The 138,462-nt window shown below is 41.5% G+C and overlaps 1 protein-coding gene across 1 annotated transcript; it reads right to left on the reverse strand.

Annotated features, from left to right (window-relative positions):
* Positions 1–25,754: 25,754 nt before the first annotated feature.
* LOC134534565 (uncharacterized) lies at positions 25,755–121,425 on the reverse strand. The gene is made up of 5 exons (XM_063373046.1): positions 121,160–121,425; positions 54,057–54,383; positions 53,408–53,630; positions 49,914–50,053; positions 25,755–27,148 (listed from the first exon to the last, which is right to left on the reverse strand). Exons 2-5 carry the CDS (start codon positions 54,357–54,359, stop codon positions 26,825–26,827), a joined length of 990 nt encoding a protein of 329 aa, XP_063229116.1. The 5' UTR covers positions 54,360–54,383; positions 121,160–121,425; the 3' UTR covers positions 25,755–26,824.
* Positions 121,426–138,462: the final 17,037 nt, after the last annotated feature.

Consider the following 138,462-nt stretch of genomic DNA (forward strand, 5'->3'; position numbering starts at 1 on the left):
GTTCGAACCGTACAGGTAGAGTAGCATGCATTGTGTGCTTTCATCGGGGATTGGCCACACATTTTACTGGGGATTGGCCGGCCATTTTATCGGGGATTGGCCAGCCATTGTATCGGGGATTGGTCAGCCATTTTGTCGGGGATTGGCAAGCCTTTTTTTTCGGGTATTGGCCAGCCATGGAAGTGATTGATGCCTTGACTAAATCCTCTATCTTAACTCTAGATTATATGACTAGTTTAATAGTTTGTGGGTTATAGTTCCTGCATTTGTAACTTAATTGTGAATTAATTAATTGTGAATTAATTTAATTTTTCCTTTTAAATACTTCTTCTTTGTAAATTTGTATTTCATTATTATTTATTTATAAATATTGCCATTACGTATATGTTGCTAAAGTTTTTTTTCTTTAATTGATAAAATAATTTATCAATTATGTTTGTTTGAATTGTATCCGAAAGTGTAAAGGAAACGCTGCTATCACGAGTGTTGTTAATTTTTTATACCATCTACTAAGTAGTTGCTGATTATATGTTTTCTAACCTGCCAAACGAAAAAAATTACTTTGCCTTTTCGAATCATCTTTCTGCCATTTCATAGGTATATATGCTGGGGTGAAAGTTTGTTTTAACATGTAACAGCTAATTTCTTACCTCCTTTCGGGGTGAGTACAAGTTCCTCATGTGTTAAAAGTGTATCCCATGATGATTATTATTTTTGAGAATTTAGGTTTATATATTATTTGTAGTGACTTTTTATTCCTAGTTCATTGTTTGGTTTTATTGCAATTTTCACGAATTTTCAAGATTAATTATCGTTGCTATTTTTTTGTACCAGATATCGTATATTCGAAAGGTTTTCTTATATTTTTAGAAATTCTGGCTAAAATTTGTTCTTTTTTTTGGCTGGTTATTTGCGTCATTGTCATGGGTAAATAATATTAATTTACTCGTAAAGTCTATATTTTATAAAGCTAAAGATCTGGCACTAGCTAAAAACATAGGCTACATCCAAGATGGTGAGTAAATATGAGCTTTTAGCTTCCTCGCTTTAACTTTATTATCATAATGTAAAATGATTAAATAGAAAGGAAACAGCAAATATACCACTATAACGAAATTTGGGGCTACCTTGTCCTAATCTCTTTTACGTGTGGCGTCAAACATTTGTGAGTGATGATTTGAGTTATTTAATTTTTAAATATATCCAAAACGGATATTATACTTTAAAAAGCGTTCAATATTATAGTTTCTCACAAATTTTACCACCAAACGTATAAATGAAAAGTCAAAACATGCACTCATGCATGTTTAAAAACTATTCAATGGTCAACCACTAGACGTTCCTTCTCTGAATTTCTGAAGTTGAGCAATGCTTACTATTTAACGTCTCTTGTTCCAGGTCCTCGATATTTCGTATCTGCAGCTAGCAAGAAACTGTCGATGTAAAACAGCGGGTGTGGTTGGAAAGGGGAGGGGAAGTGAGAAGGCGCGCGGTGGAAACCTCTATTAGAGCGCTCCAATTTGTCTCAGCCAGGCGCCAAGACGGAATACTTCATTCTCCCCCTTGATGGAAGGGAGGATGGTGAAAACATTTCCGTCGATGGATGGACGGGGTTTGACAGCGGCTGGCTTCCACGCGCGGTAGTTGCTAGAAGAAGGGCGGTCAAAAAGGAGGGGGGGGGGGGATTTAGGGGCTTGTAAACATGTCGGTTCGAGCAACCCGTGAGGGGTGTGGAATGCCATGGCCGGGAGGGGGGGGGAGAAGGGGCTGTAAATTTGTAAAAGCGATTTGTGCGCGGCATGTGTTGTCTCCCTTCCCCCACCCCCCCCCCCCCCCCCACCACGAGGAACAACACACCTCCGACACCTCCGACACCTCCAACCGCCGCACCGGGGCGAGAGAGGTGGGTGTGTCGCGGTAGGAATGCGTACCGCCCGAGAGGGATTGCGGGTGTGGGAGTTTGGGGAAACCACCCCCTCCCTACACCCCTGGCGCATTTTCGGACCGTCGCGCTCCCACAATAGCGTGTGCGCGACACCATTCACTCCTCTCTCGGAGGTGTTATAATATTTGTCCGGGCTGGCGCTCCCCTCCCCCCGGGCGAGGGGTGTGAAAGGAAATAATAATAATAATAACAATAAAAGGAGCGCAAATGGCGCCCAGGGATTATTAGCCGCGAGGGGGAGGGTGGGGACCTCCCATTCTCCGGAGCCGCGCTCGGCGGCGGCCGGCGTGAATGGTCCGGGCGGACGCTGCGCCTGGGACTCAGACTACCCGCCGACCATCCAGCCCGCGGCCGCTCGCACACTGTGTTACCATGTACATCAGGCGCTCTACCCCTATCCCACCTCTTGCCTTGATGGCGAAGTGCTCATTACACATTTTAGGTAGTTAGAAAAAAATACTACCTATTATAGCCGTTGCCATGTTGCGACTTTCGGAAAAATTTTATTGATTTATTCGATTCATGTTCAATAGATCCCAAAACCATCGAAAACTCACATATATACACACATATACATACATATACACACAACCAAAAGGGGTAGAAATGGGGAAGGTTTTTTATGAAATACAAAAAATCGCTATAGCTCCCATAAAATGACAAATATCGTATCTGTTGGGACGTATTACATGTAACACGTAGGAGTATTAAAAGAAATTTGTCTAAATACATTTTTACGCAAGGAGTAGATAAAACATGGGTTGGAGGACAATAAGATTAATAATTATTTTAGGACACCACCAAATCCGTTAAAATTTTCTGTAAATCGTATCATTTTTATGTAAAACATTTTTCTGAAACAATTTTTGATAAAACGAACCATTCCAGCAAGTGTATTAAACAAGCTAAGGTAGAATTTAAAAACTATATATTCATAATTTTTGTACCATCTAAATAATTCGTGCGAAATAATTTTTATACTTCAAACAATTATAGCAACGGGTGGAAAAAACTTGTTAAAGGACAAATTCATAAGTGCCTAAGTAGTCACGCTATTAAATCCGTTCAATGTTTTCGTAAATCTGAAAAATAATATCAAAAATTGTTGTCTAAAACAGTTTTTGATACAACCAATCATTACAGAACAGTTGGAATTAACAGAGGTTTAAAGAAACAAAAATTTAATAACTCCTTTATTTTTTTTATCGGTCAGCACACACACACACACATATAATCATACACATAAAAACTGACTATTTCGCCTATAGGGATGTAAAAAAACATGGAGGGGGTCGTAAAATAGGCACCAGAGGGGCCTGGCTGAACTCCGAGATTTTTTTCTCTGGCAGAACGAATATTACAAGTATTATTGATAAAAGAATTCACTGGAAAACTTACAAGTTATGTGATACATACAGTTGTCTGTTAAATTGTGGGTTTGGAAAAGTTGTACACTAAGTAATTGGGGGGGGGGGGGGGCCCCTTCAAAATATTTTGTCCCAGGCACGGGCACAGCTCTGTAGGATTCTCAAGGGGGGAGGGGCGACCCGAGAGTTATCACGTGGGTTTTAACTGTCACAAGTCACGTCAGGATACGGTGCTTGTATGTTTATACTGCCCGTATGTTGGCAGAGAACTTTAAAACACACAGAAAATTTTCCATAAAACATAGTTGTGAAGTTTAACTTTATCAACCCCGTTTCACAGTCTAGAGTTTGCAAGCGCAAGCGGACTTCTTAACTCTGTGGAGGGGGGGGGGGTGTTCAGGACCCCCATTGGCCCCCTCGGGATCTACCCCCATGGCTCCATGGCCTTTAGTTTCTCTGAACACCGTTTCATCTCCAGTTCACCACCCCCGAAAAAAAATTGACCCCGCAGAAGATAAATCATGCGGATTCTTCGATGCTGGCGTAAGAGGTCGTTTCTTGTCTGCGTGGGACTGCGTTGATTAGTGACCCCACGATGTTTTTTTTTTTTTCAAGATCAAAATTCCGACTATAAGTTGAAAGTTCAGTCTTCAACAAAATGTCGTTAGCAGAAACGGTACTTTGTGATCGAGTAAGCTGATAAAAAAAAAAATTCAACAGCCTCGGATTTCATTCGCAATGGAGTCAAGAATGGATTCCGTAATTCTGGGGAACAAAGTGGGCGTTGCCTTCAGCGAGCAGATCTTCTAGGGTTACTCTCTATTTCCTTTGCACCTTAAGCAAGCCCTTACTGCTCTATTAAGTTCGTGTTTGACGGGTGCCTACATCACTTCTAAACATGAAACTGTTAAAACCACTCCCGATCAGTGCAATTTCACAAGAAAACCGCATATCTGTACTAATATTATAAAGCTAAAGAGTTTGTTTATTTATTTGTTTGTTTGAACGCGCTAATCTCAGGAACCACTGGTCCGATTTGAAAAATTCTTTCAGTGTTGGATAGTACATTTATCGAGGAAGGCTATATGCTATATTATATTATCAATAACATTAGAGATCCTTACTAAAAGTCCAATTTAGAATCAAATGCGTTGGAGGGGGTTAGATACAACATGCAGTACACTTACGAAGTGTGTGTTGACAATGCCGCAGGCGCTAGAAGTTTATTAAGCGAAATACCACTCACTAACTCACTCATCACGAGATCCCTAAAGCTATACACCCGATTGACTTGAAATTTAGCATAGTTACTCATTTTGTGATGTAGACGCTCACTAAGAACGGATTATGCGGAAATCCGATCCCAAGGGGAGTTTCGGGGGCGTAATATATCAACATTTCCAGTTTTTGGTAGGAAAACACCATGGCAACGGCTGTTGCTTTGTTGATGCTTCATTAGTCTCTATGGCAACGACTATTTCATTGTTAGTGCAGTGCTCATCACCGTTGAAATTTTGCGGGTACTTTAAATATCAAAAATTGCCCTTTTTTTTCAAGTATATATATTTTACAGACTTGAAACTTCACAGTAATGTTCCTTATGTTACGCAGGATGACATTTTCCGAAAATTAGATCCCATGGGTGGTTAAAACCAGGCAACAGTAGGTAATTTGTCTGCATGAGAACATGATTTTGCATTGTTCATGCCTTCTGCGTCTCCATGGCAACGGGCATCGCGCGGCAGTGGCGTACCCACAAGGAGGGGCATGTATAATGAGCGGCGCAAGAGTGATCTGCCTGTAGACTGCCGTAGCGAAGTACGGGTAGATCAGTTGTACGTTGCGTGCACGAGTCAGGAAACCTTCGGTGATATTCATTTTCTCTCCGATACATTATACAGCATTGTAATAAATTTTCACTGGATTTTTTTTTTATTTGCCATTACTGTAAATGGGAGATGTGGCTTATTTTTTCCCATTAGTATAGCCGTGCGAAGCCTGGTCGGGCAGCTAGTTTAAAATAAAGGAGGTTTAGCATTGTTAATGTTCACTTCCACTGATTCGCTGTAGCTTTAAAAATAATTATATTTCAAAATATTAATTATTTTATTATATATATTTACGATGAGAGATGCTGTACCCTCTCAATATTAAGCTGTGGAAACTGATGCATATTGGTGATATTCGACTGTGAACTTTTAAAAATAGTTACATCGGAAAACGTGCGGTTCTTACATTTTGCCAGTAAAATTTCATTGATTTTCCAGTTGTTCACGATTTCATTTTTCCGGCGTGAAAGGGCTCTAACTGAGATAAATTTCTACTGGAACACTTGTCTCAGGGATTGGCAGCTGATGCTCGTAAATCACCATTAGACGTTGGTCTACGTCGGGGAAGGGGGGGGGGGGGGATTAAAATTCGCTCGTCGTGCCGTGACAGAGGAAGACATTCAGCGACAGAGGAAGATATGGACTAGCTTGGTGGTGCTGAGTGATCACGGAGTTAAGCATTACCAGGAGATGGCTTGTTGTGACTTTGTTGAAGTCACCTTCTACCTCGCCATCATCTTATAGCTAGAGACCGGAAAAATTCGCGGATTTGTTTCGTGATATGCTAACATTTAAATAATTATACCTTAGTGCTCTTTTTCTGTTGGTTCGCTGTTGATTTGGAGGATTCTTGGCCAATTGAAGACCCTCATTCAAAGAACAATCGAATTACATGTAACCAATTTGAGACGTCTCACATGTCAATAGCCAATGAACAGGCCGTGTTTGCTCAAGTATGCAGAGGATCGTGCAGTCTATCCTAGAGGTCATTGAACTCGCGAATTTTTCCGGTCTCTACTTATAGCAACACTTAAACATTGGGTTAAATGGAGCCGGACTACGTCTGATTAAGACACACGATCATTCCAGCTCCCAGTTCAGACTGCTGAGCCCGAACTGACAGTTTGGATCAATTCTTATGAAATAAAACTATTTTAATCGAATCGAACTTCAATGAATTGAATGTTTGAATTGTACCGATATGAATCAACGAAAAGAACTGAAACTTATTGAACATGATATGTTCCCCCACATGATATGTCCAGGTGCTCAGTTATGACTGCTCAGCCCGAACTGACAGTTTGGACTGAACTGAAGCATTCCCCACACACATGATGTCTTGTTGGTTGCTGTTGCTGTTGGATGTATCTTTTCATCGTAGAAAATAGAAGAAACTTTGGATGTTGCAGTTGCAGTTGCACTTTTATTTAGAAAAAAGTATTATATATATTATAAACCAAAGAGTAAAATAAAAATGTCTGCTACGATGCTCAGCTGATGAACTGGTGGAATGATTGTTTGGACTGAGAGATGCTGTTCCCCACACACAGTAGTTTTGACTGAGGGCTCTTGAGCCCACAGTCATATTTGATGGGGAACCATCAGTTCGTCAGTCCAACAGTCCACCGTCCTTGCCCACACTCAGCAGTCCAGGCTGTTCAATTCCGACTGATCAGTCCAAACTGTCCACCTTAATGGTTGATAAGAATGGAATTGGAAGTCCCGTCGCTAGACACGGCCAGCTTCCATAAACAGTTCCCGCAATGCAACACCAACACGTCCGATAGTTTTCGGGTGTTCCGCAAAAAAATTGGCGTAGACGATCAGCTGGACAAAAAAGGGATTCAACGCGGCGCCTATGCGGTATCGTCAAAGAAATACAGTTGATGATTAGAGACCCGTGAATTTCACGGATTCATTTCGTGTTATGCTAATATTCAAATAATTATACCTTAGTGCGGCTTATGCCATGTCCACTGTTAATCTGGAGGACTGGGGCCAATTAGAGACCCTCACTCATTGAAGTGTCGAATCACAGGCCACCCAGTTGAGACGACTCACAAGTCAACAGCCAATGAACAGTTGGCATTTGCCCGAATGTGTAGAGGATATTGGAGTCTATCCTGGAGGCCATTGATGATTCGCCGGTGGAACGTCTCTAAGCCATCAAATGCAGTAACGACAGGGTCGGTGTGTTCCCGGCGCCGTGACGGGGGTCCGTGGGGGATCACGCAGTGTGCGACCGTCCCCGAGGTGAGCGCTGGCGCCAGGATGTCGCGCTGCCCCTCCCCGCTCGCCCCGAACAGCGCCGCGGGAACACAAAAGGGCGGTCGAGAGGTCAGGACCGCGCTCCGCACTAAGGCCCCACCGGCCTGTTTCGGCACGACCCTTCGCCCCCCCCCCCCCCCCAAACCGGGGTCCCTCCGCCCACGACCCACCATTCATTCGTCTCATTTGAATCGACCCGGCCTGCCCACATAAATTCAATAGAGGCGATTATCCGGCCGTGGACCGGGGCCGCGCCGCCCTAGAGGCGGGGATGAATGACACACAGTGCTAGGCGCCGAGCTTTTGTGTCACCCTCGCTCAGGTTTACCGGTGGGGAGGGGTTGGTTGGGGGGAAGTGATTGATAATGGAGTTTGATGCGATCCACGGTACGTTAGCGTCGCGGACGGAAACTAATTCCTCTGGAGTGCCGCGGGCGTCAATGCAGTCCGCTTCAGCCCCGCCACAGAGGAAACCTTTGTGTTCCGCCAACACATATACTTGCTTGATCAGCCGCGGTTACCAAATGTATTATTATTTTTATTTTTACAAAACAAATTTCGAAGAACACCAAATACTTTTTGACGTGACAACGTCGGCTGCACGCACGAACAAGGATGACTCATTGTCCCGTTACGCACATTGTCCCGTTACGCTTGGTCCCATTACACACATTGTTCCGTTGCGCTTTGTCCCGTTACACTCATTGTACGCTTGCGCCGCATCTATCTCTCTTCCACTCCATTGGAACAACCATCGATTTGACTTTTTCGAGGCACATTAAACTTGAAACACTCCCATTTGTTTCCTACTTTTCCTATCATCGTCCTATCCTTAACAGAATAACACCGATTGCAAGAAGTTATATAGCAAAAATGTATAAAAGTTATAGATAAAATAATCTCTTCGTTAAAGTAATAAACATATTTGAATTAATGAGTGCAAATAAAAGTAAATTTATCAATTAAATTGTAGATTTCATTTGACTCCTTCTTTGTATCCATACAAAATAGTGATAATTCAATAAAAATGATTCAATTTTATTCATAAAAGTATGCAACCATTTCATCAATGTTTTATTATGACTTTGTCACGTTAAACTATCGTCCATAAACCGACTTTACAGACAACCAATTTTTTTTATTCAACCGATAGTTGAGAAACTAAATCTTTTTTTAATGACAGAAACGCTGACGTGCATTGTCATTGTAGTGAAACATTTCCCATCTCGTATAATCCACAATTATCTCGTGCACCCTGTTTGGATGTACTTATTTTTGAACACGTACGATAAAATATATATAAAAAATCAATTTTGTACAAATTTCAATCTTTGCAGGTCATTTGCATAATTTTCTCTTGAACATTTCCTACGAGGTGCATAGGAATGTTTGCAGCTCCTAGTGATATTAATGGCTTTAAGGGTGTTTGATTATTTTTTGATATGCTGTTATATGTGTTATTACTAAAATTAATCGTGCGTTGGCGAAACAAATTATACAAATTTATGTGTTATATAAACAAACGTGCAGAATACCACCAGATTCTAGAGACAATAACTCACTTATAACTTTAAAACGTTCACTTGAAGGAATTAGAATAGACGTGTAGTAGGAATGTTAAACAGAAATATTTAATTCCTGATTTTATAAGTCAGCTTACTTTCTACTAACAAACATAGTGAAATAGATGCCTCTAGCCTGAGTTAATGTTAGAATAGACAGATTTTTATGCATTATTGTCAGTGATGCAGTGTTTTATGTAATCCAATAAAAATATTACACGACATAAACTTTAAACATTTATGAATGGTTTGAACCATAAAAGGTATTTAAAAAAATATTTTTATCCTAATATGAAGTAATTATTTTACTAATAAACCATTTAGATTTGAGTGTGTTATTTATAAATTTTTTATATATTTTTTATATAAAAATTGTAAAATAAAAATGGATAAAAACTACAAGAGCATAGCACGACATCATTGTTTTTTTTTTTTTTTTTTTTTTAAAAAGCTAAAGCACATCGAAATGAGTTTTTGTGGTGGCTGTAAATGTAAAACGGCAATTCGATACTATTTTCGGAAATATAATTTACGTATTTAAACACAAATATTAATTTACATTTTTAACAGTTTTTAAGTTACGAGCAAAAAAAATTTTCTTGGTTCGGAATCTGAGTGCATGAATCCGATTCTCACCTGGACAAACCATCATTTATTTCATTTTGGCTATGCCACACATATATATTAGCGTTTTGATTATGTTACCACATAGGTACATCTCCCCTAGATTCAGGTTGTGTTTCAGGTTGTGTTTCGTACGTTTATTTAATACGAGTTACATTGAGAGGCCTAGGTTGAAATAGGCCACATTAAAAAAAATGCCTCTGTTAAAAAGTGAATTTACAGACAGCTTAATTTAATTTGTCGTTCGGACACACACTTGGAAGTTTAATGAACATCGCAGGCTTTCAACGCCACTGTCTGGAATAACTTGGCTTCCGGGTTGTAGCCGCGTCCCAAGGCGAATATATCACCGGACGTTTCGGTCGACATTGCAGTCGCCATCATCAGGGTAGAGGTAAATCTAGGGGTAACTCTACCCTGGTGATGGCGACTGCAATGCCGACCGAAACGTCGGTGATACATACGCCTTGGTCCGCGGCTACAACCCGGAGGCCAAGCTACTGCTTGGTAGTTTATTTTCAAAAAAAAAAAATTTGTTACATCTTTGCAAATTTTATCGCTTACCTCAACCAAAGAGGTTTGGGTGTTTGTTATTGTAGATACTCGGCAGGACTGAGTGTTTGCGTTTTGAATTTTAAATAATATTTATTATTTGTAAGTTCGAAAACCCTGTTTTAGTTTTATTTTATTTCTTATCTGTGTTTAGTTTTTCGCATTTTAAATTTACAGTATTAACAAAAGGAAATTGTTCTACTTTAACTTTTTTTTAAGTTTAAATATGTTTGGTTATTTCGAATGCAGGAACCTTTGTGCTGAATTTTTTTTGGGTTCAATATTTCTGTGTCGTCATTTGTGGTTTTTTTTCGTTCTCTTAGTACATTTTTCTTTGTTTTTCTTTGTTTTGTTGACCATATTCCTGTCACGGAATATTTTGTGGTGTTTATATCCTTGTTGACAACAGCAATTTTTGCTTAATTTGTGTTTTTTTGTGTTTTTTTATATATTTCTTTATTTTTAGTTTTTAGTTTTTCTTCAACAGAAAAAGGTTTTTATCAATGGCGTATGTCCAAAAACTTACAACAAGTCATGCACTCCCATTGCACAAATCTTTCAAAGACAAAACCTTGAAAGAACTTGAACTGTAGTTCCCGGGTCGTTTCGACAAGATACCGGGCGCGGTGGCATCGTGTCCTCCAGGGATCGCTAAGTCGCGTCGCGACGGACGGCGACGCGCACCTGGTGGGTAGGCAGTCCGCCGAGCACGCGTCCACCGCGTGGAGTCTACCCCTCAGGGCGCGACGAGCCAGCCCGCTTCGACTGTGTCGGCGCGAGCAGATCAGTAAACTACCAGTGACGTTTAAGCGAACATTGTTGGTAGAGACAGGAAAAATTCGCGAATTCATTTCGCGATAGGTTAAAATACAAATAGTTATACCTCAGTGCTGCCTCTGCTATTGGCTCACAACTCACCTGGATGACTCTGGGCCAATGGGAAACACCCGACCAAAGCTTTATCGAATCACAGGCTGCTACGTTGGGACGCCTCACAAGACAGCAGCCAATGAGTGGGTGGTATTTGACCGAGTGTACATAGAACTATGGAGTTCATCCTGGAGATAATTGAACCCTCGAATTTTTCCTGTCCCTAATTATTGGCTGTGAATCATACCAGAACTGTCAAAAAAATTTCCACTTTTAATCTACGAAGAGGGACGGTTACAAATTATCAATGCATCTTCGTGAATTTACGGAATACTGAGCTTACTTACTTGATCGTGAACTCGCGAGTGTCTTTTAAAAAATAAAAAAATAAAAAAATAAATATAAACCTTCGAAAAACTTGTTAAGTACGCAGCGAAAACACTATTCTTTACCTCGTTTAAGACAAAAAAAAACACCGAATTCGGAAGTCAGAATTCTAGGAAGACCCAATTATCTGTACTGGGGTGTTCCTCGTTGAAAGGTTCGTAGATTCACCGTAATTTCTAACAGTGCATTTCCCTTGTTATAAAATATAATAATCCCGTTTTTTTAACCAGTGCGCAATGGTTAAAGTTTGTAGGTTTTTATAATAAATTGTTACTGAATGCCGTTTTAAATAATCTTAAATAATATTCATTATTTGTAAGTTCAAAAACCCTGTTTTTTTATGTGTTTAGTTTTTCACATTTTAAATTTACAGTATCTACAGAAGGAAATTGTTCTACTTTAACTTCTTTAAGTTTAAATATGTTTGGTTATGAAATTATAATGTTTTATTATGTTTCTGTGTGTTTTTCCAATAAATATAGAACTCGCAATCACTAGAAATGTTGGTAAAAATCTAATGTTATTTTTGTTGGAAACAGTTATGTATGTATGTATGTATGTTTTTATGTATGTTTGCATGTAGTATGTATGTCAAAAGGGTTGAAGTATGCCTCGTGTGCTTACTACATGTGATTTTCGGGATAATTTTCAAGCGTTTTGGAAACTGTCATAAGACACTATTTTGAATGTTTTCTCGTACCTGGTATCATTTTTAGGTAGCAGCAAAATGAGAAATATTAAAACGATTTGTACCTATAGTAAAAATGCACTCAGTTCACTGTTATCAATAAATAGTTGTATAGATAGTTTTATTTCTAGGTTTGAAGATAGGTATATTTACGTAATTTTTTACCCGTTATTTCCACTAACCCAGCAGTATCCCTTCATAATTTTTTTGTTTGGTTTTTGAATAGGGACTGCACTTTTTGATGGGACAACGTCTAATAAATCAATGAACGCCGGTTGCACGCGCGAAAAAGTGTGTCCCGTTACGCTCATTGTACGCTTGCGCCGCATCTATCTCTCTTCCACTCGACTGTTTATAAAGTGAAGTGAAAAGTTAATGTGGTTTTCATTGCTTATCACAACAACAATTTCGGCAATAAAGGTTAATTATTCTTGCATTTTAAAAATCTGATTACAAGTTTAATTTCAGGTATTTATTCTTTTATTATTAAAATTAAAATTGATTCAATTTTATTCATAAAAGTATGCAATCATTTCATCAATGTTTTGTTATGACGTTGTCACTTTAAACTATCGTCCGTAAACCGACTTTACAGACAGCCAATTTTGTTTTTATTACGAGGCATCGCGACCGTGGGAGTTACGGACGAAAACTTTGCATAGTAGTTTTTATGTAAAGTTTCGGTTACGTGTTCTGGTTCGGTCACCAAGTAACTGCCGGTCTGGTGTCCAGGTGGGGGTTTTCCCGGTCGAGTCTAGGAGAAGCCGTGTGTCGACCAGCCCGGTGTCCGAACACAGGTGCGTCTGTGCGAGTGAGGCTCTATGGGAGTGCTTCTAGCGCGACGTCGCCTCTATGTGCTGGTGCGCGGGACGGCCACGAGGTCGCATGGCGGAGAAGCGAGGCCGTCGAGTGCTTTCAATAGTATCCACCGTGAGATCCTTCACCAACAACAACAATAATTCTAAAAAAAAAAAATAGCACGCATTCAAATCCTTTCAACTCTCTTTATAAAAAAAAAATTAAAAAACGTAGTGCGGAAAGTCTGCTGTCAGTGCAATTCTTCGCGGGACATCCAGAGCAGTTCTCCAAATTGCGCGGTTTTCTCTGCGACAGTGTCCCGCGCAAAGGGGCAGAAGTCACGGTGGTGTTTCTCGCAAGGGTGCAGAGTAGGTACCTCTAAGGTTCCTCGGTAACACGACACGGAATATTGTTTGCGCTGTGGGAGTAGGGGGTGGTGGCAGGTAGCATTTAAATATTTGATCCCCCCCCCCCCAGAGGAAGGGAGAGAAGGTCCCCCCCCCCCCCCCCGATGTACCTCGTCTCGGGGACCGTGTGCAGGCTCACGGCTGAGGATTACAGAGGCGCCAGTCTGGGCGAGCTCCGCATCTCACCGAGAGCGTAGGGGAGAGGGGAATAATAAATAATAAAAAAAAAAGATTCATGATCCCACCACCCCTTCGTGTCATTCTACAACCTCCTCCTCTCCCCCCCCCCCCCCACCAACATGATTCCTTCGTGCCCGGGATTTGTTGCGGAGATTTTAAAGAGAGGGAACGCGGCATTGTGTGAAGGAGCTCAAGCACCATCTATCTGTCCGCTCGTCAAACACTCGCTCGCATTCTTCGGCTCAGTCAAGGCAGAAGGTGGGGCGGTGGAAGAAGGTGGAGTCCCCCCCGCGGGGGAAGAAGTCCCGGGGGAAGGGGGGGGGAAGCAGTGATTCGTGAGAGATGTGCGCGCGCACGCACAAATCCGTGGGGCGCCCACTTCCAGGGTCCAGGGTCCAGGCAGTCCGTCATTGGGGAACCCAGGAGGAATGACTAGCCCCTCGCGTCCTTCTGGCCTTTGGCGCCTGCCCCGTCGTGCGTCTCCTTTCAAGTTCATTTTTTTTTAAAGGCTTCAGTGGTGACACAACCTTTTTTTTTATTATTATTTATGCTTCGCAGGTACATCGTTTCCGCGGTATCGTCACAGTAGAGCTGCATGACACAATACACCCCGCAGGGCAGTAAACATCACAGTTTACCAATTGTTATGGCGATCGGTTGAATGGAATATAAGTTGCTCCGCTGCAGCGTCATCTAGCGGCGTGTTATAGCAAAATGGATATCGCGAAAATATTCTCCGTGTTCAAATATATCTGTACCTGTTGTGAATAAGTAAGTAAGTAAGTCTTATAATTAGAGACCGGAAAAATTCGCGGATTCATTTCGTGATAGGCTGAAAATCAAACATGTGTACAATTCTGCTGATTCTGCTATTGGCTCGCAGTTTAACTGGAGCTGTTTGGGCCAATGAGAGACTATCGACCAAAGAAGCGTCGAATCACAAGCTACCCAGTGGAGACGCCTCACAATTTAGTATCCAATAAACACGCGTGTTTACTTGAGAAGTGCAGAGGATAATAGAGGCTATCCTAGAGGTCATTGAATCCGCGAATTTTTCCGGTCCCTATTTATAATATAAGATATCGACTAAGTTATTCATGCTTGATACAGATATATGCATACCATTTTTCAAGACGATTGGTTGAACGGTTTAGAATTTCATGCGCAGCAGCGTCATCCAGGGAGAGTTACAATAATAAAATGGAAAATAAAAACCTCCATGAAAAAAAAAACTCTTCGATGTGCCAATTTTCATGGCGATCGATCACACGGGTGTCCGAGTTTATTGACGTCATACATACCAACATTCTATTTCATATGTGTAGATGGATATATTTAGACAAGTGACTGTTTAATATATCGTTCGTTTTTTTTTGTGCAATCTAACTTTCTCTGGGCAACGTTACAACTGAGTTGAACAAGACAGTCCAGCTTTACTGAATCATACGTTTTCCATGAGCAGACCACTGGAATAATGTAAGTTGTGTCAATACATAACTATAGAAAAAACGAAATATAATATGAAGCATTTAAAAGATAATTCATATTAATTATGTCCTTACCATATTGTCACCACTAACCTTGCTTAGGGGCGTGGTCATAAAAGTATGATATTTCACTGCAAAAAAAGTTAAAAATATTATTTCCCTACAAATCAGGACTAATATTTCACTTAAACAAATCAAGATACAATATACATTTTGACAGCAATTTACTTTTTGACATCAAGCTACAACGTGCGGACGTCATCACTACAAAAACTTACACGTCACAGCAAACCGACGAAACCTTTCCCGGCCCACCTCGATGTTAGTGGGGATTGTTGTCAGTACGGTAAAAGAAAATACCATTTCCCCCCACCCCATTTTCCTTTTTCCAATTTGGGGGGGGGGGGGGGGCGCGCAGCAGTTAATCAGTCTAAATAAAGCAACCGTAGTGGAGGAACACCATCAAACTACCCTTGGCGCAATTCATTCTATCAACAAAAAAAATAGCCCACCCTGCAAGTCTGGGCATGGAAATTTGTGATCCAATGTAGTAAGCGCAGCGGAAGGTATTTCCTTAAAAGGGTTTGAAAAAAAAAAGGAAGAAAATAATGAATCGTATCGCCCAATTATTTTTTGTCTGGTTAGTTTCAGGATTTCCCAGACGAACGAGCAGGAGAGGAAAAAATAAAACTTTCGTTTTATAAGGAATTCGAGTCTCATTTCCAGGAAAAGTAGTCGGAGTTCCTGTGAAAAGGAAAAAGGGGTTTTTGGTGATGGGTGGTGGTGGAGGAGGAGGATGAGGGGGGGTGGTTTTCACAGATGCTTTCATTCCGCCGGCCCGGGGGGTTGATGCAGGCCGGGCAAAGCGGCTCAGTCACGCCGGATGAAGAAGCCAAGGGAGTGGTCCGTGGCGGCGGCTAACACCCGCCCTCCGCACCCTGAACCAGGCCGCGTGAAAAGATAGCGTCTCGGCGTGAAGGAGGATGTCGGCCGCGTGCGGGTGGTCCGCGCCCTTCCTGCTAGGTGGTCGCCGAAGACCAGGATCGCCTGGTGTCGCACCCACGGCGAGGTGACACCTGGGACGCACCACAACGCCGAAATGCCACAACGCCGAAATGCCAAATTGACCACAACGCCGAATCACCACAACGCCGAAATACACTAACGCCGAAAAAGTCATTGCAGGACTGCCACAGAGGTTAGGTTAGGCTAGGCTAGGCTAGGCTAGGCTAGGTTAGGTTAGGTTAGGTTAGGTTATATTACGCTAGGTTAGGTTAGGTTATATTACGCTAGGTTAGGTTAGGTTATATTACGCTAGGTTAGGTTAGGTTATATTACGCTAGGTTAGGTTAGGTTATATTACGCTAGGTTAGGTTAGGTTACATTACGCTAGGTTAGGTTAGGTTATATTACGCTAGGTTAGGTTTGATTGCGGTATTTCGGCGTTAAGGTACACATTTAAGAAACACACACAAATTCATTCAGTTGTTATTTCGGCGTTGTGGTACACAGCAGTTTTCTACCTGTCAGCGTTGTGATCAATTTTGACATTCGGCGTTATGGTATTTCGGCGTTGTGGTAACGACCCGGTGACACCCCGTCGGCGACCGTATCGTGGCGCGCGTCGTCCGGAGGAATCTTATCACTAGCCGGGGTGGAGGAGGGGAAGGGGTTTGTCCGTCATTTGTAGCTCCAGTAACCCGACACAACATGCAAGGTAAGAACAGCGAGGTACCAAGACCTTGGCAGTCTCGGCCTGTGCAATAGTATGAGGGCTGGATGCTGAAAAAAGAAGACTCCGGTTAATAATCATTCTTAAAAAAATAATAATAATAATATTAGTGCACTGCTAAGAAGCTCCATTTTATTTGAAACTAGCTGTGGTACTAGGCATCGCCAGATTTTATAAACAGTTTTAACCTTGAAATTTTTTTATTTATTTAATATCACGATAAAAGAAACTGATATCTAAATTAATGCCAAGCTCCATATAACCTTATTCGTATCTGTCATTAAAAATAAAAATTATTTAACCAATACTGTATAGTTATAATGGCATATCTATAGGCCTACCAATAATAAAACTGTTCGAGGCAAAAAGTCTGTACATTTGATGAAAAGACTGTTGCAAATGGCTATTTACATTATTGAGAACCCAAAAATATAGATTTTCAAATTTTTTGTCTGTTTATCTGTTTGAGAGAGAGAGAGAGAGAAAAAATGAGAGATAGAGAGGTGGTGCAAAAGTAAATCGTTAGAAACCGGATTTGCCTTTTGGAGGAAGGAAATAACATGTGCAAATTAACGGGTATTCCGTACATTGGCATTTATATTTATTTATTTTTTCTTTCAAGGAAACTCATACGGCTGTTTCAGCATAAGTGCAGTTCTTGTTGCTTTAAAACCATTTCCCGTGTTTGGGTTAAACTATGTGGCATAGCAAAACCTCAAGAATGGACAACGAAGATGAATACGTAAACACAAGGAGAACAAGTCGAAATGGGCTGATGGCAAATATTTTACATACCATGAAAGTTATTTAGTCAGAAAAAAATAATTAATTAATTACAGCACATACGAGCACGCACATACGAGCACACACACACACACACACACACACAGTGGGTTGACAATGACGAGATAGTTGCAACAAGATTAGTAGACATCCAATGTAATCCAGCAGTGGCGTAGGTTCATGAAATTGTTTTAAATCAATCTTCTCCATTGCAAGAATGATTTTTAAAAAAACTAGTTCTTGTTACGTTTTTGCTGTAAATATTGTATCTAGATTAGTGATTCCAGTTATCTGCAATTTATAAAAATCCGGGCAAATATTTCTAATGTTGTTTTGCCTAATATTGTTACGGTTTATCCCCTAGAAGTTCGTTTTCCGCGTTACGCAGCTAGATTATATATGCCATTCCACTGTCTTCTGTTGCCACGTTTTAGAATTTTTTTTCTCTCACAAATGCCTGAAATTTACGAAACACCAAAAAATATTACTTTTATCGTAGTTATTGTACGTAGCTTTCTTGAGAGCCTTCGTGCAGGCACGTAATCAGTAAAACAAATAACACCCATTGGCTACAGTAAATAAAAATAATACTTGAAATGCGGATAATAAGTTGAATTAGCTTTTGTGTACTGAATTACAAAATTTTAAAAAAAAATCTGGCTTGTGCTAGAACTCTACGCTTGCTGAGAAATTCAGAAGCTTAAAGAAGTTTTTTGTAGTTTTGTTTTATTTTTTAAATATAACTTTTTGTAGTTCACTAAACTTTATTTATCAAAACATGCGTTGGTTGGTTTTCTCCGTGTGATTATTCCTAAATATTATTCCTGTGGTTTCTCCAAGTACTCCTGATTATTCATGCCAATATTCGGTTGCTGGTTACTCCTGAGAAAATAATTCCTGCATTTATTTTTTTTTGTAATGAAACAAGCAATTTTATTATAAATGTTGCAATGAGGGTCAGAAAAATTATTTACGGAGAAAACAATGAAGGCACTGTATGATATTTATGAACTTCGTTTCCTAGAACGCATTCCGTTTTATTTTCAGGCGTTTTGATGTACAAAAATTATTACTTTTATTACAACTGGGAAGTTTTAATTGTGCAAAATCAAATCTTTGAGGCATGTTTTAAGAACAAAACTGGTGCGAAAATTTCAGCCATCCCAAGGCTAGAGAATTATGGTAATTACTGTAAACAAATCTTGTAAATTGTTTAACTTTAATTATGTTAATTTACGCCACAAATTGTGGTCTAGCAAATTTCAATAATGCAGTAGATTACTGTAAGTAAATTTTTTATCTGGTCATTGAAAATAATCCGAATCTTCATTAAAACCATAATCTTCACATGCGCCGGTCGATGAGCTAAAAGGGATGCGTCAAAGAAATATTAAAGGACAGCTGATTTTACTCAAGCGGTCACGACAGTCAAAATAGCTAGTATGAAACAAATGAAGTACCAATATAGTACACCCAGTGTTTTCGCCCCTAGTAAACAGTTTGACGGGCACCATTATTTTTTTTTAATTTTATAATTTTCGTTTTTTTTCGTTGATGTGTTCCCCTCGGATCTCACTGTCATTTTTTGTTTGCTGTTTTTTTTTTGTCTGAAATATTCGTTATATTCCTAGAGCCGTTCAATTCTTATGGCAGTGACGGGAGATTTCTCACCTCTTAATGCTTACACTTTATATGTTTCAGAAGTCTTCGTTGGACTGAAGAAGCTGTGTTTTGTGTCTTTCGTTGGAATCGCTCCTGGGAAGAAGACGCTTCCTTGCAGATGTTGTGTACTGAAGGTAAACATTCTACATACATACTTCAATTAATACTCATGATTTTCTGCCGCATGTTCTTAAACACACTGGTCAAAATAATTAGGGAATCACACAAAAAATAGTGTATTAATACCAGATCCTTTGCAGAGACTAGTTACAGTACGATGTGCTGACAGATACAGGATATGCTTGTTGTTGACGTGAAAAAGGATATGGTGTCAGCAGTACAGCCACAGTAAACAGACACGTACACGACAGCAACAGTCCTCTGGTATGGTTCATGGTCCCCAAACAGCCAATACTGCTGCACACCTGCGTGGACTCTATAGGATGATCAATGAGCTGTTGGGGAATGCCATGAAAGCATGTTACAGCTCTTCAAGAGTTATGGGAGGCTCTGGTCTAACTAAAAAACATTGTATCTTAAAACACATCTTGTCCGATCCCCTAAACATCTTTTTTTTATTTTATCCTTTTGTTATTTTTGTCCGATCTCCTAATTATCTTTGTCGGATCCCCTAATTTTTTGGACCAGTGTATAGTGAGTTAAAAGTTAATAAAATAAATACACTCACCTGCAATTTGTGAAGATCGCTTGTGCATCAATCTCATATGTATCCCTAACTTTATTCAGCATACTGTGGTATCGCAGCATCCACCTGGCCTGTGCAAAAAGTTCGTTGAACTTTCGACAGATTATAAGTAAATATGTTCATTTTTCTCGTCATCGGAGTTCATCGACAATAAAAACAGGATTTACATATTTCAGTGTAAAATTAAATGAATACATTTCGTGTATATAATTAAATTTTTAAGCAAGTAAAAAAAAACGTTAAAAGGAAGTCAATGTGACATATAGGATTTTACATAAATCTGTGATAAATTTTACTTGACTTTCCCTAGCCAAAGTTGAAAATTTTCCTATTTTTTAATAGTTTGCCTATTTTGCAACTTTCTGAAAAAAATTAAAGAATATTGATCCTCCGCCATCTACATAGCTAGGCCTACTTCTCTCTCCACTTATTATTTTAAATATTTAACTTTTTATTTATCAAAAGTATTTGTAAACAACTACAAATATAAATGCAAGAATGTAAAAAAAACACATACATTAATAATAATCATGAAGTCTATGCATGCGCCATTTTATAGTGTGCATGTATATGCACTAAACAGCATTTGATAAAAAATAATGATTCCACAGTCTGTGTGATGGTATCTGTAGTATGATATCTCCCCTCAAATTACTATCGCTGGGAAATTCCTGTGAATTTTATAGGATTTCAAGTAAATTCACTGACCAATTCCCACTTCCCTGAATATTTCCTGATTTTTTTCTGACTTTTCAGAATGTGGATATCCTGTTATATTAAAAAAAAAACTGTTTTTAATTTGTTTTCTTCACTAGGCATTAATTTTCAATCGTTTAGCAGATATAACTACGAGAGTAAAAGTACTTTGGTTTAAAGATGTTTTATCATCTGATACGTTAGGTAAATACTTAAAATTAAAAATAGTGCCAAAATCACTTATTTTTCCACAGACTTTTCTTAAAATTAACATTTTTTAGTGTCACAAATATGATGTCTGTATCGTGAAATTATCTCCTTTATTTCAGCACATACAGAATGCCTGTACTAATCGTGTAGCTATTTATCATAAGTTATTACCAACTCACTTGACTTATAATAATTTTGACGCAAACAAATACCTTCTATTGTTTCTAAAAATTCAAATATTTTCAAAATGTGTTAACATATTAAATGTTAACTTTAAAGTTGTAAGGACCTGGATTGTCGACATATCGAAACTTTGATACGCCTTTTTGCAAAGACAATAATTACCTGCGGATGGTCATGTTAAGTTTCATTATAGCACTAATTATCTGACTTCTGTTATGATACCAGCGAGTGAAGGATTGTAAAAAATGTTGTAGCGCTAAGGCCGTAACTAATATTTGAGGTAGTTACACAACTCTCTTTTACTCGTTTTTACATTTACCCCAGTAGTCAGTTACTAAAAATTATAAAATATATGATAGTTATTTAGACGTAAGTCTATGTTCGTGGCATAACTGCTGTTGGCGCTTACTTAATACACAAGGAGATTTGGATTTGTGTATGCTGTATGTAATGCCTTAGGCAAAATACATGTGTATGCTGTATGTGATGTCTTACGCAAAATACACGCATATGCTGAATGTGATGATGTGATTTCTTAAGCAAAAGACATGCGTATGCTGTATGTGATGTCTTAGGCAAAATACATGTGTATGCTTTATCTGATGTCTTAGTCAAAATACATGTGTATGCTGCATGTGATGTCTTAGGCAAATTCATTGGTTATGCCATTGTTCAATAGACATATCCTAACACATAGGCTATGTTGTAACTCAGCATTATGTAATAAAAGGTAGTGATAAAAAGAGTGATTTTTTAACAAAGTTGTTTAAAATTGACATATAATTTTTTTTTAACTTTTAGAATCATCTAAATATTTTCATTTAACTCTGCATTATAATGAAATGATATTTAATTGTTTAATGATTCTATATAGTGATAGTATGTGACATATCTTTAAATAGCTATATTTTTGAAAAAAGTTTGTTTAATAATAGTTGATCAAATTGACAGTTCCACACATCATCAAAATTTAAAGAATAATAATCAAATTCATATAATAATAGTTTGAAACAGTTATTATGCAAATTTAATTATTTTTAGGAAAATATTGCTGTTTGCTTTTGGGATTGTGTTAGATTTGTTTCTTTATCGAACAAACAGAAAGGGACTTATCGTAAATGTTCCAGATTTGCTATTTTTTTTTAAATGTAGACAACAGAAACAATTAAAGTGAGGCAGTTTAAAAAATTTGCATTGAGGCACGTATTGCCCGTGTAAGCGAATCAATGTTTTGAAGCAAATTCTTGGACATACGCCCTTGCAATTTTGCACTGTTTCTCATGGAAAAAAAATTAAAGAACGCATATTAAGAATTAAAAATTTAAACATAAGCCCACAGAGAACAAGAGAACACAACGACGATAGTACAGACGAACACATTTCTAACTTAAATATCAGACAGCACAAGAATTTCGTTGAAGGAATATAGTCATGAAAAAAAAAATAACATCACAAACGAACACAGTGGGCTCTTGAATTTCTTGGATTTTTTCCGTGACAAACAGTGAAAAAATTCAACAGCGTATTTAAGAAATTGTATTAAAGCAAAATTCCCCCTTGTATGAATCATTTAAAGAAACGAATAAATGTGTTAGTTAATAACATTCAAGCAACAATCAAGTATCACTAGCGTCAACGTTTGTTTCAATAATGCATATCGGTATCGCAGAATTACAGATTTTGAATGGTTCAAAACCTAACACACCTTCCTAATAAACGTTTTCATTTTTTTTTTTTTTTTTTTTTTTACAAAATTACTACCTTATGAATTTACTAATGCTATTGAACCATCACATAACGAAATTTTGGGACATATTTCGTGCGTCATGACAAAACTATGAATGCCTTACTATAATGTGTGTTTGGTAATTGCAAGAAACTTTTAACACAGACAAATGAAAAACATTCTTTTTTTTATTTTTACTTAAGTTAAAAAGTACAAAGGAACGTTACACAAAATATGGATTGCTACAAGCATACTTTTAAATAATATTTACAAATTCTGTACACACCATTGTTCTTCTTCATATATTTACTCACACTTAGCTAAAAAAAAAAAAAGTTTTGTGCACTGAAACTATAGATTCAATTTTATTTGTAACTAATTCCGTGAACTTTAAACCAAGGATGTTCCGAAATACGGTTTTTGCAACAGCATTCACTTAAAAATAAATGTACTCTGGGCAAGTGTTACAAAGTTATATTTACAGAAGTGTTAATTAATTAACAGTGTAAATGTTTAATTATTTACTGCTTCTGTCCCTTAACAACTGGACGCGAATGAAAAAGGCGGCATTTACTGGATATGCAATAATAAAATTCTGACTCCAACATTGAACCGTTTGTTTGTCAATGTGTTTCGAAAGCACGTGTCAAATAGTATGCACTTGGGACTTTATTTAAGGTTCACTGACAATTAAGTTTATTCAAAAAATGAAAGTACATATTTGATTGTATACGACAATACAATAGCATGTAACTGCAACAAAATATATTATTTGGCTTGAATAAAGTTTAAAATACAGCAATACGTATTTTGCAGACAGCAAAATAGGCATTAACATTTTAATTTGTGGTAACGTTTTTTAGACAGAACAAGTTTTCCCTACAAGTTTATATACCTTTTTAATCTGTTTCGCCCCATATAAGAAAAAAAATATTTACTCAAATAAACCTTTCTTACACTATGAATTACGGCCATTTATTAATTCCTATTTTAAAATTGAAACTTGGTTTTTAACAATTATGTAATTAATTTCCCTTTCCGTGTCATTTATTGCATAACTTTTACATTTCGAAATAATGATTTTTTAAAAATATATTACAAACCAAATAAAAATGTAGGCTTCTCTAGGAAAAATATTTACACGATGTTTCAGCTCTAATAACATAAACAGTTGGTAAATGTTAGAATTTGATGTTTATACCCCTAAATGCTGAAATAAATTTTAAAAATTTGTGAAACCTTTTGGTAAATCATGAGCAAGAAAGGTAAAAATAATTTTATTTCAGATTTGTTTTATAACAATAGGCAGTCATAACAGTAAAGAAGTAAATATTATAGACCGTCAATTAGTAATCAGAAATAAAACATATAAAGACGACATACAAGTGAAGTATAATTACAATAGTAAATATATATAATATGACTTAGGTTAGCTGGAAGTAAGAAATAGAAAGAATTTATATGCTTATGATGACCGATAGGTATGTGTTAATAAAGTAATACGTACATTTTTACGTGGCAATTAACAGCTGAAAATGGTGTGACAATATTTTGCAAGGGAAAAAAAACGAACACCCCTGGTTTAGTGGTATAAGAATTAATTATTAAGTCCAGAACAGCCAAGAGATCACAAGTTTTCAGGTATCATTATTTTATCAGTTCATATTTCAATCAATGATACGCTGACAAAGATGCTTTAAAACGTAAAAAAACTTAAAATAAATACGTATTAGTAAATATAGCATATTAAATAGTATTTAAATTAAACTTACGGTTGGCGAGTCATTTGTTTGCAGGAAATAATAGCGAAAATATTTTTTACAATAAATTGTTCTTGACTTATGCACACATAATACAAGGGTACAGATATACTTTACAAGTTGTATAATAATTGTGTAATAATCACAACTCCTGTAATATTAAATAGGTACAAGGCAGACATTGAAAGAAAGCTGAAGCAACATAAAGTCAAAAAAAAAAAAAAAATTTATTTCGATAATTTTTTTTCTGAAAGTTAAAGTTTATATGAAATTGTACCTATATTAGTCCACAGTTTTACATATCATATGTAAATAACAATTATTCAGTTATACAATTATATCATATTATATTTTAAGTTTAGCTGCTGTGGTACTGTGATATGAACTACACCAATACGGACAAAGAATGAGCTATCAAAAATAAACTTCGTTACAAGATACAAAATTCACATAATTATAATTATAAATTCACAATTTAACTGACTGATTCATTTTATTTAAATATGTTTTATTTATGCATACAATTTTTTAACTGTAAGCATAAATTATTCGACATGATGTTTGTACGTAAATCAATTTTTCAATCAAAATGTATATTATATATATATATATATATATATATATATATATATAATTAAAATAAAATCACTGTTACAAAATTACAGTAATCATAAAAATATTTGGTACATTATTATTTTAAAAGACACACTTTTAACAAGCACAGCATACTTAAGACACGTCTGTTGCAAAGTTTGTAAGCAGCTACTGTTTGTCATACAGCACCTTTTTATTTAATGACACTTTCACATCACCACTTCATGGTTTACAATGTTTTCCTAATTTTTATATACAATTAACAAATTACATTTTAGACATATAAAAAATAAAACTGACATTTGAAATAATTACTTGTAGGTACCACACACACAATATTAAGCAATGTATGCATATGCCAATCATAAAAATTATTCTTACATCAAAGAGCTATTCAGAGTTCTTATAAAATGAAATAGATTTTTCACTTTAAGTATGTTTACGATTTTAAATTTTTAACAAGAAAAAATATTTAAAAAAATTTTAAACATAATATTTATGTTAAGTAAGACTGAGGTTATTTCATTTTGAAAGAGTATCCTACCCTAATTAAATCTAATTTTTTTCCATGGCATTTTACTTTATTCTTAATTTTTTTTAATATATTCAAATAAATGGCAAAAATATTACCAGAGATGGTACAATAAATTATCTTTTAACATTTTATGCAGTAAACGTTTACCCATATTGCTAAAAAAAATTCAATTCATTTTCCTTATATTTTGTTTAATATTTTCGGTAGTATTATTTTTTTTAAACAAAAGCGCTAAATATATTTTCATTCAGGTCCTTAGTATTAAAGATTACTAAGCGTATTATGTATTTCATAATAATGCCAGGAAGATGTATGTACAGTATAATGAATCACCCGAGATTGCTTATTTTAAAACTTAAAGACTGCATGGGATTTTAATCATCTAAAAACAAATCAAAACGTGTTTATCATATTCACATTGAAATTCCAGTCTTTCTTGAATCTATAATACAACATACACAGTGTCAGTTTTGTGGTATTTAAATAGCCTACATCCACAAACTAAACCTACCGTTGACTGTGAAAACTAGTTTAGGTTGATAATATATCTTGAAAGAAGGCCAGATGTAACCTGTGTTTTTGGTTCTAATATGTATTATTATTGTCTTGGCAATAATCCATTTCTCAGTGTGTTGTTAAGTCAGGGGAAACCAATGCGTCGCTCAATTCAGGTTAAGACCCAACCACGCACTGCTAAGTCACAGGGCAGTAAAAATCATCGCCACCTGTGACAACACAGTTAATACTGATCAAGTAAACAAAAAAAAAATCAGTCACATGCCGGGGAGGGTAAATATGAATAATTTTTCTTCGCGGCTGGAAAGCAGGAGTCCTCGGCGTTAGCCCGCAGACTGCCAGCTCGTCTCCAGCCGGTCCTCGCGGTAAGGTCCTTTCAGAGCTCCGTGAAGATCGTCAGGTCATAGGATTACCCCCCAAAAAAGGCTCCTCGGAGGGCTCTAAGAAGGTCCTGGGAAGGTCCTCGGGTGGACCCAAAAAGGTCCTTATGGAACCGGAGGAGGTCCTCGGAAGACTCCCAGAAGGTCCTCGGAGAGTTCTCGGGTGGACCCAAAAAGGTCCTCATGGAACCGGAGGAGGTCCTCGGAGAACTCCCAGAAGGTCCTCGGAGGACTCCCAGAAGGTCATCGGAGGGCTCCAAGAAGGTCCTCGGAGAGTCCTCGGGTGGACCCAAAAAGGTCCTTAAAGAACCGGAGGAGGTCCTCGGAAGACTCCCAGAAGGTCCTGGGAAGTTCCTCGGGTGGACCCAAAAAGGTCCTCATGGAACCGGAGGAGGTCCTCGGAGAACTCCCAGAAGGTCATCGGAGGACTCCCAGAAGGTCCTGGGAAGGTCCTCGGGTGGACCCAAAAAGGTCCTCATGGAACCGGAGGAACTCTTCGAAGGTCCTCGGAGGGCCCGGGCAGGTCCTCGTCCCGCCGTCAGCAGGAGCACACGCAGTCCTCGGCCACGGGGTACGGCACCTTCAGCCAGAGGCAGCGGTACTTCTTGCGCTTCTTCTTGCGGCGGTCCTGCACCCTGCGCAGCCGGTCCGGCGTCCACACGTTGTTGTTGCCGCCGGGGCCCGACGTCTTCTTGCGCAGCCTGCAACAGGCACTCCTACAGGCCCGGCACTCCCCAGCCACACGGCGCGGCGGTAGGACCTTTGAATATATATACTGTATAGAAGTCGCCAGCCCAGGTTAAAATTTCTAATACGGTTCGAGGTAGTTGGTTAATTCACCGCCGCAATCGCCACCATCTCTAGGGCATCGACTTGTGGTGGTCCCTAGCGGACAAGTGTCGAACTCTTCAAACACCCCTTCCCCCTCCCGTTGAACGACCTTGAGCTGCAGTGAATGATAGATTGGGGATGCGGGTAATGACAGCGGGCGACAGTGCTGCGCTCTAACGTGTAAATAACAACCTAAGACGATACAGGGCGTTACGGCAGCGCCCTGCAGCGGTGAAGTTCCCAAGCTGCTCATCATACGCTCCTGAAAAACGTAGAGTAAATCCTATCCACTCGCGACTTCTATACAGTTTATATATTCAAAGGTAGGACAGTGGGCTCGTGGGCTTGCCGCCGTGTCGAAGGCGTAGGTTCCGCCGACCTTCAGGGTAGCAGAAGTGTAGGTGACTGATACTCTGAAGATGGCACCGACACTACTCGGCTACTAACCCACGAGCCAACCAACGCCTGGTAACGGCCGCAAAAGCCCGCGATCCTCGTCGATGCCAGAGGACCCGGGTAAGGAACGAGGTTGACGGCTGTCATCCGTGTTTACCACCTCAGTTACTCCAGGAACACTCTGGGGTGTTTTCTCTCCATAGGCCGCATGTACGCTCAAAATCCCTGATTATTGTTGCGGTGCGTAATCGTCTCCAATCACCTTGCTTTCGACGAGTCGTTTAAGTGTACAAATGTGAAACGTCGCATCCAGAATGAATGACGAGACCAGAAAAAAACAACAGAATCTGAACGACTCGACAGAATTCGATGGGGTTTGTTTTGTCAGCTGAATATTTTCATTACAAAGATACGAATGTACAGAAATAGTCAATATAGTGTATGGTTTAAAAAAAATCGCAAAAGGCTTTTTTTTTATAAAATAAGGTCTTCAAACGTAAATAAAATATTGCTTGTAAACATGGTAACCAAATCTTAGATATAAATGTATTTCAATGATTTTCTTTGAAAATAGCGTAATATAATGTTTAAATAAGCGAATATCAACTTAAATTTGAAATATATTTCGTTTCTACGATTTGGCAATCATATAGGCTTTTCTTATGTGTTTTTAATCATATTTACAGCAAATTTTTTTCATACATATTTATATTTTGGTTTCAAGCACTTATTTTATGCAAAAAAATTGCAAATATTTTTATAATAAAACACTATTCACTATTTCTGTAAGTAGTATATAATAGGGGCTCCGAGCGCACGGCGCTGGCGCGTGGTGCCGGTGCCTGTGTCCGCCATTTTGGATTGTGACGTCACGGCGGCCATCTTGGATGGATGTGACCTTGACCTTTGACCTTGACCTTGACCCCGGCGGCAATTTTGGATCCGCCATCTTGGATCCGCCATTTTGGATGACGTCATTGTGTTCTAGAAAATTCCGGTGATGTGTTTTCTGCCATATTGGATGATGACGTCACCATTGCAATTTGGACGCCATCTTTAACTTTTTTATTTATAATCCGATTTTAATGAAATTTTTTTTAAAATTTATAAAAAAATTCAATTAATAAAATTTTAATAAAATATTTATAAAAAACCTACATTAACGACACGGAGTTTGGAGTCCTCGGTTCGAACCCGACGAGGTCAAAAAATTAAAAATGGCGACCGATCCTTCCCTCGTGGTGGGTGCTGGCAGACTGACTCCCACCACTTTTATTCAAAGCATATATAACATCATCTAGTATGACGTCATGACCGCCATCTTGTCTGCGATGCTGGAAGCCACCATCTTGTTTTCGGCCGCTAGAGTACGCTGACGCCATGTTAGTTTAACTCTTACCCGCTAGAGTGCAGTAATCATTTATTATTGCTGTGACACCCGCCATCTTGTCATTCGGCCGCCATCTTGAAAATCCGTAATTATTTAGCTAGAAATTCGGGAAAAGTTCCAAAATTCATTAAATAAATCACTCATTAATTTACATATTGATTCGATGGATTCCTGTCCTCGGTTCGATACCCGATCGATGCAATAATGTTTAATTTTATGAAAAAAAAAACAATAACTTCAATAAACCATGTTCAACATTCTTAAAGAGACTTTAAATCCTCTACTACCATCATCCTATAAGCCATCAAGACCAACATATTGGAAATTCGTTATTTTAATGCTAGAGATTCGGGAAAAAGTTCAAAATTCATTAAATAAATTTGTAATCTATATACTGACCGATTAGATCGACTAAGCTCCTTGGTTCGATCCCTGGATGATACAAAACAACTTTAATTTTAAAAAAGTACCACTAATGTGTAAGGTTTGAGAAAATAAAAACACCGCAAGTTCTATTAAAAAATACTTTTATTACATACATACTACACTACTACAAGTACAAAAAAAATACACAGACAAATTACTAAAGCCTTGTGGATTTCTCGATTGAAACAGTCTTCTTACTATACAGACTAAGTCCTTTACATGACTTTAAATGTCTATTCAGTTTATCAGGTCGACATATTGGTACACCACAATTTGCACACAAAGCAGAATTATCGACTTCATTAAAAGGACAGTGATATATTTCGTGTCGTTGTGCACTTTGAATATTTGCCAATGTTTTGTTACAAAATATACAGCTTGATTCCGATGAATGTACAGCCAGTCTATCACAATTCCTGAGGTGCCGTTTTAATCTTCCATATTGTACAAACTTGCTTAAACATCTGTTGCACTGATATTTAATGCGTTCAGAGTTATCACTACAATTGTGTATTACATAATCACGTAATTTCAAGTTTTTGATCTTCTCGCAGTACGTGCAGCCGGATGATGGAACACCGTTGGATGCACCTTCCTTCATCAATGCCACTGGAACTGTTGGCAACCATTGTAACACTGCTGACATGTTAACTTCTGAAGCCGTTGAGGTCTGCTCTGCAGAAGATGTTGCACGCGTCGAAATCTCCCGCTGTGCTGAGAGAGCAGGTGTAGCTGTAGACATCATTGTCATCGGGCTCTGCACTGATGATGGTAGACCTTCGATCCAGGTTGGTGTTGATACTGGTAATGATGCCATCGAGTTCTCAAGAATAGATAGATACTGGTCCATTATGTTATACAAGTCTAACTATCCGAGCCGTTCATCACCGCAGCCAGAGACGGACTGAAGTCCATATCACCTGGGGTCTCACTTATATAGTCTCATTAGCCGGTACAACACATGAGTCAAATCAATAACCATGTTCATTATACGTCTCGGAGCATTTTTTATAATGACGATGTAAGCTATCGAGACGTGAAATTAGTTTATTGCACTTTTTGCACTGAAACAGTATTCTTTGAGCATTATTCTGACAGCTGCTTCTTTCATGTCTGCGCGCATTTGAAGTGAAAGTAAATGATGCGTCACAATATTTGCATTGATGCGATGTATGCTCTTCATGAATTGAAGTCTGGAATGCAGATGGTGAAACTTCAGCTGATGATGGAACAGCACGTATCGTTGTCTCCTCTGCAGCAGGTATCGGGATCTCCACCGCCGCCGTGGTCTCCTCTGCAGTCGGTATCGGGATCTCCGACTCCATCATCGTTGCTGCCATCGAGGTCCCAGCTGCTGTCGGTAAACAGTCTATTCCGCTCGACATAACTAAATCTCACGAAACTTAATGGAGAGAGCACGTCCGTACTGCACCGCGACCAGAGGTGAACTGCGGGTCCAGTCGTCTGAACCTCGCTTATATACCCGTGGTCTACTGGTATACCTCATGAGTCAAAATAATGTCTGTATTTAAAATTTTTTTTTTTTCCTATTAGGTACCTAAAAATTGTACAAATAAAAAGCATACGAGTTCAAGTTTTACACATTTATTTATAAAAATTACACAAATACATATTAGGTTAAGGAATCAAGCATTTTCACAAGCAAAGTCTTTAATGCCGCACGAACTGACACGTCGACTCCGGTCCCAACTGGTTCGTTGACTCCGGTTCCAACTGGTTCGTTGACTCCGGTTCCAACTGGTTCGCAGGCCACAGGATCAGGAACACAGGTTTCCAGCTGGTCATCTTCTGTGACGTTGACAACTCCGACAAGACATGGTCGATGACGTCTGTGACCACGTCTACGCCTGGGCTTTGGCTCAGTGCTAGTTGGGACAGATTCACTGCCTGAACTGCGACGACGAGACGCACACCGTTTGGGCGTCTGCGTAGAAGCATCACAGGTCGCAACAGGTTGCAACACGCTCATGTTTGGTGTTGCACATGCAGACGAGGCGACTACCTCAACGATGCTAGCAGGAAGGATTGTGTGTGGTCTCATGTGATAGACGGCACAGTTTCCAGGTTCGCAACAAGCTACCAGCTGCTGAGTCGGTTCGTAGGACACAGGAAAGTGCGCAAACCGCCAATGCTGAGCACCTCCATCACAGGTTTCTGTATATGTACGTAGATATCCGGAATCCCAGTAGCTGTACTCGACACTGCTGAAGCTAGGTCTTGCGCTCACGTACACGTTAGCAGGATGAAATGTAAACATCTTCTTGCAGGTCGAACGTCAACTGAAGGCACGTACGTATGTACGCCATTTATATATGCAGGCTCCTACTAACATTGTGTGTGCCATTTCTGCATTAGCTGCGAGTTTGTACAGGCAGAGACACGTTCAAACTTGTCACATGGCTGCATGTCGTATATTGCACTAAGCTTGCGCAGGGAAGGACAGCCGTAGTCGGTCTGTATATCTACGATTTCAGCTGCTCCAACGTCGCACATTTCTCGTAGCCATTTCTTCTGTTCGGGTCCGGCAACGTAGATTATTTCGTTTTGAACTAGTAAATCTCCAATAGTGTTTTTCACTTGGTGGTACGGAATTTTTCCTTCGTCCCACTCTAGTCCGTGATAATATTTACATAGCCATTCGTTCGACCGTTTACTTTTTTCGTCTAGTAGTTTCCACGGATACGGAGGTCGGAAGCTGCGGGTTCGAGTCTTGTCTCCAGAGGTGACGCTAATTTCCTTGAGCACGAATCCATTTTGACTCTGGAAACCTTGCAGGTTGCAGTACATCTTGTCGCTAGCAATGCTCGGTCGTAACTAAATTATTATCGAAAACGAAACAGTATTTATGTCAGAATTTTCACAAGTTTGTCTCGACAATTGTACGAAGCAAGCCGATCGTGAAGTATCAGACAAAAAGCATAGGTGTTTGGTGGAATATTTCCGCTAGTCGTTATCTCGATCCTACAGTCGATGATGTTTGAATTTATTCGATCATCCTGTTTGGAAACGTCAAACACCATTAACGGTGCCTTGTTCTTGAAACTGTCGGGACTCAGTATCGGTGACTGTCTCCGTCCATAGTAAGCTTGCTGAAACTTGGCATACATTTGATATGCTAGAAGGAATCTTCCACTTTCAAAGTCCATGTTCATGTCAACGTACGGATAACTTTCGCTGTTTAAAAATATTTTTACATTACGTATTTGACAGTTATCGAATACGGAGCGACTTACTCCTGCATTGAGCTGTCTTCCGGTCTGAAGCCCGACGATGATGTATCTTGGTTTTTCCGTAGCGAAGCTGGACTTTACTATCCAATTGATACGCTGACTATGAGGCAAGCCAGGATAAGTTTCCAGGCTCCAGGATCGGAATGGCACATCGAAATTCTTGCCATTTTCTATGTTCTTCAACATCTTGACTCGTTCAACGGTGCTCACTTGGATGTGGGGCAGCATCCACTCGATAGACTGTAGTGTTAGCGAGACATCTTGAGGGTTTTCTGCAGCGGCGACAATTGCATTAATGTGCGTGTTGGCTAGAAGCAGTACGAGCTCTTGTTTCGAATTAATGATTATATGCTTGTAGTCCTCAGCGAATCCAAGAAGCATGGACAGAGGAACACAAACTTCGAACTTCCCTTCGGCATAAACCGGAAGCTTATATTCATCCTCGAGAGCCCAACCGGCCATCTTTGCAGCAGACAGTTCATTTGGCGTGAGCGAAAGGTAATTTTTCATAGCAGATGTTATGCCTACATCTCTCGTCTGGTCTACCTCGACACCATTGAGTACATAAGTAATGCGCTCGATTAGGTGAAGAATACCATTGCAGGATATTGACGTCGTTGTCGGATGCGTACCATCCGCTTTTGTAAGCGTGCCTCTTATACGTAGAAATGACTGCGAAGGTAAAGTACAAATATCTTGGTGCTGTACTGCAATGCGTACTTCCGATGGTAGTGCGTACGGTCCGAGCAGGAAAGGCTGGTACTCGTGCAATTCCATTTTCGTAATGCTGTCATCAAAAATGACTGGATCTTCCACGTTGAGGATTTCGTCTTCCATATTTATTCGGCACTTGTCCAATACTGAGAAGATACTTTATGTTGTCAGGTGTTAATGCACCGATGTCTGGTAGAGAACTGTTCTTGTTCACGCCAATACGATTTCTTTTATAACTGTTCGGTGTTACGAACTTTATGCCCATCGCTTCAAGTGCAGACGTAGTGTAATTTCTTCGTCTTGAAAATTCACCAATCGTCCTCGCTGGTCAACGATTCGGACGACGACTTCGTGTGCGCACTTCACGACGACTGGAACGTAAATGATACTTTGCGGTACTTCGACCAGTTTATATCCTGGCGGGACCATCGGCGAAAACTCGTGCAGCATGTTGCTTAGTCTTCCGTTGAGATACGTTCCACTTGCCAAATTACAGTTTATTCTTATGACATTCACAGGCAAAATGTTTACTGCGCGTGTAGATTCGTACGTTCTTCCCGTATCATAAACCTTTGATTCGAATCCGAGCATGGTACCTATGGTGCCAGGTTTCGTAAAGTCGACATTTTCACTGCATGTTAGAATGCTTTTTTGAGTGTTTGGATTTCCACGCAGTTGAAAGTCTACATCCTGTGGTAACATATCCCTGATGTAATTTGCAATGTCGTCAATTTCGTAAGAGCCAACAGGTAACCGTATTTCATGAGCGGTCCCATCACTTTTCAGGAAGCAGATCTTGCAATTTTCTTCGTCGATATTAGGTATGGCATTATACGTTTGAAAATCTACGAGTCCGATGCTCCATTCTCCGTCTAAATCCAGAGGCGGGAAATGAACCGCCCGCAGCTCAGATGCGTGACCTGTCAGGGTAAGTGTTATCGACATGACTAATAAATTAACATCACTGCACAACCTTTAAGTAGCAATTTTTATTTGTCAGCTAATTTTTGTTTGTTAAAAAGCGAAGACACAAGTGTCCGCAGTTTGTTTGATTAGGCTTCTGTTCCGTTTCGTAATTGTAAAACAACGTAGTGGACCGGCCCAGGTACTGTCGCAGTTCGGGCGGAGGGCGTAAATTTCCAAAACTGTCGTAGTAAGAAGCTTTTTTTCCAGACTTTATGTACGCCACCCAGTGCGTGCCGCGACCCGCCGACGTGTCTAAATTAATTATGGCGCACTCACGTGTCTTTGGCTTGCTGGGCAAAGTGTCTCGCATAAACACGTCGCGGAAATTTGGTATTTTCAGTTTGCGTGCGTACTTTATTAAATCTACGTTGGTGAGCGGTCGTTTCGGTAGGGAACTTAGGATTTTCTCTTTACACGTTTCTTTCTCATGCCTCGTCCTGTCTTGTGAGGATGCAAGTACAGTCCTGCACCGTTTTTTTTACCGATGGCAATGGCTTCCATGCTGGCATTGTGTCGCTGTGCTTCTTTTAACTGCTTGCGCTCATTCTTCGAAGTGTTGACTGCCCGCACTATACCGCTCGTTGCACCGATAAGGCCTCCGAGAGCACCCAATGCAGGCAAAAGCAAAGGAAGAAATCCTCCTATAATCTTCTTGTCGAGAGTCTGTAGTTTTTGCTTGGCTTTTTGCACGCCTGCACCGATCTTGCGCTTCTTGGTCTTGCGTGAGTTAGTCTTTGACTTGATGTAGCTGGTTCGACGAGCACCCAGTCCTAATTTCGTCTTTGCCTTCATGATCTTAGATACGCCCCACGCTGCGATTTTCTCTCCTAGTCCCGCGTTCGACGATTTACTTATATCTTCGGCTTCCTGTGCCAATATCTGATCTGCTCTGTGCCTAGATTCCAGATCCTTGCTTAATGAATATGCGATATCGTGCTGCTTGCACTTTTCGTCGAGAGAATTAATGCCCACGTCACCGCGAGCTAATATTTTCGCTAGTTTAGTCCCGGGGCCGCAAAATCTGTAGCCGGGAATGTGTAGCTCGAATGGTAGATTGTTTATCAGAGAGTTCACGAGTCCCGCGCCGATGTGTTTTTTGTTCTTACCTCTTCGAGTCATTACGCACAACTGACCAGAAAGTATAAATGTGTTTGATTTTATACAATTACTTTAGTACAATGCAGGTCGTCAAGCAAGACGTGTGTTTGCCCGTGCGCATTACGCAAGACGATGTATTTAGTGCGCGTGAATCACGACATGGCTTACTGTTGCCTTCTGCCGTACGTTGCATAATGGCGGGTCCGTCCAACTGCGGTAAAACGTGTGTTTTACTGAGTTTACTGGAGGAACCAAATGGTCTTCGGTTCGAGAACGTTTACTTGTATTCCAAGTCGTTGCAACAGCCAAAGTACCAGCGCCTAGCAACTGTTCTACGATCCGTGGATGGTCTGGAGTATTTTCCGTTTAGCGATAATACCGATGTTGTACCTCCAAGCGAAGCAAAAGCCAATTCCGTGTTTGTTTTCGACGATGTAATGTGCGAGAAACAAGGCATAATACAAGAGTACTTTTCCATGGGCAGACACGCCAAGGTAGACTGCGTTTACCTGTGTCAGACGTACAGTCGTATTCCAAAACATCTCCTACGAGACAACGCAAATGTCATAGTTTTGTTTCGCATGGACGAACTTAATTTACGCCACGCTTACGACGATCACGTAAACACCGACATGACATTCCAGGAATTCAAAGACATGTGCTCCTTGTGTTGGAAAGAAGAACACGGATTCCTAGTTATAGTCAAAGACTGGCCTCTATATAAGGGCAGGTACAGACGAGGTTTCGATCAGTTTATCACCAAACATGAGTCATAGCATTTCGAAATTCGGTCGTAGCAGTCGAGACTTACGTACTGCTCTCAAGTCTCATGACGACGTTATCCGCAAATACATTTCGCTACTGGCTCAAAAAATAGACGGGGTGAAAAAGGAATTACTTGAGTACCTCGTAGCCATAGACCAGCGCGTGGAAGCTTCGGATTCTCGCATTCGCGACATGATCGAAGTTTCGAATGCACAAAGACGGGACGATCTGAGGACTTTTCAAAGTAGTCTGAAAGCATCACTATCTCAATCGTCAACAAATTCAGATTTGGCCAAACACAAGAAAGAAGTTTCTGCGAACGAATAGAAAAGTATAAAAGGAGGTCTTGCAATAAGTTTTCAGCCAGTACAATGTCGGACCTGGCCAGTGACCTTCATCGAGCTATACAGTCTGTTCGCGAAAAATATTTACTTGCTAGACGAACCAGACTTGCACGTGAGATGGAAAATGAGGAGATATTTAAACCAATCACTAGTCGCCTCGACGAACTTAAAAACAAGGAAGAACCAGCCTTCATTGTGAAGACAGAAGTTGAAGATGAAATGCCGACTGTAAAGAAGAGAAAGTATGAACCAGATCGAGAAGAAGAGGACTTAACAAGTACAGAGTCCATGCACAAGAAAAAAATACCGAAAAAGGGACATCACGTTAATGCAATGGTCCGACCATACCTGATATCGTTTACGAGCCGGAATAATGACACGACCTACGGAGTGTACAGAAAACATAATAAATGGTTCCTCGGTGCTAAAGAAATAGACTTTCTACCAGGAAATATCGTGCGCGTAGCAGAGTTCAAAACGCGCGGGACTCCGGGTCTGTACGAATTGCTGTTTCGCAGGGAGCCTAAAGGATATTCTCACAACGACTTACAAGAGTACAAAAAACTGCTAGAGCTAACCAATGCACATTTTCGCGATAACGATCCAGATAGTGGTGTATATAAAGACGTAGATCATGAAAAAATCGACATTCTCGCTAATCTCTTCAGTGAACTAACAATACATGGCGAAGGTTTAAAAAAGCTAGAAAGTGGTCAGACATTTGACTATGTATATTGGGACGACCCTAATGAATTAGTTGATCGCCTTAGAATTCTACATGCATCGCTTAGTGTAGGAAACTATTCGCACATCAACGAAATAGTCTCCATACTTGAAGAACTGAAGGAAGCCGGCTACATACAATGAGTCGAACCGGAATCGCTCGCGAACTTCGTGCTCCTGCTAGACGGAAATACCTTCGTCGCAAAGTCATAGTTCGTGGAATTGATGATTTATTCCAGGCGGACCTTGTTGAGATGATACCGTATTCCCGATTGAATAAAGGTTTCAAGTACATGTTGACAGTCATCGATGTTTATAGCAAGTTCGCTTGGGCTAGACCTGTCAAATCAAAGACTGCAACTGACGTAGCCAAGGCCATGAACAATATTTTGCGTGATGGACGTGTACCGTCGCACCTGCAAATGGACCTCGGGAAAGAATTCTACAATGCGACCTTCAAGGCTTTGATGAAGAAGTATGGCATCAAACACTACTCTACATTTAGTAACGTCAAAGCCTCCGTTGTCGAAAGGTTTAACAGAACTTTGCGTTCCAAGATGTGGCGGCAGTTCACGGCTAACGGAAATTACAAGTGGCTTGACATCTTGCCGAAACTAATAAGCGAGTATAATTCCACTGTGCATTCTACCACGAAAATGGAGCCAAAGGACGTAAAGGATAATCGCCTGCTTCAAACAGTTTTTCCCAACACGAAGAAGAAAGATCCACGAAAGCGTAAAGCTAACGTCGGCGACATTGTGCGAATCTCCAAGCAGAAAGGTATCTTCGAGAAAGGTTTCACTGCGAACTGGAGTCCCGAACTTTTCCGTGTGACACATGTTCGTGAATCAGAGCCTAGGACCTACTACCTCGAAGATTTGGACCACAAACCTATCCATGGCGGCTTTTATGCCGAAGAGATTCAGCCTACGTTGTATCCCGATACGTACTTGGTGGAGAAGATTATAAAACGAAGAAATGGACTGTCCTACGTCAAGTGGTGGGGCTTTCCACCTCGCTTCAATTCGTGGGTGGCAGATGCAGACATCGAGAAATCCACAAGGCTTTAGTAATTTGTCTGTGTATTTTTTTTGTACTTGTAGTAGTGTAGTATGTATGTAATAAAAGTATTTTTTAATAGAACTTGCGGTGTTTTTATTTTCTCAAACCTTACACATTAGTGGTACTTTTTTAAAATTAAAGTTGTTTTGTATCATCCAGGGATCGAACCAAGGAGCTTAGTCGATCTAATCGGTCAGTATATAGATTACAAATTTATTTAATGAATTTTGAACTTTTTCCCGAATCTCTAGCATTAAAATAACGAATTTCCAATATGTTGGTCTTGATGGCTTATAGGATGATGGTAGTAGAGGATTTAAAGTCTCTTTAAGAATGTTGAACATGGTTTATTGAAGTTATTGTTTTTTTTCTTCATAAAATTAAACATTATTGCATCGATCGGGTATCGAACCGAGGACAGGAATCCATCGAATCAATATGTAAATTAATGAGTGATTTATTTAATGAATTTTGGAACTTTTCCCGAATTTCTAGCTAAATAATTACGGATTTTCAAGATGGCGGCCGAATGACAAGATGGCGGGTGTCACAGCAATAATAAATGATTACTGCACTCTAGCGGGTAAGAGTTAAACTAACATGGCGTCAGCGTACTCTAGCGGCCGAAAACAAGATGGTGGCTTCCAGCATCGCAGACAAGATGGCGGTCATGACGTCATACTAGATGATGTTATATATGCTTTGAATAAAAGTGGTGGGAGTCAGTCTGCCAGCACCCACCACGAGGGAAGGATCGGTCGCCATTTTTAATTTTTTGACCTCGTCGGGTTCGAACCGAGGACTCCAAACTCCGTGTCGTTAATGTAGGTTTTTTATAAATATTTTATTAAAATTTTATTAATTGAATTTTTTTATAAATTTTAAAAAAAATTTCATTAAAATCGGATTATAAATAAAAAAGTTAAAGATGGCGTCCAAATTGCAATGGTGACGTCATCATCCAATATGGCAGAAAACACATCACCGGAATTTTCTAGAACACAATGACGTCATCCAAAATGGCGGATCCAAGATGGCGGATCCAAAATTGCCGCCGGGGTCAAGGTCAAGGTCAAAGGTCAAGGTCACATCCATCCAAGATGGCCGCCGTGACGTCACAATCCAAAATGGCGGACACAGGCACCGGCACCACGCGCCAGCGCCGTGCGCTCGGAGCCCCTATTATATACTACTTCTGTGAATTCAGGTCTCCGTAATGAAAATATCTAACTGACAAATCCAACCCCTTAGAATTCTCTCATGTCGCTCAGATTCTATTGCAGTTTTCATATTCCCGTCACACGTGTCTTATGTGTCATTTCCTATCCTCTTAATGAAATTAATGGAATCCTGCCAGTAAAGTGGTCGAGATGAATTGATTTTATTGGAACTTTCAACGCCCCACTTGTATTCAGTTAGGTTCAACGGAGAAAGCAGGGTTGGGAGGGGGATGCTTATAAACTAAGTTTTACCTGGGATTCGAACCCAGATCCCGTCGCACAGACAGCTCTTCAGCCAAAAACGCTACGGAGGTCGGTTCAGCCAGATGAGGTGGGATGTTTATAATCGTTGGGTTGTCGTGGAGGGGGGGGGGGGGGATGGGCAATATCAGTTGTCGAGAAATATTCCTTTAATAGCACCTGGCCTTTCATAATATTTCCAAGGTAAATAAACTGTGCCTGGAAGAAATTATGAATTGCAAATGTTATTTGTATTGGATGTTTAGAAAGGATTGCACATACCCAATTCGTCGAAATGTTGACAGCAAAATACGTGTTCTTATTTATTTTTTTTACCACTTTTTTTCAGTAAACATGCCCTATGACGTTATCAAAAACATAAAATTATTATATTTAATTATCAGTAAAGTGTGGGTAAACTTCTAGAAATAGTTCTCTTGGCTATATTTTTTTAAGTATTTACACCAGCAAGGTTGCTGGAAGTGCGAGGGTATGTGAGCTCTCATGTGTACGTGCCGGGAATAGTCACTGTAAACACAGACAGAACCAGTTTTAACTTTCGCAAAACGTCTGACTTCAACAGCACTGTTAAAATTTACGTGCGGTTGGAAAAGCGCGTCGTTACTTTAAAAATAGCTACGCATTTCAGCTAAAAGAAAAGAGAGGGGGGAGGTAAACGTGTCAGAATGATACCACCGCATTCACTTTGTGTTGTATTGTTTTATTTTCTGTATTTTACCTTTTGTTTTCAGTTTAACTTATTTTGTGCAAGACTTTTGTCTAATTTCTTGTCTACTAAAAATGATACTAAATTTTGTTGTATTTCCTTTTTAACATATGTTAGATTTGTGGTGTATTAAAAAAGAGGCTTGTTGATTTTTATTAGTGTAAATGTGTTATTAAATTTAATTGTTTGATTTACTTTAATAGATTTGAATTTATCTTTTACTGCTTCGTCACTGCTTGTTCGGATTTAACAATTTGATAAATGTTTGCAAACAAAATTCTTATTTTAAAAATTGATTGTTATTTTGGCTGTAAAAAAAACACCGTAATTTTATTTCTACTCCTGGAATATATTTTGTACGTCTGATACATATGCAACTAAACTAACAGTAATATCAACTGGTTGCATAACATTTAGGCTTTCACTGCTGCCGCAATCGAAAACTACCAAATATTCGTAGACAGAATAAGAATAAAAACACTGAATTATATATTTCACGTATTTATGGATTTGTTTTTTTAATTAAACATTCCATCAATTTTTTTAAAATTAATGTTACATATATGAAATCGCTCTCAAATCTTGCAAAACGTTGCAATTCATTGTCCAGTATTCGTGTTAACGCAATAACAGTACGCAATGGATTCCCATTTTGTGTCATGAACGGTTTATTTGATCGTTTTTTACTATAATCTTAGTGACTTATGTTCTTCATGTTAAGCTTTCGTATACCGGATAATTAAACAGAGCGGAGACCTAGTTTGGAAGCCTTTTTTTTATATGTAACATCTTAGCTCTCGGTATACGGCATTTGGTAGGAGAAATATCGCGAATGGAACGGAAGTCTCATGGAACGGAAATGTGTAACCACGGTGCTGCCATCTGTGGAGGATGGCGCGAACCAAAGTTCACAAAGTCAAAGGGAAACTTTATAGTATTAACTGTTTAATGAATTTTAACGAGATGGGCAGTATTTTAATAAAATTCCTTGTCGAAAATCCGGTCCAAAGTTGGGGTTTACATATCACTGGCGAGTACTAAAACACTCGATAACATTTACAAAAAAAAACTAGGATTAACATCTTGTCGTTAGCAAGGTATTTAGCAATGGCGACAAATAGTGACAAAGTATATTTTTAAAAAAAATCCAGCCGTGATCTTTAGAGAGGAATTTTCCTTTCGGGTAATTTGGGGAGGGGGGGGGGAAGAGAGAGAGAGAAAAAAACACTTCCATTATTACATGTTTAGGAACTTTGACATTTTTTTTATCTTAGATTAAAATAACAAGAAAAATTACCCAATACAAGCGGTAGCCCCTACTGATCTCCAATTATTTTTTTTTAATTATATTTTGTATTGCATATCACTACATAGTATTAAAAATGTCGCTTTCCGCTGTCTGTCTGTCCCTATGTATGCTTAGATCTTTAAAACTACGCAACGGATTTTGATGCGGTTTTTATAATCGATAGAGTGATTCTAGAGGAAGGTTTATATGTATAAAACATGCATAATATAGTAGAGAAACACTATAATTTTAGAGGTTTCTAATGTGATGTCGTAAGTAAAAACATTTTTTTGCGTTTACATTGCAAACGCTGGCTGAACCCTACGAAATAGATCAAAATAATGTACTACAGTATTGCTTCTTAATTCTTTGAACCTGTCTGGACTCCCTCCTCATAAAATGGTGTTGAAAGTAGGTTGTCCTGTTATTTTATTAAGAAACCTGAATCCACCTAAACTTTGCAATGGCACGCGTTTGCTGGTAAAATCACTAAAAACTTTCATAATAGAGTGCACAATACTCACCGGATGTGGTACCGGAGAAGATTTATTGATTCCCCGAATTCCTCTGATACCATCGGATTTACCGTTCCAATTTAAACACCTACAATTTCCGGTAAAGATATATTTTGCAATGACTTTTAATAAATCACAGGGTCAAACTTTCAAAGTTGCAGGTTTAGATTTGAGCGTTGAGTGTTTTTCACGTCGCTCTTTCGAGAGTAACCTCTAAAGAAAACATGTTTGTATTGTCTAATGACAAGAAAAAAGCTGTGAACGTTGTATATAAAGACATTCTGTAGTATATTTAGTATACGCATTACACCCGTGCGAAGCCGGGGCGGGTCGCTAGTTTACTATAACTTAAATGCTTAAATTCGTGTGCTTAACTTTCCTTTTCAATTTAAAGTTGCAGGAAATCAGTATTTGAGACCGTGAATTTTGAAAAAAATATATTCCGAGCCCATCTGTGTTTACTGCATCGTTTCTTCGCCCGACAGCCACTCCCGGGAAGTCTTCCTGTACCTACGCTGTCAGATGTACATACTTAGTTCAACTTTGAAAAAAAAAAAAAAAACACACAGATATTTTCTTCGAAAAAAGCGAAATGTCCAGATGTCCATAGAACAGCACGGCGCGCGCTGCCTCTAAAAGTCGTCGCTCCTGACAAAAGCCCCCTGACGTACGGAGAGGGAAGTGAACAGAAAAAAAAAATAACACGTATTTCAAGGAACAAGTTTGCTTGTTGTCGGTTCTCCAGCCAGTGGCGCCACGTCCTATTTTTTTTTTACCTTCCCCCTCCTCCCCCACCCCCTTTCTAACAAACAAAATTTTTTACGCGCCACTTCGGGAAAAGGCACGTCATCAAGAGACTGCGGTTTTTTTTTCCGCCCCGCAAATGTTTACGGCTGCGCTCTTTTGTTTTCAAACAAAACACGCTCCCGCCAGGAGGATGTGGAGGGAAGGGGGTTATTGGGGAGGGGGGGGGGGGAAGGATTCGAGACGAATTTTTCATCCCGGGGAGCGGATAAACAGTTTACGTGACCGTCCGGCCGAGAGGGGGGGGGAGGGGGGGGGGGCGGGGAAACCGCGTGCAGGTCTCGACTCGCAGCGGCAGCGGCGCGCGCGTTCCGGGTCGGGCTTCGGTCCCCCTCGCGCGACGTTGGGTATTTTCAAAAAAAAAAAAAAATCTCGCCGTCGCTGCTTGTTTTTGAGGGCATTTTCTGACAGCTCCTTTTGCATTTTTATTTATTTACTAGCCACTGCCCGGCATGCACTGCTATGCCTCTTTCAAATTTGTTGTAATTTGTTTTAAATGTGTAGGTACACATATACAAAGCATCTCTCTCTATCTCTCTATATGTGTGCCTATATAAATCTCACTATATTTCTCTCTATATAAAAATCTCTCAAAAAATCTCAATATGTATAGGCCTATATCTATATCTCAATCCATCTCCCTTATTATATCTCTCTTAATCTCTCTATAATCTTTTTATCTCCCTAAATTATGTGTCTATACCGCTCTCTTTATCTCCATGTCTATATATTCCTATCTATATCTTTATGTTTCACATAACAGAAGACGAAAACACAAACACTAATTTAAATAAGTATATATTTTTACCTATCTATATTTTTATCTATATTTTTACCTGTCAAAGGTGTGACTTGGGTACATAAACACACGCGTAATCTAATTCAACTTTGTGTCAAAATTTCAAAGCATCGGGGAAGAAATTTAAAATTAATTAATTTTTCTTCAATGTGTGCTCTTAAATAGTGATCTGATTTCTTACAGAGAAAAAGTACACAATATAAATATAAAATTAAAAATTATGTAAACTGCAGAGTATTAGTATCAAAATTAATAACTAGTAATTATTTAAACATACATATAAAGCTAATTAATTTATAAAATAAAATGTATAGGCCGACCATACACACACACTTGTGCCCGAAGTTGCTGGAAAAGATTTATCCAAGCAGATATTTAATCAAATAAACATTTAATAACGGTAAAAAAAAGTCACGCGAGTGTTCATAATTATAATCACTTGCGTGAAATTTTGGTAAATATCTGGTGAGGAGATTTTCGACCAAACAACAAATGCAAGAAGACTAACGGAATAAATTTACGAGAATAATCCCCTTAATGAGAAGAAAAAGAAATAACCAACTCAGCGTGTGACAACGAGCCTTAACGTATCGTCGACATCGATGTTTTTTTTGGGGACAGTGAAAGCTGATGGGATGATGCTAATGGAGCAGCGTTTGAATGAATTGGGTTTCGGAAATTGGAGTGCCCCGAGAAAACGGCAACGTCGGAAATTGGAGTACCCCAAGAAAATCGTAACGGCATACGGCAACGTCAGCCACGTTTCTCACGCGTTCCATAAGTTCCCCGCTGAGAATCGAACCCGTTTCGCCTTGTTGGGAGGCGAGTAGTCTTGACCACTGTACCACTGCAGCGCCAGTTTCGAATCGGACATTCTTCATTTCGTAATTTGATGTTTGGCAGGTTTTCGGTTCGCGTGCATTCTTCATTCTCATGATTCGCTCTCCCAAAAACACCCATAAGCCTCTAAACATAAACATTAAACAACATTAAATGTTTTATATATAAAATACTTCATTTACTAAAATACTTTCCTCGAAAAATTTAACGCGGCTATACTAAAAATATGTAATTTCACAACTAATGTTTTTTTCATCGAAATAATATTTATTTTGATCGCCACAATGAATTTAAAAGTTTGAAAGAAGTCAATAACATTCACATGTTTTTTTAAGGATAAAAATAACACGACAAAAGTTTTTTATTAATTTTTTTTAGTGTCGAGGGATACAAAGATAATATAAAAACACGGATTTGCAAAAACCAACTTTCAGTGTATAAATTTTTTTGACAATTCTCCATTTTTATCTAATAATTCTGCCAATTTAGTTATGGTTTTGTAATGATTTACATGATCAAGTCTCTTTGTTAGAATTTCTGTAGATAGCTTTCCCTCCCTGAATTTTACTTATAGTAAATAACTTGCAATATCAATCGCCACTTCCAAAATGTGTCACGGGGTTCATCTTTGTGTTTACTTCAAGAACACCACCCATAAATAAGACTACATACACCACCTTCTGCCCCCCCTCCCCCCTTGAGTAAATAAAGAACTTGTATACAGTGGACAGACACCATTGAATGGTATTATTTATAACAAATACTTATAAATAAGTATTTACTCTAGTGGATCTTCTTTTTTTTCGCCGTATTCGCTAATGAAAACTTCAAACTCAACCTATGTGAAAGTAGCTATGGCATCCCTCATTCATATAAAACCAACTGAAGTAGGTATATGTCATTAATTAATCATATATCTCAATGAAAGCTTTATATTTATGTAACCTATGGAATAAATAGTTAGTTCATATCCGTAAGTAAGGGAAAACTAAGGATTTGTTTCATTAACACGTAGAGTGGTAACTTTTTATTTTTAGTTACTTGGACTGTTTTATTTATCTGACATCCCGGTGGAAATTAAAAAATACATATATATTTATGTTGTTTGATCTTTTGTTCCTCTGCTCGCTGTAGAGCGATCACACTCTTCTTTTTGCCCGCTCAAGAAATGTCTATCGGAAAGGGGAAAAATAAAAGTGGACACCTTGAGACGAATCTCCGTGACAGTCAAGGTCAGTCGCCGAATTCCCCCTTCCCTCCACAACCCCTTCCCACCCCAGAACACTGAAAAAAAAAAAACACGAGCGGAGGGAGGAGGGGGAAAATGGGAAGTCCTGAGTTCGACAACCGATTCGACAAGCGCCGGGCACTTCTCGGAGGTGGAGAGAGAGGGGGATGGAGAGAGAGAGGGAGAGAGGAGACGTCTCGTCACGTATCCTGCAGCGGCGCTGTCACGCGCGGTTCTCCGTCAGAGCTCCGCTCTTGGGCTACATAGTGCTTCAAATACACATTTTTTTTTTTACTTGATGTAAGCTTTCGGACATACGTTATTGCTAAGCACTTTTTCTGTAGAAGAAAACTAAAAAATACCCAAAACACAAAAAACATAAATTAAGCAAAAAATTGCTGTTGTCAACAGGATATAAACACCACATAATATTTCATAACAGGAATATGGTCAACAAAGAAAGAAAAACAAAGAAAAATGGACTAAAAGAACGAAAAAAACAACACAAATGTTCATTTTTCTTTGTTTTTTCTTTGTTTGTTGACCATATTCCTGCTATGGAATATCATGTGGTGTTTATATCCTGTTGACAACAGCAATTTTTTTGCTTAGTTTGTGTTTTTTGTCTTTTGGGTAATTTTTAGTTTTTTTTTCTACAGAAAAAGTGCTTAGCAATGGCGTATGTCCAAAAGCTTACATCAAGTCATGCACTCCCATTGCACAAATCTTTCAAAGATAATACTTTTTTTTTTTCATTTTCCCAACGAAACTACTGAACACAATAATAACCTTATCTTAAATTTGAATTTCACTAAAAAAAAAAAAAAAAAAACTTCTTACTAAGATGGATATGTACTTATAAAACACATCATATAAGTAGGGGGAGCGTAGTGGTACTGGACCAGCTTTGTTGAAGTTCGCACAGATATTGAGGATCATCTTGGAATCTTAAAAAGTAAGACCTATCAATTCGAGTGCCATATTTTTTTTTAAAGGGAAAACTTTACGATGGTGTTATTCTAGAAGGCGTCGCTACGGTTCTGCTGTCTGGTGTTATTGGCCATGTAAGATGTCAGTCACGATCATGGGAAGAGTGAAGGGCCCATAACTATTTACATAAAAAGGATTTATGTCGTGACGTCATACAACACGGCCGACTACCGACGAAACCTTTTGAGATAAAAAATCACAAATCCGAGATGGCCTCTGAATTCCTACAAAGATATCTTCGCAAGCCCCTCCGTCTCTCGAATAATTTTGACAGCCAAACTAACATGTTTACATCTTTTTGACACCCAAACTAACATCTTGAAAAAATTTTATTTCTGTAGTGCAAACGCATTTTAAGGAAAATATTTTTAAAAAAAATTCAGGGGAAGAGTCAGAGAATTTTTTTATCTCAGGTTTCTATGGACACTCTTCAGCCTCACAGTCGTTTGTGATCGTCTTTGATGATTTGACTGTCGGAGAGGAAATAATTATAACTGAATCCACGCGGCAGTAGTAATGTCTCAGGGATGAAGGATGGCGTAGAGACCGGGAAAATTCGCGAGTTCATTTCGCGATAGGCTAAAATACAAATAGTTCTACCTCAATGCAGCCTCTGTTATTGGCTCACAACTCACCTAGATGACTCTGGGCCAATGAGAAACACCCAACCAAAGCTGTATCGAATTACATGCTGCTACGTTGGGACGTCTCACAAGACAGCAGTCAATGAGTGGGTGACATTTGACCGAGTGTAATTATAACTATGGAGTTCATCCTACAGGTCATTGAACCCGCGAATTTTTCCGGTTCTTAAGGATGGGGGACGTCGGAGTCGAGCTGGTCAACTCCTCGGACGGGGTTGCCACTCCGCAGGGCGGCGCCCCGGTGCCCCCCCCCCCCCCCCCCCCCCCCTCTGGTAATAAACGGAGCGCGGTCAGAGGCGCCGGCAAGTGACGCCTCTCTGGCCGCTCCACCGAATATAACTCCCCGTGCCGAGACCTCCCCCCCCCCCATCACCCCCAAACCCCGGCTCCGTCCTAACTCCCCCGCGGGGGACAATGGGGCCGACCCTGTCCTGGGGATTTATTTTTGCGCCGGCTGCGCCCGCCGGCCGCGGTGCCGTCGTTCCTGCGGCACTCGTCACCCCCTCGCACTCGTCCGAGCTAATCCATCCCTTCGCACATTCTCGGGCTCGTCTGTGCTAATCTATCCATCCGTACATTCTCGGGCTCGTCTGTGCTAATCTATCCCTTCGCACATTCTCGGGCTCGTCTGTGCTAATCTATCCCTCCGCACATTCTCGCGCGGACACGCCGTCACGGCCCCGCAGCTCTGGGGTATCGCGGAATCTGGCGGGAGTGTGTGATGTCGCGAACGGAACGGAAATGTGGAGGATGGCGCGAGGCGGAAGTTCGCAAAGCCAAAGGGAAACTTCGTAGTTTTTAACAAGATGTACATAATTTTTTTTTTTAAATTAAAGCCGGAGGTTTAGTATGTATTTTTTTTCCCCCAAGTTTTTGTTCCCCCTTTTTTTTATCGGAGCTGTTTCATTACATACAGTCTAAACTTTCGGTCTGCTAATCAAATGATACAACAGTCGACGCAGCTGCTCCGGCAACGCACTCTAGCGGCGGGTGCGGAAACTACGCGTGATTCGCGTTCGGAAATGTATTTGAAAACACAATTTGTGCATTTTTATCACGCTAGGAATTTTAAAGAATTCCTTACGTGACATTTTACCGCTTTAAGGTAATATCTAGTATGAATATCTGTTGAAATTTAAGACTAAACATAAAATGCAATGGTAAATTTTCGGGATGAGCCATGAAGCCACCAATTAACCTGAAATATTCATAAATTAATCACTATATTCTTAAATTTACGGGTACGAAGTTCACTTACTTCGAATTTGAACCCACAAGAATAAGCCTGTTTATAATATAAAAAAACCATTAAAATACTGGTTAAAAGTGTATTTCCCGTTTCATGTAATTATTTTATATTTAAGATAATATCTAGTATGAATATCTGTTGAAATTTAAGACTAAACATAAAATGCAATGGTAAATTTTCGGGATGAGCCATGAAGCCACCAATTAACCTGAAGTAGCACGGTTAAACTTGTAGACATTTTGCACGGCCGAACTTCTAAAAAATTAAATATATAGTCCATACGTTTCGTATAATTAACTTGCAAAATTGAATTTCGAACAAATGGTAATTGTAACTGAACTTTTTTTTGTTGAAATAAAATGCTGTTTGGTGGCTACTACTTGATATGGTTTTAATTCTTTCAGAAATGTGTATAGGCCCTATAATTTTATTAAGCCTTTGGAAATCATAATTTTTTTTAAGAATTTTAAAAGGCTGGCTAAAATTAAATAATATTTAATGAAAGAAAAAAAATCGTATCACATAGGAGCCAGTAAACTTGACTTTAAACCTTAAAAGTTCCAATTTTTAAATTCCACCTCATTCTTCTTATCCATAGGCTTACTGCCACCTAATTATGCAAAAAGTATGCGCTATATATATTTATGTATTTTTTTTTAATTTTGTGAACGTTCAGCTACTCAGAAAGTCAGCAAGTTTAACTGTGTGGAATTTAAACAAAAAAAAATAATGACCGGAATGTGACATATCCCCTGAAGACTCAAAACAAAACCACACTTCTCTTTTCCGCGTATGCGTTAACCCTTTTAATACAGAAAAAAACAGAATTCGGAAGTTTGAATACAGCGTAGTTTGTACGAAGATCCAGCTGTCCGAAATTACGATAAAGTCCGTAAGCAAGTACGGTGTGGAAGAGCGCGCGGTGGTACCGGCGATGGCCGCAGAGCGGCGCTCACCTGCAGTGCCAGCGCAGGATGTTGAGCGTGCGCGCCACGCCCGGGACGCACAGCATGCCGGGAGGCCAGCTGCATGACGCCTGCACGGAGGGGGGGGCCGGCGCCCGTGTCTCCCCCTGCCCCCGCCGGCGCGTCGGCCGCTGCAACAAACAGTCCCTCCCTTGCTCCCGCGCTCCATCAACAGCGCCCGTTTGCAAAACTATCTACCACCAACTTACAACTATCTAGCCATTTCGATCGCCATGTTTCAATTGGGAAGCCTAAGATGTACATCAAGACCTGTCCCTGCCCGAACACGCCCGAATATTCACCTTCGGCCAACCTCGGGTTTATTTATATATATATATATTTATATTTCTCTGTTTATTTTAATGTAGCTGTACTAACCTAACTAACCATAACCTAACCGACCACTTTTAATATTTAAATTCATTTTTCCTGCGCAAAAATAAAAAAAAAAAACAAATTCCGAGGTTGGCCGAAGGTGAATATTCGGGCAGGGACTGAGCTTGATGTAGGTACATCTTAGGTCTCCCGTTCCTAAAACTTTTAAATACGCACACGTTATGTGCACGGAAGGTACGATGTTTTTTCGTTTACGTTTCACGTGCGACATCTCAGCTCTCCGGTATGCGGCATTTCGTGGGAGTAATTTCCTGACTGGAACGGAAATGTGTAACCACGGCGCTGTCATCTGTGGCGGATATCGTGAACCAAAGTTCAAGGAGAAAATAAATGAATTTTAACAATATGTTGGGTTTTGTATTTTTTAAAATTCTTTTTCGCTTTTATCGGAAACGTTTCATTATATAGATTGAAATTTCGGTCTGCTGATCTAATGATAAAATAGTCGACGAAGCTGCTCCGGCAGCGAATTCTAGCGGCGGGTGCAGAAACACGTGAGATTCCATTCAAGAAATGTTTTTGAAAATACAATTTGCGTATATTTATCACACTCGGCATTATTTTTAAGAATTCCTACGTTAAATTTGGTGTCCGAGTGAAATACTAGCTCAGAAGATTATTTTTCAGTGCAACTTTTTTTAAAGCACAGTAGGAATTTGCATTATCTTCATTTTCAAGCCATTAAAATATAGTCACTCATCAAAATATTAAAGATTCTCACTGCGTTTCATTTCAGAGCCCTGCGCTTAGAGGCAATACCGCACTAGTTATAGATTACGCACTTTAATCCGGCATTCTTTGGTTCGGCGCATTCTGCAGTCCGGCACCAATAGCGACTCTAGAGCATTCTGATTTATTTTCCGGTGGATTCTGGCGTTTGTTTACCTCTACGCACGTGATGGCAGTGACTATTTTAAACCTTAACGTTAATGGTTTTTTCCCCCCTTGCTATAGAACAGCTCATTTCAACTTTTTTTTTTAAATACCACTGTAATGTATATTAATGTTTTCTTTGGTTTTCCCGTAAACACTATAAAGAAAATCCTATTATCCGCAAAATTACTACAGATATTCTGGGAAACACAACAACGACAGTACAGAAAAACACAGAAGGCTTCCTACGAAACAACAGTTGCGACGTTTCGGGAACTAACATCTGTGGTTCCGAAAGTATCTATTGAAGAGCCTTTACCGTCAGTGGCGGATACAGGAATTTACATTAAGTTCATAAAATAATGCCCCATAGATAACATTTGTTAGTCGGTAGTCCTTGACTGTTGGATTGGTCATAATGGTCGAGACGACAAAGCTCTCTTTTTCGCTGGCCTCCACGTTCACCTGACGTAACACCACGCGATTTTTTTCTTCCTGTTGTGGCTTTATGAAAGATCGTGTCTACGTTCCGCCGCTACCTAACGATATGCCACAGCTGAGACACAGAATTTAAAAAAAGGCTATTGCTTCCATTACTCCGGACTTGTTACCCAAAATGTGGGAAGAATTGGACTTTAGGTTGGATGTGTGCCGTATAACTAAAGGTGCACGTACTGAAAATTAAAAAAAAAAGTAGGTTATTTTACCTTCTATGTGATGTGTGATTTGTTGTAAATAGTCTAAATTGAAACTGGGAAATTCTACTATTGGGGGGGATTTTTTTTTTTGGGGGGGGGGGGGGGCTATAGTCAACAAAAAGGGGTTTGACCATTTACATTCTCAGAATTTACCACTGCCTTTGTGAGTTCTGATTCCAGCTCGTTTTGAATCACGCGAAAATAGCAATCTGTAGAGACCGGAAAAAATTCGCGGATTCATTTCGAGATAGGCTGAAATTCAAACACGTGTACAATTCTGCTGGTTCGGCTGTTGGCTCGCAGTTTAACTGGAGCTCTCTGGGACAATGAGAGACTATCGACCAAAGAAGCGTCAAATCACAAGCCGGCAGGGCCACATTTTTACTTGTAATTTATTTTTGTTTCTGGTCTCTAGTTTTATATGGTTTTTTATTTCACGTATTTTTACGCTTTTTTAATAAATGTTAATTTATCTGTAAATTTTTTTAATTATATTTGTTTCTGTTAATTAGTTATACGCAGTTTGGTAGCTATCGATTATGAGTTTAAGAATATCGATTGTGTTTCACGTAAATACCACTTGGTGAGCGCCCGGCGGTTGGCTGATGACGTCAGACATTCGGCTTGCCGGGCTGCCATTATTAACGTCAGCTTTTGTAACTAAGCTTGTATGGTTATGTATAGTAAAAATTATTTTTGCAAATTTCCTTTTTTTAATAACATACGTCCAAAGTCTTGCCTCTTGTTTGTTTAATGGTTACTCTGCTAATATATCCTTTCAATTTTTTGGCCTGACCCCTGGGCAGTGGTGTGGGGAATTTATATTGTTTAGCTTTTTATGCCTGGTTTTAATATTTATTTTTTCCCTTCGCGCCCAGAGTGAGTCGGGGACGCAACCCCTCTTCCAATTAAGGAGGAAGAAGGGTTACAGCCGTATAACTAAAGGTGCACGTACTGAAAATTAAAAAAAAAAGTAGGTTATTTTACCTTCTATGTGATGTGTGATTTGTTGTAAATAGTCTAAATTGAAACTGGGAAATTCTACTATTGGGGGGGATTTTTTTTTTGGGGGGGGGGGGGGGGGGCTATAGTCAACAAAAAGGGGTTTGACCATTTACATTCTCAGAATTTACCACTGCCTTTGTGAGTTCTGATTCCAGCTCGTTTTGAATCACGCGAAAATAGCAATCTGTAGAGACCGGAAAAAATTCGCGGATTCATTTCGAGATAGGCTGAAATTCAAACACGTGTACAATTCTGCTGGTTCGGCTGTTGGCTCGCAGTTTAACTGGAGCTCTCTGGGACAATGAGAGACTATCGACCAAAGAAGCGTCAAATCACAAGCTACCCTGTGGAGACGCCTCACAATTTATTAGTACCCAATGAACACGCGTGTTTACTTGAAAAATGTAGAGGATAATGGAGGCTATCCTAGAGGTCATTGAATACGCGAATTTTTCCGGACACTAGCAGTCTGCCTTGACGGAGATCAAGTGGGAGAGGGGTGGGAGGGCTCACCCGAGGAGTTGGCCACCTCGGCGCCGCACTCGCCGCGCCGGACCCAGCGCGGCCAGAAGTAGGTGCCGAGGTCGGCCCACACGTAGCGCACGGGACAGGAGCCGCGCTGCACCAGCCAGGCGCCCACCAGCTCGCGGTACTGCGGCGGCAGCTCCGGGGGCAGTCGCAGCTCGCGCGCCGCCGCCTCCTGCAGCTGGCGCACCGCCTTGCGGTCCGGCTCCGCCTGCGACACGCGGGCGCCGCCGGTACACACCTCCCCTCCCCTTCCCTGCCCGGTGCAGCACGGTGCGCGCCGCCGGTACACGCCTCCCCTCCCCTCCCCTCCACGGTGCAGCACGGCGCGCGCCGCCGGTACACACATCCCCTCCCCTTCCCACCAAGGTGCAGCACGGCGCGCGCCGCCTATAGCCTACAGGGTTACGCGATCAATATTTCAGTGAAAGAGAGAGATAGAGAGGATTTATTGCAACTTGAATACCTGCCCAGTTATTTCCGTATAACATAACATTATGAGAGAGGTTTTCAAGAGCACTGAACTAGTGGCAGTAGTACGTCGCTAGGCGCCCTGCTGTAGACGCGGTGGGGGGGGGGGGGGGGGGGCTAAGTAGAGAGAGAGAGAGAGAGAGAGAGAGAGGAGAGAAGGCCTCACCTTGGCGACCACCTCCTGCGCGTGTGCGGGCGGCGGGGGCGAACGCCTCATCCACTTGGAGTCGAAGTCGTGCGCCATGAGCCGCAGCAGAGTCGCCTCGTCCAGGTCCTTGCGGCGCGGCTTCACCTGCGAGCGCTGCGTGTTGGCCCAGAAGCGCAGCGGCAGCAGAGGCGAGTCGTCGCCCACTAGCCCCGTGTTGTCTGGCGGCGGCGGTGGGGACTGCTGGCGGGGCGGCGGGCCGGGCGCCGCCGCGCACGCGAGCGCGCAGGCGGCTGACAGCATGCGCCACCAGTACACCGGCATGCCTGGGTCCTCCCCGGCCGTGCCCTGGGACACGGGCAACCACACACACACGCTCAGTGAGGGCGGCCGACAGCACGCGCCACCAGTACACCGGCATGCCTGGGTCCTCCCCGGCCGGGCCCTGGGACACGGGCAACAACACACACGCTCAGTGCGGGCGGCCGACAGCACGCGCCACCAGTACACCGGCATGCCTGGATCCTCCCCAGCCGGGCCCTGGGACACGGGCAACAACACACACGCTCAGTGCGGGCGGCCGACAGCACGCGCCACCAGTACACCGGCATGCCTGGGTCCTCCCCGGCCAGGCCCTGGGACACGGGCAACCACACACACGCTCAGTGCGGGCGGCCGACAGCACGCGCCACCAGTACACCGGCATGCCTGGCTCCTCCCCGGCCGGGCCCTGGGACACGGGCAACAACACACACACGCTCAGTGCGGGCGGCCGACAGCACGCGCCACCAGTACACCGGCATGCCTGGGTCCTCCCCGGCCAGGCCCTGGGACACGGGCAACCACACACACGCTCAGTGCGGGCGGCCGACAGCACGCGCCACCAGTACACCGGCATGCCTGGGTCCTCCCCGGCCAGGCCCTGGGACACGGGCAACCACACACACACGCTCAGTGCGGGCGGCCGACAGCACGCGCCACCAGTACACCGGCATGCCTGGGTCCTCCCCGGCCAGGCCCTGGGACACGGGCAACCACACACACGCTCAGTGCGGGCGGCCGACAGCACGCGCCACCAGTACACCGGCATGCCTGGCTCCTCCCCAGCCGGGCCCTGGGACACGGGCAACAACACACACACGCTCAGTGCGGGCGGCCGACAGCACGCGCCACCAGTACACCGGCATGCCTGGGTCCTCCCCGGCCAGGCCCTGGGACACGGGCAACCACACACACACGCTCAGTGTAGGCGGCCGACAGCACGCGCCACCAGTACACCGGCATGCCTGGGTCCTCCCCGGCCGGGCCCTGGGACACGGGCAACAACACACACACGCTCAGTGCGGGCGGCCGACAGCACGCGCCACCAGTACACCGGCATGCCTGGGTCCTCCCCGGCCGGGCCCTGGGACACGGGCAACCACACACACGCTCAGTGCGGGCGGCCGACAGCACGCGCCACCAGTACACCGGCATGCCTGGGTCCTCCCCGGCCGGGCCCTGGGACACGGGCAACCACACACACGCTCAGTGCGGGCGGCCGACAGTACGCGCCACCAGTACACCGGCATGCCTGGGTCCTCCCCGGCCGGGCCCTGGGACACGGGCAACAACACACACGCTCAGTGCGGGCGGCCGACAGCACGCGCCACCAGTACACCGAAAGGCCTGGGTCCTCCCCGGCCAGGCCCTGTGACACGGGCAACAACACACACACGCTCAGTGCGGGCGGCCGACAGCACGCGCCACCAGTACACCGGCATGCCTGGGTCCTCCCCGGCCGGGCCCTGGGACACGGGCAACCTAACACACGCTCAGTGCGGGCGGCCGACAGCACGCGCCACCAGTACACCGGCATGCCTGGGTCCTCCCCGGCCGGGCCCTGGGACACGGGCAACCACACACACGCTCAGTGCGGGCGGCCGACAGCACGCGCCACCAGTACACCGGCATGCCTGGGTCCTCCCCGGCCGGGCCCTGGGACACGGGCAACCACACACACGCTCAGTGCGGGCGGCCGACAGCACGCGCCACCAGTACACCGGCATGCCTGGCTCCTCCCCAGCCGGGCCCTGTGACACGGGCAACAACACACACGCTCAGTGCGGGCGGCCGACAGCACGCGCCACCAGTACACCGGCATGCCTGGGTCCTCCCCGGCCGGACCCTGGGACACGGGCAACCACACACACACGCTCAGTGCGGGCGGCCGACAGCACGCGCCACCAGTACACCGGCATGCCTGGGTCCTCCCCGGCCGGGCCCTGGGACACGGGCAACCAACACACACACGCTCAGTGCGGGCGGCCGACAGCACGCGCCACCAGTACACCGGCATGCCTGGGTCCTCCCCGGCCGGGCCCTGGGACACGGGCAACCACACACACACGCTCAGTGCGGGCGGGCGACAGCACGCGCCACCAGTACACCGGCATGCCTGGATCCTCCCCAGCCGGACCCTGGGACACGGGCAACCACACACACGCTCAGTGCGGGCGGCCGACAGCACGCGCCACCAAAACACCGGCATGCCTGGATCCTCCCCAGCCGGGCCCTGGGACACGGGCAACCACACACACACGCACAGTGCGGGCGGCCGACAGCACGCGCCACCAGTACACCGGCATGCCTGGGTCCTCCCCGGCCGGGCCCTGGGACACGGGCAACCAACACACACACGCTCAGTGCGGGCGGCCGACAGCACGCGCCACCAGTACACCGGCATGCCTGGGTCCTCCCCGGCCGGGCCCTGGGACACGGGCAACCAACACACACACGCTCAGTGCGGGCGGCCGACAGCTCGCGTCACCATTACACCGGCATGCCTGGGTCCTCCCCGGCCGGGCCCTGGGACACGGGCAACCACACACACACGCTCAGTGCGGGCGGCCGACAGCACGCGCCACCAGTACACCGGCATGCCTGGGTCCTCCCCGGCCGGGCCCTGGGACACGGGCAACCAACACACACACGCTCAGTGCGGGCGGCCGACAGCACGCGCCACCAGTTCACCGGCATGCCTGGGTCCTCCCCGGCCGGGCCCTGGGACACGGGCAACCAACACACACACGCTCAGTGCGGGCGGCCGACAGCACGCGTCACCATTACACCGGCATGCCTAGGTCCTCCCCGGCCGGGCCCTGGGACACGGGCCACCAACACACACACGCTCAGTGCGGGCGGCCGACAGCACGCGCCACCAGTACACCGGCATGCCTGGATCCTCCCCAGCCGGGCCCTGGGACACGGGCAACCACACACACGCGCTCAGTAAGGGCGGCCGACAGCACGCGCCACCAGTACACCGGCATGCCTGGATCCTCCCCAGCCGGGCCCTGGGACACGGGCAACAACACACACACGCTCAGTGCGGGCGGCCGACAGCACGCGCCACCAGTACACCGGCATGCCTGGGTCCTCCCCGGCCAGGCCCTGGGACACGGGCAACCACACACACACGCTCAGTGCGGGCGGCCGACAGCACGCGCCACCAGTACACCGGCATGCCTGGGTCCTCCCCGGCCGGGCCCTGGGACACGGGCAACCACACACACGCTCAGTGCGGGCGGCCGACAGCACGCGCTACCAGTACACCGGCATGCCTGGGTCCTCCCCGGCCGGGCCCTGGGACACGGGCAACCACACACACGCTCAGTACGGGCGGCCGACAGCACGCGCCACCAGTACACCGGCATGCCTGGGTCCTCCCCGGCCGGGCCCTGGGACACGGGCAACAACACACACGCTCAGTGCGGGTGGCCGACAGCACGCGCCACCAGTACACCGGCATGCCTGGGTCCTCCCCGGCCAGGCCCTGGGACACGGGCAACCACACACACGCTCAGTGCGGGCGGCCGACAGCACGCGCCACCAGTACACCGGCATGACTGGCTCCTCCCCAGCCGGCCCTGGGACACGGGCAACAACACACACACGCTCAGTGCGGGCGGCCGACAGCACGCGCCACCAGTACACCGGCATGCCTGGGTCCTCCCCGGCCGGGCCCTGGGACACGGACAACAACACACACGCTCAGTGCGGACGGCCGACAGCACGCGCCACCAGTACACCAGCATGCCTGGCTCCTCCCCAGCCGGGCCCTGGGACACGGGCAACCACACACACGCTCAGTGCGGGCGGCCGACAGCACGCGCCACCAGTACACCGGCATGCCTGGATCCTCCCCAGCCGGGCCCTGGGACACGGGCAACAACACACACACGCTCAGTGCGGGCGGCCGACAGCACGCGCCACCAGTACACCGGCATGCCTGGATCCTCCTCAGCCGGGCCCTGGGACACGGGCAACCACACACACGCTCAGTGCGGGCGGCCGACAGCACGCGCCACCAGTACACCGGCATGCCTGGGTCCTCCCCGGCCGGGCCCTGGGACACGGGCAACCACACACACACGCTCAGTGCGGGCGGCCGACAGCACGCGCCACCAGTACACCGGCATGCCTGGGTCCTCCCCGGCCGGGCCCTGGGACACGGGCAACCACACACACACGCTCAGTGCGGGCGGCCGACAGCACGCGCCACCAGTACACCGGCATGCCTGGCTCCTCCCCGGCCGGGCCCTGGGACACGGGCAACCACACACACTCTCAGTGCGGGCGGCCGACAGCACGCGCCACCAGTACACCGGCATCCCTGGGTCCTCCCCAGCCGGGCCCTGGGACACGGGCAACAACACACACGCTCAGTGCGGGTGGCCGACAGCACGCGCCACCAGTACACCGGCATCCCTGGGTCCTCCCCGGCCGGGCCCTGGGACACGGGCAACCACACACACGCTCAGTGCGGGCGGCAGACAGCACGCGCCACCAGTACACCGGCATGCCTGGCTCCTCCCCAGCCGGGCCCTGGGACACGGGCAACCACACACACGCTCAGTGCGGGCGGCCGACAGCACGCGCCACCAGTACACCGGCATGCCTGGATCCTCCCCAGCCGGGCCCTGGGACACGGGCAACCACACACACGCTCAGTGCGGGCGGCCGACAGCACGCGCCACCAGTACACCGGCATCCCTGGGTCATCCCCGGCCGGGCCCTGGGACACGGGCAACCATACACACGCTCAGTGCGGGCGGCCGACAGCACGCGCCACCAGTACACCGAAATGCCTGGCTCCTCCCCAGCCGGGCCCTGGGACACGGGCAACCACACACACGCTCAGTGCGGGCGGCCGACAGCACGCGCCACCAGTACACCGGCATGCCTGGGTCCTCCCCGCCTTATTTTTGTTTCTTAAAATAACAAATAATAATATTGAGGTCGTACAGACATTGTATAATAAACATTGCGTTTTAACCAACAATTTTACTTCGGAAAAAAAAACACTACATAGGTATTTCTTTCTGAGAAAGACACGTAAAAATAGTTTCTTGAGATGATTTTATGAATTTTAAATATTTTCAGCAGTCTGCTAATTTATCACCGGACAATAAATTTAATTTAATTTGTTAGAATACTAACAGATATGATAATAACGAATTGTTACTTTTGCTCCTCAGCTTATATATTTTCGATTTGCTCTTTTTTTTATCTATATATTCTAAGCATTTTACATACTTGGATCGGTATTTTGTAGAAATAGTGATATGGCATGTATTCGGTAAAGTTGTTTTTCGAAAATTAGACCATTCTAATGGCTGATTTGATAGCTGTCCGAAATTTAAAATTAAAAGTTATAAGAGATAATTGAAAAAGTGGAAATAATGAAAGCAGTAAACTATCGGTGATTGCGTTAACTTATGATAATGGCACTGACCATAATAATATTTTATTAATATTCAATTAAATTGGTACGATTTGTTCAGTGACCGATTTTTACATATACCAATTAGAAAATTGAGGATGATTTATTTGTTAACGCTTGATTAAAAAATTTTGTCTTTTTTTTTTTGTGGTTAGCATTGTTCTCTGTCAATGTGAAATGAATTTTTTTTTTTTTAACGATTAGTACTTAGCTATTAGTATCACTGATTTTCTCACGATTTTCTGCGTGGTTTTGCATTATTTCGTTACAGCCATTATTTCGTTACAGCAATATATTAAGGTGATGTGCTAGGATGAAAAAAATTTCTGAGATATGCCTGTATGAATGAATAGTCTATGCCTTGGCAGTTTAAAGGAGGGATGACAACGATATTAATTAGCTCACTATTGTTCTTAAGACGATTGCTAGTTAGAATTCTTTAGCAACCAGATAGCCGAACGAGAATTCTAGAGGGGAGGGAAGGGATGGATTTTTTTTTCCAGCCAGGGGTGCGACTGAAAGAAGGCACAAAGAGTGAAGGAAAAAGATACAAAAGGGTGATTGTATTGGGGTAGGGGTCAGAGGTCGCCATGAATCTCTCGGCCACCCTGGGATTCTCTATTTCCCACACCGTGGGCGGCCCAGGACGGCAACCGTACAACTCTCACGAAGAAAGAGAGGTATATATATATCGCTTGGACGAAATGTAGACAACTAAACTTAAGTTGTTCTTTCGCTGCACACTATTCTTAAACCGTACACACTGTACAAGGATTATAAATATTTCTCTCTGTATTCTACGTATTATTTAGTTGTAGGCTTCATCGTAACGATTACAGGACGTACGTAACACGACGCAGAACGCGCCGTAAATGATAGCTGAAATCGTGTTTGTTGTATTATGATCAGGGACGCGAGTTTTAACGATATTTCATCCATAATCATCCCAAAATTATTTAATCAAAAAGAGCCCTAATTTTGTAATTTTCATATGTATGACATTTGCGTCAAATTTAATAATCTACACGATATATCATTTCACGTTTATCCATCAAAAACAATGCACGTTTCCCGTACATGTCAGTCAGAATAATGTGAATTGTCAGACTTATTAAAACCGTTTCAAAAATGTGACAATTACCTATATGTCAACTACCATTATCCCGTGTTTGATATTTACCTGTGAGCTCAAACATTTGATGGAACAGGTATTAGTAACATTTGTAAACTATTATAAAAATTTTAATTGACTCTCTTTACAGTAAAATGTGTGAAACTTACCCCCCCACCCCAACCCGAAAAAAATTAATGTATTTCAAAATAAGTTCTAAAATAAAAGGTTAAGTAAATTTTGAAACCTTCTGTGATTAATGAAATCAATATAACTGGCTAAGAGCGTTTGAAACAACGTGTTAATTTTATATGTTTTAAAAATCTTTGTTATAGAAATGAAAATAAATATACATAATGTTTTGAAAGAAAACAAAAGACGTGAAGATGCATAACGTTTTTGATAATACCTCAAAAAAATGACTAACAAATATTCTCATTTAAATACTACAGAAATTATGCTCAATAATAAATAAAACATGGAAGTTTTTTTATTGTTTATAAATTTTAAACTTAATGTTCAGCATTTAAACACTCGATGAGCCCAGGCCGTTTTCTTAACACGCGCATGTATCATTCTTGCACTGATGTAACCGTTCGACATCCCTTCTGACCACACTTTAGTGGGAAGAAAGGTGTAAAGAATTTTTATAATCTGCATTTTACTCTTATTCTGTTCGTCGTACAGAAGAGCAGCTGGAAGCAAGGAACGAGAGTGGAGAAAGGATAGTGTAAGGGGGGGCGGGGAATTCCGACTTTTTTTTATGTAAAATTTATATCTCAAAAAGCACCGACAACAGTTCTTCAGTCTGGACATTTCAAAGGGATTATAGTTTTATAATATTATACGTTCGGTTCTACTATAAAGTGTAGGTCGGATCGGGTCTGACTTTGCTGTTGACTTGTATTTATAAAAAAAAAAAAATAATGTCAGTTTTCTTCCTCCATCAAAATCGCCGGCATTATGGAGATGATTTAACCGAAAATAAAATTTATAATTTTTGAACATTAAAATATTATAGGTGCATAAAAACAACCTTGGTTGCAAGCCAAGTGTAAAAAAAAAGTTAACATCAAGTTTAGCTTTGGTGAGTATTACACGGTCTTGCAATCACAAGCCTGCAATAAACTGAAATTAGGCTTGTCATGTTAACTTGCCACGTGATACTAAATTCAAGCTCGATTGTACAAGCTTGCAGACTTGCACAATTACGGGAATAAACAGATAAAACCCATGCTACCGAAGAAATTACGAATAATGATCTCAAAAGATATCAAATTATGGACACAGTTGAAAATTTTCACTTTAAATTTACGAAGAACCCTAGTTACTAATTATCCAGGGATCTTCGTAAGTTTATGGTTTATCTTCGAAAATTTACGTACTGAGTTAACGTGTTGTGGACATGAATCAAAATTAATGATCTTGTGTGTTAACAAAACATTTATAATCTTGTTGAACATACAGTAGAATCTTCTTTTTTCTTCACACTTGTGTTTACCCTGTTTACAACGAAACACTTAACTTGAAGTCGGAACCAGGTGTATGTAATTTCGCCGAAGATCCAGTATCTGAGATTACGGAAGAACTTTTCGTTTATTTCATGTTAATTCATCGTTGAAATATTCCTGTAAATTTACTGTAATTTCTAACAGTGTAGTAGGATGAAGAAACTCAGTGCTAGTGTCACTCTGAATGTGTTCTGAATGTTTTTGATACTCGTTCTTTTTTTCTGTTCTTTACAATCAAAATAGAATCATGACTTATTTGGTATTAGATTTTGGTGTAAAAACTTTGGAAACGTTTGAGATATCGCAATAAGATAAAGACTAAATAAATCCTGGGGTTACTACATAAAACTCGTTAGAATTTCAAGAATCGTTCAGACAAAAAAAAATTTAAGTTAGATTGGGATTAGGTATCTAATCACAGATAGACACTTCTATTTAATTTATTTTATGTTTATTATTGATGTATGTGGGTTTTAACTAATTGTAATTTTTATGTATGTACGTTAAGACAGTTTGCGAGGCCGGGTTGGCTTCATGTAGGCTATCTAGGGTAAGATAATTTGATAATTTGTATGGCTATGTTGGCAGTATACGGGTTAAGATAAGTTTGTGTTGCCTGGTTGGTATTATGTATATTATGGGTTGAACTGCAGATAAAATGTTAGAGAGAAACAAAAATGTTTGAGAGTTGTGTCTTTAACCAAAAAAAGACATATGTATACAACGTAATAAGTATTAATACTAGTAACAGAGGTAATTAAAACTAAAGAAACGAAAGAATTTACGATTAAAATGTGTATAATAGAAATACGTTACCCAGGTTCGTTCGTAGGTACTCGCGAGGCGACTCATTCTGCATTCGCTGCAGGGAGCGACGAGCGTTCTCGATCCAAACCCCTCTTGAGATTTGAATTGGTAATCGCCGCGGCGAGAGACGCGAGCAAAGCAAAACCTAACTGGGCGATGTGTTTCTCTCAGTTACTCCTCCCGCCTTCGCCCGCCCCTTTCCACCCGCGGCTGTTTTCCTCGCGCGCGCGATTTACGCGTCGACGGAAAATCGCGAAGGTCGCGCGCGGCTCTTCAGACGGCGGCCCACCTGCGGGAGATGAGAACCTACGGTGTCCTCCGGGGGAACAAATCTCTCTCTCTCTCTCTCTCTCTATCTCTCTCTCTCTCTCTCTCTATCTCTCTCTCCCCCCCCCCCCTATTCACAGCTGCGTATTTTGCCTTGCATATTTGTTCCGACGGTTTATTACTTTTTTTGACGTGATAACGTCTTATAAAGTCGATGAACGCCGACTGCACGCACGAAAAATTGTCACGTTCCGCCTGAGTCGAGCGCGTGCAAGAACCGGCCAACCACCGTGCGAGAAAATCTTCTATGTTATCAAAAAGGTTAAGGCGGGCTTTTTAACTAATTGCTCGTGATTATATTTAAACAAATTATTTATATTAAATTTGCAAAAACTGTAAATAATATTTGAAAATTAAAAAGTATGCAATTTTTCATCTATGTTTTCTTATGACGTTATCACGTAAAATTATCGTCCGTAAACCGACTTTACAGACAACCTTTTTTTTTTTTTGTTTAACGGCCCGAACGTGGTTTATCAGGGAAAAGAGATTCCCAAGTGGTCTTTGCAAAAGCGCGGTTCTCTCGACACTTCCTGGTCTAGAGACCGAAATATTTCGCGGATTCATTTCGTATTCGGACTATAATTCTAACAATTTTACCTCTTGTGCCGTTTTCACTAGTCATTCTACGTTTATGAGAAGGACTCTGGGCCAATTGAGACACCCCTCCACCAAGAAAGTATCAAATCAGAGACGTTTCACGAGTCTGAAACCAATGTACAATTGAAATTATTTACGAGTTTGCAGAGGAGTTTGGAGTCTATCCTGAAATTAAATGAAAACGCTTATTTTCCCGGTCTCTGCCCATGGTTGAATCCTTCCCCTGGTCAGTATCGTTGGGTGGTATCCTCTATGATGGCTTCGCTGTCACGCGACGTTAAGCAGTCACGTGCGTAAGACGTGAAGCTTCACAAGATAGAGGTATGAAAATCCATAAAAACGTGCAAGCATGCGAGTAAACAATAAAGTTAGCAAGTATGTAAGTATAAATTTTATCAAGTATCCATAGTCTACGCAAGTGGACGAATATGAAAGTATGCTAAAAGTAAAACATGTCATCGAGCACCCCACTCCTGAGCCTCTCCACTCTTTGGTTACGCTCTGATGACGTCATTACCTCGAATTACCCGATTTTTTTTTAATGTGTTTAACATAACATCATAGCTCTCGGTACACAGCATTTGGTGGGAGTAATTTCGTGAATGCGACGGAAATGTGTAACAGGAAGTAGTAGGGAGATGTTGGCGCTTGTGCTGCAGCGTGTCAGCGAGCGCAAACATTTCCATAGCGTTTGAAAAGAGAGAAAGGAAGAAAACACAGCTGTTTACCGTTCGTTCCGATAACAGTATTCTGAACAGCGCGACGCATTGCCATGTGGATTTTCTGATACGTTACAAATACGTTGTTAAATAATAACGTGTAACATATTTCAATAAATATTGAAAGTTTTGTATTAAATTTTTTTATTTTTTGTGTTAATACAAAGTTTGCGGTAGACGTTACACGAGTTAACTGAAAGACTCGCTCACTAATTTTGCGCGCGCGTGACGTGACATATTTTTGTAACTTTTTTTTCTTCGCTGTGGTACGACAATACGGGCGCGCACGCGAGAATACTGGCACGTGGGGCCGGAATGGTCAGCGCCGACCCGCCAGGCTGCTAAAGATTCGGGGGGGACCAGCGCTCCTGGCGGCGACATCATTAATCACGAGTAGCTTTCGAATGTCGATTAATCCGCCCGTCGAGAAGGGGTAGGGGGGAGGGAAGGAAGAGGGAGGTTTTGTGGAGGAGGAAGGGGGGGTAGACCCTTATCCCGGGAGTTGCGTCGCGTGGCGGGGCAGGGGGTTCAAGGTCGCGATAAGGAAGCGGCGTCGATCGACCGCCAACCCGGAGAGGCGGTCCCGCGCGACGGTTGGTCGAACCCGCGGCGCAGCAGCCAATCACGTCGCCGAGAAGACGGGCACCAACACCGGCCCAGGACTTCGCGGGGCCCTGGGCCATTTGCTGTTGCGGAAACCCTTATACCCTGGGAGGAGAGTTTTGACGTGACAACGTCTAATAAATCGATGAACGCCGGCTGCACGCACGAAAAAGGATGACTCATAGTCTCGTTACGCGCATTGGCCCGTTACGCTTGGTCCCGTTACGCTCATTGTACGCTTGCGCCACATCTATTTCTCTTCCACTCGATTGGAACAACCATCGATTTGACTTTTTCGAGGCACATTAAACTTGAAACACTCCCATTCGTTTCCTACTTTTCCTGTCATCGTCCTATCCTTAACAGAATAACACAGATTGGAAGAAGTTAAATAGCAAACATGTATAAAAGTTATAGTTAAAATAATCTGTTCGTTAAAGTAATAAACACATTTGAATTAATGAGTGCAAATAAAAGTAAATTTATCAATTAAATTGTAGATTTCATTTCACTCCTTTGTATCCATACAAAATAGTGGTAATTCAATAAAAATGATTCAATTTTATTCATAAAAGTATGCAATCATTTCATCAATGTTTTGTTATGATGTTGTCACGTTAAACTATTTTTCCAACCTAAATTATTCCAAGTTTGCTGGGCTGGTAGGGGTCCGGGTTAGGTAGGACTCTTGAGTGCGTCTCATGCCGAAGCATTTACGGCCTTATCACTCAGGGTTTCAACCATACAGGTAGGGTTGCATGCATCGTGTGCTCCGGCTTTACCCCCTCCTCCTTCGGGCTTCGAATAGCCTTCAAGAGTAAAGGAAGCTACCAGAAAATTTTTAAAAATAAACTCTTTAATTTAACATTGCCAAACTAACCAGTAAAAGTAAACAAAAAAGATGAATTCAACGTTATCAAAGTCCAAATAAATAATGTTTACGTATTATGTAAAATAGCTGGAGCGGGGCCCTCCCTGGGTCTTGGTGACTGATGCTGGCTGGCAGTTGTAACCACGGAAACACAAACGTTTTAGCAGTAATTTAAAAAATTAGGAGCATGGTCAAAAACCCAATGGAAACCGAGACGGCGTCCTTCGATTCCTATATCTCCTCCTTAACTTGGCCACCAACTAAAGAGATGATAATAAATTAAAATTAAAATATTAGTATTCATTAATTGAGCTAGAAAGATGTTTACATATTGTACATGACACGAATACAACTCAAATTCAAGATAAAATTTAAAACGATAATAAACTAGTTTTTTTTTAAGCAGATCCGTGTGTGGCTTGAACAGTTTTTTTTGTGCGAATAAAAATAGCACATAAGCTGTTCTTGTATGAACAGCTTACATGGGTTGTGAATAAAGAATCATATACGTCAAAGCTAATATTAACGAGTTTTTGTTTGTTCGATGTAAGAAGTAAACTCGAAAACTACTCGACTTCTTAAAAAAAAAAAAAAAACGAACTCTGTCACGCTCTATCCACAAAGTGCTGGTATTGGTTTTCCGCCATGCAATTACAGGGTTACGTGTAAAGCCCGGAGGTGTGGACAGCCTGTAGTTTGCTCTTTTGTGCATGAGGTTATTCTGTGCACAAGGCAAAAGAGTACGGGGTCTTTCGAGGTTGAAGCGATTGCTGGTCGAGGATTGTTGAAGGAAGAGGGGGGGGGAGAGGGGGGATAGCAATACCGCTGATGTGTTCGACCAGAAATCGCTATAAATCCTCGCCGCGAGAAGTGTTGAAGGAGGTGTAGGGGGAGGGGGGGAACATGGCGTCACTCCCGAAAGCTTGCGACACCACCACCCCCCCCCCCCTCCTCCTCCTCAAGCCATCACCGTCGTCCGTGGTCGCGGAGAATCGTAAATAACCGATCGCCGAAGAAGAGGGAGTCTCGAAACTGCGCAAACTCGTTATTAACGCCGGCCCGAGATGTCGTCGACGATAATAACGCACTCGAGAGACCTACGAGGAGGACAGCTTTTCAAGTCGCCGCGCGTGATTATTTGCGAGGCTGACGTAACACGGTCCGTCAGGGAACCTCCTATTCTTGACGCTGTCGGAATATGTTCCTCCGGAGGAATGACTTCAACCCGACAGATAATTACATTACTAAACCCCTATTCTTGAAACACTCGCTAGCGGAACTGGGTATCGGAAAGACGTCACACTTTGTCGGAATTTTTTTCCGCTAACTTCTTTGCTGGTGGAATCGCAATTTCATCTAGAGAGTAGAGAGCTTATTGTTCATTGGAACTTTGATTAGTTGAAAACAATGTTCCATTGTGGTTCTGAAATAATTAAAAATAGTGTGGATGATTTGTTAAGTTAAGTAAGCTATATTTAAAACACTGTAAAATTTTGTGAACGGTTGGTTGAGTTAGGACAGAAACATTAAATATAATTTTGCGTGGCAAACAAGGAATAACAACTCAAAAATACCATTTTCGGATATATATTTTTTTAATTTTTCATTCCAATGTATGTACCCCTTTTTTATATATTAAACTAGGAAGAAAATTTCTCTTCGCACGAAGAAACACCCCCCATCCTTTTTTTCTACCAATTAATGCCAATAAAATCTTACATTGCTCGGGTTTAACTTTACAGCACAGTTTTAAATATTAATATTTAATATTTTTACACGCAAAACTTCCATCTCCACCAAAAATAGAATAAAGACGGAAAGTGAAAGAGAAAAATTAACACACTTGCGTAGGAAATACTCCTTTAATCATTGTGTGTGGCATTCTGCCAGTGACGTCAACTCCAAAAGCAACGATGCCACATTTCCAAAAAGACCGTTTGCTAATCCGACACTGTTGATTCCGATAATTTCTACAGCAGTTTCAAGAATAAGCATTTGAGCATTCCGAAATTATGTAGTTGAATGGAACGATCTGATCATTCTTCTGGTGGAATTATTCCGACAGCGTCAAGAATCGGGCCCCAGACCACGCCCATATAGACAGGTAGGTCTGGCAACCTCTACATTAGCTAGACCTCTCCGCTTAGAGAAGCCTGCGGTGGCTTGCGAAATAACGCCGCTAGTAATATAATTCACAATTTAGTCTTAATATACTGTTACGAATGGTGAAAAAGAGTTCGTGAGAATGGCCTAATTACTTTTATACAGTTTTATTTGCTGATAATATTGACATTACCAATTAACTCAACACACTGAATGTCTGTTCGCAGATCACTAAGTATCCGACCAGTCCACAGTTCACACTCCTCACTGGAGCTAGGCTCGACAGTGGTTCGCCCCCTTACCCCGCACCAGTCCGCACACTCTGTCTCACACGCACGGTCCCGTCGCTCACTTCACTCAGCTCGCCTGTTGGAACTCCCAACGGAGGCTGGCGTCGCCGTTTTTATACCCGTTGGCAGTCTTTCTGGAACCGACTGGAGCGGTAGTGACGTGTCGCGTCGTCCCCGTGCCTAACCGACGCTCGAAGCATCCAGAACAGCGGCGCTTATTCACGCCACTCCGCGCAGTGGTCTCTGTAAGCCCGCGGGATTCCCGGGCCGCGAAGGGTCGGATAACAGCGCCGAGGAAGGAGGGCGCGGGCGCAGGGGGTGGTGAGGCCGGGCCGCTCTAATCACAGAAGGTATGCGCGCGTGAGGTCTGTGGCCGTGCGGGAGGCACCGCAACCCTGGTTCCAGCACGCTTTGTAACACCTCATTTTTTTTTAGTTATCACTCATAAATTATAATCAATAAATAAAAATAATAGGTTACGATAAAGGCTATATACTAACGGTGAATTTAAAACTGAATAACACATGAGTTCATGCTTCCAGTACATACCGGACTGGCATAAATATTTTCATTTAAATTTCCTAAATTAATCATCAAACAAGGACTTTTAATAAAAAATTTAATATAGTAAGTTATAATACAAAAATGTTCAGAATCATGAGGAAAAACATTAAAAAGTGATTACGGATACAACCTCCATAGCCTTGCATCTGGCACCGGCACTTCTTGGTGGACGGGGGTTCGAGGTGTATTTCCGCTTGTCCGCGCGCCCGGCGGTTGGCGGGCAGAAGAGGGAAGGGTTGGCGGTCATTACACGCCCTGGCGAGTCGGACAACAATGACCGCCGAAGAGGGTGGGATAATGGTCGGTTTCCGGACAGCCCCCGCGCGCTGCCCGCAATTACTTCCAAGCGAGCTACCGGCCTTCATGCTGCTCTTCCCTACTACCAAAACAAATAGTCCGGGGAAACAAAAAGACCAAAAGAGACCCAAAACACCCCCCTCCCCTTTTTCCCAAAAAAAAAATATTGTCCAAAGCTGAATTGTTTTACAGTGTTAGAGTCGACTATGCTTAATGACATACCAAATTTTTAACCACCGTACAACTTGTGTGTCACTCCGAAAACATGCAGTAAAGTCCTTCATGACGTCTTACAGCAAACGCAGTTTCTACCGTAGACCCTCTATACGGCCACCAAAATAATAGAGAAACGTTATCATACAGAAACCGTGAATTTTTTTTCTTCAAAGTTGAATACACAAGATGAAATAAAAATGGTTTAAAAATTGATGATTTTTTAAAATTATTCTTGAAAATAACATTATTTACAAGTAAGTGACGTATCTATCCCTGTATACTTACTCTGTAAACCTGCCTATCCAATGAGGAACTTTCGTCAACATGGAAGTGACGTATCTATCTCTCTTTATTTACTCCCAAATAAGACTGTGGGTGGCCCTTACTTCGTGATTATGAACACCAACACGTATTTCTCCATGATCACATAACGCTTGGTAAGCCTACATATTCAGCGACAAGGTTTGCGACGGAACATTTGATGTGAGCGAGCTAACGAGAGAAATCCCTAAAACCAAAAGAAATGTCAATATTAAGTAATAAATTCGGCGTGTGAGACGCAGCCGTATCACTTCCTTAAGCGTGGTAGGTCTATTTCTATAGTGGTAGGTCTATTTCTATAGTGGTAGGTCCCGGTAAGGCGTACCCTTAAATACGGAAAGTAAGTAGGCTACTTGCTCTTGAACATATGGCAAAATGAACACTTCAAAACTGAACTTCAACCACCAGCGGAAGTCGCGAGTTGAGCTTCTCCAGGCTTCTCTACGCTTCTCCAAACTTCTCTAGGCTTCTCTACGCTTCTCCAAGCTTCTCTACGCTTCTCCAAGCTTCTCTAGGCTTCTCTACGCTTCTCCAAGCTTCTCCAAGCTTCTCTACGCTTCTCCGGGCTTATCCAGGCTTATCTACGCTTCTCCAAGCTTCTCCAGGCTTATCTAGGCTTCTCCAAGCTAATCTAGGCTTATATAGGCTTCTCCAAGCTAATCTAGGCTTATCTAGGCTTTTCCAAGCTTCTCCGGGCTTATCTAGGCTTATCTACGCTTCTCTAGGCTTCTCAAGGCTTCTTTAGGCTTCTCCAGGCTTATCTAGGCTTCTCCACGCTTCTACAGGCTAATCTAGGATTCTCCAAACTTATCCAGGCTTATATAGGCTTATCCAGGCTTATCTAGGCTTATCCAGGCTTATCCAGGCTTCTCTGGGTCGAAACCGGCTTCCCTCCTGATTGGTTCCGCGTCGCAGCACCGACACTGGGGCCGCTTCGCTGCGCCCCCGTGCCCCCGCTCTGAGACACGACTTCACGCTGAATCGCGCCGGAGCTGCAAGCGTTCACGATCGTGCGGGAGTAGTGCTTGCGTTACCGCGCTTCTTTTTTTGATACGTGAGATCAGCTTTGCGACCGCAGTAAATGCACTTGAAACCAGCTTCAGTCGGCAGCAGTCACAAACGAGTTCTTGAACTCGTATCGTGGCAGTAACGACAATATATAATACTTTGCTATTTTTGCGCCGAGTATATAAAACAGCCTTTTTTACTTTATTTATTTTTTACTCTCCGTAGATATACTTTATACCTTGTTGCTCCAACTGCAGACTAAACAGACGTTTCTTTTTCTGCCAAACATGTTGCGTATTTCATTCACCCGTTATTGATGGTGTCGATATTTTTGTTTGCTCGGTACACAGATCGGAGTGTCGGAAAATTCTGCCTCCCGATTACGAAAGCGACACGAACATACATTTAGAAGTAAACTGTTTTAATGCTTGCCATTAGCATGAAAATTTCGGAGTGGAAACAGACGGGATGAATTTATTTAAGCATGGCAATACTTTCAACTGGAAATACGTATAATTTCATCGACGAAATAACGGTTTACCGCGTGGTAAGCTAACTCGCCTCCTGCTCAAGGCGATCCAGATTCGATCCCCGACGCGATCAAACACGTATTTCTCGCAGCGGGAAACGTGACGGACGTTACCGAGATCATGTGGTTTTTTTCTTCCGGGGTAATCTCGGCCCCTCCCCTTCCTGTTCCAAGTCTTAACTGTCTGTATACGGCACGGAACGGAAGTCGCTTGTAGCGGCAATGTGTAACCACAGTGCTGCCATCTGTGGAGGATGGCACAGAAATCTCGAAAACAAAAATGGCGGACCCGCGTGATTCATCCGTAGGCTATATTTTGCTTTCGTGAACAAGGTAGAATTTACACCGCGGACAGGTATTAAAATAAAATTTTATAAAAGTTATAATTAATAGTCGTAAAAAGAAATAATGACAACTGAAAAATACGTTAGAATCCTGGTATTATTTTCAACAACACTTAATTAATATTGAAAATGTAGAGATAGCGCAGTGTTTATCAATCTGTAGAGACACAACAAATTGTTAGCCTGCATATATTCGACACTACGTTGAATAAAAGAATTTCGTGATGAAATTTTTACTGTTAAATTTTAAATGTTGAATCAGCTCAATAAGGTTAAATTTTTTTTATCGATGCTGCAGTCTAATTTTATCACCCCTACCTGTCTATAATGGCCCTAATTAATTTAATTCGACGGCACACATCACGGGTAAAACAGAAAAAAAACTATGCGGGAAGGGTATGAATGCATAAACTAAAATTCTGAAATTACAGCAACCCTCCAGGGCGGAAATATTGCGGAAGCAGTTCCCTGTCTGAAGACAAAAAAAATGTTTACCGTTTATGCAGTGAGATCAAAAATGCAATAAATCGCGGGATTCCGTGAGTTATTCTATAATCCATTGCCATGAAAGAAGATAAAACGGCAAGTTATTATTATAGCCACGATTATTTTATGGATTCATTTCACTCCATGATTGATTCAACTTGCCTACGCATAATCGAAGTGCGCCCCCCCCCCCCCCTTTTTTTTTTAGAGTGCTCATTGTTCGATAAGAAGTTAACGTCACTTGGCGCGTGACCTCTTCTCCATGTTTATGTCTGGCTCAGGATAGTCAATGGGCACCGTAATAGGCAATCACCAACGTCAAGCACATGCATTGGTGCTTCCAGTGTGCTTTGCTGCTCAGCGTAACCGCGAAATAACCGCGGCTCTATAGTTATTATTGTTCCCGACGCAGGCCCCTGGGTGGCGTCAAACCTTGATGGCCCGAGTTTTTCCCCCCCGGCTGAACAATGAAAGTTTTGCCGCGGCGGTGTGCAGGGTCAGAAATAGTCTTCAGCGAGAAGGCGGGAGAGTGGTCGAGGAATGATTGTAGCGGGGACAATAAAGCCGGTGGAAAAGAAGAAAAAAAAGGAGGGGGGACTGAGGCATGGATTGCACTGGCACAATGGACCGCGCCAGGAGTGTGTGTGGGGGGGGGGGGATGCTGTGCGCTCGGGATGTGCGCGCCAACGGACCGCGACGGGGGGGGAGAGAGAGAGAGACACACGAGTCCGCGACGAGCTCACAGCGCAAAAGATCATGCGATTCACGGGGTTAAGGGGCCCGCCTCGTAAAGGGCGTATGTATCTGTGTTAGTGAAGGGGGATGATAAGCGCGACGCTCGCTGGTGCTTCTGGCGTGGTATAGCCTCTAAGCGCGAGGCTCTGAACTGCCGCGCAGTCTTTTAGTCGTCAAAGGATAACTGTGAAATTTGAGCGGTGACCGTAGCGTCATATGGCCGAGAAATGAAGATAAAGGGGCAATGAAAGTCCCTTAAGTGCTTTCAAGAATCTGTTCAGGTTGTTTTACGCCTAAAAATTACCCCGAAACATGCGTTTTAGCCATTATAACTATTATAAAACTACAGTGTATAAACTTTATCAGAAATCAAAAGTACTTTTCGGCCCTCAGCGAACTCTTAAATGCTTTTCGTAAAGAGACCTCACTCGGATATTTTGAGTAGTTTTGAAATCGCGTTGTTTTGCCTGAAGCTCTGCGCACCGTGTGTGTGCCCGGGCAGGCGGATACACACATGATTAGAGACAGAAAAAAATTCTCGGTTTCAATTTGCCATATGCTGAAGTTCAAATACACATACCTTTTAAGCTGCTTTTGCTATTTGCTCATTTTTATCTCTGGACGACTTTGTGCCGATGAGAAACCTTCAAACAGAAAAAAGTATAGAATTACAGGCAAACCATTCTAGACGATTCACAAGTCAGTGGCTAATGAACTGGCGTTATTGCCAAGACGTCCGGGTAAGGTAGCGATGGTTGGGATACGACCGTAACTCTCGGGTCTTATTCTAGTACGTGTCCAAACCGAATCCCAGCAAGGAAACAGATCAACAGCCGTTTTAATAAACGGTGCCCTGCGCGAGGCTAGATACTGGTTTTAATGCATTCTAGCGGACGTTTCAAACATCGAGACAATTGTTACGGATAAAATACTAGATATAGCATCACCAAAGTAGAACCGCCTTTCTAATTCCCTCTAGTACTTTTTAAGTAATGGGTATTTCTTTTTATGACCATTAAGATTTACAGAGTATGTATTCAGGATAGTTTCGCTACCATTAAGTTTCATTTGGCACACAACACGCTTGGAAAATCTCATAAGTGACTACATATATTATGCGCGTTAATGTCGCCAGACGTGGGTCCGCCGTGTGAACGAAATCAACGAAAACGTGAGTTCTACGCATGCGCGGAATGTTGGCAACAGATCGTCAACGGATAAGAAACCGAAATCCGTGGTCTAAAAATAAAGGACTGGTCGTGTCCTATCGTGCACTGGGATTACGTTTAGTTTACATGGTTTATCATACTCCATACACCTAAACCCTTATTTTTGTGCCTTGGAGTACCAGCATAAGTGCGTCTCAGGCAGAAGCCTTTTACGCCTAGTAGGCCTAATTCTGGATTTCAGCCGTGCAGACAGGATAGCATGCACCGTGTGTTTTTTTCGGGGATTGGTCAGCCATTGCAGAAATTTATGCTAGGACTAACTTGCATATCTTAGATCTAGACAATTGCTAGTTAAGTTAGGTCCAGTTGAAAACCTGCATGGACACAAGAAAAAAAACTCTGGGTTCATTCAAGCGCCACCTTGTCTTTGATGTTTGGCTCGTTGGTGGCATACGTCCGTAACAGAAATAAAATATACTCTCTCCCATGCACACGACCATCCTGTGAGCTGGTGTGAAAACATGGCGGTCAAATCTTGCGCGCACGGTCTGTTACTGTTGCTGTTATTTCATCAAGTGTGCGCCCAGGTTTAGAGTAGCTGCGTTTGGCTGATCTGATCCCCATTAACCATGGCTTCCATGAAGTCACTACAGGCAAATGCTGGGATGATTTCTAACGGCACAACATCACCGATATCTTCCTGGTCCGAACAGTTTCTAATGCCCTCGGTACCTACGAGACGTATGATCAAAATAAAATTTGTATGAAATTGAAAATTTAAATATTTTGCTGTATCTAGGAAAAGGTTTTGTCTACAGAACGTAATTATGGTTACTCTTTTTAGGTTATTTTCCAAGTGCAGGAGGCTACCTGTCGCAGTCTTTACCATGTTGTAACATCTAGAAATTTTTTATCTATTTTTCGTTTCATGGTCTTTATACCCCCCAAAAACCATCGTCAATTCAACCATGTATAAATATATGTATACAACTGTCTACCTGGTTTAGGGACACGATAACTGCCACAATTTTGTACAAATTACTTCAAGCTGATTCATAAAGGGGAAATATGTGTGTGTGTGTGTGTGTGTAAAATTGTACCAAGAGAGTAGAAACGGAGAAGGTAAATCGTTACAACTCTGTTAGCATAAAAAAAAAATAATTGCATTACTTTACTTCCTAAGAGCAGTAACAACCTTTTTTCTTCCTTAAACAATTTTTGGTATGACCAACCCCATTGTTACTTCATTGAAGGGAACTAAATTCATAGCAGGCACAGTAACAAAATCCGTTCAAAGCTAGTAAAAAATAAACCTTCTAAAAGTTAGTTCAGTGCTGCGTAGATAAGGATGACGTTCGTTCATTACAGCCGGTTCTGGCTCCAGAGAGCGCTCGTCAGATATTGTCGGTGGGAGTCGAGGGTTTGGTCGTGGGACGAGAAGGGGTATGTGTGGAAGGAGGGGGGGGGGGGGAGGTTACGGACGTCGCAATCACGCAATTGCGAGAAAGTGGAGCTGGTCGTGAAGACTGCGGACGGGTGAACCGCGCCAAGTGCAGGGCGAGTCGGACGAATGTTAGCGTCGCGCGTAGTGACAGAGACGTAGTGGCTCGTCTCAACAATAGACTGCAGTGCGCATTTAAATGGACATTTACTCTCTCCCTCTCTCTCTCTCTCTTCCCAATGCACTATTTCTGCCGTTAGCGCTGTCCTTGTTTGTGCACTTTTAGCAGACCTTAAACCATTGAGCAAAAAACTTTTTAGACACAACTTTGTAATCTATTGAAAAATTTGTCTGAAAAATTGAATTTTTTTTTAAAGTAAAATTTGAAATGAGAATTTTGGAAATACTGTTCTAAGTATTTCGACAGTAGCATCGTCTGATAATATTCATGTATTCATTATTTTATTAAAAAAAATCGTAATTGTTTTCACCTGTTTTTCAACTATATTTGTATATATTTTAAAATTAATTTTTTTTTGCTCCACTGAACATAGCACATAATTTTGTGAAATGCAATGCCTTTTTAATGGCGACTGACTGCAACAAATAGTTTCTCATGTGAAATTACAATTAGTGTTTAGCATTGAATTTTTTTTGTCAGAATGATTACTACTTGGATACTGTGAATAACAATAAATTATAGACTTCAAAAATTAAAAACAAAAAAGTATATTAGATCTTATTATGATTGAATATGATATACAAAATAATATTTTAATGTTAGTAGTAGTATCAATGTGACAATCGAGGTTGCCATTTACTCTGTACTTCAATCTAAGCGTGAGCCAGACTGTAGTTGGTAGTTTTCACTTGCGCGACACACAACTCTCTTCTCTACACACGTTGTACCACTAATGTGATCGTTACTAAAACATTAAAAAAAATCACAATATTGTTACGATTTATGAAGGGAGAACTGGGGTTGTAAGGGATAGCCCAATTAGGTTTTTTCACAGTTTTATTAATTACTAATATTTACATTAAATATAAATTATTGTACTTCAGAATGTCCGATCACAAATCACTAGCACTTAAAAAATGTTTATTCTCAAGTCACTCCAGTGTCTGCAAAAGTTCCGCAGTTCGCACTCCTCACTGGAGCTAGGCTCAACAGTGGTTCGCTCCTTACCTCGCGCCTGTCCACACACACACAGTTGTTTTGCGCCACTCAGTCGCACTCTCTCGATTCCTTCGCTCCCGCATCGCGCCACTCTCGTAAGGGGGGGAGGCGTCTCTCTCGCCCTTTTCGCCGATGTCACACTCCCCTTCACTCGCGAAACTCTCCGAACTCGCTCTGAACTCACGGAACTCGTCACAGGACTCGCGGAACTGTCGCGGAACTCGTCGCGAGACTGCCGCGGGGGGGAGGGGAGGGGGTGGCGTCGCCGCTTAAGTACCTGAGGCGCCCTTCTCGAACCGACGAGAGCGGCTCGAACCGACCCGAAGCTCGAAACATCAAGAAAGGCGTCGCCCATTCGCGCCACTCCACGCGGCGGCCCACGGGGTTTGCCAAGGCCGCTCAGCGATAGATGGCAGCGACGAGGCAGGACGATGCTGGGGAAGCGGAGTGGGGAGGGGAGTAGCGACGACCCTTGTAATCCGGCCAGGCGCGCGTGGCATGCCTTACGTCAGCGGACCGCACGTTACACGGCGCGTGATATCAGTGGCCGTGCAGGGCCGCCATCCAGCTCCGAATCTGCCATCGCGTCAGTTTTAACGTTAACGCTTCTGTCGATGTTGAAAGACTCTAAGTACCATGAACTGGAAGCATGGGTTAGCGCTTATTGATGCGCGGTAATGAACTGTAAATAAAATCACCACAGTATTTTTATTGTTGTAAACAGTATTATTGTATTTTCATTATTAATGTTTTATCTAAATTGTATAACTCGGAGGTGCACCCCGGTAGCAAGTAATAGATTATCATTGTGTGATCACCCAAGGCATAATTATCATTATGGATATTGTATTATCATTGTGTTTCAATTTTTGTAAAGTTAAGAGAAGAGTTGACAACTTTTTAATCATTTTATTGTTTTTGTGGTCAAGTCAGATTAACATGCTTGATTCAGGGTAACTCGAGCTTGCCGTTGACTTTAAAAAATTTTTGTCCACCAACCCGCATGGAAGCCTCACTGGGACAACACAAAGCATGAACGCTCGGGTAAGAATCCAAACCCAGCATTAATACGAACCCTATTCTGTAGTGATGCAGTCGTTTTAAAATATCTGTAGTTTTACGTGAATATCTCTCTTCCATTGAAGAAAAAAAAAAAAAAAAAAAACTGTGCTCTGAGTCCCATTGAGGATCGTTACCGACGAGAGGACTGCAAACCGGGAAGCCTTCTTTTCACAGACGAGAGAGCCACAACGGCCGATCGTGCATCTTCGAGGTTTTTTTTTTTTTTTTTGTTCATTGTAACTCATGATAACTAATGGTCAATTAGGTTAGGTTAGCTACATTATAAATACTTTAAAACATTGTGGACGGTTGATTTGTTGATTTGGTTAGTATAGCTACATTAAAGATACTGTGAAATCATGTAAACGGTTTCCTAGCCCTGGATAGCTACATATTAAAAAGTTATTTGCTAAGAAACCATAAAATGATTTTACAGTATTTTTAATGTAGCTATACTTACCCAATATAACCAACCATCCACAATGTTTTAAAGTAAGTATTTATAATGTAGCTAACCTATCCTAATCAACCGCAAAATTTAATGCCACACCGGTTTATACAATGAGATAGAACGGGGGGAAAAAAAGCGAGCATGAACTTCGGGGAACTTCGGGTGTGGCTCTCTCGTCTGTGAAATGAAGGCTTCCCCTGCGCGCCGCGCAAGTTCTGTGGCTGGCGCTTAGAGGCGAAGAAGGCGCGTGCCACTCGAGCCAGGGTCGCCCTTAGCGCCCCATGCGCCCAACGTCCTGCAGGCGCGCGGGTTGGCCAACTCGACCCTATAGCTCCCGCGAAGACGTCCCCTCGCCCGGTAGTTGTTTGTTTGCTTTCCCGGCGGCCATGCGCCGCAGCTCCCGAAGGATAGATCCCTTCGACAGAGGGGCAAAAACCGGGATTGTCTGGGAGGAGATTCGCGAGGGGAGGGGGGGTTGTGTTTGTTGTTTGCAGGGTCTTGCCATGTGTCGGAGATGATCTCGCGACCTTTTAGCGTGTTTAAACACGTCGGCACCTTCTCGCCTTGCACCCCACCCCCTTTCCCTCTCGTGGCTCCTGGGAAGACGCCATTGGTCGTTCTCCGTCCCTCCAAAGCCATACCGTCCCCCCCCCCCAACCCCGTATCTTCGATAGAAGAGCACTGCTTGAAAACAGGCTGGTGTTTGTTAAGTTTTCTGATACCCCCTCCCCCTTTTTTTAAGGTAGATCTCGAAGAAATACTGCCTATTGCAGCCGTCACCATGGTGCTACTTCCGGAAAATATTCATATAGTTTTTCGTTTCAGGGTCCATAGACCCCAAAACCATCGTAAACTCATATAAATATATATATACTTTTATCGCAGTTTTGTGGACACGATAACTGTTGCGATTTTTCACAAATCACTTCCAAACTTAATTCATAAAATCAAGTAGTGGAAAATCTCAGTCGAGTTCGTTAATAGGCAATTTCCAACCAAAGGGGTAGAAATAGGGGAAGGTTTTTTTTTTTACAAAAACAGAAAAAATCGGTGTAACTTCCATACTATGGAAAATATCACATCTGTTTGAACGTATTTTAATTTGTAGGAAGCATACCAAAATCTTTTGTCTAAATAAGCTTTTTTTTGAGACCAGCCGTAACTGCAAGGGGTTGAAAAAACAAAGGTTGGAGGACAAGAATAATCATAACTCCCTTCGTAGGCACAACATCGAATTCGTTAAATTGATTGTTAATCTTATAATTTTATCTATAACTTTTGTCTGAAACAATTTTTTATTAGAAGAACCATTGCGACAAGGGGTAGAAAAAAATTAGGTGTCAAACTAAAAAAATAAATTATAACTACCTACCTTAGTAGCAAAATTGAGTATCTAATCCATTCAAATTTTTTGGAAAGCTTATAATTTTTATCTAAAACTTTTGTCTGAAACAAATTTTGATAAGACGAGCCATTGTTGCAGGTGGTTTAAAAAATAAAGGGTATAATTTTTTAAAAATTCACATATTTCGTACCATGTACACTTTTAAATCCAGTCTGTTTTACTGTAAAACTTCATTTATTAACTACAACTTTCATCTGGAATAATTTTTTATACGACCAACTATTACTGCAAGGGGTGGAATAAACAAGGGTTGAAGGATAAAAAAAAATCATAACTCTCTTCGTAGGCACACCATCAAATTCGTTCAAATTGTTTGCAAATCTTATAATTTTTATCTAAAACAATTTTTGATTAAACGAACCATTGCTGCGACGGGTTGAAAAGAATGAGAGTTAGAACTAAAAAAAAAATCATAACTCCCTTGAAAGGTACACTATCAAATCCGTTCTAAATGTTTGTAAACCTTATAAATATTATCAAAATGTTTGACTGAGATAATTTTCGATACAACCAACCATTGCGCAAGTGGTGGATATAAAGGGATTAAAATACAAAAATGCATTAATAATTTCCTTAGTAGGCATACCATCAAATCCGTTCACATTGTTTGAACATCTTATCATTTTTACCACGCTTTTATTATATTCCCAGATCCCAGGGCCCCCAGACGTTACTTATTTTCTTAAAAATAAAATGCATGGGATAAAGTAGTGCTAGTATATACTTTGAGTGCAAGCATACCTGCTAGCTTGGGCCGACGACCTATTAACAGGTACCAGGTGCTTAAAGTAGGTAAAAACAGTATGTACTTACATTTCTTAAAATCTTGGTGCTGATGTTTACATATGTTTTAGAAAATACTGTTAAAAATTAATAATCAATACTGAAAGACACTTTCCGTCGGCAATAACTTTGACCAGACGCTTTAAAGCTCCCAAAAAAATAATGTAACATTACTTACAATATTGATTTTTTATCTATAATAATCAGGGAACTATTTCAATACTTTTTGTTAGTAGCCAGATCAATCGGAGGGGCCAAACAACCCCCCAGACACAAATAAAGGGTCGCTATGCGTATGAGCGCGAGCGTGATAATTATATAGTTTATTAACATAGCTTTATAAAAATTATGTTATTAATAGTCTAATGGAAGTCTTCAGTAATCATTAAATAATATTTCACGTTTAATTATTACGATACTTATAGAATAATAAAATATGAATACTTTTGAACTCGTAATGAAAATTATGAACAAACCGTTGTTGACGTATGAAGAATGTTTTTTTTATTGGATGTATTCAGAAAATTTATGGTTTAAACAGCAATAAATGTAATAAAATAGTAGTTTATTTGCATCTTGTAATAAGACAAGCTTGGGTAGCTTGGATTAAAAAAACCCAGGTCTTTAAGCCGGGTCTAAATAGCTCAGGTATTAGAGCCCGTATCTCCAATATATCGGGTATTAAACATATATCTTTAATAGCTCGTGTATTTAATATATCAGGTAATAGTGCCAATATCTTCAATATGCCATGTATTAAAGCCCTTATATACAATATTTCATGTTTTAGAGCCCGTATTTTCAAAATATGATGTTTAGAGCCTATGTATTCAATATCTCACATTTTAGACCCGTATATTCAATATCTCACATTTAAGAACCCATATCTTCAAAAGCTCGTGTATTAGAGCTCACGTCTTCATTGGCTCGGGTCTTAGCTACCTTATATTCAATAGCTCGGGTATTAGAACCCAAGTCCTCGATAACTCGGGTCCGAAAGTTCGGCTCTTCGAAAGCTCAGATCTCAGAGATAGTGTCATTTATCTCTATGGCCTGGGTAGCTTGGATGTTAGAATCCTAAATCTTGAAATCCGTGTCTGCAATTGCTCGGGCCTTAGAGGCCTTTCTCCAAAATCTCAGCTATTAGAGGCTGTGTCTCCAATATCTCAGGTATTAGAGCCCGGGTCTTCAAGAGCTCAGATCTTGGAGATTATGTATTTTTTATCCGTGTCTTATTTAGCTCGGATTTTTAAGTTCTTGTCTTCAATAGCTCTGCATTAGAGCCATTATTATTGCGATATCTGTCGCTGAGTACCCTTGTCTTCGAATGCTCGGGGTCTTACGGCCGTGTCTTCGATCCTCGGTCGCTGCGTGGAGATAGCTATTCTGGGAACAGCGGGGTTATTCTTCTCCTCACGACAGGGCAGGTCGATGATCTCTGAGGCGGCCGGCTCGAGATAGACGAGAGAACAAGGTACAGGGAGGAAGGGGTGAGGTGAGCCACTGCGGCTGGCCTTCACACTCGTCAACCCAGGGCACACATCTGCCGCTGCAGCCTCCCCGGAGGAGCCGGCAAGAGGGGATGAGAGATGTGTGGGGGAGAGTGAGGGTGTGAGGTGAGGTGGCGAGGAGAGATGACAAGCTAACGCCACTTCTTCGGGACTTCACCAACTGGCGCTCCTCCCACTTCAACACTGACGAGCCTCTTCTCCCTCCCAGCACCTCACTCCTGGGTCGTCGTATGGCCCGAGGTTCCCGTTGGTGGCGTGTCAGCGGGAGCTCGGCTGAGGGAAGCTGTGCTATCTCTGAGATCTGAGCTTTCGAAGAGCCGAACTTTCGGACCCGAGTTATCGAGGACTTGGGTTCTAATACCCGAGCTATTGAATATAAGGTAGCTAAGACCCGAGCCAATGAAGACGCGAGCTCTAATAAACGAACTTTTGAAGATATGGGCTCTTAAATGTGAGATATTGAATATACGGGTCTAAAATGTGAGATATTGAAGACATAGGCTCTAAACATAATATTTTGAAAATACGGACTCTGAAACATGAGATATTGTATATAAGGGCTCTAATACATGATATATTGAAGATATGGGCACAAATACCTGAGATATTAAATACACTAGCTATTAAAGATATATGATTAATACCCGATATATTGGAGATACGGGCTCTAATACCTGAGCTATTTAGACCCGGCTTAAAAGCCTGGGTTTCTAAAATCCAAGCTACCCAAGCTTGTCTTATTACAAGATGCAAATAAACTACTATTTTATTAAATTTATTGCTGTTTAAACCATAAATTTTCTGAATACGCCCAATAAAAAACATTCTTCTTAAGTCAACAAAGGTTTGTTCATACAGGCTCGTCCACTGCCGTTCGCAGTTTGGCTCAGTTGGCTTGCGCCTGTTCGCCAGTGCGGACGCGCGTTTTCGGCACCGCGCCCTTCCAGCTCGCTGCGATTGGTCCCGGCTCGTGTAGGCGAGCAGAAGGAGGGTGCTACCGAAGACTCTGTTTCTTGGACATGCTTCCACAACAAACTACGTCAACATGTTCAGACGTAGTCGTGTTGTTTTAGACTCAATAGTATGACATAGCTGCAAACACGCACATCGAACACATGCACGCGAATTTGAAACAGATTTTTTTTTTCAAAGGAAGAGTAAACAATGTTTAGATAAGCAATTATTTTGGCTTAAAAAGACTTCCTAAAAAAAAACGAGTTATTTCGACAGGTTAACGGTATTCGCTGAAGGCAAAGTGACAAGTAACCTTGTGAATATTAGAAGCCAGCATAAATCAATTAGCCATTTCAAAACTTATTTGGTCCTTAAAGAAGACAATGGCTGGAAATTAGCATCATCACCCGATTTCAAGGAACTGTATTACATCAAATAAAACCGAATTTTCAGAACGCTCATCCACAAATATACACGCATGTGTTTTATGTTCCACTGTTAAATGGATCATATGCAAACATAGAAGTTCTGAAGAAGACAGTTCTGCAACCAGTGATAGTTATTTATGTGTAGTTTTACACTAAATGTATATTGCAGCGATTCCCCACCATTGTCGATGCAATTTTACGCCTACGTGTGTTGTACTTTTACTCTTGTGCTTAAGTAAAAATACTGTCAAAAGTGAAGAAGTACAATTGCTATGGTTTGGTAAACATGCATAGCTTTTGGTGTACTTATACTTTGTGTTATATAAATGTACATATACATGCATGTGTGTGTTTACCACAACTACCAGTAAATGTTACTGCATCGTTGAGTAAATTTACAATTACAATGAACATGTTAATTTGTACTACTTCACATATATATATATATATATATATCTGTGTGTGCGTGTGTGTGTGTGTGCGTGTGTGTGTGTGTGCGTGTGTGTGTGTGTAAGCTTATAGCTGTTCATGACAAATGTGTACTGCATAGCGATCTTTAATTTGGTTTTTTTTTATTGTTCAGTTAAAAACTTTTAACAATCTAAACTATTTTGTGGAGTATCGGACCCACGACCACCTGGTTGATATTCAAGCATCTTAACGTTCGTTAATCGTGCACACTAATAAAGCCTACATTCCTTATATCAAAAGTATTTCAAACCAAGTGGCCAGAATTCCCAGAATGCACGAAATACATACAATCCTAAAACTCATAAACAAGATTGAAAGGTCCCTGATGTCAGTGAAAGATAAAACTCCAACAGAAAGTTTAGCCGTCGTGTACAGTATTCAAGTTCATGTGGCAAATTATACATAGGATAAACTGTCAGTCTAATAATACCAGATGTTAAAGAACATAGGCTATCAGCGACCATAAACACGAAAACCTACGATCAGCCATATGAGAACGCTCAATTGGAACCAGCCACAGTATTAAATTCTACAAATTAACACCGTAGTCAACATGCCACGATACAAGAGCAGATACATTTGAGAATCAGTAGAAGCATTAAATCACCCACCAAACATAAATGGAAACTATAGATATAAAGTAAGTAGAATATGGGAACCACTCTTCAGAAATCCCTAAAACCTAGCTCTGCATCCAATTGAAGACAGATCGTCTCTCACGTGCCAAACAGCCCAGCCAACCAGAAGAAAGGAAAGCAGCTCTGATTGGCCCACAGTTGCAGCCAATCGGGAAAACTTCTCCACTCAGGCGGGAGTATTAAACGTCCAACTTTAAACTAACGCTTGTGTAAGTGTAATTTCACCCATACAGCCAAAAGGTGTAATTTAACATATCATTGTAATAAAAGTTATACATTCTTGTACTTATACCGAAGCCTGTAGCACATTTTATTTTTTTTATTTTTTTAGAATCATTTGTGTAATATTACACCAACTGTATTAGGTTTTACAGAACTACACGAGAAAAAATAAACTTACTGAAGCTTTGTGTGTGTAATCTTACGAATTTTTTTTTACAGTATATTCTTTGATATAAGAAGTGAACGAGACAAATCAAAAAAGATAATCTTGGAATACTTAATGACTAGAGACCGGAAAAATTCGCGGTTTCAATTCGCGATAGGCTAGAATCCAAATGTTTTTAACCTTTTGCTGCTTCAGTGATTGGACCACAGGTTGTCTGAAGGAATCAGAGCCGATGAATCCTAATCCTCAACGAAAGAAGCATCGAATCGAAAGTATTCTAGTTAACAGGTGTCACGAGTCAGTAGCCAATGAGCAGATGTAATTGTCCGAGTGCCTATAGAGGATCTTGGAGAATATCCTGTAGGTCATTGAATTCGCGAATTTTTCCTGTCCCTATTAATGACAAAGTGAAGTTGAGGTAATGAAACGGTACGTTGAAGCAATGCAAGTTGGAAATGTGCTTCCTGTTGGGGGGGTGGGGGGGGGGAGGGTTAGGAGGACCACAGAGTAGCGCCCGCCACAGAGGCAGTCTCGGGTCGGCGGCGCCAGCCAGGCATAATTAATAACGGGCGGCGCTGTATAAGGAGGCGCGAGGGAGCGTCTCTGGCCCACCGAGATGTAACCCGGTAGCTGGGAGGCATTGGGGGGGAGAGGGGTCTAGACCTAATTTGTGCCCGCCAAGGCGCAGACGAGGAATACGATAAGTGAGCGCGCTTTATGACGAGATCCGTTCATCGGGTAGCGCGCAGACTCTTCCGAATGCGAGTCGGGGGTCTAAGATTAGACCGGCGAAATTCGGCTCCCGGTTCATTGAAAGAGATGGGGACTGAATAACTGGTTCATTGCAAATAGATAAAAAGTTTTTTTAAGTCGGAACACACCCACAGCAACACTTAATCGCTGTCGTGAAATGATTTCATTGAAATTACTGAAGTGAACAACGTTATTTTCCCATCAATTTTTCAACGTTTTGTGACTCTCATTTATTTTAATGCGGCAAGTTTTTTTTCGGTAAGAGTGAAAATTTGTTTAAATAAATATCATGCAAACGTTAATATATGCAGTGAACCATTTGTTCAGCTACAACTTTAAAGCCGTGTACCAGTCTTGGGAAGAACTTTAGACCATATTTAAGAGTCGTGTACATTTGTTTTTCGTGATTAGCCCACAGAAAAAATATTTTTGGTAGAATTCTGAAATACTGTACGGAAAACTACTGCGAGTCGGTGATAGTTTGACAGAAAAGAAACTGTTAAAAACTCCTCCGTCGTGAATCACTGTGGGGCCAGTTTTAATAGTATTCCAGCTTCATATTTAGAGTGAAGAAAGTATTGCACAGTTCGAAAATGATCAAGAGGGTTAGTTTTGATTTCGTCGTACACTTTCTCTCTTGGGGCGTCATCGCAGTATATTCATTAAAATGTTGGAAGTTTGAAACATAAATTTATATGGCATTTACTTCTCGCAATGATATACAGAGGCTTGAGGTCTTTGTGGGCTCCGAACTCTTATGGTAGACGTACAAGTGCTCATAAAGTTAAAAATTAAGTTGTACCTGGAGTTGGAATCGAACCTCAAAGGCTACCACAAACAAGAAGTTCGAAGTTTGAATTGTTCGCAGCTTCTAGGAACCCCGGAAACAAGGGTTCGATCACTGATTGGTATTAATATAGGTTTGTATGCTACGCATTGAAAAACTAACTTATCCTCGTCAGTAGCAAACTAACAAACATGCGTGCAAAGTAAAAAAAAAACACGCGGGCCTAGAGTCTACGCGCGACAGATGTGAAAATTCTTGTTTATTACATTAAGTAGGTTTAGGAAACATAATCCTCTTTAGCTGAGGTCGCGCGGATAAATAAATCAAGTACGCGAGCGCTAAATTATGCTATTGCGCAAGTGTGTAAGTATGCAGCCGTGAAAGCATGCAAGTATGCAAGTGTATGCAAGCATGCTGCGTCATTTCTCTCTCTCTCCCCTGCCGTTTCATTCTATATCAGTTCTCCCACCACTTAGACGTCTACCTAACTAATCCACCCATGCGATCGGAATTTTCGCAACGCTCTCCTCAGCAAAGAAGTTGCACTCAAAAATACATATGTGTGTGTTTGTGTGTATGCGAGTCTTTCAGTAGTCGCCAGTGATGTGTAAAACATCTAACCTCGATATGAGCACAAATGCATGTTTTCTCATGTTGCAAAAACACTTATAATACGAAAACAGACACAAAATTTAACTTATAATTCTTTAAAATAATGCCGAGCGTGTGATAAATGTACCTACGCGAAATGTATGCAAAAGTAACCATAGCCATGGGCTGTACAAAGTTACATTATATTTCTTGTGGTAGGCTATTACAAACGATTTATCGGCAACTGGTATCCAAAGAAATCTCTTGTAAAAGTACAGAAAACGTTGTTTCTTTTCCTGTGTAACTTCAATTACGTGATATAGAATGTTACCGAGCATTATTTATTTATTACAGTGTGCTACGACCAACAGATACGTTCCGCGAAGACCCCACGACAGAAATGAACGCGATCTTTGACGGCATACGTGAAAATGGGAGGTCCTTTTTTTTTTTTTTGGACCCGATCCAGCGAGGCTACACAACTAACTGAACGTAAAGGTACCGAACGCCGAAAATTATTAAACGGACCGTAAAATCGAGATGGAATGCTGCCAACAGGACCTCGTTCACGCTCTTAAAACGTTATATAAATACGATCAAGGCGGCTTGGGAGAAAACTGAGTACAGCAGTCGTCCTGTCCTGGCCGACATATTCACCTACAAAGCTTCGCTCTCGAAGAAAGTTCCTCTCAAAGAAAATTGGTTTGGTTCCACACAAAAAAAAATGTTGTTTTATATTGTGTTTAAATGTGAATAAATGAAAAAACGGCAGATAATCTATGCGTGGGCATTATATCTCTTTGGATGTTGAATCTCCAAGGAATGTGTGCCCGTGGTAACCATTTCGGATGTAACACTTTTTAGTCATTTCAGAAACGCCAGGAAAATCTACGTACATATTGATTCACGTTATTTTCAATGAGTGTAAAAGTGTAATGCTGATAAGGAAGAACGTGTTTTATGTTTGTCAAGTAAGCATTCGTCACAAAAAATTTTAAGCATCTTTCATATTGGTTATTATACGTGATTTTTAATTTCAAGCTTATCACTCATGCATAATAGTGCGATAAAAATTAATCACGCTTTTTTTTATTAAGAAAACGTCTTTTGATGTTTAAGTAGGCCTATATGTGCTCTGTAGTAAATGGTTCCACCAGATACTTGTTATCTGCAAATATTAAAAATCAAAATTTCTGTCTAATTGCATTGTTGTGCATCAATAGAATTTCAGTTTTTTTGTTTCCACTTCTGGAAAAAACTACAATATAATTTTCGTAATATTTGTTCTTTGTTTGAATTAGTGAAAGGCAAAAAAAAAATGAATTGGCCGGGAAGCCGATACTATAGAGTAGCCATAATTTTCTTTATATGAGTTACCAATCAACTATAACCTAAAAATCTGTTAGTATGGACCTGAATAATTCTCGTTATTTTCTCGCATTAGGATAAGTTTCACGCATAAAACGTAAGTTCCTTGCCTATTGTCCATTGGCTACTGCCATATTTTACCTTCTGGTCGAATTGCATGTGAATGGGTCATTTAAATTTTGTTACGTTGCTACTGGTCTCGTGTCCTTCGGGGATGTGAAATCTACCTACCTACCTTTGGTTCAATGAGGACGCAGTTCAAGTGTATAATGGTATGCATTCCAGCCTCTATTGAAATAATAACGTGAATTTTTCAGGTCTCTATTTATTGGTTTGATGAAGTTCACTTCTTTTTAAAGCTCTATTTAAGGAGCCCGCCTACCCGCATACGGTGCGCAGAGCTTCAGAAAAAAACCAAGCGATTTGAAAACTCCTCAAGATACGCGAGTGATGTTCGTTTACGAAAAGCATTTAAGAATGCGCTGAGAGCGGGTGTGTGGTTCTGTTTCTGAATTTAATTTTTTAACGGTATTTTTTAAGATGGTGAAAAAATCTTAAACGTGTGTTTTCAAAATTATTATATTTTTTTTTGCATTAAACACCCGGTAAAGATTCTTGAAATAGCCCAAGGCCTTGCATTACACATTTATCTTCGTTTCCACACCATATAACGTTACGGTCACCGTTCAGATATCACAGTTGCCCTGTGTACAACGAGAAGACTGCGCAGCCAGTTCAGAGCCTTGCGCTTAGAGGCGATACTGCGCTAGGAGCGCCAGCGAGTTTCGCACTTATCATACCGCCTCACCAACACAGGTACACCCATGACTGGGCGGACCCCTTAAGTCGGCTACTTATGTTCGGCTTGGCTATAATCCTGTGATCCGGCACCGATCGATCTGCTCGGATTTATACTCAGATAGATTCGGGCGTTTGATTTATTGAAGAAGAGATCCGAATCACGGACAAAACATGATGTCGGAGACTTTTTCAAATAGTAAAGCTCATGAGTGTGTGTTATTTTTTTTCTCTTGCCATAGAACAACTCATTACAACTTGTTTTTAAAACCATTGGACTGTACATTAAATTCCGTATAAACTACGTTGACGTTTGATCCGACGCGGCCGTGCCTCTACTAGTACGTTAACGTCTCTGTGAAGACTGGTCATCGCGCTGCAGTCGTGACTGTGTCCATCAGCAGGGGCTGGCAACTCAGTTAACGAAAGAAAAACAGCCCATAAAAATCGCATTAACATTTCGTCCAACGGACATCTGCAGTAAAGAAATCAAATAAATCTTGGTCAGGCCAAGCACGGTGATATAAAACTGAGCGGTGTCTCGCCCGCCATCACACGGTTCGTTAGGCCTCTTTAATAAACCAGCCGTTAAGGCATCTTCGTTGGGAGCATATCGTAAATCATATGGGAAGGGAGGACTCTTTTTTTTTTATTTCCTTCCGCCGTGTCCCGGGCGAGTTTCGGACGAAGCAGGTGAGGAAAGGAAATTGCTTGTTTCAACACAGCAACCATCACCGTCACTTAATTTCATGGATGGCGTGGGCTGAAAACCACCGCCTCCGTTCTCGGTAATATTTATTACTGCGTTCGCTCAGTTCTGAACAGTGAAGAAAAAAAAAGTAAACCAACTAAACTTAAAACAGCAAAACAGCAATAGCTGCTCTAATTTGACTCTCAGGAATAAAATACTGATTATTTTCAGCAATCAACGTTTACTGGTTGGGATGAAATTTGAAAAATTGCCGGTTTATTATTTATTTTTGGTAAATTATATCATTTATTATTGGTGGATAAATTTATTTAGCTTTTGGGCTATTTATAGTCCATGTTAAGTTTATTAAATTTATATGTCCAAAATGACTAAAAATTAACTGTGCTAAAAATAAATTATCCAATTAAACCAGCAAAAGTTTTTATTGAAATAAACGTCAGAGAAGTACATAATATTAGGGTAACAGCAAATTTGTTATTTCGTACGTTTGTTAATTCTGTTAACTACACAAATTACGAACTAAGAGTTAACGAAATGCGTCATTATTTTTGCAAACAAAACTGTATGTCACTTGGAATTTGTGCCCAATAGAACACGGCATATAGGTACATAACTTGAGCTATCAGGCTCTAAAGACAACACTCTCATTGCTTCTGTGTATACGCCTGCACTCCTCGTAATGCACTGTATGACTGGAAGAGAAATTTAAATCCTGAAATATTTAATTAGTTGATTCGATTCTATCTAGATTAATTAGCTCCGAGAAAAAAAACGTCAAATCAACTACAGTGGTTGCCAGGTTTTAAACAGCTATTTATGATGACTCGCTATACATAACGTTCGGGTACTTACTGTATAGTAAATGGTAAGTTCAAAAATAGTTGTAAACGTATATCAACATTCTTTTTTCTAAATATGACTATCGAATGAGTGCCTCTAAGTTTTTATTTCAGATAATTCCACACTTATGTACTTTTTAACTTCCACTTCGGCTGATAAATAAAAAGGACGAGGCCTCTAAGTTATTCTTAGTCTCTAACGACCTACCCGCTGTAGCGTTTTTCACACCTAACAGAGTAAAGTAGGTAGTTAATCTCACTTGCTACCATAAAACATTGAATTATCGACCAATGACATGCTGCCGTTAGATCACGTGAGTTTGACGTTTATTACCCACCGACAGACTAATTAAATCAATAACAACAGTAATTAATGGCGGTAAGTTGCTTGAAGTAAGGTTTTTACTACCCAGCAAGTCGTTAAATTAATCGCGCTGAAAAAACTTTGTCACGTTATTAACATTATCATCAATAATTCATTAAACTGATTCATGCAAGCCAAATTATTGTTACGTTTAAATCATGAGGAAGTTCAACAGTGATCAAAAAAAATTTAAGTCGCCGTGTAGATGTGATGGTATCACGCTTGTTTGAAGATACTTCTATATGTATAGCTTTTTCAGGATATTGTTGTTACTTTACCATTGTAAATAAAGTTTATGATTAATTTCAAAAGAAAGACACAGTAAAATATGTTGGAAAGTGTAATTATATGAACAACCTCTTTGGATATATCGATTGTGATCAATACCTTAATTCGCTTCAATATTTTGTTTCTCTTGTGTTTATGTATGTTGGCCATTGTTCGTGTTCTCATATTTAAGATTACATGCGTTTATCTTAAGTATTAATGGCTTTTTTTTTCCACGTTGCCCTAAATTTCCATCAAAATATAATGTGTATATAAGATTTCATTCATAACGAAATACGTTTAAGAATATTTTTTTCTAAAGAGGTTCACGTTTTTAAAGTATTAGATTTCATAACTCCCGTTTTAGTGTGATCAAGGATATATTTTACCTTAGTGAAATCACACTTACCTCCTTTTCATTTCATGAGGTAGAAAATCTAAAAACATTTTGAAGCACACGCCTATTTCCATTTTAATTTAGACTATGACTTGGTTTACACATTATACTTTCATTTATTTTGGTTATAGCTACGCTCAGAATAAATATTTACACCTTATTACGTCTTGGGTCCGTTTGTGATATGGCGAATGTTACGCTCCCGTCATCGTAGCGAGATAAAACATACACCAGGTTTAAGTCTAATCATAAGCTTTTGAACACATTAAAAGGTTTCATCGAAATCGCGGTCCAGTAGATTTTGCGTGGTGCTCAAACGGACAAGACACAAACTTCTGTTACAGTTTTATAATAGTGCAGATTATACAACTGACTTCAAATTCAGAACAGACGCCAAACTTAGCGGACTCGTACCGCCATGATCGGGTCGTTACCACAACGCCGAATGTCAAAATTGACCACAGCGCCGACAGCTAGAAAACTGTTGTGTACCACAACGCCGAAATAACAACTGAATGAATTTGTGTGTGTTTTTTAAATGTACCTTAACGCCGAAATATCACAATCAAACCTAACCTTGCCTAACCTAACCTAACCTAGCGTAATATAACCTAACCTAACTTAACCTAGCCTATCCTAGCCTAGCCTAACCTAACCTAACATAGCCTAGCCTAACCTAGTCTAACCTAACCTAGTCTAACCTAACCTAACCTTTGTGGCAGTCCTGCAATGACATTTTTCGGCGTTAGTGTATTTCGGCGTTGTGGTAATTCGGCGTTGTGGTACACAGCAGTTTTCTAGCTGTCGGCGTTGTGATCAATTTGGCATTTCAGCGTTATGGTATTTCGGCGTTGTGGTGCGTCCCCGTCATGATCTAGCACACACACACCTTCATGTCCCTCGTGAGATCATTGTGGTCACCGAACAAACCAACGACCCCGAGAAGAAGCGCGACTCGACGATGGGACCCAGGAATGCAGGCTACATCGACGTCTGCCTCCCGGGGGTCTGCTCTCCCCTCCTCCTTGTTTCCTTATTCGTTGCGACCTTGAGGCGGGGGGTGTGCTCGCCCCGCCATAGTGGGCCCGAGATTTCCTTCACCTCCCTGGCTGCAAATGTTGAGTGATGACATTCCGCCGCGCCCCAGCTGGAACCCGCCCGCTCCGTGTGAATGACGACTGGATATCGGAGTCGAAATCCGCACGCACCTCGCTGGAATGCAAACAGGTGTGGTCGTACGGGAGGGACGATGGAGACGAATGATTTACCTCTCCCCTCCTCCCCTTCCCCACCGTTTCCAAATTTTCCAGAAATTAAAAAAAAAAAAAATTAGTTGTCTGTAAAGTCGGTTTACGGACGATAGTTTAACGTGACAACGTCATAACAAAACATTGATGAAATGATTGCATACTTTTATGAATAAAATTGAATGATTTTTATTGTATGGATACAAAGAAGGAGTGAAATGAAATCTACAATTTAATTGATAAATTTAATTTAATTTGCACTCATTAATTCAAATATGTTTATTACTTTAACGAAGAGATTATTTTAACTATAACTTTTATACATGTTTGCTATTTAACTTCTTCCAATCTGTGTTATTCTGTTAAGGATAGGACGATGATAGGAAAAGTAGGAAACGAATGGGAGTGTTTCAAGTTTAATGTGCCTCGAAAAAGTCAAATCGATGGTTGTTCCAATCGAGTGGAAGAGAGATAGATACGGCGCAAGCGTACAATGAGCGTAACGGGACACAGAGTAACGGGACAATGCGCGTTACGGGACACTTTTTCGTGCGTACAGCCGGCGTTTATAGATTTATTAGACGTTGTCACGTCAAAAAAAAAAAGAAAACCTTGTAATCCCTTTGGTTGTCGGCACTTCAGGTGAGTGGCTGAAAATGCCGTCGTGAATATTCCCGTCGTGTGTCTCAGGAATAACTCGCATCAGCCTTGAGGCCGTCGGCGTTCGAGCGGTCACTCACTCCACATCAAGGCGATACCGGGTTCGATTCTTCGCAGGGTCGGCCCTGGAATGATCAATGATTTTTTTTCAGCATGTTGAGAAACGTGGCGGACGTTTCCGTGAGCAATTATGTTTTTTTGGAGTGCTCCAGTCCCCCCGCCCCCCTCCGGGTCAATTCATTCCGCCGATGATGCCGCCAATTTCATCTCATCGCGTCTGATGTCCTCGGCGCCGCGGTGCGCACGCAGATCCAGACAAGCCGCGACGCGACGCGACGCGATACCTCGCGACAGCTCGACAACGTATTTCCGTTACGTTAGTTCTTACCGCATTATTGAAATCAAGTTGTTGGCATGATGCTCCTACACAGATGGATAAATATTAAAAATAATATGTCTTTTTTTCTGTACTAAACATAATAACCGATCTGCATCCAACTCAATATCGAGGTAAATTCCATTAGAATACTTTACAAGTAAATATTTGCACAATGAAAAACCAGTCAGCTATAAGCACACAATTTTTTTGACGTAACAACGTCTAATAAATCGATGAACGCCGGCTGCACGCGCGAAAAAGTGTACGGTTACGCACATTATTCCGTTACGCTGTGTCCCGTTACGCTCATTGTTCCGTTACGCTGTGTTCCGTTACGCTGTCGGCGAGTGCAGTAATAATAGGTGATGTTACAATTGACTAAAAATTTATGGTGATTCATATAATTGATGATAGATATTTGATTACAGTTTAATTATATGAAAACTTGTTCATAATTATATTTAAACTTTATGGCTAAACGCCAGTTTTTAAAACTAATTACAAGTCATCTACACGTGAACTGTTTCGTCGACTGTTTATAAAGTGAAGTGAAAAGTTAATGTGGTTTTCATTGCTTATTACAACAACAATTTCGGCAATAAAGGTTAATTATTCTTGCATTTTAAAAATCGGATTACCAGTATAATTTCAAGTATATCTTCTTTTATTATTAAAATAAAAATGATTCATTTTTATTCATAAAAGTATGCAATCATTTCATCAATGTTTTGTTATGACGCTGTCACGTTAAACTATCGTCCGTAAACCGACTTTACAGACAACCAATTTTTTTATACTCGAGCACGCGCAGACCGCGGCAGCCGTCAGTCACTCGATGTTGTCGCCTCGTGTCTGATCGCGACAGTTTTGTGACGTCGTGCCGCGACTGATTATGCGTGCACTGTTTGTGTGTACATACATGCAAATACACCGAGGACACCCACTGTCAAGACAGTGTCGTGCCGTGACCCATTCCGTGTGTGCCCTGCCTTAAGCAGAAGTTCATTCCTTTCGTGGCTCTCGTCTTCCAGTGGGCTACGAAGAGATTGCCGCCTCATTCCTTTAACGAGACGCTCTAGACAACACCAACTCCTCGGTTGGACAGAGGGTGCTCACACGATGGAGCAATGTGGAGCAGCGGCAATACAAAACTCGCATTCGAGAGGGTCCTGGGTTCGAAACCACGTCCGGCCGTCCTGGTTTGTATTTCCATGCTATCCTCGACAGCACTCCGTGCGGATTCCGGGACGATGGTTCCTTAAAACACGTCATGCCCGATTCTTGACCCAATAATTATTCGCTTTAAGACAATTTTTTTTCTTTGGACATACGCCATTGCAGCATTGCACTGTCTATCATGGTTAAAGGTCAAGCTTGCAAAATAATAGAACAGAGAACAAGCCTAAATCAAGCTGATGTTGAACAGATGGACCCAACGATGAAACTAAACAATGGCGGCAGCATAGACGAACACTGTAGTAGGTTTGGCGTACTGCAATGGAGCATGCTTAAAAAAAATTGTATTAAGTAAAAATTTCCCATTGCATGAATCATTTAAAGATCACATCCATTGCGTGCCAAAATTAGATGGAAATATAAAGCAAATAAATTACTGATAGGAATGGTTTCGATTGAGGGGTAGTAAAGGCTCTGAATAAGCTAAATGCAGGATTGCGAACTTAAATGATGTAATCTTTATGTTTAATCGTAGCCATGTGTCTAGTATTTCAAGTAGGTATATAATCCATTCCACCGTGGATTATAATAACATTACGGTTAACAAATTATTAATCAGCAAAAATTTAAAACTGGAATGCACTTAAAACGCAGGCGATGCCTACGAATAGAAAAATTTCAACTGAAAATAATAACAAGGCTGCTTTCTCGCCCGTTTTTTTTTTTTTTTACTGGCTGGAGTTGACGTCTTAATTCAGTAATAAACTAGATATTACTTAACCACGTGCATGTTAAGTTTATAATTCTTTAGTTTTTTTGACGTGACGTCTAATAAATCGATGAACGCCGGCTGCACGCACAAAAAAGTGTCCAGTTACGCACATTTACCCGCTACGCTGTGTCCCGTTACGCTCATTGTACGCTTGCGCCGCATCTATCTCTCTTCCACTCGATTGGAACAACCATCGATTTGACTTTTCCGAGGCACATTAAACTTGAAACACTCCCATTCGTTTCTTACTTTTCCTATCATCGTCCTATCCTTAACAGAATAACACAGATTGGAAGAAGTTAAATACTAAACATGAATAAAAGTTATAGTTAAAATAATCTGTTCGTTAAAGTAATAAACATATTTGAATTAATGAATGCAAATAAAAGTAAATTTGTCAATTAATTTGTAGATTTCATTTCACTCCTTCTTTGTATCCATACAAAATAGTGATAATTCAATAAAAATTATTAAATTTTATTCATAAAAGTATGCAATAATTTCAACAATGTTTTGTTATGACGTCACGTTAAACTATCGTCCGTAAACAGACTTTACAGACAACCAATTTTTTAATCGTAAACACCCACTTAGCGACTCTTGTGGCGTCAGCCCCTCTGGACGGGAGGGAACGGGACATGCGCATTGACGCGTCAGCTTCCCGTGCTACCACTATCTCTCTCTCTCTCTCTCTCTCTCTCTCTCTCTCTCTCTCTCTCTCTCTCTCTCTCTCTCTCGGAAGTGCGCCCACGTGCTGCAGCGTGCAGCGCAGTCGACGACGCGACTGCCCCCGACAGCCACGTGCAGATAAACGCTGCCGGGCCGTGGCGGGGTTGGCAGACTGCAAGGTGGTGGAGGAGGGAGGTGGAGGGAGGGGTACGACGACCTTCGCGGAGGCCGGCGGAATGACAAAGAGTGCAGTCACCTCCTCCTCCCCCCGGGGACGGTGCAAGGTAAATTGGCGCCCTAGACGAAAAACCTTAATGCAGACCCCCCCCCCCCCCCCCCCCGGGCGGACACCCCAAAAAAATTTTTCCTTGCCTCGAAATACATCACGTAAGCCTAAGATTTTGTTAACAATAAAATTTAAGCAGGCTTGTGTTTTTTTTTTTTTTTTTTTTACTTTTTTACTTATTACAAATCATGAACAGGTCACCGTGGACTTTAAATAATTACTTATATCAATATAAACATTCCAAACTGTTACAAAAATCTATTTTCATCTATTTTCAATAATCGTTGAACATATTATATCAGCCTGTTATGTGTCGTGCTGCGCCGCCCCCAGCTACTTGGCACCCTAGGCGGTTGCCTAGTTCGCCTGTATGGACGCGCCGGCCCTGCCTCCCCCCCCCCCCCCCCCCCCACTAAAATAACCAGCGCTGCAACATGCATGTTTCCGTAACAGGGATGGCTCCAGGGCCGAGCGACAGCGCCGCGACTTTTAATTTTTCTTTTTTTCTCTTGTCCGTCTATTATTTTGCAAACAAAAAAAATATGGACATTAAGGGAAAATGAATAATTAAATTTTTTATTAGCACGTAACTTAACTGTACTCGTCTTTACCTTTCGATTTCAATTAGTGTTTTCAACGATTTCGTATTTTTTTAAAAATCCTAAGATTTTTATGGCTTCATATAATTACATGATTTCATCAGAATTTGGTCGTTTTAATTTACGAACAATAGGTATTAAGATAAATGAGCAAAAACAAATTCGAAATATAAGTGTCCAATCAGCTTCAATTTTTTTTTTCCTCCAGATTTTTCGGGAGAGAGTTATTCCATTTCGAGAATGCCCCTCTCCAAAATATGTGTATATTGTATTCCGCCGCGTACTTCGTGGGGATAAAGTGATAAAGAGATCACACTGCGCAGGCCACGTGGTAATGTGTCAGGCCAGACATTAGCCAGTTATGGGCCAGTCATGGACTAGTCGTGGGCGTATATTTTGAAAGGAGGAAGGAGCCCACCTGAAATTAAGTAGTCCCTCACTGAGGAGCCAATCATAACTGTGGAATAATAAAAGTTATAATAATGCCAAAGCTATGTTTTTTAAGAAAAACTTTTAATGTCCATAAAAGAATACCCCAGTTTCAATGGTATATTATAACAGTTTAATCTAGACTATTTACAGCAAATCATTCATAAAATTAAAGGTAAACTAATGTAATACATAGGGCCATGTTTTTTTTTTTTTTTTTTTCGCTGAACGATTTCGAGACTAGCTGAGAGTTAAAACACTGTAGCATCGTCTGTGTTTCATGATTGGACGAGTTTCTTTCAGGAACATGTTAACCGTTGGTAGACGAATCACAGCCATTCAGTGTGGGAACAGATACGTCCTTAATGGCCAGGTCAAATAAGGAAATTTGCTTCTCTTGCAGGCGGTCACCAATCACAAGGAAGAAACCCTTGGCGCGGGCATATTATTTTGGAGTCTAATGGGCGTGCAGAATTTGTTTTTTCCCACGGGAAAAAATGCATGGCTAAGGCCATGCATATTTCGCGAAATGATTCCGAGACTAGTTATAAGTCAAAACACTGTAGCATCGTCCGTGTTTCGTGATTGGGTGAGTTTCTTTCAAGCGCATGTTGATTGTTACAACACCGATCACAGTAATTCAGTGGGGAAGCAAACGCGTCCTGAGTGGCCCCGGTCAAAAAAAGGCAATGACTTATCTCGCAGACGGCCGCCAATCACAAGGATGAATCTCCTGGTGCGGATATACCTTGTTGCAGTCTAATAGGCGTTCAGGTTTTTTTTTTTCGCGAAAAATGCTGCCTGCCCCTATGCATGGCCATAGTACTGTTCATTGACGGGGAGAGTACGTGAAAATCTGCGAAATAAATCAACGCTCCTGTGTGTGGTTTCTGTAATCATTGTGGCGACGACAAAACGAACGTGTTTCGCGACCTCGCGAGCTGAAACTCGTTCGCTCGGGCTAGGGACCGGAAAAATTCGCGGATCCAATGACCTCTAGGATAGCCTCCATTATCCTCTGCATTTCTCAAGCAAACACGCGTGTTCATTGGGTACTAAATTGTGAGGCGTCTCCGCCGGGTTAGCTTGTGATTCGACGCTTCTTTGGTCGATAGTCTCTCATCGGCCCACAGAGAGCAGAACCAGCAGAATCGTACACGTGTTTGAATTTCAGCCCTATCACGGAAATTGAATCCGCGAATTTTGTTCCAGTCTCTCTAGCTGGGGCGAGCTCCGGTGTCCTGCAGCGGCCGGGGTTGTTCCTCCCCGGGCGCGCCTGATCCGCCGAAGACGGCCCGTGTTTTCGCGCCCCACTTGACGGCTGATGGGCTTTTATTGGCGGCCGCCGGAGACCCGACAATCTCCCCGGTGACGCACGGCCGTTAGGAGCGCCGCCTCGGCGGTCTCTCACGACAACAACACGACCGGCTGCCGGGTGTTCGCACATACCGCATACCGTAGAGACAGGAAACATTCGCGGGTTCATTTCGCGATAGGCTAGAATCAAAGTGCGTGTAACTTATTGCCACTTCAGTGATTGGAACACAGTTTGCCTGAAGGACTGTGAGCCAATGAATGACCCTCAACGTAAGAAGTATCGAATCATAAGCATCCCAGTTAAGCAGGTGTCACGAGTCAGTAGCCAATGAGCTGGTGTAATATTCCCGCGTACATAGAGAATCGTGGAGTCCATCCTAGAAGTCATTCAAACCGCGAATTTTTCCAGTCCCTACGCATACGTAACTTAGTGACAGTCATGTTGTATAGACACACTTCACTTAGAAACATGGTAACTTACGAACAAAAAAAACCTTAACAAATGTAAATCTTAAAAACACTAAAACTTTACATTCACACAACTAGATACATCGTAACCTAGGATATCATAATTAGCTAAAGTAATGCGACAACCCCCGAACCACACAAGTAAGGAACATCGTGACTTATGACATTATAACTTTAAAAATACGTGAATACACTCCACTTAGAAACACAATACGCTGAAACGATTAAGGAACACCGTAACTTAGGTAATGTGATAAATTGTAAACATTTAACTTGGAAACACACAACCCCGAACTACACAACTAAGGAACGTCGTAACTTTCAACATTATAACTTTTAAAAAAAATGTGACAACATTCGGCTTAGAAACACACAACGTTGAAACACACAACTAAAGAACATCGTAACTTAGAAAATCAGAACTTAAAAATGTGACAACACTCAACCTTGAACCACCCCGACCTACTCCCAGAGTTTTCCCTGTGTCTATGCAGGTTTTACCTGGACCCAACTCATCTACGTACAGTCTAGAATTACGTTAGGGGAGTTAGTCATAGCATCAATCGCTGCCATGGCTGGCCAATTTCCCTCCTAGTACAACATTCCTGCATGATTAGGCGTACAGACGTACTTGAGTCTTCCCTACCTAGACCCCTCCCAAATACACTTAGTTTTAATTTAGGTTAGGGAAAAAAGGGCAAGATAAAGACACTACACTCCTGCATGATTAGGCGTACAGACGTACTTAGAGTCTTCCCTACCTAGACCCCTCCCAAATAAACTTAGTTTTAATTTAGGTTAGGGAAAAAAGGGCAAGATATAGACACTACACTCCTGCATGATTAGGCGTACAGACGTACTTAGAGTCTTCCCTACCTAGACCCCTCCCAAATACACTTAGTTTTAATTTAGGTTAGGGAAAAAAGGGCAAGATAAAGACACTACACTCCTGCATGATTAGGCGTACAGACGTACTTAGAGTCTTCCCTACCTAGACCCCTCCCAAATACACTTAGTTTTAATTTAGGTTAGGGAAAAAAGGGCAAGATAAAGACACTACACTCCTGCATGATTAGGCGTACAGACGTACTTAGAGTCTTTCCTACCTAGACCCCTCCCCAATATACACTTAGTTTTAATTTCGGTTAGGTAAAAAAAAAGGCAGGATATAGACACTATAACATATTAATAGAGACCGGAAAAATTCGCGAATTCTTTTCGCGATAGGCTAAAATACAAATAGTTATACCTCAGTGCTGCCTATGCCATTGGCTCAAAACTCACCTGGATGACTCTGGGCCAATGAGAAACGCCCAACCAAAGCTTTATCGAATCACAGGCTGCTACGTTGGGACATCTCACAAGACAGCAGCCAATGAGTGGGTGGCATTTGACCGAGTGTACGTAGAACTATGGAGTTCATCCTGCAGGTCATTGAACCCGCGAATTTTTCGCGTCACTACATATTAGGAATGCTTATTTTGTTTTTACATATTATTTGTTGTTTTTTTTTATCGTCTTAATTGACTGAGGGTGGTACGTGTGCAGAGTCCTGCTACCCATCCACCACCCCCGAGAGAGACTAGCCAATAAGGAACAGTCGCCAACATGAGAGTGACACCTGTTATCTCTTGCTTTGTGAGTCCGTGCGTGGCCCTCGTCTGCGCATGCTCGAAGTAGCGGCCACCCAAGAAGAAGGGAAAGGCAGAGAAGGAAGATAGGATGGGGGGAACGGCAATGTCGACCGATTTCTCCGCGAGCGGGTACGCCGTTAAAAATTTAGTTCTCCGGTGAATTTAAGAAAAGTACACTTGGTTACAAATAATCCGAATTTCCCCCCTCCCACCCTAAATCTTAACTTCACGGTTGTATTGGTAAATTATTCACGAGTAAAGTGTTTTAATAATGTACTTTTAACATGAACCCAGAAAGTTAAACTTGGTATTTAAAAAAAAAAGCTTCGAAAACTTTTTTTAGGGGTCCGCCTAGTCAGGGATGTATTTTGTGTTGGTGAGGCCTAATGATAAGTGCGACGTTCGCTGGTGTTCCTAGCACGGTATCGCCTCTAAGCGCAAGTCTCTGTTCTCGTTGTGCATGAGGCAGCTGCGAGATTTCAGCGGTTACCACAACATTATATAGCGGTTAAAAGAAAAGTGCTTTCAAGAATCTTCACTGGGATGTACGTACCTAAAATTTATTCTAAATTGTGGGGGGGGGGGGGGGAGGGAATACATTTGAACTATTTTCACTGTTCTAAAAATTAAGTTAAAAAAAAAACTAAACCTAGAAACAGAATATGTTATCTGTCCTCATCATATTCTTTTTAATGTTTTTCATAAACGGACCTTACTCGGATATACTAAGCTGTTTTCAAATCGCGTGTATTTTCCCCCCAATGAAGCTCTGCACACCGTACGAGTTCCCGGGTAGGCGGGGGAAGGGGGGGCCTTAAATAAGATCAATGATTAGAAAATAAAATAAAATTTGAAAACAAAATGAAAAACATGGCGTGCTTAAACCGCGTGACATGAAACCGTACAGAACTTTAAAAAATAGCAATAATAAAATCTAAATCGTTCGACGAGTCCGTAAATTAGCCGCGGTTTCCGACGGCGTACCGACCCTGACCGACGCCGTTTGGCTTGGAAAGGCTAGGGGGGAGGGGGAGGGGGGGAGCGACACATCGATTCGCGACGCGGGGTCCCGGGCCGCGTCCCTCCGACACGGGCGGGGCCTTCCACGGTCTCCTCGCCCCCCCCCCCCCACCTCCTACCCAACACCCCCGGGCCCAGGGCTGGGGGGAGGAGGAGTGATTCCGAGTCGCTCGTCGCAGCTCGTGGTCCGTGTCGCCACACAAAGAGAGAGAGAAAAAAAATATCCTGTAACTTTCACAAAATATCCCTTTTGGAAACCAGTTGCCAAGTACATAAATACTCTGCAATACTACCAAAAAAAAAATATATTGTAACTCTGTGCAACACATGGCCAGTGGAGGATCCAAAGGGGGGGCACCAGGGGCAAGTGCCCCCCCCCCCACCGAAAAACCAGTTGTCTGCTACATTAATATTGCCGACAAAAATTATTGTTTCTGAAACCAATAAAATATTTTAATATAATTAATTAATGAATTGCTTGTAGAATCATACAATCTGGTGGTTAGATGTTATGTGTAGTGTGAGTAGATTAAATACAAATTTAGTAATTTTAAAACATTTTTTCTCTGGCTTTTCTGAAATCCTAGAGTGCCCCTCCGAGGTGAACCTCTGGATCCGCCAATGCTATGGTTATTTTCCCGTATATTAAATACGTTTTTATTTTTAGATAATACTTAGTATTTCTTACGAAAATTGATTCATTTTTTAAAATATTTTAATTGATATTTTATCAAAGAGTATATATATATATATTTTGAAACCGTGCAAAAGATAATCGAATATTCGACAATAATTGGACCTTTTTTTTGTTTTAGTTATGCGCGCAGTTAATACTGGAAAGCTATTCAGGGAACGGTTTACAAATAACTTTTAACTATCGGAGGTATTGATACATCATAAAATATAAATGCTCGGGTAAGAATCAGAATCCAGTATTACTGCTAACACCATTTTTTGTAACGATGCAGCTGTTTTTTTTCTTTCGTGTAAACGTACAATTTTAGACATCTCTGTAGTTTTACATGAATATTTCTGTTCCATTTACAAAAAAAAACAGACAGGACCACGTGCCTGATTGCTACAACCCAGCACTGGTCTTCAGTGCAGGTCCCATGGGACGGGAGGTAGATGCGACCCCTCCCCTCACACACCCCTCCCCCCCTTTTTTTCCTAAAAAAAAATGCTCACATAGCGAGTGAGATGTTCCAGTTGACGTCGGTATGAATGCCGACTTCAAATAAGGATCAGAAGCTAAGCCCTGTGATTTGTCGAGCCCTTATATTAAAAAAAAATACAAAGATACTGCAAACTACAGCCGATTAAGAAATCGCAATGCCATCCCATTACGCCATCGGTTCTTCACGATGAGAGAATGCCTTTGGGAGCCGAAGACCTGAGGACCCGGCAATGCTGGAACCCCTAACCCCACCACCCTCCAGGCATAGTTTCCGAACCATCTGCTCTTGCCTGCAGAGAGAGCTGATCCACCTCACCAGATCTCTCTTTCCAACATCTGATTATGTGGAGGGACGACGATTTCCCCCCCCCCTCCCCCCCGGTAGAGCTCGCTTTGTAAAACACCCCTGGTACTACGAGGAAGTAGTGAGTAGCCTTGGTGCGGAGAAGCTACGTATTCGCATCCATCTACTCTCTCCGGGACTCTGTTGGATTCTGCCTCGGATTCTAGAGTAGGCAACAGCTCCCACAACCCAAAGTTGGCAACAGCTCCGACAACTCAAAGTTGGCGACAGCTCCGAAAATTCAAACGGCATGCACCTTCTCCAGCAGGAGTCAGTAACACTCAACAGTCATGGCGTGCAAAAAAAAATCCCAGAATTTTCCATATTTTCGCGAAAATATGGAAAACTGAAATCAGGCTGGCAGAACCCTCACAGCGCCGCTCTAATCCATAGGCCACATGTAGATAATATACTAAATTAAACCTATCATTAAGCAGCAAGTAGCCAACTTACGCCCGTAAGCAGTGGAGGACACAAATATCTTTTGCTGGGGAAGGGTAAGGAGGGATTTCAAAAACAACAATTGAAAATCTTAAAATTTGAACACTTACATTAGTATTGACACAAGCCCACGTAAAATACGGGACTACAGCAATAACCGTAGGCGACTTGGCTTCTCACACAGTAACATACTGTCTTCAGCATCATTACTTATCACAGCGTCTATTACTGTTTGGTATACAACCAAAAGTGGGGCCAAAAACGTTCCCTCGCACCTCACACACACACACACCTTTTGAATTTTATTTTTTTAGTTTCATTAATGAGGTTTTCTCACTCAAACTAATGGTAAAAATCATCTAATAGCAAACTGTCGTTTTTGAATTTTCTTGCATCACTGTGAGAGGTTGTGACTATCTTTTTGTAAAAAAAAAAAAAAGAGTTGGAAGGTGTAAAGCATGTTGCGAAGCGAAGTGGTAATTAATTCTTGATTTTTTTTTTTTGCTCCTCTCCATGCGAGGCTATCTAAAAGCATGGATTACGCCATCAGCCTCCACTTTTCTTCCGCCGCGTGCGGTGGACGGGTGACGTCACGTCCGCTCGCACGCGCGCGCTGCAGACGGCGTGGGCGCACCGACCTCGTCGCTTCCCCTGCACTTCCGCCGGCCACGGGGAGCCGCGGCGGTCTTCCGGCTCGCCAGCGCAACTCGGAACAATCGCACACCAGCAAAACTTAAGGGCCCCCCGCCTGCCCGGTCACACACGTGGTGCGCAGAGCTTCAGGAAGAAGCAACGCGATTTCAAAACTACTCGAGATATCCGAGTGGGGGTCTGCTTACGAAAAGCATGGGCATCACAAGGATATATTTTTTGGCGGGGACTGCAATTGATTTAGTTGTTGAGGAATATCCATCCCCTGGAAAAAAAAAAAAAAAAAAAAAAGCGGGGGGTCCAGGGGTCCTCCCCCGGGAAAATTTGGGGTCTGAAGGTGTAAAAAGGTTGTTTTTAGGCATTTTTCTTTCCTAAATATTCTAATTATAGTTGGTTGCAATATATAATTTATTTTTTATAAAAAAATATTTTCAGAGAACAAATTTGTAAAAACACAGTGCTCACATTACCACGACTGGACTAAATGCACCATGCGCAACATATGGGTTATATCACAGAAATCATATTTTTAATATAACTACGAAACTAAATATATTATTGGAGGGGACGAAATTGAAGACTTTGATATTGGGGGGGACGTGTCCCCCCCGTCCCCCCCGGTTGCGACGCCCATGACGAAAAGCATTCAAGAGTTCGCTGAGGGCCGAAAAGTACTTTCGATTTCGGATTAAGTTTTTAAACTGTATTTTTTTTTTAGAAGAGTTCAAATGGTCAAAACGCATGTTTTCAGAGTAATTTTTAGGCGTAAAAAAACAGTACAGATTCTTGAAATAACTTAAGGGACTTGCATTACACCTTTATCGTCTTTTCTCGGCCATATAACGTTACGGTCACCGTTCAAATTTCACAGTTATCTTGTGACCACGAGAAGACTGCGCGCTTCAGTTCAGAGCCTTGCGTTTAGAGGTTATACTGCGCTATAAATACCATCGAACGTCGCGCTTATCATCCCGCCTCACTGACACCATTGAATATATATATTCAATGCTAACACACATACACCGCTGATTAGGTGGGCCCCTTAATGGGGATTTTTATTTTATTCTTGAGTTAAGTGAAGTTGGTCTTGCAATCTTGCAACTTTTTTTTTATATAGAAAAAACGGTTCAGTTAAGATATAGGGTAGTAATTAGAAACATTTAATTTAGAACAAATGTTTATGAATAGTAATTACTTCAGCTATTTTCCATTTATCCGGAGAAAAAAATTGGGATGTTAGACTAGAATTAAGCAAATGTTGCAATAGAGGTACAAGTATATATTTTAACAACCTTTTAGAATAAAATTTGGTACGACATCACGCCCTGTTGACCTTGAAGATTTTAAGGCCTTAATACCATGGAGTACAATACCTTCAATAACGGATATTGTGTCAAAGTTCTTATTGGCGATGTTTGCTCAAGGATTAAGGCTGGGGGCGCATAAACACTGGAGAAATACTCAAAAAATAAATTGGTTAACACATCATGTTTTTAAACATCGTTAATTTGTAGAGAGAATTGATTATTATTTTGACAGAGCGCCAAAACATTTTGGGTTATTTTTTATATTATTATTGATCATAAGGGTCCAGTGAATTTTATCACGCTTAATTAGAATCTTGACTTGTTTCCTGTAGTAAGAGGAGCAGGTATAATAGTATATGTTGTTGTTTCTTCGGTACAGTTCGTGAATATTTTTTCAAGAATGGTATTAATACACGTGAGATCCAATGAGAATATTTAGAAGCCTTTTTATTAGACGGTGTTTATTTGGCCAACAAGAATATTAACATCAGAAGTATCATAGCAATTATACCAATAAAATCACCGCTTTGTAATTTCTAAACACAGAACATAAATTACTAATGTCACTGAGCATTGAGTTAATACGCGCTGGGGTAAATTGGATAAACGAAGACCAAAAAGGTTTTTATATGGAAGGGTATTGTTGTACTGAATAAGTCCAAGGCTTGATATACATAAAAACAAGGCAAATGATTGTAATGAGACGATATTTCCAAAAAAAAATTGAAATACTGACAGTTGTTCAGAATCCTCTTATTAAAAAATTTACAAACAGTTTATTCGGTTCACATCACCCCGTGTTATATAGAAAACTTAACGTTTACGTACCACGACTGGCGGTGGACTAGAATCGATGATAGTACATGCTCGCAGGGGCATAGGAACCGGGGGGGGGGGGGACAGGGGGGACGTGTCCCCCTGAACTTTTTGGGTGGAGGGGACTGTCCCCCCCAACTTTCTAGACCGTGAAATTTTTATTTTATAATATTATTCTGCCCAACTTTATTTTTAATTTCTTCACTCATCAAATTTTATCTTAAGGAAACAATAATAATTTTAACATCGATGTATCCAATCGTTAGATACAAAAACTGCTTAAAAAGCGCTATTTTTCTCTTTTAAAATCAAAATTTTCCTGTGGAGGACCCCCGGACCCCCCGTCTTAGTAAGAGGGGAATGGGTTTACATGACATCAAAATCATTATTTGTCTCCCCCCTCCACCCCCCCCCCCCCCCCCCAACATTACGAACACAGCTACGCCAATGCATGCTCGACGATTACGGCATGTCTAAAAAATCCTTGCCCAGACGGCGGCGACGCGGCGGCGTCTTGAGGACGACCTCGGAAGCTGCCGGAGGAGACCCCGACCTTGCATTCCTGAGGTCGATCCGTCCCGCGGGCTCACCCCCCCCCCCCTCCCTTCTCATCACCCATCCTCCGGAGCGAAGACCACCCCCGCGCCCAACTGCTGCTGGCCTGCGCACTCACGGGGCTGGTTCCAAGCTTCGACCGACCACTCCGACCACTTAGATCTCAGTGTTTTGCGTGTTGTTCAATTAACTGTAATTTCAGTACATGGAACTGTAAATGGAAATATTCACGTAAAATTACAGATATTTGTACTTTTGTACGTTCACTACACTAAAACAACTGCAACACTCTCCAAAAATAACGTTCGCAGTAATACATGGGTTCGGATTCTTAGCCGGGCATTTAATGCTAAGTGTTGTCCCAGTACCTCCAATAGTCAAGATATGTGGAAACCGTTCCCTGAATTGGTTTCCAGTATTAACTGCACACATTAATAAGCATAACAAAACAAAATAAAGACAAATCGTTTAACATTGGCTTATATTTTCCATAGTTTAAATAATTATTTTTGAATTAAGCATCCATTAAAATTAACATTAAACAATGCATTAGTCAGTATTATCTCGAGAAACGTATTTCAAATATGCAAAAATAACCGTGTTGTACAAAAATAAATTATTCTTATAGTATTATAAACTATTTCAAGGCAACTGATTTCCAAAGGAATCTCTTGTAAAAGTACAAAAAAAATTGATGTATGTGGCGAAGGTGAGGTACAGAAAGTGACTTCAACTGCTTGGCAGCATATATTCTGATAGTTCCTAACTCCGTTCTTTTAGACATGCGTCGAGCATGGTGAAAAAGGTTATTTCATTGTTTTGCGTACAAAATCGTTTTATGATGATGCTTATAACACAAAATAAATCGATTTAAGAAGCAACAAATTTCAAACGCAGAACATATATGTAAGTCTGGGAACATCTTTTCTCGATGTGTTGCCGACATGACTGGCCGTGTATACCCGAGTGTGAACACGTTTCTTCGTTTAGATAAGACTGGGTGAGCTGCAGACATCACGCAAGTGATACCGGCATCAGATTCCACAGTCGCTGCCCCACCCCCCTCACAGAACAAACCCTCGACACCTTTCCATCGTGAAGCTCTGACCTATTGTTCCACTCAGAACCAGTGTCACATCGCGATTACGCACCCGTAGACAGAGCGAGAGAGAGATAGTATCTTTTTACAGTATCATTTCAGTTGTCATCTCCAAAAGAAAGGAATCAATACTAAACGCCAATGGCTTCACACAGTGGAAACTGTTTGCAGTAGCCATTCGCTGTTAACTTCAAGCATCCCACTAAATTATATGCCATACTTTAACAAAGCCAAATTTTTGGAAACTAAATCATAGAAAATAATTTTTGGCCTGAAAACTGTCGAAACCGAGATGGCGTTTTTCGTTTCCGATCCCTCCTTGAAATGAATTTTAAGATATAATATATTTTGCGACTGAAAAGAAATAACATGCAGGGTCGCCGGAAAAAAAAACTAAAGGCCCGGTTGCAAATAATTTTGCCTGAACCCCTCCCCATTACTTAATGAAGGCTACAACTTTTCAAACCTCACATTTAAAATAAAAAATCTATAAATAACGTACACGCCAACGTGATCCGCCCGTGTCTGCATAACGTGTGAGGTTTATAATTAATTGTATTAGCAATACACTTGTGATTTTCGTCTAATATTCTGGCTTGTGTCGTGTCCCAGTTTCTGTAATGTTCCACGCACGTTCATTTTCGCGGTACGATCCTACAAAGTTGATAGTTTCTGCTTCCAACCACCTATCACCTCGAGTGGACGAGCTACTGCACCAACTACTAGCTTTAGCACTCTCCCAAGTATTTCCCCAACTGTCCACGCACGAGAATAGCAGCGCGACTGTTCTCACTTGTATTATCTTTGAAAGATTTGTGCAATGGGAGTGCATGACTTGATGAAAGCTTTTGGACATACACCATTGCTAAAGCAAATGTAAGTTATGTCTGTAGAAGAAAACTACAAAAAACACAAAAGACAAAAACACAAATTAAGCAAAAAATTGCTGTTGTCAACAGGATATTATAAACACCACATAATATTCCATAACAGGAATATGGTCAACAAACAAAGAAAAACAATGAAAATGGACTAACAGAACGAAGAAAAACCACAAATGATGACAGCACAAAAAATATTGAACCCAAAAAAAAATTCAGCACAACAGTTGAAACTTGACAAAATCACAGCAAAACGAAAAGTAGAAACAAACTCAATAGTTTTTCAAAAAACAGAAGAAAACGAAAAAAAAAACCACAAATGATTACAGCACAAGAAATATTGAACTCAAAAAAATTCAACACAACAGTTGAAACGAGACAAAAACATGACAAAACGGAAAGACGAAACACACAATAGTTTTCTAAAAACATAAACAAGCGACGTTTCGGGAACTGCTATCTGCTCCCGTCCTCAGGCAGAGACGCACATGGTACGACACCAGGCATGTCCAAAAGCTTACATCAAGTGTTCTCACTCGCTCTAGTTGCTAGTTGCTATACCGTTCACTCGACCCATGAAAACGCGCACAGGGAACTCCGGCGAGTAGCGGTTCGCCACACAGCTGCTGTTAGGTGCACGGGAAGCCTTCATTTCACAGACGAGAGAGCCACACCCGAAGTTCCCCGAAGTTCATACTCGCTTTTTTTTCTTCCGTACCACAACAGGTGCATTTATTTGGGATGTAGCTTACTCAAACGTCATACGCCGTTCTATCTCATTGTATAAACCGGCGTGGCATTAAATTTTGCGGTCGATTAGGATAGGTTAGCTACATTATAAATACTTCAAAACATTGTGGATGGTTGGTTATATTCAAGGCCGGCGCGTCCATATAGGCGAACTAGGCAACCGCCCAGGGCGCCAAGTAGCTGGGGGCGGCGCAGCACGACACATAACAGCTCATATAATATGTTTAACGATTATTGAAACTAGATGAAAATGGATTTTTGTAACAATTTGGAATGTTTATATTGATATAAGTAATTATTTAAAGTCCACGGTGACCTGTTTATGATTTGTAATAAGAAAAACAGTAAAAAAAAACACAAGCCTGCTTACATTTGATTGTTGACAAAATCTTAGGTTTACGTGATGTATTTTGAGGCAAGGAAAAATTTATTGTGGTGTCCGGAGGAAGGGGGGGTGCATTAAGGTTTTTCGCCTAGGGCGCCAATTTACCTTGCACCGGCCCTGGTTATATTAGGTAAGTATAGCTACATAAAAAATACTGTAAAATCATTTTATGGTTGCTTAGCAAATAACTTTTTAATATGTAGCTATTCAGCGCTAGGAAACCGTTTACATGATTTCACAGTATCTTTAATGTAGCTATCCTAACCAAATCAACCGTCCACAATGTTTTAAAGTATTTAGCTATAATGTAGCTAACCTCACCTAATTGACCATTAGTTATCATGAGTTTTCCAAAATAAACATTCACGGACACACGGCAAACGAAAAATATGGCGGCGTTAAAATAAATACCGTTGCCTTGTTTATGGTCTTTCCTTTTATCAACACCGCCATATTCATTTACAATGAACAAAAAAAAAACCGAAGATGCACGATCGGGCGTTTGGCTCTCTCGTCTGTGAAAAGAAGGCTTCCCTTAGGTGCACGCCCAACATGCATCACGAACGGCCGGTACTGTTAAAACCTGCCTTTCAATTTTTGATGGCCATCGTGACCACACACGAAGACGTTAAACGGGCAATAAAAGTCCGTCGTGGTTACGTTTACTCTCGTCTGGCCTGCCGGTGCGATGCGGGGAATCAGTTCGCCCGCCCGCTGAGCGAGGTAACGAGATAGCGACCTTGAGATGTGTAGCGCACACCTTCGCTTTTCACGACGGCCGCGATCGTTCGAAGCCCGGACACGTGGGTGAGAGCACATCCGTAATGGAAGTGAGGCGGGGTGATAAGCGCGACGCTCGCTGGTGCTTCCAGCGAGGTGTCGCCTCTGAGCTGGCGCGCACAGAACAACAATGAAATTTGAGCGGTGAACGTAACATTATATGGCGGAGAAATGAAGATAAAGTTGTAATTCAAGTGCCTTAATTGTTTTACGCCTAAAAATAACTCTGAAAACACGAATTTCAGCCATTTAAACTCTTCTAAAAATACAGTTTAAAACCGAAAGGACTTTTTGGCACTCAGTGAACTCTTATATGCGTTTCGTAAACAGACCTCGGATATGTTGAGCAGTTTTCAAATCGCGTGGTTTTTTCTGAAGCTCCGTGCACCGTATGTGTGCCCGCGTAGACAGGGGCCTTAAGAATACCCGAGCTCACGGTGTGCAGAGCTTAACAAGAACCTACGCGATTTGAAAACTGCTCAACATATCCGAGTTGGGCCTGTTTGAAAAAAAAAAACATATAAGAATACGTTGAGGGCGGATGGGAAGTTTTGTTTCAGTATTTCTGTTTTAAAACTGAAAAGGGCTAAAACGCGAGTGTTCAGAATAACTTTGATGCGTGAAACGCCCAGTAAAGTTTCTTGAAAGCATCCAAGGGCCTCGCATTACACCTACAACTTCATTTCCCAGCCATATAATGTTATGGTTACCGCTCATTATTTCTAGTTCTATGCACGACCAGTATGACAGCGCGTCAGTTCAGAGCTGGTTATTTATATGGTTAAAGTTATCAGTTATTGGGCATGAAATTTTGTTTTTGATCATTCACTATTCCAATTGCTAAGAGCGACTTAATAAACCAATACAGCCATCAAAATTATGGCGTAATTTAACTCTGGCATTGTAATATATAGGTTTTTTTTTATTTATAAGAAAACAGAAAGCAGACATACCTTAGTGCAGTCTAATGAACGTTTGGATTTTTTCGCGAAACATACACGGCCCTACTGATACTAACCTCTGATAACTGTCAAACGTGAGGCAATATTTTTTGCACAGACTATAAATGGCAGATGCGGTGCGGGCAAGGCGAAGAAGGGAGTAAGCGAGCAGAAACGTGCGCAATAAGTTGTGAACAGTCTGCGGCAAAGAGTGCGAGATGTGTGTGCTCAACCATGAACATTTTCTTTTGGGCTCTCTCATTCAGAGTGTTTAGAAGATTGCCGACATTGAAAACGGGTAAGGGGTTCCCCAAGTGGAGCACTATGAGATGGCCTACAAGAGCAACAAGTGCTCAAAACCTCAAAAATCGGAGCGAGGCAAAAAAAATGGTTCTTTACAATGGGGAAGAGAGATTTTACCACACACAAAGCGAAAACATACAACGTGGGCATTGCCTGAAAATGCTTCTTTGTTCACTTCGCGTGTGTACAGTTCTCTGGAGTATGTCGAGGAGTGTGGTGAGAGGGTAAATAAAGGGAGGAATATTTGCAGAGACGCACTCCGGTATTTTTTTTTGTCCCGGTAGTTAAAAAGACAAAGCTCAGTCTGATACCCAGAATCTTCCACACTTTTGCACGAAAAACCTACAGATCTCCGACCAAAAGTATACCGTAGTCTCTCTAGTGTCCAAAATCGATTACCTCAAGCTATATATGATTACGTATATGTATAGACGGGATAAAATGAGCAGATTCATTTCACGATAGGCTAGAATCCACACTCGCTCACATTCATGCTGCTTAAGTGATGGGACCAAAATTTACCCGAAACTCTGAGCTAATGAAAAACCCTCAAAAAAATAATAATTGAATCACAAGCATCTCGGTTAACAGATATAACAATTTGGTAACCAATGAGCAAGTGTTATTTTCTCAAGAACTTATAGGATCATGGAGTCAAGTACATCCTAGGGTTCACTGATAACGCGAAATTTTCCAGTCCTTACATTGTAAACATTTTTTGTACTTTTTACAAGGAAAATCCTTGTAAACCCTTTTACCAACGATATCACTTGTAAAACTACAAGGCAGAGCTTTGTAAAATTGCATACAGTACAAAGTCTTGCCTTGCAGTTTTTCAAGTGATATCGTTGGCAACAGGGTTTCCAAGGACAATCCTTGTAAAAGTACAACTTTTTTTCCTTTTTTTTTTTTTTGAGATACGTATAAGCACCGAGTCACTTTACAGAAGCTGTGCATCCAATAGGCTGACTTTTATACAGTTGCGGCGTTATTTTTTTTTTCTTCAAGCGAAACATAACATCTGGTCGAAAATGAGGATTATTAGAGCCGGTATCACGCACCGACCAAGACAAAGGTATACGTTGGCGCAGGATGTGTAACGCAAAACTGTGTCAGAGTTAGTAAGTAGCGTCAAAAAAACTATAGTGTTTTGTTTTTATATAAATGTTCCATGTTTTGGTAAATTCCTAAATATTTTCAACTAATACTTAAATAACTGCAGCGCACATCAGTAATGCAAACGTAATAGTTAAAACTTAACTACGATTTGTAGAGGCAGGCCTCTTTCACGAAAAAAAAAAAAAAAAAAAAAAAAAAAAAAAACGAACGCTAATTAAACTTCATCCAGATATGCCGAGTAAAGTGTTTGAGAGAAACTCAACTAACCACGAAACACAGACGATGCTACAGTCTGGTTTAGAAATATCTTCACGAAAAATACATGGCCCTACCGATTCCTTTGACTGTGTTCTTGTTAACATTTTGCCTGAATTTGAAAATTCACGGTGGAAGAAGGGAATCATTGATAGTAAAATGATCTCAGTGCAGTGCTGGTTGATTGCAGTTTAAGAACTTTTTCATGAGTGACATCTTAGTCCTCGGTATACGGCGTTTGGCAGGAGTGATTTCGTGAATGCAACCCAAGTCGCAGGGAACGGAAATGTGTGACCACGGTGCTGCCATCTGTGGTGGATGAGACAAACCAAAGTTAACAAAGCCAAGGGGAAAATTTATGGTATTAACTTTTTAATGAATTTTAACAAGATGGACAGTATTTTCGTAAACATTTCTTGTCGAATATCAGGTCCTGAGCTGAAGTTTAGCATTTTTTTTTTAGTCTTTTTCGCTTTGCAATTCTAATTATTCGATAGTCGACGTAGCTGCTCCGGCAGCGAATTCTAGCGGCGGTTTCGGTAACTACAGGTGTTTCGCGTCATGAAATGTAGTTGAAAGCACAATTCTCTTATATTTATCACGCTCGAAATTATTTTAAAGAATTCTACGTTAAATTCCGTGTCCAAGAATTATATCGTAAGTTTATTTTCAAAATGATAATACATGAATGTGCTCGTTACCGAGGTGAAACGCATCACTGGCGAGTACTGAAAGTCTCGCTCACATATTTTTTTTTTCCAGAGAAGGATGATGGCATACCCGAAGAGACCTTCGCCTTGAGTGTAAATCCACACGCAAAGGGCATTTATCGTGGACACGACTGATTTGACCTACACACCCCGAGGAAGCAAAGAGATGCGCCACTGAATTATTCATTTCTCTGATCGCCGCTCCAAAGCGTTCGCATACATACTTAACGAAGCCAGGATCCAGGAGGAAATAAAAAAAGGGGTGGGGGGGGTCGAGGAGGGGAGCGTCTTGATTAAGAAGTTCCGTGATGTGAATCCGTTCCGAGCGAGAGGTATTTCGGTCGAGCGACTAATTACAAGCGCGGCAACGGGGTTGTTTGTTATTCCGTAAGTAATGAAGCCTTTAGCGCGCAAGGAAAACCAACTCGTCCAGTTATCCAGGTGTTTTAAGGTAAGGAAATACGAGAACAACAAATTTATTTCAGATTGCGCTATTATTTCGAACGAGCGTTTTTAAGTTACAGTTGATTGGTACGTCTTTTTTTTTCTCCCCACATGACATTGATTGCATGGCAATATTCTTAGTTTATTAAACGTCAATTTGGCCGGAATTGCAAACCTTACCCCCCCCCCTCCCCCTCGTTTTCCAAACATCGACCGTTGCCAAACGGAGCAACTTATCGTGTTTCCGCCGACGTAAGACATGTTAAGTTATCGACCCGAAGGTCCTCCAGCCTCGAATCCCGCCATTTTGAGATTACACCCAAACCTTTTTTTAGGACATGATATTTTTGCCCGAACTCGATTTCTGGCATAACTTTGCGAGTTATCCGTACATTAAAAGTTCGATCAAGACGACAGTTATTTTAAGTGGGGCGCAGAAGGTGCGCCGAAACATGATGCAAGCAGAAACAAATATTCAGCGGTAGTTTGCCGTAGTTTGTCATTTCCCTTCGGTTCTGAGCCACAGAGGAAAATTTCCCCGTTTTCGGCCAGGAAACGATCCAGGGATTCTTGGTCTGACCTCCTTCCGGTTCCGGGCTGGCGTCAGTTCGGTGAAGTAGGTTACAGTGTAAACTTAGTCCTCATTACGAGCGCAAGCGTAGAGACGAACGGGCAGGTAGGTACAGTAGGTATTTTTCCTCGTTGATAGCGAGAGTTTTGCAGATGGACAAACACTGAAGAAGTCAGGGAATTGGCGGAGGGAATAATCAACGGCCTATTGTTAGTCCCTCCGGAACCAGCGGTTACACTAATCGCGGCCACCAAACAAAAAGACTTATCGTGTTTCCGCCAACGTGGGATAGCTTAAGTCATGGCCCCGAAGACCCTCCCGCTCCAAATATTTTTTTAGAAATTTATTTGTATTTTCTAAATTATGTTTTTTTTTCATTGGTGATTTTCATTGACTAATTATTGACTAAGTAATTGACAAAAATATTCTTTATTTTAAAAAAAAATTCAGTAACATTATTTCAACCTTGCCATGTCTACTCGGAACTCAAATCAAAAACCCTTAGCATGCGAGCATCCACCTGCGCTTCTGAGGTCGGCTGGGTCAAGTTCACAATTTCGTGACGTCACCAATACGGTTATGGTATCGGGATCTACACCACTCCCGACCGGCTCCCCAATGGTGGCTTTTGAATCGAGAGATACGCAAACGCGGCACTAGAAAAGCTAGCTCATAGACGCATTGCAACATCAATTCAACTCACAAGGTACTATAATTCCTTCACGTTTTTATGTATATACATAATATAACACTCATAAACTAAATCATGCAGGGGGGTTTGGTCTAGTAAAGTTGAACGAAAAAAAATTATTTACGTTAACACTCTCACTCAAACCTTGTACGTTTAAATTAATAAACGTTGGCTATTATATTTATGAATAAAAATTATTTATAAATTTAAAGACATATTCCGAAAGTTAGGCTTTTTTTTGTAGATTGAAGGTTCAGAGTTCGGCTCCCACCGAGTTCATTGTATTTGTTAAAATAAATTGAAATAAACTCATTTTTTTTAAAGTTTATATTTGACTTATATATGTACGTCTGAATCCAAACCGCGGAAGGCATAGTTAAAACACTGTATAATGACGACAATAGCAAACCAGGGACACCGTGGTTTTAACTACGTGGGGTCACCACGCCCAACTGAGTAGTTCCTTCTACAAAAAAAAATATGTTGCTATCGATGCATCCACGTATTTTGATAACAGTTTCTTTCGCAATTTAAAAGAATAGGCCTAGCTAAAAAAAACCTATATCCTATTAACCCCACATTAGGTATCACCTGTGGCATGCAACTTATCTGAGATTTGACAGTTCTCGGCCCATTTCCAAACTGTCACTTGCAAAGCAGCATATGATTTACTATCAACTTTACGGTGAATTTAAGGCTTTTTAAAACCTTCTCTTACACTTGACCATTTGGCCAACTACACAAAACACTTTGCATAATCTTGCAATACTTAACTTAAGGTGATCTAAACTTAATAACTTAAAAACCAGAGCCTAGACATTATAAACGTCTAACGAAGGTAGCATCGAACCGGAGACCTCCAGCATGGACGATTCGAGTGCAGTGCCTCACGAGACTATCGGATAGGCAACATACTATACTCGTTTATAACTATCTTCTTCTCCTTTATATACATATATATACAAATGGATGTTTGTGTGATCATCTTCTATACGCTCACGCATCGTTCATCCGATTTGAGTTGAAACTTTGCAAACTTGACCTTCGAAGCAAGGGGAAGGTCACTGTCTAGGTGAGATTTCGATAAAACAAAACCTTTAATAATGGCGGGCTATTAAATGTAGTTCACTCGGCACGAGACAGAGCGTGCGCGTTGCATGCAATCAGGCGAACGATCGATATCGATATTGGACTACGCGAGCGCGCTCTATACAGTAATCAACTTAACCAAATATGAATGCGCTGCAGATAGACTATAAGATGGAAAACGTATTTGAAAGAAACTTTACACGTCACCAACTTCGGATTTCTGTTAATTAAATAAGTAACCGGTAATATCTTAACAATTAATAGATTTCAGTTTTTAAATGCATCGTTTTATACGGGAAAAGAAGTTTATCGGAAACACCTTAAAATGAAAAAATAAAAATAACGTATATCTTATTATTGACGGGATCAAAACATTTGACCGTATTGGACGGGAAATCGTTGTGATGGTAATTACCGTACTGTTTAGGTGAGATTCTGATAAAACCAATCATTAGAGAAAAATTTATTTATTCTTGATAAAATTTTGTAATTGCATTGATAACTCACCGTTTATCCGATCTCTATGAAATTTTGCACGCTTGACCTTTGAAATCATCGAGGTATTAATCTATGGAATGGTTTTCTGTTCTGAAGTAACTGATAGGCTATAGTAGCTGTTTAAAGGCTAATATGCTATAAATTTGTTTAATAGCGTGAAAAGAACTCGCTAGAAAGAATCTTAAATATGTCATTCATTATGTAGTGAATATTGCCAAAGAAACATAATACCAACACATCTGCAAGAAATTAGGGTTTAACTTCATTATAACGTTTGTTATGCAAAAGGGGGGAAAAAATGGGGGGGGGGGGGGGTTTATAGGTCGTTCTCATTTTGACTTCAAGTGTTTAAATGGCAAAGATTGTACACACTAACTCCTTTACTTCTAACCTACAAATTTAAAACACGAGGAAGGTCACTGTTCAGGCGAGATTTCGATAATACCAACCCTTAAAGCAAAAAATTAATGTGGTGCGCGAGTAGTATCGGATAGTTACCAATGAGCACTTCATGTCAGTTCCTCTTTTCTACGGTCAGAATAATAATGGTGGTGTGCGGTTCGAGAGAGATAGAGAGGTAAAGATATATATATATATATATATATATATATATATATATATATATATAGAGAGAGAGAGAGAGAGAGAAAGCGAGAGAAAGGAAGAGATGCAGAGAGTGACGGAGTGAGATAGAGGGTTAGAAATAGAGTGATAGATAGGGACTGGAAAAATTCGCGGGTTCAATTACCTCTAGCATGAACTCCATAGTTCTACGTACACTCAGTCAAATGTCACCCACTCATTGGCTGCTGTCTTGTGAGACGTCCCAACGTATTAGTCTGTGATTTGATGCTGCTTTAGTTGAGTTTTTCTCATTGGCCCAGAGTCATCCAGGTGAGTTGTGAGCCAATAGCAGAGTCAGCACTGAGGTATAACTATTTGAATTCTAGCCTATCGCGAAATGAATCCGCGAATTTTTCCGGTCTCTAGTGATAGAGAAATACAGAGTGAAGGAGAGAGATAGAGATATAGAGCTAGAGAGATATATAGAGAGTGATATAGATAGAGATAGGGAGCTTGAGAGATATGAAGTCATGAATATAAAGAGATAAAGATATATAGTTACAGAGAGATGAAGAGAGATGCTTTTTACGTGTGTACAAACTTAAAAAAAAAATTACAAATAGGTATTGCAAGGCATGCCGGGCATTAGCTAGTTCTACTATAGAAATAACTCTTAAGTGCGTCTTGGTACAACTAACATTACTCTCGCTCTCATTAAAACATAACTTCATCTCCACACGTCCAACTGCAAGTCTTAACTAAGTCAGTTACCGAGCTCTAACACAGCTAATAAACATGAGCAATAATAACGAATGTACTAAAATAATTGAACCGAAAGGTAGATATACACATTACACATATGCCCACTTTAACGTCTGAAAATTAACCCGGAGCGGTTCCGAGATCATTGGTGACACTGAACGATGTATTTCGTAACATCGCGTTTAAACTTTGAGCCTGTTTGTTTACGGACATTGACAATCACACCAATGTTTACAAACACTGTTGACAGAACAGCATTGGCAGAAGGCATAGATACATGGACCATTCGTACTACTTTTGAGAACTGTCAAATTTGAGACAAATTAAAACTCAAGATTATATTACGTAACAATTATATAATTTTTAACCTTATAATTTTACAAAACCAAAAAAATTATAAAATTATTAAATAAAATTGATTTTTACCACTGTCAGCATAGTATAATTTTAACACGTCGGAAACCACTACAGATGAGGTTTTAAAAATGTATTTAGTATCTACGTTTTCAACGAAGTCAATTTTATCCTTTCTAATAGGGGAACAGAGACGATACAACCGGTAAGTTCTCGCTTTAGTAAACATTCTAAAGGTACACATTTGCGTATCTTGTGTTATACTATTTGCTCAGTTGTCCAAATATTACTCCCAACTTTCACTTGAAAACTTCACGACAAATAGTGTAAACAACTTTCAAAATTGCACCGGCAACATTTGACTTCTGCACAGCTTAAATAATCAATAAATCTTTACGACAAACTACAGCCAACTAGCACTACCAACATCATTTTTGCTAGCTTAATTTGTTAATAGTTTCAGACGGAGGCAATGTTATGATTAATGAATAATTCAAAATGTAACGTTTTCATGCACAACATGCTTTTCCTAAAATAATTATGGAAGGACTTGGTCAAAAATGCGTATTTGCATTTCGTGACTACCTCTCATAATGTCTTTGCTGATTTAAAGCTTTATCTCGGAAATTTTGCGCGTCAAAATTTTATTTCCTTGCGACAGGAGGTGCTCTTAAGACAGACATGCATGCGTTATTACCATAATCACTTTTTTTTGTTTGTTTACCACGTCAGAGTTTCAAGATAGAACACGTTAATGAAGATGCCAATGCTTTATATAAAGTGAATAACAAATTTATATATACATGTATATATATGCAGTACCCGACTGAAAAATGAGTAATCGTTATTAATATTTTTCAGTTTCAAGTACGACATACTCTTTGCGCGCAAATGTGTTATTATTTTGGAGGGAAACAAAAATATATATATATATTGTTTATTTTCATGCGGGACCAAAACGACCGACGGAAATGTTAGGAATGCTATCATACGTAAAATAAAAAGTAAGTGTTTCTCACCGTGGGATGTTTTCGAAACAAACTCCGCCGGGAAGAGCAGGCGTGGCGTCGGGGTTGGTTTTTGGACGGGTCTGTACCGGCCGCAGCTGTGTGACTACACCTGGGAACGGACTCCTTTGTTGCGGTGCCCGGAGCGGACGAGGAGAGGGAGGGGAAAGGGGGCGGCGGGGGCTACGACGTAAGTAAAGAAAAACCCGCGGAATTAAAAAATGAAAACAAACACCGGGGTGGCAGGGAAGAGCTTCTCGCCGGACCGTCCGGCCGGTAAACACGCGATCAGCTGACTGAGGCCCCGCCGCGCTGCAGCCGGCGAGGCTTGCAGCTCCCGTCCCGCGGCGGTCTGCTGGGGAGGGGGGGGGGAACACGAAGGGAGGGAAATATTTCAGTACTCTTCGTCTCTCTCTCGTCCACCGCCGTTGCATCCGCCGGGGCGACCGGCCGGTTGAAAGGAGATGGGATGACTCCGGGCGGAGGAGGGGAGAAAAAGCCTCCTCTTTCCCCCACCCCCTCCCCCACTCTCCCATGTGCACCCGTGCCAAGGGCTCTGGGCGCGACCAATGGCTCCAGCTTGTCTGGCGTGGCAGCCCCGGGGGTTTCCCCTTCACCCCCTCCCTTCCTTGTTCCTGCCCCCTCCCACCCGGACCCAGGTACGTATACGAAGACGACAACAAGCCAGGCACCGGCGCGGCGGGGAGGGTCTCTCCTGGCCAGGAGAGGAACGCGTGACGTCACTCGATCGTCTTTTGTTATTCCCTCCCCCCCCCCCCCCCACGAGCCTAGAGCAGAGAAAGAAAGAGAGAGAGAAAAAAAAAAGAAAAGTGGGGTTAGGAATTGGATCTCCTCGGCGCGCAAGAAAACGAGATAATGAGAGGGCGGGAGAAGTGAATTATGTTCGCGGCCGTAATAAATAAGTTACACTTTTTTTTTTCCGCCTCCTCTTCATAAAAAAAAATTCCCGTCTTGTTTCTCTTCCGTTTAACCTCTCTTCATTCGTGGAGAACACTTTCTAATTCGAAAAGTTACGCGCCGATCGTAAAGTGGGATGGACGGGGAGCGCGTCTCCTTCAATGCGTTGCTATAAAAGGTCTTAATTAGTCTCGACTCAAAGATTGAGTGGTGGTGGGATCAGTTGAGATGCATCGTTACTTCTACTGTGAAACTAGACGATTGATCGCTTCCGTGAAAAATTTAGTTACACCAATGATACCATTCAGGCCCGTTCTACATGACGAAGACGGACCCGTAAGGATAAGCTCGGCAATACGAAGCCCTCCGTTTACGTTACTCCGTGTAACCAATAGATTGGCTGCCGTGGTAGCCATATTTCTTTACGCATTAAATAATAATTATAAAAATTGTTTCAAATACAAGAACATCATATTTTTTTTATATCGGTACCATACTTTAAATTTTATTTTTATTATATTTGTAAATCCTGAACGTGTTTGTTTCTGTCATCTCTCTCTCTCTCTCTCTATATATATATATATATATATATATATATATATATATATATATATATAATTAAATTAAATTAAATGCACGTGATCCCGAAGTTCAACATCATTGGTTGCCGTTTGTTACGTTTCCGTGTAGCTACATAACGTGCTTTAGAACCCCAACCTAGACCGCATAAGATCGATCTTTTTTTTTTTTTTTAACTGAACCCATCAACGATGCTATGAATTTTTACGTAATCTTAAAGTGTCTTATGCCCGGCTTGCAGAAATCATACACATATCCAAGCCTTTTTATTTGATAAATTACTGGCTGGAAGGGGCATGCGTATCCCACGCCTCAATCTGGATTCGAAGGGATGTTCTACTCCAGGGTCAAAAAATCTGTCGATTCTCGGTGGAAGAGGGGAGTTAACGTTCAGCACAGTTACAATTTTGCAAGCGCAAGAAAGCCCCCACAGTGTGGAACTGCCCAAGAATTACTCTCCCAGTTTAAAGCCACCCCCCCCCCCCCCTTTTTCCCAAAAAAAAAATCAAATGCGGCACCCGGGTTACAAGCCCCGTCTGACTCCGTCAAGTTACGTCCTTACAGAGAAGCGAGCGCGTGGTCTCACAACGCCACCGCGTCAACTCATGTGTCTTCAGTTCTGCTACTAGGTTTTTTTTTGTATGGTCGTGTAAACCGCGCCATAACGGACGTAAACTTCACGACTGGCGCTTCCGGTAGCAGCGAGGCCTCACTGCGATGAAAAAAAAAAGAAACACAAAAATAATAAACTTGAACGCAAACTTGACGGTCGACAATCGCTTGGTTCCTCCTCCTGCGTTGCCTCGTCGATACAGCCGCCGGCTATCACTTGGGAAGCCAAAGAATCACCATTTTTTTTTCTGAAATAACTTAAAAAAATATGTGTATTTGTTGGAGGGGTCCGGGTTAGGGAGGGAACTAAGTGCGTCGCAGGCCGCAGTGATTCTTTGGCTGGGTCGTTACCACAACGCCGAAATACCATAATGCGGAATGTCAAAATTGACCACAACGCCGACAGCTAGAAAACTTCTGTGTACCACAACGCCGAAATAACAACTGAATGAATTTGTGTGTGTTTCTTAAATGTACCATAACGCTGAAATACCACAATCAAATCTAACCTAACCTAGCGTAATATAACCTAACCTAACTTAACCTAGCCTAACCTAACCTAGTCTAACCTAACCTAGTCTAACCTAACCTAGTCTAACCTAACCTAGTTTAACCTAACCTAACCTTTGTGGCAGTCCTGCAATAAAATTTTTCGGCGTTAATGTATTTCGGCGTTGTGGTACACAGCAGTTTTCTTGCTGTCGGCGTTGTGGTCAATTTGGCATTTCGGCGTTGTGGTATTTCGGCGTTGTGGTACGTCCCCGCCGAAGCCTATACTCCCAGTCATGCAGGGAAGGGTCGCATGTGCGGGGACTGACCAGTCGCGGCAGCGATTGGCGCGTCTTATTTGCTTGATACCGCAGGGCCGGAACTAGGGGGGGGGGGGGGGCAAGCGGGGCATACGCCCCGGGCGCAAAGCTGTGGGGGCGCCGAAATCACCAGCTTGCATTGTAATTCCTACTACAACTGGTAACTGGTTAAAAGTTTTTTAACTTGCATGCCAGGAATGTCTAATCTGATTTACAATATAACGTCTCAGCATATTCAATGAACAAGTCTAGTGATTATACGGACTACTTTATGGACATAGTGGGTTCATGCATGGAAGTTACAGTGGCACAGAAACTGTTACATGTAGGTATGGAAAATGCTTAAATAGCACCATTTTTCCGTGGGAGGGCCCCCGGACACCCCGCTTTATGGGTGTGGTATGTGCAAAAAAAGAGGGGGGGGGGGGGCATGAATCCATTCATGCCCCGGGTGCCAGAGACTCTAGTTGCGGCCATCAATCAGGCGCCGTGCATGAGATCCCAGCAGGCACGTGCTGACGCCAAACCGCCAGGCGACGACGAGGGAGAGTAGCATCAGCAGGGGAAAACACAGATGAGAGGGGAAAGAGCGGACTGGATAACACAGCGATCGTCCGGCGTCAAAGACGTCTCGCCACGAGTGCAGGAGCAGGCACCACCCCACTCCCCTCCCCTTCTTAATCCCTTGTCGCGACTCCCCGCGCAGAGCGACAACAATAATTCCGGGAAACCCAGCGCAAACCACGGGTTAAACCCCTGAAAGTGTTTGTGGATGAAAAGCACACATACCCAATGATAAAGCCCCCCCCCCCCCCTTACCGTTTACAACACGACCGCGAAGCAGAAGTGGTTGTGTGAGAGCAGAGCTACTAGTCACGACTGCCACACTATGGGTGGTATGTTATATCACATCTATTTTCAAGCAAAGTTCGCCCACGCCTAGGCTCTGAGATGTGCCTGGTTGGTATGTAAGTTTGTGTGCTTTTCTTAATTCTCTAGTTCGAAGTGCTGACTGGTAGATGAGTGAGTGTCCGATGTAGCCACTCACCTCAAGGGCTGCGAGCGCCCCTGGACATGAATCCAGCAATTGATCAAAAAAATATATATGAAAGCGGACTACGCGTCCAAGTTCCCAATATCCCGCATGGTAGACGCTCTTCTGCTGTCCAACTCTTCGTTCGTACCATCCTCTGTTTCCTGTGTATGTACTCCTATGCAATTGATGCATGCCACCGCATCCCGCAAATCTGTGCAGTTTCTCCTAGGTCATACTTAGCAGTGGCGTCTCGTCAGGGCAAGCAAGGCAAGCAGTGCTTGCCCAGGCAGTTTCCAGACATTGTATTTTTTAAATATATATTATATTCAGAATAGTATTTTACTTTGGCTCGTGCAGTTAGGTGTATGTATTTTTTACACTATCTTCTTGGGACCCAATACTGTGCGCTATAAGAAAAGAACTCGTTGACACAAAACATGCTGTTTTAGAAGCGTTGCTAGGTTTAGAAGCGCTCTCCGTGCATGGCTAATCCCAGCGTGACTGGGAGTATAGGCTTCAGCCTGAAACGCACTTAGGCCCCTCCCTAACCCGGACCCCTCGAACAAACAGACCTAATGCAAAAAAAATACAACTTTTGCGATTTTTCATACTTTCTTACGCGTTTAGCGTATAAAAAATATCTGTCACCTAACCTTTCAATGTTTAATTTTTGTTACGATCACCTATACTTGCGAAAACCTTCCCTCTCGAAAAAAAAATTATAGAGAATAATTTTTTGCAAAATTAACCTAAACTATTTTTTTTTTAACTCTTGCAACAAACATGTAAAAATCCCAAGATGCACGGACACAGGTTTTTCTACCATCTGACCCCGCACGTAAGAATCTCGGGTTTCTCCAATTGTTTCGCGGTGAAATGCGCGGAAGGTACCGGTGTTGTCGGGGGCGGAAGAGACGTCGTCATCGTCGCAAACACACTCCGACGAGTAGTTGTCTCGCCTGGTTAGTGGCGGGACGGGTCGGCGTTTGTCTTCGTCGCCGTGCGTGTGCGGGGGTGATTAGCGCCCCGTCTCCCCCCCCCCCCCCCCCTTCTTGCATCTCGTCCGTGATCCCCTGGCTCCGCGCGTCTCGCAAGTCCTCGCACGGGGGCGCTGGACAGTCGACCAATGGCGGCTCCAGGAAGACCTCTCGGGCACAGGAGGATGCAGTTAGTAATCATGACATTGCCCTTGGGATGTTCACAAAATATAATATGGTCTCAAATACTGAAGTGTAGTTTTTTCGTACAAATTTTGATTGAAAGAAGAGTTTAGCACATTAACGAAAGTATTTAAGTTAACATTAAGGGTTCCGCCTACCTGGTCACACAGACGGTGCTCAGAGCTTCAGGAAAAACGACACGATTTCAAAACTACTCAAGATATCCTATTGGGGTATGTTTACGAAAAGCATTTAAGAGTTCGCTGAGGCCCGAAAAGTACTTTTAATTTTAGATCATGTTTTTAAACTGTATTTCTAGAAGAGTTAAAATGGCTAAAACGCATGATTTCAGAGTAATTTTTAGGCGTAAAACAACCAGTACAGATTATTAAAAGCACTTAAGGGGCTTGCATTACAACTTTATCTTCATTTCTCCGCCATAGAATGTTGCGGTCACCGCTAAAATTTCACGGTTATCCTGTGACGACGAGAAGACTGCGCGCCAATTCAGAGACTTGCGCTTAGAGGCGACACCGTGCTAGAAGCATCAGCGAGCGTCGCGCTTATCATCCCGCCTCACTAACACACATACACCCCTGACGAGGCGGGTCCCTTAACATTTCCTACAAAGAAATAAGAAGTAAAATTATGGGCTCGGAAGGGGCTATCGCCCCCTGCGCCCTTCCTCTGGAGCCGCGCTTGCTGTCGAGTGGCGTCGGCGAGCAGGGACGCCAACCCTTGCGTCTGCTCGACAACACGATAACTGTCGGGAACCCCCGCAAGTAATACTCCTCGCGTGATCCAAAGTTTCCAAAAGGAAGATTTTTCACTCAAACCTCTACGTTTTGGAACTGCTTTCTTCGGATGTGTCAGTTTTTTTAAGGGAGATCTAGGATCTCACCACGCTATCTTGTCAATCATTATTTTTTCTCTAATTTTGATTTTTAAGTCATTTATCACAATAACTGATGAGACTTAGAGGAATTTAAAAAAATAATGTGAGTGAGTCTTTCAGTATGTGAAAAATGTTTATAATCTTATTTGTAGGGACACCTGTATTTCGCGAATACATTTCGTGTCAAGGTATTTTACAAAACACTGTAGATTTTTCTTGTAATTATTTGGCTGTGGTCGTTGAAGGCTGTTTTCCCGCACTTGACGGGGCCAATGAGGACATTGTTACCGTACTGCTGCACGCCCGCAATTCGCCAAACCTCTAAGAAAAAAGCTACAGTTTTGTGTGAAATAGCCTGACACGAGATGTATTCGTGAAATACAGGTGTCCTTACTTATTTGGAGCGTTATCGTCTGTCATTAAGATGGCCGCGTGGCCAGGCGGACGAGTTCGAAAGGCGCGATGAAAGTTTTTAATGGCTTTGGTGTTTTGTAGTTGCTCGCGATAATATGGTCGGTTTTATCATTGAATATAATGTACATTATATTATATATTCAATGGTTTTATCCTCTCGGCGGTAAATTATTCTGGAGACTGTTCGTTGATAACAGACGATAACGACGTAAATAAGATGGCACATAAATTATTCATTTTTCTGTCGTAACAATAATTGGAATAAATACCTTGAAATATAAACTATAGGGGAAAAAAACTAACAACTCCGAAATAACGTGGGTGATGACCTTGATCGCCCTTACAAACACGCATTCGAAAGCAGTTCCGAGACGTACAAGTTTGAGTGATAACTACTCGATGGGATACTTAGGGATCTTCCCCAATGATGCGTTGAATTTTATCTTATTTCCAGGAGGTTTTCCAGCTGAAAATGTATATACTGGTTTCTTCTTCGGAACTGCGTTCTCAGTTGGGTTAGTAGATTCAGCTTCAATATTCTGGGTCCTTGTGGAGCTGAAATTTTATTTGAACATGCTCTGAATTTTCGGTAACGTAATTAAAAAAAAATTGGAATACATGCATATTCCATACATTTCCACGATGAAATTGTTTTTAAACGCAGAGATTTTGAAACACTTAATTAACAAAAAAAAATTGGTTGTCTGTAAAGTCGTTTTACGGACGATAGTTTAACGTGAAAACGTCATATCAAAACATTGATGAAATGAATTGCATACTTTATGAATAAAATTGAATCATTTTTATTTTAATAATAAAATAATAAATACTTGAAATTATACTAGTAATAAGATTTTTAAAATGCAAAAATAATTAACCTTTATTGCCGAAATTGTTGTTGTACTAAGCAATTAAAACCACATTAACTTTTCACTTCACTTTATAAACAGTCGAGTGGAAGAGAGATAGATGCGGCGCAAGCGTACAATGAGCGTAACGGGACACAGCGTAACGGAACAATATGCGTAACGGGACACGTTTTAGTGCGTGCAGCCGGCGTTCATCGATTTATTAGACGTTTTCACGTCAAAAAATCATATATCTTTTTTTAATATTTCCGCATTGAACAGTTGAACCGTTCAAGACAAAAAAAAACTATTTTAATGGCAGGGCTGGTGAAAGGAACAGTTTTTGTCGTGCTCGGGCCTGTGTACCGTCCAAATCCCGGTTCCATTCCGTCGCGTGCCGCTGCAGGTGAACGTATCACCTTGGTGACGGACGTACACTCCGCGCCAGAACCTAGGTCCCCCTCGGCCACAAGTCACGAGTACAAGAAGATTCAGCCTCCATGCTGCAGTTCTCTTCTTTTTTGACGTGACAACGTCTAATAAATCGATGAACGCCGGCTGCACGCACGAAAAAGTGTCCCGTTGCGCACATTGTCCCGTTACGCTGTGTCCCGTTGCGCTCATTGTACGCTTGCGCCGCATCTATCTCTCTTCCACTCGATTTGGAACAACCATCGATTTTACTTTTTCGAGGTACATTAAACTTGAAACACTCCCATTCGTTTCCTATTTTTCCTATCATCGTCCTATCCTTAACAGAATAACACAGATTGGAAGAAGTTAAATAGCAAACATGTATAAAAGTTATAGTTAAAATAATCTGTGTGTTAAAGTAATAAACATATTTGAATTAATGAGTGCAAAAAAAAAGTAAATTCATCAATTAAATTGTAGATTTCATTTCACTCCTTTGTATCCATACAAAATAATGATAATTCATTAAAAATTATTCAATTTTATTCATAAAAGTATGCAATCATTTCATTAATGTTTTGTTATGACGTTGTTACGTTAAACTATCGTCCGTAAACCGACTTTACAGACAACCAATTTTTTTATGTGTAAAATCTTAGCTCTCGGTATACGGCATTCGGATAGGAGAAATTTCGTGATGGGAACGGAAGTCGATTGGAACGAAATGTGGAAGTCTCAGAAGTCTCTTAAAGACAGCGGACCCACGTGATTCGTCCGTACCGTGTATATTGCTTTCGTGAACATTGGGGAATTTACACCGCGCATAGGTATTGAAAAATAAAACTTTATAGTAGTATAACTATCATTAATACATTTTCTTATAACTTATAGTAAAAAAAGAAATAATAACAACTTGAAAAATACGCTAGAGTCTCTTAGTTACCATTGAAATGTATTAATGGCGCAGCGTTCATCATACTGTAGAGACACAACAAAACTGTTAAGACTACATATTTATTTTTTAAAGTGAAACTTCATTACAGCCGGTTGGGCAGTCAAGGCAATGACGTCATGAGAGCGTAACGGAAAGTGTAACTCTCAGATGGTAACTAAAAGTGCAAAGCCTGTCACAAATAATGCAGGAAGCCTTATATTAGCAATAAAATTACTTGCCAGAAACACAGATTGCAGCAGCAGCAGCAATCGATGAAATGTTTACGTTATAACTTAACCCACTTGGCATTTGCATTCTAGCGCACTTGTTTACTTGCACAATTATTTACTTGCTCACTTGCATACTTCCGCACTCAAATACTTGCACACATTTGTTGTACACTCGCGTGCCTGTGTACTCGCCTGTACGCTTCTATTATTGCATACTTATTTTGTATATCCTTCAAATTTTCAATATATATATTGCTAATCACGCAGTGATTTATGAAGAAATATTTCCAAAAAATGAGACTTTAGGAGTAAATTTGAATGTATTCTAGTGAGCGAACATGACATAAGTCAGGAATAATTTATAGTTGTCAATATACGTTTGACTAACTAAACAGAGCATTTACTGTGTAGGTTATATATGAAATAATAATAAACAACACAGTGCAGACTAAATTACGATGATTTTACAGAGAAACGTATGTAATATAAGATGACACGGAAAGTGAATCTCAGCCTTAGGGCGCGTTTATAAGTCACGCAATGAACGCGCCTGCGAACAGTGCAATAGGCAACCAACGCAAGAGAGCCACAGTCGTTTATAAAGCACGCAAGTCATAAGACGAACTTAAAAAAAATTAAGTAGTAAAAACACTTTTTTACCACAGGCTTCTTTTGCTAATTTATTTTATCACAAAGACAAAAAAACTCAATAATTTGATTTTAAACATTTATTTTCTATCACCGTGTAAAAGTTGAACATGTACAATCATTATGTAATCAATACAAAGAACATTGTGGGTTCTATGCACTTAACGTCTGCGTCTTGAAAGATTTTCGGAACACTTATCTTAAAATATTTCCGTCTAAAACGCAAGAAAGTTGGAAGTTGAACAGTACTTGCGTTGCGCTATTCCGCCTTGCGTAGTTTATAAACCGATACTCTAAAATGTGGCTGATTAACATTTTTTTGTCTTGCGTTCTTGCGTTTCGTGCGTAGTTTATGGACCCTGCCGTAAGGTGTTAATATAGGAAACGTAAAACAACCATCTTGGTTTTCTTGGATTCACTTAGCCTATTTTAAATGTTATATTAATGGAATATCTTTTATCATTTTTTTTTTTAACTTTTACCATTGAAATTTTCACTTATATAGTCACGCCACTTGATTCGACAAATGCCTAAAGTTGATAGTGATTTCCTGCAAAAAAAAAATTTCCCCTGCGAAATCATTAGCATTAGTAGTAGTATAAAATAAGACATTCAGACTGAGGTTCAGGATTAAGTTCCCCGAAATCCAACCATACTGATGTGATTAGTAGTGTGTCTTTTACGGTAGAAAATTAATTAAATTGGATCTCTATATTAATGGAGTAAAAGTTAAATAAACTTTAACGATGGACTTCTTTAATTTCATGGATCATGGATAGATGAACTACGGGATCCAGCATGGACCCTAGTTGAATTAAACGTCAATGTCTTAGTTGCATCGTGTGGAGCCGCTCGCGTGATACAGTCACCCCCTGTCCGTGTCGCCAGAAGGCGCGCAAAGCTCCAAGGGTTAAAGTGCCATTTACAAACCGCTCAAAATTTATTGTAAGTGTCTAATTAGTAATTACGAATAGTATTTAAGAACCATCGCAATTTTCCATACAAGTTTCGATCCGTGTTTTCGTCTGTAACGTGTATATTGTTGGACATTGGAAAAAGTTGAAATGGTAGTTTACACTGACGTTTTTAGGTACGAAAAACTCTACACGCAGTATTGTAAGCGGTATAGGGAAGTTCAAGGAGCCATTTATCTTTAATATTCCTCCTTGAAATAACAGTTTCGCCGCTCAAGTCCCACAAATGCGCGCTACCGACGAAAATATTGCACCTGAGTTCGGTGCCCAGCACGTAGAGGCTATGAGGCGCGTGCTACGCGAGCCAGTGTCGCCCTTAGCGACCCCGCGCTTTCAGAGCTCATGCATCCTACCAGGAAGCCATCTTAACGCCAGAGGATATTAGCATGCGAAAACCCAGTGGGGAAAAGGGGGGGCGGGGAAATGAGAAAAAATGTTCAGAAATTGGGTAATAGGGGAGAAGGGGTAATGGGGAGAGAGGAAGGAAAAATAATATTAATCAAGAAAGTGTTGAAAAATGTACTAATGGTTTAAAAAGTTACCTCTTTTTAAAAATTAAACGCTGTTTTTTTTCTTCCTTTTGTTAGATAGGCTATATTTAAAAGTGGTAAAGGAAAACTACTCGTGCAAAAATAGGTAAATGGGTCAGTAACGCTAAGCATTCACCGTCAATTACTTTTCTCAAACAAAAAGCAAGGACGGAGCTGCAGTTCGAAAATTTGTAACTAATCCTCACAATGTTTATATATATTAAATAAATTATGATCTTTATTTTTTTAATACTTTATTATTGTACCGCACCATGGCCCCTCCTCCGTCACTTCCGAAAAAACGTACCCCCATCCCTCCTCCGTTTTGAGCTGGACACGCCCTTGTAAATAGGTACAAAAAGAAAATCAACAAGGGCAGGATGGTGGGGGGTGTGTTACACCTTAACACGTCGACGTCAGAAACCAGAACGCGGTCGCTGCCCGGACCAAGTGCCACGGCCGTGCTTGGTGAGGGGGGAATGACTATTCTTTAACGGAAAAAAGAAAGGGGGGAGGGGGTCAGAGAGAGCTCGAGGGACGAGCGCGGCGGCTGATTTGTTTGTTTACACGACTGGCTGAGGGCCCGCCGCCTGCTGATGAAGCGAGCGTCGCGTCGCCCCGTCCCGAGGAGGTCGCTCTCTGCTGACGTCATCGCGCACCGCAGACCCCGGCGCTGGGTCAAACACTTGCCTTCGCAACTGCCAGAGCAGATTCTCGCCATAATTATCACACGCATGCAAGATCTTCCCCTGACACTCGTTACATTTTTTTTGTGACGTTGGTAGTACATACAAGTATTTCCCGGACCAGGGTGCGAGGTGCCGAACGACCTCCGATGTCACGGCGGCCATTTTGATGTCAAATTTCTTCGAAATTCTTCAAAAATGTCTCAAAATTACTCAAAGTACCTAAAAAATTTCCCAATTTCGAGGGAAAAAAATTCCCGTTTTTATGGAAAATTTCCAATGATATAGGTACAAAAAAATCGGACAGCTTGAAATTAATTATTTAATTTAGTGAAATAATCGAGATAAATTTAAATAAATAATAAAGCTCAATAAACTGTTGAATGTTTATTCTAATTTATTAATTTCTGTTATTTATTAAATAATGTAATAATTTGTAATGCTAATAAATTATAATACATATAACCTCACAAACACTCCCATGAAAACTGCCAGGAGACTACTAAACCTTTCACAGACACTCACTGCCAGCGACAATGGAAGCTTATAAGCAACATGACGTCGTTACACATACGGGAACATAACCTCAATTATATAAATACACTTGAAAATAAAGCTTGAAAAATTTTATGAACACAATTTCTATCACTAATATTCACAATAAATAAATGTTTTTTTTTTTTTAAATATATGGACCAGTATTCAATAAGAATCACTATTGCATGAGATTTAAAAGCACATATGTACATACTCTTTACTTCTACGTAGCCTTTTTTTTTATTGTGAAAATTTCGTTGCGTGGTGCGCGCGCATCGTTAAAATTCAGTCTCGTCTTTTTCTTTTCAAGTTTAACATTAAAAATTACAGTGTACTACCACCTCGGAAACGCCTTCCTGGAACCACTCCTGGGTCACACTGCACTCCCGCTGACCAATCACGTGTCACCGCGCGCCTCGCCGGACCGGCTGCGGCAGTTGGACGCTGGCAGCGACCGCCGCGTCGGACCGTTGGCTTGGGGGGGGGGGGGGGGGAGGAGTCTTTAAATAATTACTGTTTGCTTTCTCACGGGCCGCCGGGCGCCGCTCAATATTTGAACACGGGGACCGGTGCTGATGGATTCATCGAGCACTTTCGACTCCTCTACCCACCCCCTCTCCGCCCCTCCAACACTCTCTCGCTCCCCTCCACAGCCCTCTCACGAGGTCAAAGCGAGTGTCCGAACTACAGCGCGTCTCAACGTTAGTTTGCAGTGTGCATTCCACTCTCTTTCCAATGCGCCGATATCTGCCGTTATCGCTGAGCGCTGTTGCCAGATGTAACGCTATAGAGAACAACAGGTTTAGATACACCTTTATAATGCAATGGATTTTTTTTTAATGTGTCTGAAACATTGTTTTTTTTAAAAGGAATGTAATATTTTTCTTAGAATTTTGGAAATACATTTTTTTTGTTTTAATTTTATCAAGAGCATCAATTGATAACATCCTATCTTTACTTCTGAAAATACGTAACTGAAAGACGTCACCTTGGTATCAACAATTTTAAATTGCCGGGTTATAAATAGTGAGCGACTGCTACAAATAGTTTTTACTGTGGAAGAAAATGGGTGTTTAGAATAAATTATTATTTTTTATTTTATAACGACTACAAATATGTTAATAGACTATTTTTTTGTTTTAGCAAATCAATATGATACAATTAAAAAACTTATATTTAAAGATGGTATACAAAATAAGATTTTTAATGTAAACAAGTTGGGTCGTATCAATGTGGTAACATGGGCGCCATTTATTATGTACTGCAATCTAAGAATGACACACACTATAGGTGAGCGAGAGAGAGATAATTTCACCCTTTAATTTTCCTCGGACAGTACTTGAGCGTACGCTGACTTACGGCCCGTAGAGAAGTTTGGGGGGGGGGGGGGGGGGGGGTAAGCAGACAACGTGTAGCGATGTGCGTACAGGCAAGCACAGCTGAAATTGATTCATCAGGGATGCGAACCAATGTTCCCGAATATATTATGTAACATATTTTCTCCTCGCGTTGTTTTCGAATTGCAAACGGCAGACACCTGGAAATTTCGCGTATTTCGTTTGGCGTCGGGCTAAAATCCGAAGCCAGTATGTTTACTCTACTAGCGTTTGCTTTTACGCTGTTGAAGATTTTTGTATTATATTTATGTATTATAATGATTGGAATGTCAGTTTTCGTAGGCATTTTAAAAATTCTGGTTACTTTTTTCTATGACTATTTTAGTACCTATACCAAATGCATTCCAGGATGGTTCCATTTTCATTATCATAAATTTTCATTTGGCACACCAATATGTTTGCTATGTCCCCTAATGTCTACGAAAGTGACTACATACAGGTTAATGTTACTGCACATGGGTCCGCCATCTTTGTGTCACATTTGCGTTCCCGACTTCTGTTTCATTTTTACAAATACAAAATAATATTCAAACTTACACTAATTGAACACATTAGCGTTTAAAAAAAAAATCGCGAGACCAATTCGGCGTGTGAAGATTTATTCCAGCCTGGTTTGGAACACAGAAGCCTTGAGTTCGGTACCTAGTCGGAAATTATTCACCCCCACCACTTTTGGAATCAAAAGCTTCGCAGATTTTGGTGATTTTCATCCTGCAATGTTGGCAATGGATTCAATAACTCTCAGACTTGGGAGTTAATATATATTCACTTATGAATTCATGGGTAAATTGCTACGGTTGTTTTACTTTACAAGCATTGCATATTTGGTTTTTTTTTAAACATTTTGTTCCCTGTTATGTATAATACGAGGTCTGCTGTTTGTAAGTAGATGCAGGCGCATAATTAATACGCAATTAAATTACCATTATTTTTCGCATCATAGTCACTTACTAATTCGTTTTCTGTGTTCCAAGAGCTGGTCATGCACTCATTTATTTCTTTATCGTTATTATAAGTGGCATAGTTAATGAGATATGCTTTTTCTTACACATAACCACCTTAAAAAAAGATACTCTACGTTAACATTAAGTATTTAAAAATAAATCATTATAGCAGAACAAAAATTATACCTATAGGACTGCATAAGTGTATTTAAGAGTTAGGCTACAAGTCATTTTTTGCCAATATAAGACAATATACCATTCAGTTACACGTTTATGCAGCAGGTAAGCAACGGAGTAATCATCCAGAGATGCTTCTTCAGTCCTTTTAAAAGGTAGCATTGGTTATTTCTATAAATAATTATTTATAAAAAAAATTCCGTAATCAGCAACAAAAATAATAAGAAGAAAACTAAAAATCTTACGTGGAAGTTGGGGCCAGGGTTTAATCCTTTCACCGTGGCCCGTGCCGGCGAATGGTTGGTTCCCAAACCACAAGGCGGGCGGAGATGTGTCAATACGGCTGAATAACAGCCATTATCGTAATAACAGTCTCCCGTCACACCCTCTGCCCAAGGGGGGAAAGGGGGCGGGCGCGCTCCAGAGCGGCGCGGCTGGTATTAAATGAGTTTCCGCCCCCTTACAGCCCCCTAAATCACGAAGGGGCGGGTCTCACACACATTCCAGCAGCGGAAGAGTGGATCTGGAAGGGGGGGGGGGGGGTTAGCCCCATGACCGACCCTTGAGGCCTGACCCCGGCCAACAGGACTAGCCGCGGTAGAGCCGCAGCCAATCGCTGTGCTGCAAACTTGTCATTAGGATTCCCCCCCCCCCCGCCGGGTCACCAGCTCAGCAACGCCGGTAATCAACACGTTAAAGCGTTCCTAATCAACCCAGCATTCTTGAATCGAGCGCGCGGGGGAGTTCTTGCGTAAACGTTCCAACACCAGCTAAAATTTCACGGCCACAATGAAATCTTGAATTTATTATTTACTATGATGTAATCAGACCTTTTTTTTTATTGGAATTTTTAATTATACTCATGTATATTTAAGGCGAATAATTACCTCGTAGGTCAACTGAAATATTTTATAATCAGTCACACTTCCTGTACGAAGGTCAATTTAAAGATGTTGCTTCAAACTCACGTATTTATATTTTATGTAAGTTGCCTTATTATTATTACAACTATCTCTTAATGCAAACTTGGGATATTTATTTTTTGTTCTAAAATGATCAACGAATACGACTATTGTGAAGTGCCTAAACATTCAAAGAAAAACAAACGTACAGTAAACTATTTTAGAAACTAATATTTTAACATACATGAATAATATTATCTGTTAAGTTATTATTTAATTTTGGTTTAGGATGAGAAACTATGTTTGTAAGATGTTTCACCGATGTGTAAGATTTTGGCTACCAATTTAGACATATTGTGACGATATCTGTGATCTTCTTACTTCTTTGAAGGTCACCTTTGTCTTGTCCTCCTGTGGTCATCCATCATGTTAACATATTAGTTTATCTTGTGATTATAAACCCACTTGATTATGATTAATTTTCCTGGTTATTTTCTGAATAAGTAACTTGGTTTAAGTCTGTAAACAGAGTCTCGATTTATAATGTGTCGCATGAAAGAGGCGTTATGGCTGGAGAATGTAATGATTCACTTTGTATTGAGGGTAGCCCCACGTACTAGCCGCCATCTAATGTATATTTTCTGTGTCAATAAACTACTTACTTACTTGATTATATGATAATTTGGTCGCTCCATACCGCCATATTTGCTTTGATTTCCGCATGAATCTTTATAAGTATTTATATCATATATTTTATATTTTTTGCCATTTCTTCTAGCGGTCCTTGTGAGACATCCAGGCCATGGTTGTGTAAATTCCATTAAGTTCTGGAACGGGAGTGAGTCTTTTTCCTCCTCCTCTAGCGGCCTCAGAATGCTCCCGACAATTTCAGGAAAGTTTCTACAATAAATTTTATTTCCGGCATGAAGCATGTTTGCATGAGCGGGAACCCAAAGCTTTATATCTGCGGCATGGAGGCGAAGGGACAACCCAATAACTGCTCCAGAACCGGGGGATTTTTTTTAAGGGAAAAATTTCCCCACTTAGTTATAAACGAACCCGACCCCCCCCCCCCCCCCCTCACCCTACAGCTAGCAAGAATCTGACCCCTAGACAACAGCAGGAGAGTGTGAATATAATATTTCAAAGTCAACTGTTAATCAGTGATATTTTGCTGGAAAATTATTAACTGTTTCCCAGAGGAATATCACTGGTTTGCAGTAATTATTCACAGATTCGTGTTTTGATTCTGTTTGTAGCCACGCGAGAAAAGAAACCAAGGGAGAGGACAAAGTTACAGTCTGTGTCAAGTAATTTGTAAAAATATTTGACGGTTCAGGGAAAGTAGCACCGGTGGTATACCCATTCCCCAACTTTCACTTGAAAAAGCATCACATATTTTTGTTTTTTTTTGTTTTAAGGCCCTGCCACACTGTCAAATATTTGTCTCCAACAATACTTGACAATTCAGTTTGGAGAGGTGGGTAGTATTGAAAGGAAAACTGCTTCCAATTTTCTCCATCAAGTACATTTGGACAGGCAACCTCAATTATGTTTTAAAACATGCCACATCATCAAAGATTATTTATGGTCCATTTTAATTTGATGGAATTTTTAAACTTATGCTCATTGTGCTTTTATAATTTTTAAAAAATATATATATACGTATAT

The sequence above is a fragment of the Bacillus rossius genome, chromosome 7 (assembly GCF_032445375.1).
Source record: "Bacillus rossius redtenbacheri isolate Brsri chromosome 7, Brsri_v3, whole genome shotgun sequence".
Classification (NCBI taxonomy): Eukaryota; Metazoa; Arthropoda; class Insecta; order Phasmatodea; family Bacillidae; genus Bacillus; species Bacillus rossius.

What these genes read in the sequence shown, in the direction of transcription:
- LOC134534565 (XM_063373046.1), bottom strand. Translation starts at nt 54,359, where the DNA reads ATGCCGGTGTACTGGTGGCGCATGCTGTCAGCCGCCTGCGCGCTCGCG. An exon ending in CGAGGTGGCCAACTCCTCGG is followed by an intron (nt 50,054 to 53,407) that starts GTGAGCCCTCCC and finishes TGTTTGTTGCAG; the next exon opens with CGGCCGACGCGCCGGCGGGG. An exon ending in ATCCTGCGCTGGCACTGCAG is followed by an intron (nt 27,149 to 49,913) that starts GTGAGCGCCGCT and finishes TGCCTGTTGCAG; the next exon opens with GCTGCGCAAGAAGACGTCGG.